This window comes from Schistocerca serialis, chromosome 11 (genome assembly GCF_023864345.2).
Source record: "Schistocerca serialis cubense isolate TAMUIC-IGC-003099 chromosome 11, iqSchSeri2.2, whole genome shotgun sequence".
NCBI classification, from domain to species: Eukaryota; Metazoa; Arthropoda; class Insecta; order Orthoptera; family Acrididae; genus Schistocerca; species Schistocerca serialis.
The window spans coordinates 15,118,761-15,262,939 of record NC_064648.1 but is presented as its reverse complement, the minus strand read 5'-3'; positions in this window follow the sequence as shown (position 1 = coordinate 15,262,939).

The window sequence follows — 144,179 nt, the reverse complement described above, 5'->3', positions numbered from 1 at the left end:
TACTTATTGACGATGAAACACAGATATTGCATCGGAATTAAATTTAAAACGCACAATGACGAGTTAAGTAAAAGAGGACTGACACTCTAACTTTCTATGATTTGAACCACTCCTGTGAGTCCAGTTTTAGATTCCGATGCTTCACTTCAGGTTTACTGTATCCCTTGGACCTTCTTATTGACGATGAAACACAGAGTTTGCATCCGAATATAATACAAAAGGCACAACGCCGACTTAAGTGCAAGAGGACTGACACTCTAACTTTCTATGATTTGAACCTCCTGTGAGTCCAGTTTTGCCTTCCGATTCTTTACTTCAGGTTTACTGTATCCCTTGGACCTTCTTATTGACGATGACGCACAGAAATTGCATCCGAATTTAATACAAAAGGCACAATGGCGACTTAAGTACAAGAGGACTGACACTCTCACTTTCTATGATTGTAACCTCTCCTGAGAGTCCAGTTTTAGATTCCGATGCTTCACTTCAGGTTTACTGTATCCCTTGGACCTTCTTATTGACGAAGAAACACAGAAATTGCATCCGAAATTAATACAAAAGTCACAATGGTAACTTAAGTACAAGAGGACTGTCACTCTCACTTTCTAAGATTTGAACTTCTCCTGTGAGTCCAGTTTTAGATTCCGACGCTTAACTTCAGGTTTACTGTATCCCTTGGACCTTCTTATTGACGATGAAACACAGATATTGCATCGGAATTAAATTTAAAACGCACAATGCCGACTTAAGTAAAAGAGGACTGACACTCTCACTTTCTAAGATGTGAAACTCTCCTGTGAGTCCAGTTTTAGAGTCCGATGCTTCACTTCAGGTTTACTGTATCCCTTGGACGTTCTTATTGACGATGAAACACAGAAATTGCATGGGAACTAAATTCAAAAGGCACAGTGCCGACCTAAGTAGAAGAGGACTAACACTCTCAATTTCTATGATTTGAACCTCTCCTGTAATTCCAGTTTTAGATTCCGATGCTTCACTTCAGGATTACTGTATACCTTGCAGCTTCGTATTGACGATGAAACACAGAAATAGAATCGGAATTAAATTCAAAAGGCACATTGCCGACTTAAGTACAAGAGGACTGACACTCTCACTTTCTATGATTTGAACCTCTCCTGTGAGTCCAGTTTTACATTCCGATGCTTCACTTCAGGTTCACTGTATCCCTTGGACCTTCTTACTGACGATGAAACACAGAAATTGCATCCGAAATTAATACAAAAGTCACAATGGTGACTTAAGTACAAGAGGACTGACACTCTCACTTTATATGATTTGAACCTCTCCTGTGAGTCCAGTTTTAGATTCCGAGGCTTCCCTTCAGGTTTACTGTATTCCTTGGACCTTCTTGTTGACGATGAAACACAGAAATTGCATCCGAAATTAATACAAAAGTCACAATGGTGACTTAAGTACTAGAGGACTGACACTCTCACTTTCTATGATTTGAACCTCTCCTGTGAGTCCAGTTTTAGATTCCGATGCTTTACTTCAGGTTTACTGTATCCCTTGGACCTTCTTATTGACGATGAAACACAGAGTTTGCAGCCGAATTTAATACAAAAGGCACAATGCCGACTTATGTACAAGAGGACTGACACTCTAACTTTCTATGATTTGAACCTCTCCTGTGAGTCCAGTTTTAGATTCCGATGCTTTACTTCAGGTTTACTGTATTCCTTGGACCTTCTTATTGACGATGAAACACAGAAATTGCATCCGAAATTAATACAAAAGTCACAATGGTGACTCAAGTACAAGAGGACTGACACTCTCACTTTATATAATTTGAACCTCTCCTGTGAGTCCAGTTTTAGATTCCGAGGCTTCCCTTCAGGTTTACTGTATTCCTTGGACCTTCTTATTGACGATGAAACACAGAAATTGCATCCGAAATTAATACAAAAGTCACAATGGTGACTCAAGTACAAGAGGACTGACACTCTCACTTTATATGATTTGAACCTCTCCTCTGAGTCCAGTTTTAGATTCCGATGCTTCACCTCAGGTTTACTGTATCCCTTGGACCTTCTTATTGACGATGAAACACAGAAATTGCATCCGAATTTAATACAAATGGCGCAATGCCGACTTAAGTACAAGAGGACTGACACTCTAACTTTCTATGATTTGAACCTCTCCTGTGAGTCCAGTTTTAGATTCCGATGCTTTACTTCTGGTTTACTGTATCCCTTGGACCTTCATATTGACGATGACACACAGAAATTGCATCCGAATTAAATACAAAAGGCACAACGGCGACTTAAGTACAAGAGGACTGACACGGTCACTTTCTATGATTTGAACATCTCCTGTGAGTCCAGTTCTAGATTCCGATGCTTCACTTCAGGTTTACTGTATCCCTTGGACGTTCTTATTGACGATGAAACACAGAAATTGCATGGGAACTAAATTCAAAAGGCACAGTGCCGACCTAAGTAGAAGAGGACTAACACTCTCAATTTCTATGATTTGAACCTCTCCTGTAATTCCAGTTTTAGATTCCGATGCTTCACTTCAGGTTTACTGTATACCTTGCAGCTTCGTATTGACGATGAAACACAGAAATTGCATCGGAATTAATTTCAAAAGGCACAATGCTGACTTAAGTACAAGAGGACTGACACTCTCACTTTCTATGATTTGAACCTCTCCTGTGAGTCCAGTTTTACATTCCGATGCTTCACTTCAGGTTCACTGTATCCCTTGGACCTTCTTATTGACGATGAAACACAGACATTGCATCCGAAATTAATACAAAAGTCACAATGGTGACTTAAGTACAAGAGGACTGACACTCTCACTTTATATGATTTGAACCTCTCCTGTGAGTCCAGATTTAGATTCCGAGGCTTCCCTTCAGGTTTACTGTATTCCTTGGACCTTCTTGTTGACGATGAAACACAGAAATTGCATCCGAAATTAATACAAAAGTCACAATGGTGACTTAAGTACTAGAGGACTGACACTCTCACTTTCTATGATTTGAACCTCTCCTGTGAGTCCAGTTTTAGATTCCGAGGCTTCCCTTCAGGTTTACTGTATTCCTTGGACCTTCTTATTGACGATGAAACACAGAAATTGCATCCGAAATTAATACATATGGCGCAATACCGACTTAAGTACAAGAGGACTGACACTCTCACTTTATATGATTTGAACCTCTCCTGTGAGTCCAGTTTTAGATTCCGATGCTTTACTTCAGGTTTACTGTATCCCTTGGACCTTCTTATTGACGATGAAACACAGAGTTTGCAGCCGAATTTAATACAAAAGGCACAATGCCGACTTATGTACAAGAGGACTGACACTCTAACTTTCTATGATTTGAACCTCTCCTGTGAGTCCAGTTTTAGATTCCGATGCTTTACTTCAGGTTTACTGTATTCCTTGGACCTTCTTATTGACGATGAAACACAGAAATTGCATCCGAAATTAATACAAAAGTCACAATGGTGACTCAAGTACAAGAGGACTGACACTCTCACTTTATATGATTTGAACCTCTCCTGTGAGTCCAGTTTTAGATTCCGAGGCTTCCCTTCAGGTTTACTGTATTCCTTGGACCTTCTTATTGACGATGAAACACAGAAATTGCATCCGAAATTAATACAAAAGTCACAATGGTGACTCAAGTACAAGAGGACTGACACTCTCACTTTATATGATTTGAACCTCTCCTCTGAGTCCAGTTTTAGATTCCGATGCTTCACCTCAGGTTTACTGTATCCCTTGGACCATCTTATTGACGATGAAACACAGAAATTGCATCCGAATTTAATACAAATGGCGCAATGCCGACTTAAGTACAAGAGGACTGACACTCTCACTTTCTATGATTCGAACCTCTCCTGTGAGTCCAGTTTAAGATTCCGAAGCTTCACTTCAGGTTACTGTACCCCTTGGACCTTCTTATTGACGATGAAACACAGAAATTGCATCCGAATTTAATACAAAAATCACAATGGCGGCTTAAGTGCAAGAGGACTGACACTCTCACTTTCTATGATTTCAACATCTCCTGTGAGTCCAGTTCTAGATTCCGATGCTTCACTTCAGGTTTACTGTATCCCTTGGACCTTCTTATTGACGATGAAACACAGATAATGCATCGGAATTAAATTTAAAACGCACAATGCCGACTTAAGTAAAAAAAGGACTGACACTCCCAGTATCTATGATTTGAATCTCTCCTGTGAGTCCAGTTTTAGATTCCGATGCTTCACTTCAGGTTTACTGTATCCCTTGGACCTTCTTATTGACAATGAAACACAGAAATAGCATCGGAATGAAATTCAAATGGCACAATGCCGACTTAAGTAAAAGAGGACTGACACTCTAACTTTTTATGATTTGAACCTCTCCTGTGAGTCCAGTTTTAGATTCCAACGCTTCACTTCAGGTTTACTGTATCCCTTGGACCTTCTTATTGTCGATGAAACACAGATATTGCATCCGAAATTAATACAAAAGTCACAATGGTGACTTAAGTACAAGAGGACTGACACTCTCACTTTCTATGTTCGAACCTCTCCTGTGAGGTCAGATTTAGATTCCGATGCTTCACTTCAAGTTTACTGTATCCCTTGGACCTTCTTGTTGACGATAAAAAACAGAAATCGCATCCGAATTTAATACAAATGGCACAATGCCGTCTTAAGTAAAAGAGGACTGACACTCTAACATTCTATAATTTGAACCACTCCTGCGAATCCAGTTTTAGATCCGATGCTTCACTTCAGGTTTACTGTATACCTTGCACCTTCGTATTGACGATGAAACACAGAAATTGCATCGGAATTAAATTCAAAAGGCACAATACCGACTTAAGTACAAGAGGACTGACACTCTCACTTTCTATGATTTGAACCTCTCGTGTGAGTCCAGTTTTACATTCCGATGCTTCACTTCAGGTTTACTGTATCCCTTGGACCTTCTAATTGACGATGAAACACAGAGTTTGCATCCGAATTTAATACAAAATGTACAATGCCGACTTAAGTACAAGAGGACTGACACTCTCACTTTCTATGATTTGAACCTCTCCTGTGAGGTCAGATTTAGATTCCGATGCTTCACTTCAGGTTAACTGTATACCTTGCACCATCTTATTGACGATGAAACTCAGATAATGCATCGGAATTAAATTCAAAGGCACAATGCCGTCTTAAGTACAAGAGGACTGACATTCTCACTTTCTATGATTTGAACCTCTCCTTTGATTCCAGTTTTAGATTCCGATGCTTATCTTCAGGTTTACTGTATCCCTTGGACCTTCTAATTGACCAAGAAACACAGAGTTTGCATCCGAATTTAATACAAAAGGTACAATGCCGACTTAAGTACAAGAGGACTGACACTCTAAATTTCTATGAGTTGAACCTCTCCTGTGAGTCCAGTTTTAGATTCCGATGCTTCACTTCAGGTTTACTGTATCCCTTGGACCTTCTTATTGAAGATGAAACACAGAAATTGCATCCGAATTTAATACAAAAATCTCAATGGCGACTTAAGTACAAGAGGACTGACACTCTCACTTTCTATGATTTGAACATCTCCTGTGAGTCCAGTTTTAGATTCCGATGCTTCACTTCAGGTTTACTGTATCCGTTGGACCTTCTTATTGACGATGAAACACAGAAATTGCATCCCAATTTAATACAAAAAGCACAATGGCGACTTAAGTACAAGAGGACTGACACTCTCACTCTCTATGATTTGAACCTCTCCTGTGAGTCCAGTTTTTGAGTCCGATGCTTCACTTCAGGTATACCGTATCACTTGGACCTTCTTATTGACGATGAAACACAGAAATTGCATCCGAAATTAATACAAAAGGCACAATGCCGAATTAAGTACCAGAGGACTGACATTCTATTTTTCTATGATTTGAATCTCCCCTGTGAGTCCAGTTTTAGATTCCGATGCTTCACTTAAGGTTTACTGTATCCCTTGGACCTTCTTATTGACGATGAAACACTGAGTTTGCACCTGAATTTTTATACAAAAGGTACAATGCCGACTTAAGTACTAGAGGACTGACACTCTAACTTTCTATGATTTGAACCTCTGCTGTGAGTCCAGTTTTAGATTCCGATGCTTCACTTCAGGTTTACTGTATCCCTTGGACCGTCTTATTGACGATGAAACAGAGAAATTGCATCCGAAATTAATACAAAAGACACAATGGTGACTTAAGTACCAGAGGACTGACACTCTCACTTTCTATGATTTGAACATCTCCTGTGAGTCCAGTTTCAGATTCCGATGCTTCACTTCAGGTTTACTGTATGCCTTGGACGTTCTTATTGATGATGAAACACAGAAATTGCATCGGAATTAATTTCAAAAGGCACAGAGCCGACCTAAGTAGAAGACGACTAACACTCTCACTCTCTATGATTTGAACCTATCCTGTGAGTCCAGTTTTAGATTCCGATGCTTCACTTCAGGTTTACTGTATACCTTGCACCTTCTTATTGACGATGAAACACAGAAATTGCATCGGAATTAAATTCAAAAGGCACAATGCCGACTTAAGTACAAGAGGACTGACACTCTCACTTTCTATGATTTGTACCTCTCCTGTGAGTCCAGTTTTACATTCCGCTGCTTCACTTCAGGTTTACTGTATCCCTTGGACCTTCTAATTGACGATGAAACACAGATATTGCATCGGAATTAAATTTAAAACGCACAATGACGACTTAAGTAAAACAGGACTGACACTCTCACATTCTATGATTTGAACCTCTCCTGTGAGTCCAGTTTTAAATTCCGATGCTTCACTTCAGGTTTACTGTATCCCTTGGACCTTCTTATTGACGATGAAACACAGATATTGCATCGGAATTAAATTTAAAACGCACAATGACGACTTAAGTAAAACAGGACTGACACTCTCACTTTCTATGATTTGAACCTCTCCTGTGAGTCCAGTTTTAAATTCCGATGCTTCACTTCAGGTTTACTGTATCCCTTGGACAATCTTATTGACAATGAAACACAGAAATAGCATCGGAATTAAATTCAAAAGGCACAATGCCGACTTAAGTACAAGAGGACTGACACTCTAAGTTTCTATGATTTGAACCTCTCCTGTGAGTCCAGTTTTGGATTCCGATGCTTCACTTCAGGTTTACTGTATCCCTTGGAGCTTCTTATTGACGATGAAACACAGAGTTTGAATCCGAATTTAATACAAAAGGCACAATGCCGACTTAAGTACAAGAGGACTGACACTCTAACTTTCTATGATTTGAACCTCTCCTGTGAGTCCAGTTTTAGACTCCGATGCTTTACTTCAGGTATACTGTATCCCTTGGACCTTCTTGTTGACGATGACGCACAGAAATTGCATTCGAATTTATTACAAAAGGCACAATGGCGACTTAAGTACAAGAGGACTGACACTCTCACTTTCTATGATTTGATCCTCTCCTGTGAGTCCAGTATTAGATTCCGATGCTTCACTTCAGGTTTACTGTATCCCTTGGACCTTCTTATTGACGATGAAACACAGAAATAGCATCCGAAATTAATACAAAATTCACAATGGTGACTTAAGTACAAGAGGACTGACACTCTCACTTTCTATGATTTGAACCTCTCCTGTGAGTCCAGTTTTAGATTCCGATGCCTCACTTCAGGTTTACTGTATCCCTTGGACCTTCTTATTGACGATGAAACACAGATATTGCATCGGAATTAAATTTAAAACGCACAATGACGACTTAAGTGAAAGAGGACAGACACTCTCACTTTCTATGATTTGAACCTCTCCTGTGAGTCCAGTTTTAGATTCCGATGCTTCACTTCAGGTTTACTGTATCCCTTGGACCTTCTTGTTGACATTGAAACAGAGAAATAGCATCGGAATTAAATTCAAAAGGCACAATGCCGACTTAAGTACAAGAGGACTGACACTCTAACTTTCTATGATTTGAACCTCTCCTGTGAGTCCAGTTTTAGATTCCGATGCTTCACTTGAGGTTTACTGTATCCCTTGGACCTTCTTATTGACGATGAAACACAGAGTTTGCATCCGAATTTAATACAAAAGGCACAATGCCGACTTAAGTACAAGAGGACTGACACTCTAACTTTCTATGATTTGAACCTCTCCTGTGAGTCCAATTTTAGATTCCGATGCTTTACTTCAGGTATACTGTATGCCTTGGACCTTCTTATTGACGATGACACACAGAAATTGCATCCGAATTTAATACAAAACGCACAATGGCGACTTAAGTACAAGAGGACTGACACTCTCACTTTCTATGATTTGAACCTCTCCTGTGAGTCCAGTTTTAGATTCCGATGCTTCACTTCAGGTTTACTGTATCCCTTGGACCTTCTTATTGACGATGAAACACAGAAATTGCATCCGAAATTAATACAAAATTCACAATGGTGACTTAAGTACAAGAGGACTGACATTCTCACTTTCTATGATTTGAATCTCTCCTGTGAGTCCAGTTTTAGATTCCGATGCTTCACTTCAGGTTTACTGTATACCTTGCACCTTCGTATTGACGATGAAACACAGAAATTGCATCGGAATTAAATTCAAAAGGCACAATACCGACTTAAGTGCAAGAGGACTGACACTCTCACTTTCTATGATTTGAACCTCTCGTGTGAGTCCAGCTTTACATTCCGATGCTTCACTTCAGGTTTACTGTATCCCTTGGACCTTCTAAATGACGATGAAACACAGAGTTTGCATCCGAATTTAATACAAAATGTACAATGCCGACTTAAGTACAAGAGGACTGACACTCTAACCTTCTATGATTTGCACCTCTCCTGTGAGTCCAGTTTTAGATTCCGATGCTTCACTTGAGGTTTACTGTATCCCTTGGACCTTCTTATTGACGATGAAACACAGAAGTTGCATCCGAATTTAATACAAAAATCACAATGGCGACTTTAGTACAAGAGGACCGACAATCTCACTTTCTATGATTTGAACATCTCCTGTGAAACCAGTTTTAGATTCCGATGCTTTACTTCAGGTTCACTGTATCCCTTGGACCTTCTTATTGCCGATGAAACACAGATATTGCATCGGAATTAAATTTAAAACGCACAATGCCGACTTAAGTAAAAGAGGACTGACACTCTCACTTTCTATGATTTGAACCTCTCCTGTGAGGTCAGATTTAGATTCCGATGCTTCACTTCAGGTTAACTGTATACCTTGCACCATCTTATTGACGATGAAACTCAGATAATGCATCGGAATTAAATTCAAAGGCACAATGCCGTCTTAAGTACAAGAGGACTGACATTCTCACTTTCTATGATTTGAACCTCTCCTTTGATTCCAGTTTTAGATTCCGATGCTTATCTTCAGGTTTACTGTATCCCTTGGACCTTCTAATTGACCAAGAAACACAGAGTTTGCATCCGAAATTAATACAAAAGGTACAATGCCGACTTAAGTACAAGAGGACTGACACTCTAAATTTCTATGAGTTGAACCTCTCCTGTGAGTCCAGTTTTAGATTCCGATGCTTCACTTCAGGTTTACTGTATCCCTTGGACCTTCTTATTGAAGATGAAACACAGAAATTGCATCCGAATTTAATACAAAAATCTCAATGGCGACTTAAGTACAGGAGGACTGACACTCTCACTCTCTATGATTTGAACCTCTCCTGTGAGTCCAGTTTTAGAGTCCGATGCTTCACTTCAGGTATACCGTATCACTTGGACCTTCTTATTGACGATGAAACACAGAAATTGCATCCGAAATTAATACAAAAGGCACAATGCCGAATTAAGTACCAGAGGACTGACATTCTATTTTTCTATGATTTGAATCTCCCCTGTGAGTCCAGTTTTAGATTCCGATGCTTCACTTAAGGTTTACTGTATCCCTTGGACCTTCTTATTGACGATGAAACACTGAGTTTGCACCTGAATTTAATACAAAAGGTACAATGCCGACTTAAGTACTAGAGGACTGACACTCTAACTTTCTATGATTTGAACCTCTGCTGTGAGTCCAGTTTTAGATTCCGATGCTTCACTTCAGGTTTACTGTATGCCTTGGACCGTCTTATTGACGATGAAACAGAGAAATTGCATCCGAAATTAATACAAAAGTCACAATGGTGACTTAAGTACCAGAGGACTGACACTCTCACTTTCTATGATTTGAACATCTCCTGTGAGTCCAGTTTCAGATTCCGATGCTTCACTTCAGGTTTACTGTATGCATTGGACGTTCTTATTGATGATGAAACACAGAAATTGCATCGGAATTAATTTCAAAAGGCACAGAGCCGACCTAAGTAGAAGACGACTAACACTCTCACTTTCTATGATTTGAACCTATCCTGTGAGTCCAGTTTTAGATTCCGATGCTTCACTTCAGGTTTACTGTATACCTTGCACCTTCTTATTGACGATGAAACACAGAAATTGCATCGGAATTAAATTCAAAAGGCACAATGCCGACTTAAGTACAAGAGGACTGACACTCTCACTTTCTATGATTTGTACCTCTCCTGTGAGTCCAGTTTTACATTCCGCTGCTTCACTTCAGGTTTACTGTATCCCTTGGACCTTCTAATTGACGATGAAACACAGAGTTTGCATCCGAATTTAATACAAAAGGCACAATGCCGACTTAAGTACAAGAGGACTGACACTCTCACTTTCTATGATTTGAACATCTCCTGTGAGTCCAGTTTTAGATTCCGATGCTTCACTTCAGGTTTACTGTATCCCTTGGACCTTCTTATTGACGATGAAACACAGATATTGCATCGGAATTAAATTTAAAACGCACAATGACGACTTAAGTAAAACAGGACTGACACTCTCACTTTCTATGATTTGAACCTCTCCTGTGAGTCCAGTTTTAAATTCCGATGCTTCACTTCAGGTTTACTGTATCCCTTGGACAATCTTATTGACAATGAAACACAGAAATAGCATCGGAATTAAATTCAAAAGGCACAATGCCGACTTAAGTACAAGAGGACTGACACTCTAAGTTTCTATGATTTGAACCTCTCCTGTGAGTCCAGTTTTGGATTCCGATGCTTCACTTCAGGTTTACTGTATCCCTTGGAGCTTCTTATTGACGATGAAACACAGAGTTTGCATCCGAATTTAATACAAAAGGCACAATGCCGACTTAAGTACAAGAGGACTGACACTCTAACTTTCTATGATTTGAACCTCTCCTGTGAGTCCAGTTTTAGACTCCGATGCTTTACTTCAGGTATACAGTATCCCTTGGACCTTCTTGTTGACGATGACACACAGAAATTGCATTCGAATTTAATACAAAAGGCACAATGGCGACTTAAGTACAAGAGGACTGACACTCTCACTTTCTATGATTTGAACCTCTCCTGTGAGTCCAGTTTTAGATTCCGATGCTTCACTTCAGGTTTACTGTATCCCTTGGACCTTCTTATTGACGATGAAACACAGAAATAGCATCCGAAATTAATACAAAATTCACAATGGTGACTTAAGTACAAGAGGACTGTCACTCTCACTTTCTATGATTTGAACCTCTCCTGTGAGTCCAGTTTTAGATTCCGATGCTTCACTTCAGGTTTACTGTATCCCTTGGACCTTCTTATTGACGATGAAACACAGATATTGCATCGGAATTAAATTTAAAACGCACAATGACGACTTAAGTGAAAGAGGACAGACACTCTCACTTTCTATGATTTGAACCTCTCCTGTGAGTCCAGTTTTAGATTCCGATGCTTCACTTCAGGTTTACTGTATCCCTTGGACCTTCTTGTTGACATTGAAACAGAGAAATAGCATCGGAATTAAATTCAAAAGGCACAATGCCGACTTAAGTACAAGAGGACTGACACTCTAACTTTCTATGATTTGAACCTCTCCTGTGAGTCCAGTTTTAGATTCCGATGCTTCACTTCAGGTTTACTGTATCCCTTGGACCTTCTTATTGACGATGAAACACAGAGTTTGCATCCGAATTTAATACAAAAGGCACAATGCCGACTTAAGTACAAGAGGACTGACACTCTAACTTTCTATGATTTGAACCTCTCCTGTGAGTCCAGTTTTAGATTCCGATGCTTTACTTCAGGTATACTGTATGCCTTGGACCTTCTTATTGACGATGACACACAGAAATTGCATCCGAATTTAATACAAAACGCACAATGGCGACTTAAGTACAAGAGGACTGACACTCTCACTTTCTATGATTTGAACCTCTCCTGTGAGTCCAGTTTTAGATTCCGATGCTTCACTTCAGGTTTACTGTATCCCTTGGACCTTCTTATTGAAGATGAAACACAGAAATTGCATCCGAAATTAATACAAAATTCACAATGGTGACTTAAGTACAAGAGGACTGACATTCTCACTTTCTATGATTTGAATCTCTCCTGTGAGTCCAGTTTTAGATTCCGATGCTTCACTTCAGGTTTACTGTATCCCTTGGACCTTCTTATTGACGATGAAACACAGATATTGCATCGGAATTAAATTTAAAACGCACAATGCCGACTTAAGTAAAAGAGGACTGACACTCTCACTTTCTATGATTTGAACCTCTCCTGTGAGTCCAGTTTTAAATTCCGATGCTTCACTTCAGGTTTACTGTATCCCTTGGACAATCTTATTGACAATGAAACACAGAAATAGCATCGGAATTAAATTCAAAAGGCACAATGCCGACTTAGGTACAAGAAGACTGACACTCTTAGTTTCTATGATTTGAAAATCTCCTGTGAGTCCAGTTTTAGATTCCGATGCTTCACTTCAGGTTTCCTGTATCCCTTGGACCCTCTAATTGACGATGAAACACAGAGTTTGCATCCGAATTTAATACAAAAGGTACAATGCCGACGTATGTACAACAGGACTGACACTCTAACTTTCTATGATTTCAACCTCTCTGTGAGTCCAGTTTTAGATTCCGATGCTTCACTTCAGATTTACTGTATCCCTTGGACCTTCTTATTGACGATGAAACAGAGAAATTGCATCCGATTTAATACCAAAATCACAATGGCGACTTAAGTACAAGAGGAGTGACACTCTCACTTTCTATGACTTGACATCTCCTGTGAGTCCAGTTTGAGATTCCGATGCTTCACTTAAGGTTTACTGTGTCCCTTGGACCATCTTATTGACGATGAAACACAGAAATATCATCGGAATTAAATTCAAAACGCACAATGCCGACTTAAGTACAAGAGGGCTGACACTCTAACTTTCTATGATTTGCACATCTCCTGTGACCCCAGTTTCAGATTCAGATGCTTCACTTCAGGTTTACTGTATCCCTTGGACCTTCTTATTGACTATGAAACACAGAAATTGCATCGGAATTAAATTCAAATGGCACAATGCCGACTTAAGTACAAGAGAACTGACACTCTAACTTTCTATGATTTGAACCTCTCCTGTGAGTCCAGTTTTAGATTCCGATGCTTCACTTCAGGTTTACTGTATCCCTTGGACCTTCTTATTGACGACGAAACACAGAGATTGCATCCGAATTTAATACAAAAGGCACAATGCCGACTGAAGTACAAGAGGACTGACACTCTAACTTTCTATGATTTGAACCTCTCCTGTGAGTCCAGTTTTGGATTCCGATGCTTCACTTCAGGTTTACTGTACCCTTGGACCTTCTTATTGACGATGAAACACAGAAATTGCATCCGAATTTAATACAAAAGGCACAATGGCGTCTTAAGTACAAGAGGACTGACACTCTCACTTTCTGTGATTTGAACCTCTCCTGTGAGTCCAGTTTTAGATGCCGATGCTTCACTTCAGGTTTACTGTATCCCTTGGACCTTCTTATTCACGATGAAACACCGAAATTGCATCCGAATTTAATACAAATGGCACAATGTCGACTTAAGTACAAGAGGGCTGACATTCTCACTTTCTATGTTTTGAACCTCTCCTGTGAGTCCAGTTTTAGATTCCGATGCCTCACTTCAGGTTTACTGTATCCCCTGGACCTTCTTATTGACGATGAAACACAGAAATTGCATCCGAATTTAATACAAATGGCACAATGCCGACTTAAGTACAAGAGCACTGACACTCTCACTTTCCATGATTCGAACTTCTCCTGTGAGGTCAGATTTAGATTCCGATGCTACACTTCAGGTTTACTGTATACCTTGCACCTTCTTATTGACGATGAAACTCAGAAATTGCATCGGAATTAAATTCAAAAGGCACAATTCCGACTTAAGTACAAGAGGACTGACACTCTCACTTTCTATGATTTGAACCTCTGCTGTGAGTCCAGTTTTAGATTCTGATGCTTCACTTCAGGTTTACTGTATCCCTTGAACCTTCTAATTGACGATGAAACACAGAGTTTGCATCCATATTTAATACAAAATGTACAATGCCGACTTAAGTACAAGAGGACTGACACTCTAACTTTCTATGATTTGAACCTCTCCAGTGAGTCCAGTTTTAGATTCCGATGCCTCACTTCAGGTTTACTGCATCCCTTGGACCTTCTTATTGACGATGAAACACAGAAATTGCATCCGAATTTAATACAAATGGCACAATGCCGACTTAAGTACAAGAGCACTGACACTCTCACTTTCCATGATTCGAACTTCTCCTGTGAGGTCAGATTTAGATTCCGATGCTACACTTCATTTTTACTGTATACCTTGCACCTTCTTATTGACATAGAAACTCAGAAATTGCATCGGAATTAAATTCAAAAGGCACAATTCCGACTTAAGTACAAGAGGACTGACACTCTCACTTTCTATGATTTGAACATCTCCTGTGAGTCCAGTTTCAGATTCCGATGTTTCACTTCAGATTTACTGTATCCCTTGGACCTTCTTATTGACGATGAAACACAGAAATTGCATCGGAATTAAATTCAAATGGGACAATGCTGACTTAACTACAAGAGGACTGACACTCTAACTTCCTATGATTTGAACCTCTCCTGTGAGTCCAGTTTTAGATTCCGATGTTTCACTTCAGGTTTACTGTATCCCTTGGACCTTCTTATTGACGATGAAACACAGAGTTTGCACCTGAATTTAATACAAAAGGCACTATGCCGACTTAAGTACTAGAGGACTGACACTCTAATTTTCTATGATTTGAACCTCTCCTGTGAGTCCAGATTTAGATTCCGATGCTTCACTTCAGGTTTACTGTATCCCTTGGACCTTCTTATTGACGATGAAACACAGAAATTGCATCCGATATTAATACAAAAGTCACAATGTCGACTTAAGTACTAGAGGACTGACACTCTCACTTTCTATGATTTGAACATCTCCTGTGAGTCCAGTTTCAGATTCCGATGCTTCACTTCAGGTTCACTGTATCCCTTGGACCTACTTATTGACGATGAAACACAGATATTGCATCGGAATTAAATTTAAAACGCACAATGACGAGTTAAGTAAAAGAGGACTGACACTCTAACTTTCTATGAATTGAACCTCTCCTGTGAGTCCAGTTTTAGATTCCGATGCTTCACTTCAGGTTTACTGTATCCCTTGGACCTTCTTATTGACGATGAAACACAGAGTTTGCATCCAAATATAATACAAAAGGCACAACGCCGACTTAAGTACAAGAGAACGGACACTCTAACTTTCTATGATTTGAACCTCCTGTGAGTCCAGGTTTACTGTATCCCTTGGACCTTCTTATTGACGATGACGCACAGAAATTGCATCCGAATTTAATACAAAAGGCACAATGGCGACTTAAGTACAAGAGGACTGACACTCTCACTTTCTATGACTGTAACCTCTCCTGAGAGTCCAGTTTTAGATTCCGATGCTTCACTTCAGGTTTACTGTATCCCTTGGACCTTCTTATTGACGAAGAAACACAGAAATTGCATCCGAAATTAATACAAAAGTCACAATGGTAACTTAAGTACAAGAGGACTGTCACTCTCACTTTCTATGATTTGAACCTCTCCTGTGAGTCCAGTTTTAGATTCCGACGCTTAACTTCAGGTTTACTGTATCCCTTGGACCTTCGTATTGACGATGAAACACAGATATTGCATCGGAATTAAATTTAAAACGCACAATGCCGACTTCAGGACTGACACTCTCACTTTCTAAGATGTGAAACTCTCCTGTGAGTCCAGTTTTAGAGTCCGATGCTTCACTTCAGGTTTACTGTATCCCTTGGACGTTCTTATTGACGATGAAACACAGAAATTGCATGGGAACTAAATTCAAAAGGCACAGTGCCGACCTAAGTAGAAGAGGACTAACACTCTCAATTTCTATGATTTGAACCTCTCCTGTAATTCCAGTTTTAGATTCCGATGCTTCACTTCAGGTTTACTGTATACCTTGCAGCTTCGTATTGACGATGAAACACAGAAATTGCATCGGAATTAAATTCAAAAGGCACAATGCCGACTTAAGTACAAGAGGACTGACACTCTCACTTTCTATGATTTGAACCTCTCCTGTGAGTCCAGTTTTACTTTCCGATGCTTCACTTCAGGTTCACTGTATCCCTTGGACCTTCTTATTGACGATGAAATACAGAAATTGCATCCGAAATTAATACAAAAGTCACAATGGTGACTTAAGTACAAGAGGACTGACACTCTCACTTTATATGATTTGAACCTCTCCTGTGAGTCCAGTTTTAGATTCCGAGGCTTCCCTTCAGGTTTACTGTATTCCTTGGACCTTCTTGTTGACGATGAAACACAGAAATTGCATCCGAAATTAATACAAAAGTCACAAAGGTGACTTAAGTACAAGAGGACTGACACTCTCACTTTATATGATTTGAACCTCTCCTGTGAGTCCAGTTTTAGATTCCGAGGCTTCCCTTCAGGTTTACTGTATTCCTTGGACCTTCTTATTGACGATGAAACACAGAAATTGCATCCGAAATTAATACATATGGCGCAATGCCGACTTAAGTACAAGAGGACTGACACTCTCACTTTATATGATTTGAACCTCTCCTGTGAGTCCAGTTTTAGATTCCGATGCTTTACTTCAGGTTTACTATATCCCTTGGACCTTCTTATTGACGATGAAACACAGAGTTTGCAGCCGAATTTAATACAAAAGGCACAATGCCGACTTATGTACAAGAGGACTGACACTCTAACTTTCTATGATTTGAACCTCTCCTGTGAGTCCAGTTTTAGATTCCGATGCTTTACTTCAGGTTTACTGTATTCCTTGGACCTTCTTATTGACGATGAAACACAGAAATTGCATCCGAAATTAATACAAAAGTCACAATGGTGACTCAAGTACAAGAGGACTGACACTCTCACTTTATATGATTTGAACCTCTCCTGTGAGTCCAGTTTTAGATTCCGAGGCTTCCCTTCAGGTTTACTGTATTCCTTGGACCTTCTTATTGACGATGAAACACAGAAATTGCATCCGAAATTAATACAAAAGTCACAATGGTGACTCAAGTACAAGAGGACTGACACTCTCACTTTATATGATTCGAACCTCTCCTCTGAGTCCAGTTTTAGATTCCGATGCTTCACCTCAGGTTTACTGTATCCCTTGGACCTTCTTATTGACGATGAAACACAGAAATTGCATCCGAATTTAATACAAAAATCACAATGGCGGCTTAAGTGCAAGAGGACGTACACTCTCACTTTCTATGATTTCAACATCTCCTGTGAGTCCAGTTCTAGATTCCGATGCTTCACTTCAGGTTTACTATATCCCTTGGACCTTCTTATTGACGATGAAACACAGATAATGCATCGGAATTAAATTTAAAACGCACAATGCCGACTTAAGTAAAAAAAGGACTGACACTCTCAGTATCTATGATTTGAATCTCTCCTGTGAGTCCAGTTTTAGATTCCGACGCTTAACTTTAGGTTTACTGTATCCCTTGGACCTTCTTATTGACGATGAAACACAGATATTGCATCGGAATTAAATTTAAAACGCACAATGCCGACTTAAGTAAAAGAGGACTGACACTCTCACTTTCTAAGATGTGAAACTCTCCTGTGAGTCCAGTTTTAGAGTCCGATGCTTCACTTGAGGTTTACTGTATCCCTTGGACCTTCTTATTGACAATGAAACACAGAAATAGCATCGGAATTAAATTCAAAAGGCACAATGCCGACTTAAGTACAAGCGGACTGACACTCTAACTTTCTATGATTTGAACCTCTCCTGTGAGTCCAGTTTTAGATTCCGATGCTTCACTTCAGGTTTACTGTATCCCTTGGACCTTCTTATTGACGATGAAACACAGATTTTGCATCCGAATTTAATACAAAAGGCACAATGCCGACTTAAGTACAAGAGGACTGACACTCTAACTTTCTATGATTTGAACCTCTCCTGTGAGTCCAGTTTTAGATTCCGATGCTTTACTTCTGGTTTACTGTATCCCTTGGACCTTCTTATTGACGATGACACACAGAAATTGCATCCGAATTAAATACAAAAGGCACAATGGCGACTTAAGTACAAGAGGACTGACACGGTCACTTTCTATGATTTGAACATCTCCTGTGAGTCCAGTTCTAGATTCCGATGCTTCACTTCAGGTTTACTGTATCCCTTGGACGTTCTTATTGACGATGAAACACAGAAATTGCATGGGAACTAAATTCAAAAGGCACAGTGCCGACCTAAGTAGAAGAGGACTAACACTCTCAATTTCTATGATTTGAACCTCTCCTGTAATTCCAGTTTTAGATTCCGATGCTTCACTTCAGGTTTACTGTATACCTTGCAGCTTCGTATTGACGATGAAACACAGAAAATGCATCGGAATTAAATTCAAAAGGCACAATGCCGACTTAAGTACAAGAGGACTGACACTCTCACTTTCTATGATTTGAACCTCTCCTGTGAGTCCAGTTTTACATTCCGATGCTTCACTTCAGGTTCACTGTATCCCTTGGACCTTCTTATTGACGATGAAACACAGAAATTGCATCCGAAATTAATACAAAAGTCACAATGGTGACTTAAGTACAAGAGGACTGACACTCTCACTTTATATGATTTGAACCTCTCCTGTGAGTCCAGTTTTAGATTCCGAGGCTTCCCTTCAGGTTTACTGTATTCCTTGGACCTTCTTGTTGACGATGAAACACAGAAATTGCATCCCAAATTAATACAAAAGTCACAATGGTGACTTAAGTACAAGAGGACTGACACTCTCACTTTCTATGATTTGAACCTTCCTGTGAGTCCAGTTTTAGATTCCGAGGCTTCCCTTCAGGTTTACTGTATTCCTTGGACCTTCTTATTGACGATGAAACACAGAAATTGCATCCGAAATTAATACATATGGCGCAATGCCGACTTAAGTACAAGAGGACTGACACTCTCACTTTATATGATTTGAACCTCTCCTGTGAGTCCAGTTTTCGATTCCGATGCTTTACTTCAGGTTTACTGTATCCCTTGGACCTTCTTATTGACGATGAAACACAGAGTTTGCAGCCGAATTTAATACAAAAGGCACAATGCCGACTTATGTACAAGAGGACTGACACTCTAACTTTCTATGATTTGAACCTCTCCTGTGAGTCCAGTTTTAGATTCCGATGCTTTACTTCAGGTTTACTGTATTCCTTGGACCTTCTTATTGACGATGAAACACAGAAATTGCATCCGAAATTAATACAAAAGTCACAATGGTGACTCAAGTACAAGAGGACTGACACTCTCACTTTATATGATTTCAACATCTCCTGTGAGTCCAGTTCTAGATTCCGATGCTTCACTTCAGGTTTACTGTATCCCTTGGACCTTCTTATTGACGATGAAACACAGATAATGCATCGGAATTAAATTTAAAACGCACAATGCCGACTTAAGTAAAAAAAGGACTGACACTCTCAGTATCTATGATTTGAATCTCTCCTGTGAGTCCAGTTTTAGATTCCGATGCTTCACTTCAGGTTTACTGTATCCCTTGGACCTTCTTATTGACAATGAAACACAGAAATAGCATCGGAATGAAATTCAAAAGGCACAATGCCGACTTAAGTAAAAGAGGACTGACACTCTAACTTTTTATGATTTGAACCTCTGCTGTGAGTCCAGTTTTAGATTCCGACGCTTCACTTCAGGTTTACTGTATCCCTTGGACCTTCTTATTGTCGATGAAACACAGATATTGCATCCGAAATTAATACAAAAGTCACAATGGTGACTTAAGTACAAGAGGACTGACACTCTCACTTTCTATGTTCGAACCTCTCCTGTGAGGTCAGATTTAGATTCCGATACTTCACTTCAAGTTTACTGTATCCCTTGGACCTTCTTGTTGACGATATTAAATAGAAATCGCATCCGAATTTAATACAAATGGCACAATGCCGTCTTAAGTAAAAGAGGACTGACACTCTAACATTCTATAATTTGAACCACTCCTGCGAATCCAGTTTTAGATCCGAAGCTTCACTTCAGGTTTACTGTATACCTTGCACCTTCGTATTGACGATGAAACACAGAAATTGCATCGGAATTAAATTCAAAAGGCACAATACCGACTTAAGTACAAGAGGACTGACACTCTCACTTTCTATGATTTGAACCTCTCGTGTGAGTCCAGTTTTACATTCCGATGCTTCACTTCAGGTTTACTGTATCCCTTGGACCTTCTAATTGATGATGAAACACAGAGTTTGCATCCGAATTTAATACAAAATGTACAATGCCGACTTAAGTACAAGAGGACTGACACTCTAACTTTCTATGATTTGCACCTCTCCTGTGAGTCCAGTTTTAGATTCCGATGCTTCACTTCAGGTTTACTGTATCCCTCGGACCTTCTTATTGACGATGAAACACAGAAGTTGCATCCGAATTTAATACAAAAATCACAATGGCGACTTTAGTACAAGAGGACCGACAATCTCACTTTCTATGATTTGAACATCTACTGTGAAACCAGTTTTAGATTCCGATGCTTTACTTCAGGTTCACTGTATCCCTTGGACCTTCTTATTGCCGATGAAACACAGATATTGCATCGGAATTAAATTTAAAACGCACAATGCCGACTTAAGTAAAAGAGGACTGACACTCTCACTTTCTATGATTTGAACCTCTCCTGTGAGGTCAGATTTAGATTCAGATGCTTCACTTCAGGTTAACTGTATACCTTGCACCATCTTATTGACGATGAAACTCAGATAATGCATCGGAATTAAATTCAAAAGGCACAATGCCGTCTTAAGTACAAGAGGACTGACATTCTCACTTTCTATGATTTGAACCTCTCCTTTGATTCCAGTTTTAGATTCCGATGCTTATCTTCAGGTTTACTGTATCCCTTGGACCTTCTAATTGACGAAGAAACACAGAGTTTGCATCCGAATTTAATACAAAAGGTACAATGCCGACTTAAGTACAAGAGGACTGACACTCTAAATTTCTATGAGTTGAACCTCTCCTGTGAGTCCAGTTTTAGATTCCGATGCTTCACTTCAGGTTTACTGTATCCCTTGGACCTTCTTATTGAAGATGAAACACAGAAATTGCATCCGAATTTAATACAAAAATCTCAATGGCGACTTAAGTACAAGAGGACTGACACTCTCACTTTCTATGATTTGAACATCTCCTGTGAGTCTAGTTTTAGATTCCGATGCTTCACTTCAGGTTTACTGTATCCGTTGGACCTTCTTATTGACGATGAAACACAGAAATTGCATCCCAATTTAATACAAAAAGCACAATGGCGACTTAAGTACAAGAGGACTGACACTCTCACTCTCTATGATTTGAACCTCTCCTGTGAGTCCAGTTTTAGAGTCCGATGCTTCACTTCAGGTATACCGTATCCCTTGGACCTTCTTATTGACGATGAAACACAGAAATTGCATCCGAATTTAATACAAAAGGCACAATGCCGAATTAAGTACCAGAGGACTGACATTCTATTTTTCTGTGATTTGAATATCCCCTGTGAGTCCAGTTTTAGATTCCGATGCTTCACTTAAGGTTTACTGTATCCCTTGGACCTTCTTATTGACGATGAAACACTGAGTTTGCACCTGAATTTAATACAAAAGGTACACTGCCGACTTAAGTACTAGAGGACTGACACTCTAACTTTCTATGATTTGAACCTCTGCTGTGAGTCCAGTTTTAGATTCCGATGCTTCACTTCAGGTTTACTGTATCCCTTGGACCGTCTTATTGACGATGAAACAGAGAAATTGCATCCGAAATTAATACAAAAGTCACAATGGTGACTTAAGTACCAGAGGACTGCCACTCTCACTTTCTATGATTTGAACATCTCCTGTGAGTCCAGTTTCAGATTCCGATGCTTCACTTCAGGTTTACTGTATGACTTGGACGTTCTTATTGATGATGAAACACAGAAATTGCATCGGAATTAATTTCAAAAGGCACAGAGCCGACCTAAGTAGTAGACGACTAACACTCTCACTTTCTATGATTTGAACCTCTGCTGTGAGTCCAGTTTTAGATTCCGATGCTTCACTTCAGGTTTACTGTATACCTTGCACCTTCTTATTGACGATGAAACACAGAAATTGCATCGGAATTAAATTCAAAAGGCACAATGCCGACTTAAGTACAAGAGGACTGACACTCTCACTTTCTATGATTTGTACCTTTCCTGTGAGTCCAGTTTTACATTCCGCTGCTTCACTTCAGGTTTACTGTATCCCTTGGACCTTCTAATTGACGATGAAACACAGAGTTTGCATCCGAATTTAATACAAAAGGCACAATGCCGACTTAAGTACAAGAGGACTGACACTCTCACTTTCTATGATTTGAACATCTCCTGTGAGTCCAGTTTTAGATTCCGATACTTCACTTCAGGTTTACTGTATCCCTTGGACCTTCTTATTGACGATGAAACACAGATATTGCATCGGAATTAAATTTAAAACGCACAATGACGACTTAAGTAAAACAGGACTGACACTCTCACTTTCTATGATTTGAACCTCTCCTGTGAGTCCAGTTTTAAATTCCGATGCTTCACTTCAGGTTTACTGTATCCCTTGGACAATCTTATTTACAATGAAACACAGAAATAGCATCGGAATTAAATTCAAAAGGCACAATGCCGACTTAAGTACAAGAGGACTGACACTCTAAGTTTCTATGATTTGAACCTCTCCTGTGAGTCCAGTTTTGGATTCCGATGCTTCACTTCAGGTTTACTGTATCCCTTGGAGCTTCTTATTGACGATGAAACACAGAGTTTGCATCCGAATTTAATACAAAAGGCACAATGCCGACTTAAGTACAAGAGGACTGACACTCTAACTTTCTATGATTTGAACCTCTCCTGTGAGTCCAGTTTTAGACTCCGATGCTTTACTTCAGGTATACTGTATCCCTTGGACCTTCTTGTTGACGATGACACACAGAAATTGCATCCGAATTTAATACAAAAGGCACAATGGCGACTTAAGTACAAGAGGACTGACACTCTCACTTTCTATGATTTGAACCTCTCCTGTGAGTCCAGTTTTAGATTCCGATGCTTCACTTCAGGTTTACTGTATCCCTTGGACCTTCTTATTGACGATGAAACACAGAAATAGCATCCGAAATTAATACAAAATTCACAATGGTGACTTAAGTACAAGAGGACTGACACTCTCACTTTCTATGATTTGAACCTCTCCTGTGAGTCCAGTTTTAGATTCCGATGCTTCACTTCAGGTTTACTGTATCCCTTGGACCTTCTTATTGACGATGAAACACAGATATTGCATCGGAATTAAATTTAAAACGCACAATGACGACTTAAGTGAAAGAGGACTGACACTCTCACTTTCTATGATTTGAACCTCTCCTGTGAGTCCAGTTTTAGATTCCGATGCTTCACTTCAGGTTTACTGTATCCCTTGGACCTTCTTGTTGACATTGAAACACAGAAATAGCATCGGAATTAAATTCAAAAGGCACAATGCCGACTTAAGTACAAGAGGACTGACACTCTAACTTTCTATGATTTGAACCTCTCCTGTGAGTCCAGTTTTAGATTCCGATGCTTCACTTCAGGTTTACTGTATCCCTTGGACCTTCTTATTGACGATGAAACACAGAGTTTGCATCCGAATTTAATACAAAAGGCACAATGCCGACTTAAGTACAAGAGGACTGACACTCTAACTTTCTATGATTTGAACCTCTCCTGTGAGTCCAGTTTTAGATTCCGATGCTTTACTTCAGGTATACTGTATGCCTTGGACCTTCTTATTGACGATGACACACAGAAATTGCATCCGAATTTAATACAAAACTCACAATGGCGACTTAAGTACAAGAGGACTGACACTCTCACTTTCTATGATTTGAACCTCTCCTGTGAGTCCAGTTTTACATTCCGATGCTTCACTTCAGGTTTACTGTATCCCTTGGACCTTCTTATTGACGATGAAACACAGAAATTGCATCCGAAATTAATACAAAATTCACAATGGTGACTTAAGTACAAGAGGACTGACATTCTCACTTTCTATGATTTGAACCTCTCCTGTGAGTCCAGTTTTAGATTCCGATGCTTCACTTCAGGTTTACTGTATCCCTTGGACCTTCTTATTGACGATGAAACACAGATATTGCATCGGAATTAAATTTAAAACGCACAATGCCGACTTAAGTAAAAGAGGACTGACACTCTCACTTTCTATGATTTGAACCTCTCCTGTGAGTCCAGTTTTAAATTCCGATGCTTCACTTCAGGTTTACTGTATCCCTTGGACAATCTTATTGACAATGAAACACAGAAATAGCATCGGAATTAAATTCAAAAGGCACAATGCCGACTTAGGTACAAGAGGACTGACACTCTTAGTTTCTATGATTTGAAAATCTCCTGTGAGTCCAATTTTAGATTCCGATGCTTCACTTCAGGTTTACTGTATCCCTTGGACCTTCTTATTGACGATGAAACACAGAGTTTGCATCCGAATTTAATACAAAAGGCACAATGCCGACTTAAGTACAAGAGGACTGACACTCTAACTTTCTATGATTTGCACCTCTCCTGTGAGTCCAGTTTTAGACTCCGATGCTTTACTTCAGGTATACTGTATCCCTTGGACCTTCTTGTTGACGATGACACACAGAAATTGCATCCGAATTTAATACAAAAGGCACAATGGCGACTTAAGTACAAGAGGACTGACACTCTCACTTTCTATGATTTGAACCTCTCCTGTGAGTCCAGTTTTAGATTCCGATGCTTCACTTCTGGTTTACTGTATCCCTTGGACCTTCTTATTGACGATGAAACACAGAAATAGCATCCGAAATTAATACAAAATTCACAATGGTGACTTAAGTACAAGAGGACTGACACTCTCACTTTCTATGATTTGAACCTCTCCTGTGAGTCCAGTTTTAGATTCCGATGCTTCACTTCAGGTTTACTGTATCCCTTGGACCTTCTTATTGACGATGAAACACAGATATTGCATCGGAATTAAATTAAAAACGCACAATGACGACTTAAGTAAAAGAGGACTGACACTCTCACTTTCTATGATTTGAACCTCTCCTGTGAGTCCAGGTTTAGATTCCGATGCTTCACTTCAGGTTTACTGTATCCCTTGGACCTTCTTATTGACAATGAAACACAGAAATTGCATCGGAATTAGATTCAAAAGGCACAATGCCGACATAAGTACAAGAGGACTGACACTCTCACTTTCTATGATTTGAACCTCTCCTGTGAGTCCAGTTTTAGATTCCATTGCTTCACTTCAGGTTTACTGTATCCCTTGGACCGTCTTATTGACGATGAAACAGAGAAATTGCATCCGAAATTAATACAAAAGTCACAATGGTGACTTAAGTACCAGAGGACTGCCACTCTCACTTTCTATGATTTGAACATCTCCTGTGAGTCCAGTTTCAGATTCCGATGCTTCACTTCAGGTTTACTGTATCCCTTGGACCTTCTTGTTGACGATGACACGCAGAAATTGCATCCGAATTTAATACAAAAGGCACAATGGCGACTTAAGTACAAGAGGACTGACACTCTCACTTTCTATGATTTGAACCTCTCCTGTGAGTCCAGTTTTAGATTCCGATGCTTCACTTCAGGTTTACTGTATCCCTTGGACCTTCTTATTGACGATGAAACACAGAAATAGCATCCGAAATTAATACAAAATTCACAATGGTGACTTAAGTACAAGAGGACTGACACTCTCACTTTCTATGATTTGAACCTCTCCTGTGAGTCTAGTTTTAGATTCCGATGCTTCACTTCAGGTTTACTGTATCCCTTGGACCTTCTTATTGACGATGAAACACAGATATTGCATCGGAATTAAATTTAAAACGCACAATGACGACTTAAGTGAAAGAGGACTGACACTCTCACTTTCTATGATTTGAACCTCTCCTGTGAGTCCAGTTTTAGATTCCGATGCTTCACTTCAGGTTTACTGTATCCCTTGGACCTTCTTGTTGACATTGAAACACAGAAATAGCATCGGAATTAAATTCAAAAGGCACAATGCCGACTTAAGTACAAGAGGACTGACACTCTAACTTTCTATGATTTGAACCTCTCCTGTGAGTCCAGTTTTAGATTCCGATGCTTCACTTCAGGTTTACTGTATCCCTTGGACCTTCTTATTGACGATGAAACACAGAGTTTGCATCCGAATTTAATACAAAAGGCACAATGCCGACATAAGTACAAGAGGACTGACACTCTAACTTTCTATGATTTGAACCTCTCCTGTGAGTCCAGTTTTAGATTCCGATGCTTTACTTCAGGTATACTGTATGCCTTGGACCTTCTTATTGACGATGACACACAGAAATTGCATCCGAATTTAATACAAAACTCACAATGGCGACTTAAGTACAAGAGGACTGACACTCTCACTTTCTATGATTTGAACCTCTCCTGTGAGTCCAGTTTTAGATTCCGATGCTTCACTTCAGGTTTACTGTATCCCTTGGACCTTCTTATTGACGATGAAACACAGAAATTGCATCCGAAATTAATACAAAATTCACAATGGTGACTTAAGTACAAGAGGACTGACATTCTCACTTTCTATGATTTGAACCTCTCCTGTGAGTCCAGTTTTAGATTCCGATGCTTCACTTCAGGTTTACTGTATCCCTTGGACCTTCTTATTGACGATGAAACACAGATATTGCATCGGAATTAAATTTAAAACGCACAATGCCGACTTAAGTAAAAGAGGACTGACACTCTCACTTTCTATGATTTGAACCTCTCCTGTGAGTCCAGTTTTAAATTCCGATGCTTCACTTCAGGTTTACTGTATCCCTTGGACAATCTTATTGACAATGAAACACAGAAATAGCATCGGAATTAAATTCAAAAGGCACAATGCCGACTTAGGTACAAGAGGACTGACACTCTTAGTTTCTATGATTTGAAAATCTCCTGTGAGTCCAGTTTTAGATTCCGATGCTTCACTTCAGGTTTACTGTATCCCTTGGACCTTCTTATTGACGATGAAACACAGAGTTTGCATCCGAATTTAATACAAAAGGCACAATGCCGACTTAAGTACAAGAGGACTGACACTCTAACTTTCTATGATTTGCACCTCTCCTGTGAGTCCAGTTTTAGACTCCGATGCTTTACTTCAGGTATACTGTATCCCTTGGACCTTCTTGTTGACGATGACACACAGAAATTGCATCCGAATTTAATACAAAAGGCACAATGGCGACTTAAGTACAAGAGGACTGACACTCTCACTTTCTATGATTTGAACCTCTCCTGTGAGTCCAGTTTTAGATTCCGATGCTTCACTTCTGGTTTACTGTATCCCTTGGACCTTCTTATTGACGATGAAACACAGAAATAGCATCCGAAATTAATACAAAATTCACAATGGTGACTTAAGTACAAGAGGACTGACACTCTCACTTTCTATGATTTGAACCTCTCCTGTGAGTCCAGTTTTAGATTCCGATGCTTCACTTCAGGTTTACTGTATCCCTTGGACCTTCTTATTGACGATGAAACACAGATATTGCATCGGAATTAAATTAAAAACGCACAATGACGACTTAAGTAAAAGAGGACTGACACTCTCACTTTCTATGATTTGAACCTCTCCTGTGAGTCCAGGTTTAGATTCCGATGCTTCACTTCAGGTTTACTGTATCCCTTGGACCTTCTTATTGACAATGAAACACAGAAATTGCATCGGAATTAGATTCAAAAGGCACAATGCCGACATAAGTACAAGAGGACTGACACTCTCACTTTCTATGATTTGAACCTCTCCTGTGAGTCCAGTTTTAGATTCCATTGCTTCACTTCAGGTTTACTGTATCCCTTGGACCGTCTTATTGACGATGAAACAGAGAAATTGCATCCGAAATTAATACAAAAGTCACAATGGTGACTTAAGTACCAGAGGACTGCCACTCTCACTTTCTATGATTTGAACATCTCCTGTGAGTCCAGTTTCAGATTCCGATGCTTCACTTCAGGTTTACTGTATGCCTTGGACGTTCTTATTGATGATGAAACACAGAAATTGCATCGGAATTAATTTCAAAAGGCACAGAGCCGACCTAAGTAGTAGACGACTAACACTCTCACTTTCTATGATTTGAACCTATCCTGTGAGTCCAGTTTTAGATTCCGATGCTTCACTTCAGGTTTACTGTATACCTTGCACCTTCTTATTGACGATGAAACACAGAAATTGCATCGGAATTAAATTCAAAAGGCACAATGCCGACTTAAGTACAAGAGGACTGACACTCTCACTTTCTATGATTTGTAACTTTCCTGTGAGTCCAGTTTTACATTCCGCTGCTTCACTTCAGGTTTACTGTATCCCTTGGACCTTCTAATTGACGATGAAACACAGAGTTTGCATCCGAATTTAATACAAAAGGCACAATGCCGACTTAAGTACAAGAGGACTGACACTCTCACTTTCTATGATTTGAACATCTCCTGTGAGTCCAGTTTTAGATTCCGATACTTCACTTCAGGTTTACTGTATCCCTTGGACCTTCTTATTGACGATGAAACACAGATATTGCATCGGAATTAAATTTAAAACGCACAATGACGACTTAAGTAAAACAGGACTGACACTCTCGCTTTCTATGATTTGAACCTCTCCTGTGAGTCCAGTTTTAAATTCCGATGCTTCACTTCAGGTTTACTGTATCCCTTGGACAATCTTATTGACAATGAAACACAGAAATAGCATCGGAATTAAATTCAAAAGGCACAATGCCGACTTAAGTACAAGAGGACTGACACTCTAACTTTTTATGATTTGAACCTCTCCTGTGAGTCCAGTTTTGGATTCCGATGCTTCACTTCAGGTTTACTGTATCCCTTGGACCTTCTTATTGACGATGAAACACAGAGTTTGCATCCGAATTTAATACAAAAGGCACAATGCCGACTTAAGTACAAGAGGACTGACACTCTAACTTTCTATGATTTGAACCTCTCCTGTGAGTCCAGTTTTAGACTCCGATGCTTTACTTCAGGTATACTGTATCCCTTGGACCTTCTTGTTGACGATGACACACAGAAATTGCATCCGAATTTAATACAAAAGGCACAATGGCGACTTAAGTACAAGAGGACTGACACTCTCACTTTCTATGATTTGAACCTCTCCTGTGAGTCCAGTTTTAGATTCCGATGCTTCACTTCAGGTTTACTGTATCCCTTGGACCTTCTTATTGACGATGAAACACAGAAATAGCATCCGAAATTAATACAAAATTCACAATGGTGACTTAAGTACAAGAGGACTGACACTCTCACTTTCTATGATTTGAACCTCTCCTGTGAGTCCAGTTTTAGATTCCGATGCTTCACTTCAGGTTTACTGTATCCCTTGGACCTTCTTATTGACGATGAAACACAGATATTGCATCGGAATTAAATTTAAAACGCACAATGACGACTTAAGTAAAAGAGGACTGACACTCTCACTTTCTATGATTTGAACCTCTCCTGTGAGTCCAGTTTTAGATTCCGATGCTTCACTTCAGGTTTACTGTATCCCTTGGACCTTCTTGTTGACATTGAAACACAGAAATAGCATCGGAATTAAATTCAAAAGGCACAATGCCGACTTAAGTACAAGAGGACTGACACTCTAACTTTCTATGATTTGAACCTCTCCTGTGAGTCCAGTTTTAGATTCCGATGCTTCACTTCAGGTTTACTGTATCCCTTGGACCGTCTTATTGACGATGAAACACAGAGTTTGCATCCGAATTTAATACAAAAGGCACAATGCCGACTTAAGTACAAGAGGACTGACACTCTCACTTTATATGATTTGAACCTCTCCTGTGAGTCCAGTTTTAGATTCCGATGCTTTACTTCAGGTATACTGTATGCCTTGGACCTTCTTATTGACGATGACACACAGAAATTGCATCCGAATTTAGTACAAAACTCACAATGGCGACTTAAGTACAAGAGGACTGACACTCTCACTTTCTATGATTTGAACCTCTCCTGTGAGTCCAGTTTTAGATTCCGATGCTTCACTTCAGGTTTACTGTATCCCTTGGACCTTCTTATTGACGATGAAACACAGAAATTGCATCCGAAATTAATACAAAATTCACAATGGTGACTTAAGTACAAGAGGACTGACATTCTCACTTTCTATGATTTGAACCTCTCCTGTGAGTCCAGTTTTAGATTCCGATGCTTCACTTCAGGTTTACTGTATCCCTTGGACCTTCTTATTGACGATGAAACACAGATATTGCATCGGAATTAAATTTAAAACGCACAATGCCGACTTAAGTAAAAGAGGACTGACACTCTCACTTTCTATGATTTGAACCTCTCCTGTGAGTCCAGTTTTAAATTCCGATGCTTCACTTCAGGTTTACTGTATCCCTTGGACAATCTTATTGACAATGAAACACAGAAATAGCATCGGAATTAAATTCAAAAGGCACAATGCCGGCTTAGGTACAAGAGGACTGACACTCTTAGTTTCTATGATTTGAAAATCTCCTGTGAGTCCAGTTTTAGATTCCGATGCTTCACTTCAGGTTTACTGTATCCCTGGGACCTTCTTATTGACGATGAAACACAGAGTTTGCATCCGAATTTAATACAAAAGGCACAATGCCGACTTAAGTACAAGAGGACTGACACTCTAACTTTCTATGATTTGCACCTCTCCTGTGAGTCCAGTTTTAGACTCCGATGCTTTACTTCAGGTATACTGTATCCCTTGGACCTTCTTGTTGACGATGACACACAGAAATTGCATCCGAATTTAATACAAAAGGCACAATGGCGACTTAAGTACAAGAGGACTGACACTCTCACTTTCTATGATTTGAACCTCTCCTATGAGTCCAGTTTTAGATTCCGATGCTTCACTTCTGGTTTACTGTATCCCTTGGACCTTCTTATTGACGATGAAACACAGAAATAGCATCCGAAATTAATACAAAATTCACAATGGTGACTTAAGTACAAGAGGACTGACACTCTCACTTTCTATGATTTGAACCTCTCCTGTGAGTCCAGTTTTAGATTCCGATGCTTCACTTCAGGTTTACTGTATCCCTTGGACCTTCTTATTGGCGATGAAACACAGATATTGCATCGGAATTAAATTAAAAACGCACAATGACGACTTAAGTAAAAGAGGACTGACACTCTCACTTTCTATGATTTGAACCTCTCCTGTGAGTCCAGGTTTAGATTCCGATGCTTCACTTCAGGTTTACTGTATCCCTTGGACCATCTTATTGACAATGAAACACAGAAATTGCATCGGAATTAGATTCAAAAGGCACAATGCCGACATAAGTACAAGAGGACTGACACTCTCACTTTCTATGATTTGAACCTCTCCTGTGAGTCCAGTTTTAGATTCCGATGCTTCACTTCAGGTTTACTGTATCCCTTGGACCATCTTATTGACGATGAAACACAGAGTTTGCATCCGAATTTAATACAAAAGGCACAATGCCGACTTAAGTACAAGAGGACTGACACTCTAACTTTCTATGATTTGAACCTCTCCTGTGAGTCCAGTTTTAGATTCCGATGCTTTACTTCAGGTATACTGCATCCCTTGGATCTTCTTATTGACGATGACACACAGAAATTGCATCCGAATTTAATACAAAAGGCACAATGGCGACTTAAGTACAAGAGGACTGACACTCTCACTTTCTATGATTTGAACCTCTCCTGTGAGTCCAGTTTTAGATTCCGATGCTTCACTTCAGGTTTACTGTATCCCTTGGACCTTCTTATTGACGATTAAACACAGAAGTTGCATCCGAATTTAATACAAAAATCACAATGGCGACTTTAGTACAAGAGGACCGACTATCTCACTTTCTATGATTTGAACATCTCCTGTGAGTCCAGTTTTAGATTCCGATGCTTTACTTCAGGTTCACTGTATCCCTTGGACCTTCTTATTGACGATGAAACACAGATATTGCATCGGAATTAATTTTAAAACGCACAATGCCGACTTAAGTAAACGAGGACTGACACTCTCACTTTCTATGATTTGAACATCTCCTGTGAGGTCAGATTTAGATTCCGATGCTTCACTTCAGGTTTACTGTATACCTTGCACCTTCTTATTGACGATGAAACTCAGAAAATGCATCGGAATTAAATTCTAAAGGCACAATGCCGTCTTAAGTACAAGAGGACTGACATTCTCACTTTCTATGATTTGAACCTCTCCTGTGATTCCAGTTTTAGATTCCGAAACTTCACTTCAGGTTTACTGTATCCCTTGGACCATCTAATTGACGATGAAACACAGAGTTTGCATCCGAATTTAATACAAAAGGTACAATGCCGACTTAAGTACAAGAGGACTGACACTCTAAATTTCTATGAGTTGAACCTCTCCTGTGAGTCCAGTTTTAGATTCCGATGCTTCACTTCAGGTTTACTGTATCCCTTGGACCTTCTTATTGAAGATGAAACACAGAAATTGCATCCGAATTTAATACAAAAATCTCAATGGCGACTTAAGTACAAGAGGACTGACACTCTCACTTTCTATGATTTGAACATCTCCTGTGAGTCCAGTTTTAGATTCCGATGCTTCACTTCAGGTTTACTGTATCCGTTGGACCTTCTTATTGACGATGAAACACAGATATTGCATCCGAATTTAATACAAAAGGCACAATGGCGACTTAAGTACAAGAGGACTGACACTCTCACTTTCTATGATTTGCACCTCTCCTGTGAGTCCAGTATTAGAGTCCGATGCTTCACTTCAGGTATACTGTATCCCTTGGACCTTCTTATTGACGATGAAACACAGATATTGCATCGGAATTAAATTTAAAACGCACAATGCCGACTTAAGTAAAAGAGGACTGACACTCTCACTTTCAATGATTTGAACCCCTCCTGTGAGGTCAGATTTAGATTCCGATGCTTCACTTAAGGTTTACTGTATCCCTTGGACCTTCTTATTGACGATGAAACACAGAGTTTGCACCTGAATTTAATACAAAAGGCACAATGGCGACTTAAGTACTAGAGGACTGACACTCCAACTTTCTATGATTTGAACCTCTGCTGTGAGTCCAGTTTTAGATTCCGATGCTTCACTTCAGGTTTACTGTATCCCTTGGACCGTCTTATTGCGATGAAACAGAGAAATTGCATCCGAAATTAATACAAAAGTCACAATGGTGACTTAAGTACAAGAGGACTGACACTCTCACTTTCTATGATTTGAACATCTCCTGTGAGTCCAGTTTCAGATTCCGATGCTTCACTTCAGATTTACTGTATGCCTTGGACGTTCTTACTGACGATGAAACACAGAAATTGCATCGGAATTAAATTCAAAAGGCACATTGCCGACCTAAGTAGAAGACGACTAACACTCTCACTTTCTATGATTTGAACCTATCCTGTGAGTCCAGTTTTAGATTCCGATGCTTCACTTCAGGTTTACTGTATCCCTTGGACCTTCTTATTGACGATGAAACACAGAGTTTGCACCTGAATTTAATACAAAAGGCACAATGGCGACTTAAGTACTAGAGGACTGACACTCCAACTTTCTATGATTTGAACCTCTGCTGTGAGTCCAGTTTTAGATTCCGATGCTTCACTTCAGGTTTACTGTATCCCTTGGACCTTCTTATTGACGATGAAACACAGAGTTTGCACCTGAATTTAATACAAAAGGCACATTGCCGACTTAAGTACTAAAGGACTGACACTCTAACTTTCTATGATTTGAACCTCTGCTGTGAGTCCAGTTTTAGATTCCGATGCTTCACTTCAGGTTTACTGTATCCCTTGGACCGTCTTATTGCGATGAAACAGAGAAATTGCATCCGAAATTAATACAAACGTCACAATGGTGACTTAAGTGCAAGAGGACTGACACTCTCACTTTCTATGATTTGAACATCTCCTGTGAGTCCAGTTTCAGATTCCGATGCTTCACTTCAGATTTACTGTATGCCTTGGACGTTCTTACTGACAATGAAACACAGAAATTGCATCGGAATCAAATTCAAAAGGCACAGTGCCGACCTAAGTAGAAGACGACTGACACTCTCACTTTCTATGATTTGAACCTATCCTGTGAGTCCAGTTTTAGATTCCGATGCTTCACTTCAGGTTTACTGTATACCTTGCACCTTCTTATTGACGATGAAACACAGAAATTGCATCGGAATTAAATTCAAAAGGCACAATGCCAACTTAAGTACAAGAGGACTGACACTCTCACTTTCTATGATTTGTACCTCTCCTGTGAGTCCAGTTTTACATTCCACTGCTTCACTTCAGGTTTACTGTATCCCTTGGACCTTCTAATTGACGATGAAACACAGTTTGCATCCGAATTACTTCAAAAGGCACAATGCCGACTTCAGTACAAGAGGACTGACACTCTCACTTTCTATGATTTGAACATCTCCTGTGAGTCCAGTTTTAGATTCCGATGCTTCACTTCAGGTTTACTGTATCCCTTGGACCTTCTTATTGACGATGAAACACAGATATTGCATCGGAATTAAATTCAAAAGGCACAATGCCGACTTAAGTACAAGAGGACTGACACTCTCACTTTCTATGATTTGTACCTCTCCTGTGAGTCCAGTTTTAGATTCCGATGCTTCACTTCAGGATTACTGTATCCCTTGGACCTTCTAATTGACGATGAAACACAGAGTTTGCATCCGAATTTAATACAAAAGGCACAATGCCGACTTAAGTACAAGAGGACTGACACTCTCACTTTCTATGATTTGAAAATCTCCTGTTAGTCCAGTTTTAGATTCCGATGCTTCACTTCAGGTTTACTGTATCCCTTGGACCTTCTTATTGACAATGAAAAACAGAAATAGCATCGGAATTAAATTCAAAAGGCACAATGCCGACTTAAGTACAAGAGGACTGACACTCTAACATTCTATAATTTGAACCTCTCCTGTGAGTCCAGTTTTAGATTCCGATGCTTCACTTCAGGTTTACTGTATACCTTGCACCCTCGTATTGACGATGAAACACAGAAATTGCATCGGAATTAAATTCAAAAGGCACAATGCCGACTTAAGTACAAGAGGACTGACACTCTAACTTTCTATGATTTGCACCTCTCCTGTGAGTCCAGTTTTAGATTCCGATGCTTCACTTCAGGTTTACTGTATCCCTTGGACCTTCTTATTGACGATGAAACACAGAAGTTGCATCCGAATTTAATACAAAAATCACAATGGCGACTATAGTACAAAAGGACCGACTATCTCACTTTCTATGGTATGAACATCTCCTGTGAGTCCAGTTTTAGATTCCGATTCATTACTTCAGGTTCACTGTATCCCTTGGACCTTCTTATTGACGATGAAACACAGATATTGCATCGGAATTAAATTTAAAACGCACAACGCCGACTTAAGTAAAAGAGGACTGACACTCTCACTTTCTATGATTTGAACCTCTCCTGTGAGTCCAGTTTTACATTCCGATGCTTCACTTCAGGTTTTATGTAACCCTTGGACCTTCGCATTGACGATGAAACACAGATTTGCATCCGAATTTAATACAAAAGGTACAATGCCGACCTAAGTACAAGAGGACTGACACTCTAACTTTCTATGATTTGCACCTTTCCTGTGAGTCCAGTTTTAGATTCCGATGCTTCACTTCAGGTTTACTGTATCCCTTGGACCTTCCTATTGACGATGAAACACAGAAATTGCATCCGAATTTAATACAAAAATCACAATGGCGCCTTTAGTACAAGAGGACTGACAATCTCACTTTCTATGATTTGAACATCTCCTGTGAGTCCAGTTTTAGATTCCGATGCTTCACTTCAGGTTCACTGTATTCCTTGGACCTTCTTATTGACGATGAAACACAGATATTGCATCGGAATTAAATTTAAAACGTACAATGCCGACTTAAGTAAAAGAGGACTGACACTCTCACTTTCAATGATTTGAACCCCTCCTGTGAAGTCAGATTTAGATTCCGATGCTTCACTTCAGGTTTACTGTATCCCTTGGACCTTCTTATTGACAATGAAACAAAGAAATAGCATCGGAATTAAATTCAAAAGGCACAATGCCGTCTTAAGTACAAGAGGAGAGACACTCTAACTTTCTATGATTTGAACCTCTCCTGTGAGTCCAGTTTTAGATTCCGATGCTTCACTTCAGGTTTACTGTATCCCTTGGACCTTCTTATTGACGATGAAACACAGAAATTGTATCCGAATTTAATACAAATGGCACAATGTCGACTTAAGTACAAGAGCACTTACACTCTCACTTTCCATGACTCGAACTTCTCCTGTGAGGTCAGATTTAGATTCCGATGCTACACTTCAGGTTTACTGTATTCCTTGGACCTTCTAATTGACGATGAAACTCAGAGTTTGCATCCGAATTTAATCCAAAAGGCACAATGCCGACTTAAGTACAAGAGGACTCACACTCTAACTTTCTGTGATTTGTACCTCTCCTGTGAGTCCAGTTTTAGATTCCGATGCTTCACTTCAGGATTACTGTATCCCTTGGACCTTCTAATTGACGATGAAACACAGAGTTTGCATCCGAATTTAATACAAAAGGCACAATGCCGACTTAAGTACAAGAGGACTGACACTCTCACTTTCTATGATTTGAAAATCTCCTGTTAGTCCAGTTTTAGATTCCGATGCTTCACTTCAGGTTTACTGTATCCCTTGGACCTTCTTATTGACAATGAAAAACAGAAATAGCATCGGAATTAAATTCAAAAGGCACAATGCCGACTTAAGTACAAGAGGACTGACACTCTAACATTCTATAATTTGAACCTCTCCTGTGAGTCCAGTTTTAGATTCCGATGCTTCACTTCAGGTTTACTGTATACCTTGCACCCTCGTATTGACGATGAAACACAGAAATTGCATCGGAATTAAATTCAAAAGGCACAATGCCGACTTAAGTACAAGAGGACTGACACTCTAACTTTCTATGATTTGCACCTCTCCTGTGAGTCCAGTTTTAGATTCCGATGCTTCACTTCAGGTTTACTGTATTCCTTGGACCTTCTAATTGACGATGAAACTCAGAGTTTGCATCCGAATTTAATCCAAAAGGCACAATGCCGACTTAAGTACAAGAGGACTCACACTCTAACTTTCTGTGATTTGAACCTCTCCTGTGAGTCCAGTTTTAGATTCCGATGATTTACTTCAGGTTTACTGTATCCCTTGGACCTTCTTATTGACGATGACCCACAGAAATTGCATCCGAATTTAATACAAAAGGCACAATGGCGACTTAAGTACAAGAGGAGTGACACTCTCACTTTCTATGATTTGAACCTCTCCTGTGAGTCTAGTTTTAGTTTCCGATGCTTCACTTCAGGTTTACTGTATCCCTTGGACCTTCTTATTGACGACGAAACACAGATATTGCATCCGAATTTAATACAAATTTCGCAATGCCGACTTAAGTACAAGAGGTCTGACACTCTCACTTTCTATGATTCGAACCTCTCCTGTGAGTCCAGTTTTAGATTCCGATGCTTCACTTCAGGTTTACTGTATTCCTTGGACCTTCTAATTGACGATGAAACACAGAGTTTGCATGCCAATTTAATACTAAAGGTACAATGCCGACTTAAGTACAAGCGGACTGACACTCTAACTTTCTATGATTTGCACCTCACCTGTGAGTCCAGTTTTAGATTCCGATGCTTCATTTCAGGTTTACTGTATCCCTTTGACCTTCTTATTGACGATGAAACAGAGAAATTGCATCCGAAATTAATACAAAAGTCACAATGCTGACTTAAGTACAAGAGGACTGACACTCTCACTTTCTATGATTTGAACATCTCCTGTGAGTCCAGTTTCAGATTCCGATGCTTCACTTCAGATTTACTGTATGCCTTGGACGATCTTACTGACGATGAAACACAGAAATTGCATCGGAATCAAATTCAAAATGCACAGTGCCGACCTAAGTAGAAGACGACTGACACTCTCACTTTCTATGATTTGAACCTATCCTGTGAGTCCAGTTTTAGATTCCGATGCTTCACTTCAGGTTTACTGTATACCTTGCACCTTCTTATTGACGATGAAACACAGAAATTGCATCGGAATTAAATTCAAAAGGCACAATGCCAACTTAAGTACAAGAGGACTGACACTCTCACTTTCTATGATTTGTACCTCTCCTGTGAGTCCAGTTTTAGATTCCGCTGCTTCACTTCAGGTTTACTGTATCCCTTGGACCTTCTAATTGACGATGAAACACAGTTTGCATCCGAATTTAATACAAAAGGCACAATGCCGACTTAAGTACAAGAGGACTGACACTCTCACTTTCTATGATTTGAACATCTCCTGTGAGTCCAGTTTTAGATTCCGATGCTTCACTTCAGGTTTACTGTATCCCTTGGACCTTCTTATTGACGATGAAACACAGATATTGCATCGGAATTAAATTCAAAAGGCACAATGCCGACTTAAGTACAAGAGGACTGACACTTTCACTTTCTATGATTTGTACCTCTCCTGTGAGTCCAGTTTTAGATTCCGATGCTTCACTTCAGGATTACTGTATCCCTTGGACCTTCTAATTGACGATGAAACACAGAGTTTGCTTCCGAATTTAATACAAAAGGCACAATGCCGACTTAAGTACAAGAGGACTGACACTCTCACTTTCTATGATTTGAACCTCTCCTGTGAGTCCAGTTTTAGAGTCCGATGCTTCACTTCAGGTTTACTGTATCCCTTGGACCTTCTTATTGACAATGAAAAACAGAAATAGCATCGGAATTAAATTCAATAGGCACAATGCCGACTTAAGTACAAGAGGACTGACACTCTAACATTCTATAATTTGAACCTCTCCTGTGACTCCAGTTTTAGATTCCGATGCTTCACTTCAGGTTTACTGTATACCTTGCACCCTCGTATTGACGATGAAACACAGAAATTGCATCGGAATTAAATTCAAAAGGCACAATGCCGACTTAAGTACAAGAGGACTGACACTCTAACTTTCTATGATTTGCACCTCTCCTGTGAGTCCAGTTTTAGATTCCGATGCTTCACTTCAGGTTTACTGTATCCCTTGGACCTTCTTATTGACGATGAAACACAGAAGTTGCATCCGAATTTAATACAAAAATCACAATGGCGACTATAGTACAAAAGGACCGACTATCTCACTTTCTATGGTATGAACATCTCCTGTGAGTCCAGTTTTAGATTCCGATGCTTTACTTCAGGTTCACTGTATCCCTTGGACCTTCTTATTGACGATGAAACACAGATATTGCATCGGAATTAAATTTAAAACGCACAATGCCGACTTAAGTAAAAGAGGACTGACACTCTCACTTTCTATGATTTGAACCTCTCCTGTGGGGTCAGATTTAGATTCCGATGCTTCACTTCAGGTTTACTGTATACCTTGCACCTTCTTATTGACGATGAAACTCAGAAAATGCATCGGAATTTAATACAAAAGGCACAATGCCGACTTAAGTACAAGAGGACTGACACTCTAACTTTCTATGATTTGAACCTCTCCTGTGAGTCCAGTTTTAGATTCCGATGCTTCACTTCAGGTTTACTGTACCCTATGGACCTTCTTATTGACGATGAAACACAGATATTGCATCGGAATTAAATTTAAAACTCACAATGACGACTTAAGTAAAAGAGGACTGACACTCTCACTTTCTATGATTTGAACTTCTCCTGTGAGTCCAGTTTTAAATTCCGATGCTTCACTTCAGGTTTACTGTATCCCTTGGACAATCTTATTGACAATGAAACACAGAAATAGCATCGGAATTAAATTCAAAAGGCACAATGCCGACTTAAGTACAAGAGGACTGACACTCTAAGTTTCTATGATTTGAACCTCTCCTGTGAGTCCAGTTTTAGATTCCGATGCTTCACTTCAGGTTTACTGTATCCCTTGGACCTTCTTATTGACGATGAAACACAGAGTTTGCATCCGAATTTAATACAAAAGGCACAATGCCGACTTAAGTACAATAGGACTGACACTCTAATTTTCTATGATTTGAACCTCTCCTGTGAGTCCAGTTTTAGACTCCGATGCTTTACTTCAGGTATACTGTATCCCTTGGACCTTCTTGTTGACGATGACACACAGAAATTGCATCCGAATGGAATACAAAAGGCACAATGGCGACTTAAGTACAAGGGGACTGACACTCTCACTTTCTATGATTTGAACCTCTCCTGTGAGTCCAGTTTTAGATTCCGAAGCTTCACTTCAGGTTTACTGTATCCCTTGGACCTTCCTATTGACGATGAAACACAGAAATAGCATCCGAAATTAATACAAAATTCACAATGGTGACTTAAGTACAAGAGGACTGACACTCTCACTTTCTATGATTTGAACCTCTCCTGTGAGTCCAGTTCTAGATTCCGATGCTTCATTCAGGTTTACTGTATCCGTTGGACCTTCTTATTGACGATGAAACACAGATATTGCATCGGAATTAAATTTAAAACGCACAATGCCGACTTAAGTAAAAGAGGACTGACACTCTCACTTTCTATGATTTGAACCTGTCCTGTGAGTCCAGTTTTAGAGTCCGATGCTTCACTTCAGGTTTACTGTATTCCTTGGACCTTCTTATTGACAATGAAAAACAGAAATAGCATCGGAATTAAATTCAAAAGGCACAATGCCGACTTAAGTACAAGAGGACTGACACTCTAACTTTCTATGATTTGAACCTCTCCTGTGAGTCCAGTTTTAGATTCCGATGCTTCACTTCAGGTTTACTGTATCCCTTGGACCTTCTTATTGACGATGAAACACAGAGTTTGCATCCGAATTTAATACAAAAGGCACAATGCCGACTTAAGTACAAGAGGACTGACACTCTCACTTTCTATGATTTGAACCTCTCCTGTGAGTCCAGTTTTAGCTTCCGATGCTTCACTTTAGGTTTACTGTATCCCTTGGACCTTCTTATTGACGATGAAACACAGAAATTGCATCCGAAATTAATACAAAAGTCACAATGGTGACTTAAGTACAAGAGGAGTGACACTCTCACTTTCTATGATTTGAGCTTCTCCTGTGAGTCCAGTTTTTGATTCCGATGCTTCACCTCAGATTTACTGTATCCCTTGGACCTTATTATTGACGATGAAGCACAGAATTTGCATCCGAATTTAATACAAATGGCCCAATGCCGACTTAAGTACAAGAGGACTGACACTCTCACTTTCTATGATTCGAACCTCTCCTGTGAGTCCGGTTTTAGATTCCGATGCTTCACTTCAGGTTTACTGTATCCCTTGGACCTTCTTATTGACGTTGAAACACAGAAATTGCATCCCAATTTAATACAAAAATCACAATGGCGGCTTAAGTACAAGAGGACTGACACTCTCACCTTCTATGATTTGAACATCTCCTGTGAGTCCAGTTCTAGATTCCGTTGCTTCACTTCAGGTTTACAGTATCCCTTGGACATTCTTATTGACGATGAAACACAGAAATTGCATCGGAACTAAATTCAAAAGGCACAGTGCCGACCTAAGTAGAAGAGGACTAACACTCTCACTTTCTATGATTTGAACCTCTCCTGTGAGTCTAGTTTTAGATTCCGATGCTTCACTTCAGGTTTACTTTATACCTTGCAGCTTCTTATTGACGATGAAACACAGAAATTGCATCGGAATTAAATTCAAAAGGCACTATGCCGACTTAAGTACAAGAGGACTGACACTCTCACTTTCTATGATTTGAACCTCACCTGTGAGTCCAGTTTTACATTCCGATGCTTCACTTCAGGTTTTATGTATCCCTTGGACCTTCGCATTGACGATGAAACACAGATTTGCATCCGAATTTAATACAAAAGGTACAATGCCGACTTAAGTACAAGAGGACTGACACTCTAACTTTCTATGATTTGCACCTTTCCTGTGAGTCCAGTATTAGATTCCGATGCTTCACTTCAGGTTTACTGTATCCCTTGGACCTTCTTATTGACGTTGAAACACAGAAATTGCATCCGAATTTAATACAAAAATCACAATGGCGACTTTAGTACAAGAGGACTGACAATCTCACTTTCTATGATTTGAACATCTCCTGTGAGTCCAGTTTTAGATTCCGATGCTTCACTTCAGGTTCACTGTATTCCTTGGACCTTCTTATTGACGATGAAACACAGATATTGCATCGGAATTAAATTTAAAACGCACAATGCCGACTTAAGTAAAAGAGGACTGACACTCTCACTTTCAATGATTTGAACCCCTCCTGTGAGGTCAGATTTAGATTCCGATGCTTCACTTCAGGTTTACTGTATCCCTTGGACCTTCTTATTGACAATGAAACAAAGAAATAGCATCGGAATTAAATTCAAAAGGCACAATGACGTCTTAAGTACAAGAGGAGAGACACTCTAACTTTCTATGATTTGAACCTCTCCTGTGAGTCCAGTTTTAGATTCCGATGCTTCACTTCAGGTTTACTGTATCCCTTGGACCTCCTTATTGACGATGAAACACAGAAATTGTATCCGAATTTAATACAAATTCCACAATGCCGACTTAAGTACAAGAGCACTTACACTCTCACTTTCTATGATTCGAACCTCTCCTGTGAGTCCAGTTTTAGATTCCGATGCTTCACTTCAGGTTTACTGTATTCCTTGGACCTTCTAATTGACGATGAATCACAAAGTTTGCATCCCAATTTAATACTAAAGGTACAATGCCGACTTAAGTACAAGCGGACTGACACTCTAACTTTCTATGATTTGCACCTCACCTGTGAGTCCAGTTTTAGATTCCGATGCATCATTTCAGGTTTACTGTATCTCTTTGACCTTCTTATTGACGATGAAACACAGAAATTGCATCCGAATTTAATACAAAAATCACAGTGGCGGCTTAAGTACAAGAGGACTGACACTCTCACTTTCTATGATTTGAACATCTCCTGTGAGTCCAGTTCTAGATTACGATGCTTCACTTCAGGTTTACTGGATCCCTTGGACCTTCTTATTGATGATGATACACAGATAATGCATCGGAATTAAATTTAAAACGCACAATGCCGACTCAAGTAAAAGAGGACTGACACTCTCACTATCTATGATTTGAATCTCTCCTGTGAGTCCAGTTTTAGATTCCGATGCTTCACTTTAGGTTTACTGTATCCCTTGGACCTTCTTATTGACAATGAAACACAAAAATAGCATCGGAATGAAATTCAAAAGGCACAATGCCGACTTAAGTACAAGAGGACTGACACTGTAACTTTTTATGATTTGAACCTTTCCTGTGAGTCCAGTCTTAGATTCCGATGCTTCACTTCAGGTTTACTGTTTCCCTTGGACCTTCTTATTGACGATGAAACACAGATATTGCATCCGAAATTAATACAAAAGTCACAATGGTGACTTAAGTACTAGAGGACTGACACTCTCTCTTTCTATGATTTGAACCTCTGCTGTTAGTCCAGGTTTAGATTGCGATGCTTCACCTCAGGTTTACTGTATCTCTTGGACCTTCTTATTGACGATGAAACACAGAAATTGCATCCGAATTTAATACAAATGGCACAATGCCGACTTAAGTACAAGAGGACTGATACTCTCACTTTCTATGATTCGAACCTCTCCTGTGAGGTCAGATTTAGATTCCGATGCTTCACTTCAGGTTTACTGTATCCCTTGGACCTTCTTGTTGACGATAAAACACAGAAATCGCATCCGTATTTAATACAAATGGCACAATGCCGTCTTAAGTAAAAGAGGACTGACACTCTAACATTCTATGATTTGAACCTCTGATGCGAATCCAGTTTTAGATTCCGATGCTTCACTACAGGTTTACTGTATACCTTGCACCTTCTTATTGACGATGAAACATAGAAATTGCATCGGAATTAAATTCAAAAGGCACAATACCGACTTAAGTACAAGAGGACTGACACTCTCACTTTCTATGATTTGAACCTCTCGTGTGAGTCCAGTTTTGCATTCCGATGCTTCACTTCAGGTTTACTGTATCCCTTGGACCTTCTAATTGACGATGAAACACAGAGTTTGCATCCGAATTTAATACAAAAGGTACAATGCCGACTTAAGTACAAGAGGACTGACACTCTAACTTTCTATGATTTGAACCTCTGCTGTGAGTCCAGTTTTAGATTCCGATGCTTTACTTCAGGTTTACTGTATCCCTTGGACCTTCTTATTGACGATGACACACAGAAATTGCATCAGAATTTAATACAAAAGGCACAATGGCGACTTAAGTACAAGAGGACTGACACTCTCATTTTCTATGATTTGAACCTCTCCTGTGAGTCCAGTTTTAGATTCCGATGCTTCACTTCAGGTTTACTGTATCCCTTGGACGTTCTTATTGACGATGAAACACAGAAATTGCATCGGAATTAAATTCAAAAGGCACAGTGCCGACTTAAGTAGAAGAGGGTTAACACTCTCACTTTCTTTGATTTAAACCTCTCCAGTGAGTCCTGTTTTAGATTCCGAAGTTTCACTTCAGGTTCACTGTATACCTTGCAGCTTCTTATTGACGATGAAACACAGAAATTGCATCGGAATTAAATTCAAAAGGCACAATACCGACTTAAGTACAAGAGGACTGATTCTCTCACTTTCTATGATTTGAACCTCTCCAGTGAGTCCAGTTTTACATTCCGATGCTTCACTTCAGGTTTACTGTATCCCTTGGACCTTCTAATTGACGATGAAACACAGAGTTTGCATCCGAATCTAATACAAAAGGTACAATGCCGACTTAACTACAAGAGGACTGACACTCTCACATTCTTTGATTTGAACCTCTCCTGTGAGTTCAGTTTTAGATTCCGATGCTTCACTTCGGATTTACTGTATCCCTTGGACCTTCTTATTGACGATGAAACACAGATATAGCGTCGGACTTAAATTTAAACCGCACAATGCCGACATAAGTAAAAGAGGACTGACACTCTAACTTTTTATGATTTGATCCTCTCCTGTGAGTCCAGTTTTAGATTCCGATGCTTCACTTCAGGTTTACTGTATCCCTTGGACCTTCTAATTGACGATGAAAGACAGAGCTTGCATCCGAATTTAATACAAAAGGTACAATGCCGACTTAAGTACAAGAGGACTGACACTCTAACTTTCTATGATTTGATCCTCTCCTGTGAGTCCAGTTTTAGATTCCGATGCTTCACTTCAGGTTCACTGTATCCCTTGGACCTTCTTATTGACGATGAAACACAGAAATTGCATCGGAATTAAATTCAAAAGGCACAATGCCGACCTAAGTAGAAGAGAACTGACACTTTCACTTTCTATGATTTGAACCTCTCCTGTGAGTCCAGTTATAGATTCCGATGCTTCACTTCAGGTTTACTGTATCGCTTGGACCTTCTTATTGACGATGAAACACAGAAATTGCATCCGAATTTCATACAAATGGCACAATGTCGACTTAAGTACAAGAGGACTGACACTCTCACTTTCTATGATTTGAACCTCTCCTCTGAGTCCAGTTTTAGATTCCGATGCTTCACTTCAGGTTTGCTGTATCCCTTGGACCTTCTTATTGACGATGAAAAACAGAAATTGCATCCGAATTTAGTGCAAAAGGCACAATCCCGACTTACGTACAAGAGGACTGACATTCTAACATTCTATGATTTGAACCTCTCCTAAGACTCCAGTTTTAAATTCTGATGCTTCACTTAAGGTTTACTGTATCCCTTGGACCTTCTTATTCACGATGAAACACAGAGTTTGCATTCGAATTTAATACAAAGGGCACAATGCCGACTTAAGTACAAGAGGACTGACACTCTAACTTTCTATGATTTGAACCTCTCCTGTGAGTCCAGTTTTAGATTCCGATGCTTTACTTCAGGTTTACTGTATCCCTTGGACCTTCTTATTGACGATGAAACACAGAAATTGCATCCGAATTTAATACAAAAGGCACAATGGCGGTTTAAGTACAAGAGAACTGACACTTTCACTTTCTATGATTTGAACCTCACCTGTGAGTCCAGTTTTAGATTCCGATGCTTCACTTCAGGTTTACTGTATCCCTTGGACCTTCTTATTGACGATGAAACACAGAAATTGCATCCGAATTTAAAACAAATGGCACAATGCCGACTTAAGTACAAGAGGACTGACACTCTCACTCTCTACGATTCGAACCTCTTTTGTGAGGTCAGATTTAGATTCCGATGCTTGACTTCAGGTTTACTGTATACCTTGCACCTTCTTATTGACGATGAAACACAGAAATTGCATCGGAATTAAATTCGAAAGGCACAATGCCGTCTTAAGTACAAGAGGACTGACACTCTCACTTTCTATGATTTGAACCTCTCCTGTGAGTCCAGTTTTAGATTCCGATGCTTCACCTCAGGTTTACTGTATCCCTTGGACCTTCTTATTGACGATGAAACACAGAAATTGCATCGGAATTAAATTCAAAAGGCACAATGCCGACTTAAGTACAAGAGGACTGACACTCTAACTTTCTATGATTTGAACCTGTCCTGTGAGTCCAGTTTTAGATTCCGATGCTTCACTTCAGGTTTACTGTATCCCTTGGACCTTCCTATTGACGATGAAACACAGAGTTTCCATCCGAATTTAATACATAAGGCACAATGCCGACTTAAGTACAAGAGGACCGACACTCTAACTCTCTATGATTTGAACCACTCCTGTGAGTCCAGTTTTGAATTCCGATGCTTCACTTCAGGTTTACTGTATCCCTTGGACCTTCTTATTGACGATGAAACACAGAAATTGCATCCGAATTTAATACAAAAGGCACAATGGCGACTTAGTACAAGAGGACTGACACTTTCACTTTCTATGATTTGAATCTCTCCTGTGAGTCCAGATTTAGATTCCGATGCATCACCCCAGGTTTACTGTATCCCTTGGACATTCTTATTGACGATGAAACACAGAAATTGCATCCGAATTTAATACAAATGGCACAATGCCGACTTAAGTAGAAGATGGCTGACACTCTCACTTTCTATGATTCGAACCTCTCCTGTAAGGTCAGATTTAGATTCCGATGCTTCACTTCAGGTTTACTGTATCCCTTGGACTTTCTTATTGACGATAAAACACGGAAATCGCATCCGAATTTAATACAAATGGCACAATGCCGACTTAAGTACAAGAGGACTGACACTCGCACTTTCTATGAATTGAACCACTCCTGTTAGTCCAGTTTTAGATTCCGATGCTTCACTTCAGGTTTACTGTATACCTTGCACCTTCTGATTGTCGATGAAACACAGAAACAGCAACGGAATTTAATACAAAAGGCACAATGCCGCCTTCAGTAAAAGAGGACTGACACTCTGACATTCTATGATTTGAACCTCTCCTTCGAGTCCAGTTTTAATTCCGATGCTTCACTTAATGATTACTGTATCCCTTGGACCTTCTTATTGATGATGAAACACAGAAATTGCATCCGAATTTAATACAAAAGGCACAATATCGATTTAAGTACAAGAAGAGTGACACTCTAACTTTCTATGATTTGAATCTCTCCTGTGAGTCCAGTTTTTGATTCCGATGCTTCACTTCAGGTTTACTGTATCCCTTGGACCTTCTTATTGACGATGAAACACAGAAATTGGATCCGAATTTAATACAAAAATCACAATGGCGACTAAAGTACAAGAGGACTGACACTCTCACTCTCTATGATTTGAACCTCTCCTGTGAGTCCAGTTTTTGATTCCGATGCTTCACTTCAGGTTTACTGTATCCCTTGGACCTTCTTATTGACGATGAAACACAGAAATTGCATCCGAAATTAATACAAATGCCACAATGCCGACTTAAGTACAAGAGGACTGACACTCTCACTTTCTATGATTTGAACCTCTCCAGTGAGTCCAGTTTTAGATTCCGATGCTTCTCTTCAGGTTTACTGTATACCTTGCACTTTCTTATTGACGATGACACACAGAAATTGCACCCGAATTTAATACAAAAGGCACAATACCGACGCAAGTACAAGAGGAGTGACATTCTAACTTTCTATGATTTGAACCCCTCCTGTGAGTCCAGTTTTAGATTCCGATGCTTCACTTCAGGTTTATTGTATCCCTTGGACCTTCTTATTGACGATGAAACACAGAAATTGCATCCAAATTTAATACTAATGCCACAATGCCGACTTAAGTACAAGAGGACTGACACTCTCACTTTCTATGATTTGAACCTTTCCTGTGAGTCAAGTTTTTGATTCCGATGCTTCACTTCAGGTTTACTGTACCCCTTGGACCTTCTTATTGACGATGAAACCCAGAAATTGCACCCGAATATCATACAAATGGCACAATGCCGACTTAAGTACAAGAGGACTGACACTCTCACTTTCCATGATTTTAGCCTCTCCTGTGAGTCCAGTTTTAGATTCCGATGCTTCACTTCAGGTTCACTGTATCCCTTGGACCTTCTTATTGACGATGAAACACAGAAATTGCATCGGAATTAAATTCAAAAATCACAATGAGGACTTAAGTACAAGAGGACTGACACTCTAACTTTCTATGATTTGAACTTCTTCTGTGAGTCCAGTTTTAGATTCCGATGCTTGACTTCAGGTTTACTGTATCCCTTGGACCTTCTTATTGACGATGAAACACAGAGTTTGCACCCGAAATTAATACAAAATGCACAATGCCGACTTAAGTACAAGAGGACTGACACTCTAACTTTCTATGATGTGAACCTCTCCTGTGAGTCCAGTTTTAGATTCCGATGATTTACTTAAGGTTTACTGTATCCCTTGGACCTTCTTATTGACGATGAAACACAGAAATTGCATCCGAATTGAATACAAAAGGCACAATACCGAATTAGGTACAAGAGGAGAGACACTCTAACTTTCTATGATTTGAATCTCTCCTGTGAGTCCAGTTTTAGATTCCGATGCTTCACTTCAGTTTTACTGTATCCTTTGGACCTTCTTATTGACGATGAAACACAGAAATTGCATCGGAATTAAATTCAGAAGGCACAATGCCGACCTAAGTGGAAGAGAACTGACACTCTCACTTTCTATGATTTGAACCTCTCCAGTCCAGTTTTAGATTCCGATGCTTCACTTCTGGTTTACTGTATCCCTTGGACCTTCTTATTGACGATGAAACACAGAAAATGCATCCGAATTTGATACAAATACCACAATGCCGACATAAGTACAAGAGGACTGACGCTCTCGCTATCTATGATTTGAACCTCTCCAGTGAGTCCAGTTTTAGATTCCTATGCTTCTCTTCAGGTTTACTGTATACCTTGCACCTTCTTACTGACGATGAAACACAGAAATTGCATCCGAATTCAATACAAAAGGCACAATGCCGACTTAAGTACAAGAGGACTGACATTCTAACTTTCTATGATTTGAACCTCTCCTGTGAGTCCAGTTTTAGAGTCCGATGCTTCACTTCAGGTTTACTGTATCCCTTGGACCTTCTTATTGACGATGAAACACAGAAATTGCATCGGAATTAAATTCAAAACGCACAATACCGACTTAAGTAAAAGAGGACTGACACTCTCACTTTCTATGATTTGAACCTCTTCTGTGAGTCCAGTTTTGGATTCCGATGCTTCACTTCAGGTTTACTGTATCCCTTGGACCTTCGTATTGACGATGAAACACAGAAATTGCATCCGAATTCAATACAAAAGGCACAATGCCGACTTAAGTACAAGAGGACAGACATTCTAACTTTCTATGATTTGAACCTCTCCTGTGAGTCCAGTTTTAGAGTCCGATGCTTCACTTCAGGTTTACTGTACCCTTCGACCTTCTTATTGACGATGAAACACAGAAATTGCATCGGAATTAAATTCAAAACGCACAATGCCGACTTAAGTAAAAGAGGACTGACACTCTCACTTTCTATGATTTGAACCTCTCCTGTGAGTCCAGTCTTAGATTCCGATGCTTCACTCCAGGTTTACTGTATCCCTTTGACCTTCTTATTGACGATGAAACATAGAAATTGCATCGGAATTTAATTCAAAAATCACAATGCCGACTTAAGTACAAGATGACTGACACTCGAACTTTCTATGATTTGTACTTCTTCTGTGAGTCCAGTTTTAGATTCCGATGCTTCACTTCAGGTTTACTGTATCCCTTGGACCTTCTTATTGACGATGAAACACAGAGTTTGCATCCGAAATTAATACAAAGGGCACAATGCCGACTTAAGTACAAGAAAACTGACACTCTAACTTTCTATGATTTGAACCTCTCCTGTGAGTCCAGTTTTTGATTCCGATGATTTACTTAAGGTTTACTGTATCCCTGGGACCTTCTTATTGACGATGAAGCACAGAAATTGCATCCGAATTTAATACAAAAGGCACAATACCGAATTAGGTAGAAGAGGAGAGACACTCTAACTTTCTATGATTGGAATCTCTCCTGTGAGTCCAGTTTTAGATTCCGATGCTGCACTTCAGTTTTACTGTATCCTTTGGACCTTCTTATTGACGATGAAACACAGAAATTGCATCGGAATTAAATTCAAAAGGTACAATGCCGACCTAAGTAGAAGAGAACTGACACTTTCACTTTCTATGATTTGAACCTCTCCTGTGAGTCCAGTTATAGATTCCGATGCTTCACTTCAGGTTTACTGTATCCCTTGGACGTTCTTATTGACAATGAAACACAGAAATAGCATCGGAATTAAATTCAAAAGGCACAATGCCGACTTAGGTACAAGAGGACTGACGCTCTAACTTTCTATGATTTGAACCTCTCCTGTGAGTCCAGTTTTAGATTCCGATGCTTCACTTCAGGTTTACTGTATCCCTTGGACCTTCTTATTGACGATGAAACACAGAAATTGCATCCGAATTTAATACAAAAGGCACAATGGCGACTTAAGTACAAGAGGACTGACACTCTCACTTTCTATGATTTGAACATCTACTGTGAGTCCTGTTTTAGATTCCGACGCTTCACTTCTGGTTTACTGTATCCCTTGGACCTTCTTATTGACGATGAAATACAGAAATTGCATCGGAATCAAATTCAAAACGCACAATGCCGACTTCAGTAAAAAAGGTCTGACACTCTCAGTTTCTATGATTTGAACCTCTCCTGTGAGTCCAGTTTTAGATTCCATTGTTTCACTTTAGGTTTACTGTATCCCTTGGACCTTCTTATTGACGATGAAACACAGAAATTGCATCGGAATTAAATTCAAAAGGCACAATGCAGACTTAAGTACAAGAGGACTGACACTCTAACTTTCTATGATTTGAACCTCTCCTGTGAGTCCAGTTTTAGATTCCGATGCTTCACTTCATGTTTACTGTATCCCTTGGTCCTTCTTATTGACGATGAAACACAGAGTTTGCATCCGAATTTAATACAAAAGGCACAATGCCGACTTAAGTACAAGAGGACTGACACTCTAACTTTCTATTATTTGAACCTGTCCTGTGAGTCCAGTTTTGGATTCCGATGCGTCTTTTCTGGTTTACTGTATCCCTTGGGCCTTCTTATTGACGATGAAACCCAGAAGTTGCATCCGAATTTAATAAAAAAGGCACAATGGCGACTTAAGTACAAGAGGACTGACACATTCACTTTCTATGATTTGAATCTCTCCTGTGAGTCCAGATTTAGATTCCGATGCTTCACCTCAGGTTCACTGTATCCCTTGGACCTTCTTATTGACGATAAAACACGAAAATCGCATCTGAATTTAATACAAATGGCACAATGCCGACTTAAGTACAAGAGGACTGACACTCGCACTTTCTATGATCAGAACCTCTCCAGTGAGACCGGTTTTAAATTCCGATGCTTCTCTTCAGGTTTACTGCTTACCTTGCACCTTCTTATTGACGATGAAACATAGAAATTGCATCTGAATTTAATACAAAAGGCACAATGCCGACTTAAGTAAAAGAGGACTGACACTCTAACTTTCTATGACTTGAAACTCTCCTGTGAGTCCAGTTTTAGATTCCGATGCTTCACTTCAGGTTTACTGTATCCCTTGGACCTTCTTATTGACGATGAAACACAGAAATTGCATCCGAATGTAATACAAATGGCACAATGTCGACTTAAGTACAAGAGGACTGACACTCTCACTTTCTATGATTTGAACCTCTCCTGTGAGTCTAGTTTTAGATTCCGATGCTTCACTTCAGGTTTACTGTATACCTTGCTCCTTCTTATTTATGATGAAACACAGAAATTCCATCCGAATTTAATACAAAAGGCACAATGCCGACTTAAGTACAAGAGGACTGACAGTCTAACTTTCTATGATTTGAACCTCTCCTGTGAGTCCAGTTATAGATTCCGATGCTTCAATCCAGGTTTACTATATACCTTTGACCTTCTTATTGACGATGAAACACAGAAATTTCATCCGAATTTAATACAAATGGCACAATGCCGACTTAAGTACAAGAGGACTGACACACTCACTTTATATGATTTGAACCTCTCCTATGAGTCCAGTTTTAGATTCCGATGCTTCACTTCAGGTTTACTGTATACCTTGCACCTTCTGATTGACGATGAAACACAGAAACTGCATCGGAATTTAATACAAAAGGCACAATGCCGACTTAAGTAAAAGAGGACTGACACTCTAAGTTTCTATGATTTGAACCTCTCCTGTTAGTCCAGTGTAAGATTCTAAGGCTTCACTTGAGGTTTACTGTATCCCTTGGACCTTCTTATTGACGATGAAACACAGAAATTGCATCGGAATTTAATACAAAAGGCGCAATGCCAACTTAAGTAAAAGAGGACTGACACTCTGACATTCTATGATATGAACCTCTCCTGCGAGTCCAGTTTTAGATTCCGATGCTTCACTTAATGTTTACTGTATCCCTTGGACCTTCTTATTGATGATGAAACACAGAAATTGCATCCGAATTTAATACAAAAGACACAATACCAACATAAGTACAAGAGGAGTGACACTCTCACTTTCTATGATTTGAACCTCTCCTGTGAGTCCAGTTTTAGATTCCGATGCTTCACTTCAGGTTCACTGTATCCCTTGGACCTTCTTATTGACGATGAAACACAGAAATTGCATCGAAATTAAATTCAAAACGCACAATGCCGACTTAAGTAAAAGAGGACTGACACTCTCACTTTCTATGATATGAACATCTCCTGTTAGTCCAGTCTTAGATTCCGATGCTTCACTCCAGGTTTACTGTATCCCTTGGACGTTCTTATTGACGATGAAACACAGAAATTGCATCGGAATTAAATTCAAAAATCACAATGCCGACTTAAGTACAAGAGGACTGACACTCTAACTTTCTATGACTTGAACTTCTTCTGTGAGTCCAGTTTTAGATTCCGATGCTTCACTTTAGGTTTACTGTATCCCCTGGACCTTCTTATTAGCGATGAAACACAGAGTTTGCATCCGAAATTAATACAAAAGGCACAATGTCGACTTAAGTACATGAGGACTGACACTCTAACTTTCTATGATTTGAACCTCTCCTGTGAGTCCAGTTTTAGATTCCGATGATTTACTTAAGGTTTACTGTATGCCTTGGACCTTCGTATTGACGATGAAACACAGAAATTGCATCCGAATTTAATACAAAAGGCACAATACCGAATTAGGTACAAGAGGAGAGACACTCTAACTTTCTATGATTTGAATCTCTCCTGTGAGTGCAGTTTTAGATTCCGATGCTTCACTTCAGTTTTACTGTATCCTTTGGACCTTCTTATTGACGATGAAACACAGAAATTGCATCGGAATTAAATTCAAAAGGCACAATGCCGACCTAAGTAGAAGAGAACTGACACTCTCACTTTCTATGATTTGAACCTCTCCTGTGAGTCCAGTTTTACATTCCGATGCTTCACTTCTGGTTCACTGTATCCCTTGGACCTTCTTATTGACGATGAAACACAGAAAATGCATCCGAATTTGATACAAATGCCAAAATGCCGACATAAGTACAAGACGACTGACGCTCTCACTATCTATGATATGAACCTCTCCTGTGAGTCCAGTTTTAGATTCCGATGCTGTATACCTTGCACCTTCTTATTGACGATGAAACACAGAAATTGCATCCGAATTCAATACAAAAGGCACAATGCCGACTTAAGTACAAGAGGACAGACATTCTAACTTTCTATGATTTGAACCTCTCCTATGAGTCCAGTCTTAAATTCCGATGCTTCACTCCAGGTTTACTGTATCCCTTGGACCTTCTTATTGACGATGAAACACAGAAATTGCATCGGAATTAAATTCAAAAATCACCATGCCGACTTAAGTACAAGATGACTGACACTCTAACTTTCTATGACTAGAAATTCTTCTGTGAGTCCAATTTTAGATTCCGATGCTTCACTTCAGGTTTACTGTATCCCTTGGACTTTCTTGTTGACGATGAAACACAGAAATTGCATCCGAATTTAATACAAAAGGCACAATGGCGGCTTAAGTACAAGAGCACTGACACTCTCACTTTCTATGATTTGAACCTCTCCAGTGAGTCCAGTTTTAGATTCCGATGCTTCACTTCAGGTTTACAGTATCCCTTGGACCTTCTTATTGACGATGAAACACAGAAATTGCATCCGAATTTAATACAAATGGCACAATGCCGACCTAAGTACAAGAGGACAGACACTCTCACTTTCTATGATTCGAACCTCTCCTGTGAGGTCAGATTTAGATTCCGATGCTTCACTCCAGGTTTACTGTATACCTTGCACCTTCTTATTGATGATGAAACACAGAATTTGCATCGGAATTAAATTCAAAAGGCACAATGCCGTCTTAAGTACAAGAGGACTGACACTCTCACTTTCTATGATTTGAACCTCTCCTGTGAGTCCAGTTTTAGATTCCGATGCTTCACTTCAGGTTTACTGTATCCCTTGGACCTTCTAATTGACGATGACCCACAGAGTTTGCATCCGAATTTAATACAAAAGGTACAATACCGACTTAAGTACAAGAGGACAGACACTCTAACTTTCTATGATTTGAACCTCTCCTGTGAGTCCAGTTTTAGATTCCGATGCTTCCCTTCAGGTTTACTGTATCCCTTGGCCTTTCTTATTGACGATGAAACACAGAAATTGCATCCGAATTTAATACAAAAATCACAATGGCGACTTAAGTACAAGAGGACTGACTATCTCACTTTCTATGATTTGAACATCTCCTGTGAGTCCAGTTTTAGATTCCGATGCTTCCCTTCAGGTTTACTGTATCCCTTGGACATTCTTATTGACGATGAAACACAGAAATTGCATTCGAATTTAATACAAAAATCACAATACCGACTTAAGTAAAAGAGGACTGACACTCTCACTTTCTATGATTTGAACCTCTCCTGTGAGTCCAGTTTTAGATTCCGATGCTTCACTTCAGGTTTACTGTAGCCCTTGAACCTTCTTATTGACGATGACACACAGAAATTGGAACGGAATTAAATTCCAAAGGCACAATGCCGACTTAAGTACAAGAGGACTGACAATCTAACTTTCTATGATTTGAACCTCTCCTGTGAGTCCGGTTTTAGATTCCGATGCTTCACTTCAGGTTTACTGTATCCCTTGGACCTTCTTATTGACGATGAAACATAGAGTTTGCATCCGAATTTAATACAAAAGGCACAATGCCGACTTAAGTGCAAGAGGACTGACACTCTCACTTTCTATGATTTCAACCTCTCCTGTGAGTCCAGTTTTAGATTCCGATGCTTCCCCTCAGGTTTACTGCATCCCTTGGACCTTCTTATTGACGATGAAACACAGAAATTGCATCCGAATTTAATACAAATGGCACAATGCCGACTTAAGTACAAGAGGGCTGACACTCTCACTTTCTACGATTCGAACCTCTCCTGTGAGGTCAGATTTAGATTCCGATGCTTCACTTCAGGTTTACTGTATACCTTGGACCTTCTTATTGACGATAAAACACAGAAACCGCATCCAAATTTAATACAAATGCCACAATGCCGACTTAAGTAAAAGAGGACTGACACTCTCACTTTCTATGATTTGAACCTCTCCTGTGAGTCCAGTCTTAAATTCCGATGCTTCACTCCAGGTTTACTGTATCCGTTGGACCTTCTTATTGACGATGAAACACAGAAATTGCATCGGACTTAAATTCAAAAATCACAATGCCGACTTAAGTACAAGATGACTGACACTCTAACTTTCTATGACTTGAAATTCTTCTGTGAGACCAATTTTAGATTCCGATGCTTCACTTCAGGTTTACTGTATCCCTTGGACCTTCTTATTGACGATGAAACACAGAGTTTGCATCCGAAATTAATACAAAAGGCACAATGCCGACTTAAGTACAAGAGGACTGACACTATCACTTACTATGATTTGAACCTCTCCTGTGAGTCCAGTTTTAGATTCCGATGCTTGACGTCAGGTTTACAGTATCCCTTGGACCTTCTTATTGACGATGAAACACAGAAATTGCATCCGAATTTAATACAAAAATCACAATGGCGACTTAAGTACAAGAGGACTGACTATCTCACTTTCTATGATTTGAACATCTCCTGTGAGTCCAGTTATAGATTCCGATGCTTCATTTCAGGTTTACTGTATCCCTTAGACCTTCTTATTGACGATGAAACACAGAAATTGCATCGGATTTAAATTCAAAACGCACAATGCCGACTTAAGTACAAGAGGACTGACAATCTAACTTTCTATGATTTGAACCTCTCCTGTGAGTCCGGTATTAGATTCCGATGCTTCACTTCAGGTTTACTGTATACCTTGGACCTTCTTACTGACGATGAAACACAGAGTTTGCATCCGAATTTAATACAAACGGCACAATGCCGACTTAAGTACAAGAGGACTGACACTCTCACTTTCTATGATTTGAACCTCTCCTGTGAGTCCAGTTTTAGATTCCGATGCTTCACTTCTGGTTTACTGTATACCGTGCACCTTCTTATTGACGATGAAACACAGAAATTGCATCCGAATTTAATACAAAAGGCACAATGTCGACTTAAGTACAAGATGACTGACATTCTAACTTTCTATGATTGAACCTCTCCTGTGAGTCCAGTTTAAGATTCCGATGCTTCACTTCAGGTTTACTGTATACCTTGCACCTTCTGATTGACGATGAAACACAGAAATTGCATCGGAATGTAATACAAAAGGCACAATGCCGACTTAAGTAAATGAGGACTGACTCTCTAACTTTCTATGATTTGAACCTCTCCTGTGAGTCCAGTTTTAGATTCTGATGCTTCACTTCAGGTTTACTGTATCCCTTGGACCTTCTTATTGACGATGAAACACAGAAATTGCATCGGAATGTAATACAAAATGCACAATGCCGACTTAAGTAAAAGAGGACTGACACTCTGACATTCTATGATTTGAACCTCTCCTGTGAGTCCAATTTTTAGGTTCCGATGCGTCACTTAATGTTTACTGTATCCCTTGGACCTTCTTATTGACGATGAAACACAGGAATTGCATCCGAATTTAATACAAAAGGCACAATACCGACTTAAGTACAAGAGGAGTGACACTCTAACTTTCTATGATTTGAATCTCTCCAGTGAGTCCAGTTTTTGATTCCGATGTTTCACTTCAGGTTTACTGTATCCTTTGGACCTTCTTATTGACGATGAAACACAGAAATTGCATCGGAATTAAATTCAAAAGGCACAATGCCGACCTAACTAGAAGAGGACTGACACTCTCACTTTCTATGATTTGAACCTCTCCTGTGAGTCCAGTTTTAGATTCCGATGCTTCACTTCAGGTTTACTGAATACCTTGCACCTTTTTATTGACGATGAAACATAGTAATTTCATCGGAATTTAATGCAATAGGCACAATGCCGACTTAAGTAAAAGAGGACAGACACTCTAACATTCTATGATTTGAACCTCTCCTGTGAGTCCAGTTTTAGATTCCGATGCTTCACGTCAGGTTTATTGTATCCCTTGGACATTCTTATTGACGATGGAACACAGAAATTGCATCCGAATTTAACACAAATGCCACAATGCCGACTTAAGTACAAGAGGACTGACACTCTCACTTTCTATGATTTGAACCTCTCCTCTGAGTCCAGTTTTAGATTCCGATGCATCACTTCAGGTTTGCTGTATACCTTGCACCTTCTTATTGACGATGAAAAACAGAAATTGGATCCGAATTTAGTGCAAAAGGCACAATGCCGACTTAAGTACAAGAGGACTGACATTCTAACATTCTATGATTTGAACCTCTCCTAAGATTCCAGTTTTAAATTCTGATGCTTCACTTAAGGTTTACTGTATCCCATGGACCTTCTTATTCACGATGAAACACAGAGTTTGCATTCGAATTTAATACAAAGGGCACAATGCCGACTTAAGTACAAGAGGACTGACACTCTCACTTTCTATGATTTGAACCTCTCCTCTGAGTCCAGTTTTAGATTCCGATGCTTCACTTCAGTTTTACTGTATCCTTTAGACCTTCTTATTGACGATGAAACACAGAAATTGCATCGGAATTAAATTCAAAAGGCACAATGCCGACCTAAGTAGAAGAGAACTGACACTATCACTTACTATGATTTGAACCTCTCCTGTGAGTCCAGTTTTAGATTCCGATGCTTGACTTCAGGTTTACAGTATCCCTTGGACCTTCTTATTGACGATGAAACACAGAAATTGCATCCGAATTTAATACAAAAATCACAATGGCGACTTAAGTACAAGAGGACTGACTATCTCACTTTCTATGATTTGAACATCTCCTGTGAGTCCAGTTATAGATTCCGATGCTTCACTTCAGGTTTACTGTATCCCTTGGACCTTCTTATTGACGATGAAACACAGAAATTGCATCGGATTTAAATTCAAAACGCACAATGCCGACTTAAGTAAAAGAGGACTGACACTCTCACTTTCTATGATTTGAACCTCTCCTGTGAGTCCAGTATTAGATTCCGATGCTTCACTTCAGGTTTACTGTATACCTTGGACCTTCTTACTGACGATGAAACACAGAGTTTGCATCCGAATTTAATACAAAAGGCACAATGCCGACTTAAGTACAAGAGGACTGACACTCTCACTTTCTATGATTTGAACCTCTCCTGTGAGTCCAGTTTTAGATTCCGATGCTTCACTTCTGGTTTACTGTATACCGTGCACCTTCTGATTGACGATGAAACACAGAAATTGCATCCGAATTTAATACAAAAGGCACAATGTCGACTTAAGTACAAGATGACTGACATTCTAACTTTCTATGATTTGAACCTCTCCTGTGAGTCCAGTTTAAGATTCCGATGCTTCACTTCAGGTTTACTGTATCCCTTGGACCTTCTTATTGACGATGAAACACAGAAATTGCATCGGAATTTAATACAAAATGCACAATGCCGACTTAAGTAAAAGAGGACTGACACTCTGACATTCTATGATTTGAACCTCTCCTGCGAGTCCAATTTTTAGGTTCCGATGCGTCACTTAATGTTTACTGTATCCCTTGGACCTTCTTATTGACGATGAAACACAGGAATTGCATCCGAATTTAATACAAAAGGCACAATACCGACTTAAGTACAAGAGGAGTGACACTCTAACTTTCTATGATTTGAATCTCTCCAGTGAGTCCAGTTTTTGATTCCGATGCTTCACTTCAGGTTTACTGTATCCTTTGGACCTTCTTATTGACGATGAAACACAGAAATTGCATCGGAATTAAATTCAAAAGGCACAATGCCGACCTAACTAGAAGAGGACTGACACTCTCACTTTCTATGATTTGAACCTCTCCTGTGAGTCCAGTTTTAGATTCCGATGCTTCACTTCAGGTTTACTGAATACCTTGCACCTTTTTATTGACGATGAAACATAGTAATTTCATCGGAATTTAATGCAATAGGCACAATGCCGACTTAAGTAAAAGAGGACAGACACTCTAACATTCTATGATTTGAACCTCTCCTGTGAGTCCAGTTTTAGATTCCGATGCTTCACTTCAGGTTTATTGTATCCCTTGGACATTCTTATTGACGATGGAACACAGAAATTGCATCCGAATTTAACACAAATGCCACAATGCCGACTTAAGTACAAGAGGAATGACACTCTAACTATCTATGATTTGAGCCTCTCCTGTGAGTCCAGTTTTAGATTCCGATGCTTCACTTCAGATGTACTGTATCCCTTGGACCTTCTTATTGACGATGAAACACAGAGTTTGCATCCGAAATTAATACAAATGGCACAATGTCGACTTAAGTACAAGAGGACTGACACTCTCACTTTCTATGATTTGAACCTCTCCTCTGAGTCCAGTTTTAGATTCCGATGCATCACTTCAGGTTTGCTGTATACCTTGCACCTTCTTATTGACGATGAAAAACAGAAATTGGATCCGAATTTAGTGCAAAAGGCACAATGCCGACTTAAGTACAAGAGGACTGACATTCTAACATTCTATGATTTGAACCTCTCCTAAGATTCCAGTTTTAAATTCTGATGCTTCACTTAAGGTTTACTGTATCCCTTGGACCTTCTTATTCACGATGAAACACAGAGTTTGCATTCGAATTTAATACAAAGGGCACAATGCCGACTTAAGTACAAGAGGACTGACACTCTCACTTTCTATGATTTGAACCTCTCCTCTGAGTCCAGTTTCAGATTCCGATGCATCACTTCAGGTTTACTGTATCCCTTGGACCTTCTAATTGACGATGAAACACAGAGTTAGCATCCGAATTTAATACAAAAGTCACAATGCCGACTTAAGTACAAAAGGACTGACACTCTAACTTTCTATGATTTGAACCTCTCCTGTGAGTCCAGTTTTAGATCCCGAGGCTTCACTTCAGGTTTACTGTATCCCTTGGACCTTTTTATTGACGATGAAACAAAGAAATTGCATCCGAATTTAATACAAAAGGCACAATGGCGACTTAAGTACAAGACAACTGACACTCTCACTTTCTATGATTTGAACCTCTCCTGTGAGTACAGTTTTAGATTCCGATGCTTCACTTCAGTTTTACTGTATCCTTTGGACCTTCTTATTGACGATGAAACACAGAAATTGCATCGGAATTACATTCAAAAGGCACAATGCCGACCTAAGTAGAAGAGAACTGACACTCTCACTTTCTATGATTTGAACCTCTCCTGTGAGTCCAGTTTTAGATTCCAATGCTTCACTTCTGGTTTACTGTATCCCTTGGACCTTCTTATTGACGATGAAACACAGAAAATGCATCCGAATTTGATACAAATGCCAAAATGCCGACATAAGTACAAGAGGACTGACGCTCTCACTATCTATGATATGAACCACTCCTGTGAGTCCAGTTTTAGATTCCGATGCTTCACTTCAGGTTTACTGTATACCTTGCACCTTCTTATTGACGATGAAACACAGAGTTTGCATCCGAATTTAATACAAAAGGCACAATGCCGACTTAAATACAAGAGGACTGACACTCTATCTTTCTATGATTTGAACCTCTCCTGTGAGTCCAGTTTTCGATTCCGACGCTTCACTACAGGTTTACTGTATCCCTTGGACCTTCTTATTGACGATGAAACACAGAAATTGCATCGGAATTAAATTCAATACGCACAATGCCGACTTAAGTAAATGAGGTCTGACACTCTCATTTTCTATGATTTGAACCTCTCCTGTGAGTCCAGTCTTAGATTCCAATGCTTCATTCCAGGTTTACTGTATGCCTTGGACCTTCTTATTGACGATGAAGCACAGAAATTGCATCGGAATTAAATTCAAAAATCACAATGCAGAGTTAAGTACAAGAGGAATGACACTCTAACTATCTATGATTTGAGCCTCTCCTGTGAGTCCAGTTTTAGATTCCGATGCTTCACTTCAGATGTACTGTATCCCTTGGACCTTCTTATTGACGATGAAACACAGAGTTTGCATCCGAAATTAATACAAATGGCACAATGTCGACTTAAGTACAAGAGGACTGACACTCTCACTTTCTATGATTTGAACCTCTCCTCTGAGTCCAGTTTTAGATTCCGATGCATCACTTCAGGTTTGCTGTATACCTTGCACCTTCTTATTGACGATGAGAAACAGAAATTGGATCCGAATTTAGTGCAAAAGGCACAATGCCGACTTAAGTACAAGAGGACTGACATTCTAACATTCTATGATTTGAACCTCTCCTAAGATTCCAGTTTTATATTCTGATGCTTCACTTAAGGTTTACTGTATCCCTTGGACCTTCTTATTCACGATGAAACACAGAGTTTGCATTCGAATTTAATACAAAGGGCACAATGCCGACTTAAGTACAAGAGGACTGACACTCTCACTTTCTATGATTTGAACCTCTCCTCTGAGTCCAGTTTCAGATTCCGATGCATCACTTCAGGTTTACTGTATCCCTTGGACCTTCTAATTGACGATGAAACACAGAGTTAGCATCCGAATTTAATACAAAAGTCACAATGCCGACTTAAGTACAAAAGGACTGACACTCTAACTTTCTATGATTTGAACCTCTCCTGTGAGTCCAGTTTTAGATCCCGAGGCTTCACTTCAGGTTTACTGTATCCCTTGGACCTTTTTATTGACGATGAAACAAAGAAATTGCATCCGAATTTAATACAAAAGGCACAATGGCGACTTAAGTACAAGACAACTGACACTCTCACTTTCTATGATGTGAACTGCTCCTGTGAGTCCAGTTTCAGATTCCGATGCTTCACTTCAGGTTTACTGCATACCTTGCACCTTCTTATTGACGATGAAACATAGAACTTGCATCGGAATTAAATTCAAAAGAACCTCTCCTATGAGTCGAGTTTTAGATCCCGATGCTTCACTTCAGGTTTACTGTATCCCTTGGACCTTTTTATTGACGATGAAACACAGAGTTTGCATCCAAATTTAATACAAAAGGTACAATGCCGACTTAAGTACAAGAGGACTGACACTCTTACTTTCTATGATTTGAACCTCTCCTGTGAGTCCAGTTTTAGATTACGATGTTTCACTTCAGGTTTACTGTATTCCTTGGACCTTCTTATTGACTATGAAACACAGGAATTGCATCCGAATTTAATACAAATAACACAATGCCAACTTAAGTACAAGAGGACTGACACTCTCTCTTTCTATGATTTGAACTTCTCCTGTGAGTCCGGTTTTAAACTCCGATGCTTCACTTCAGGATTACTGTATACCTTGCACCTTCTTATTGACGATGAAACATAGAATTTGCATTGAAATTTAATGCAAAATCCACATTGCCAACTTAAATAAAAGAGGACTAACACTCTAACTTTCTATGATTTGAACCTCTCCTGTGAGTCCAGTTTTAGATTCCGATGCTTCACTTCAATTTTACTGTATTCCTTGGACCTTCTTTATCACGATGAAACACAGAAATTGCATCCGAATTTAATACAAATGGCACAATGTCGACTTAAGTACAAGAGGACTGACACTCTCACTTTCTATGATTTGAACCTCTCCTGTGAGTACAGTTTTAGATTCCGATGCTTCACTTCAGTTTTACTGTATCCTTTGGACCTTCTTATTGACGATGAAACACAGAAACTGCATCGGAATTAAATTCAAAAGGCACAATGCCGACCTAAGTAGAAGAGAACTGACACTCTCACTTTCTATGATTTGAACCTCTCCTGTGAGTCCAGTTTTAGATTCCAATGCTTCACTTCTGGTTTACTGTATCCCTTGGACCTTCTTATTGACGATGAAACACAGAAAATGCATCCGAATTTGATACAAATGCCAAAATGCCGACATAAGTACAAGAGGACTGACGCTCTCACTATCTATGATATGAACCTCTCCTGTGAGTCCAGTTTTAGATTCCGATGCTTCACTTCAGGTTTACTGTATACCTTGCACCTTCTTATTGACGATGAAACACAGAAATTGCATCCGAATTCAATACAAAAGGCACAATGCCGACTTAAGTACAAGAGGACAGACATTCTAACTTTCTATGATTTGAACCTCTCCTGTGAGTCCAGTCTTAAATTCCGATGCTTCACTCCAGGTTTGCTGTATCCCTTGGACCTTCTTATTGACGATGAAACACAGAAATTGCATAGGAATTAAATTCAAAAATCACAATGCCGTCTTAAGTACAAGATGACTGACACTCTAACTTTCTATGACTAGAAATTCTTCTGTGAGTCCAATATTAGATTCCGATGCTTCACTTCAGGTTTACTGTATCCCTTGGACTTTCTTATTGACGATGAAACACAGAAATTGCATCCGAATTTAATACAAAAGGCATAATGGCGGCTTAAGTACAAGAGGACTGACACTCTCACTTTCTATGATTTGAACCTCTCCTGTGAGTCCAGTTTTAGATTCCGATGCTTCACTTCAGGTTTACAGTATCCCTTGGACCTTCTTATTGACGATGAAACACAGAAATTGCATCCGAATTTAATACAAATGGCACAATGCCGACCTAAGTACAAGAGGACAGACACTCTCACTTTCTATGATTCGAACTTCTCCTGTGAGGTCAGATTTAGATTCCGCTGCTTCACTCCAGGTTTAGTGTATACCTTGCACCTTCTTATTGATGATGAAACACAGAATTTGCATCGGAATTAAATTCAAAAGGCACAATGCCGTCTTAAGTACAAGAGGACTGACACTCTCACTCTCTATGATTTGAACATCTCCTGTGAGTCCAGTTTTAGATTCCGATGCTTCACTTCAGGTTTACTGTATCCCTTGGACCTTCTAATTGACGATGAAACACAGAGTTTGCATCCGAATTTAATACAAAAGGTACAATACCGACTTAAGTACAAGAGGACAGACACTCTAACTTTCTATGATTTGAACCCCTCCTGTGAGTCCAGTTTTAGATTCCGATGCTTCCCTTCAGGTTTACTGTATTCCTTGGACCTTCTTATTGACGATGAAACACAGAAATTGCATCCGAATTTAATACAAAAAAAAGAATGGCGACTTAAGTACAAGAGGACTGACTATCTCACTTTCTATGATTTGAACATCTCCTGTGAGTCCAGTTTTAGATTCCGATGCTTCACTTCAGGTTTACTGTATCCCTTGGACCTTCTTATTGACGATGAAACACAGAAATTGCATCGGATTTAAATTCGAAACGCACAATGCCGACTTAGGTAAAAGAGGACTGACACTCTCACTTTCTATGATTTGAACCTCTCCTGTGAGTCCAGTTTTAGATTTCGATGCTTCACTTCAGGTTTACTGTATCCCTTGAACCTTCTTATTGACGATGACACACAAAAATTGGAACGGAATTAAATTCCAAAGGCACAATGCCGACTTAAGTACAAGAGGACTGACAATCTAACTTTCTATGATTTGAACCTCTCCTGTGAGTCCGGTTTTAGATTCCGATGCTTCACTTCAGGTTTACTGTATCCCTTGGACCTTCTTATTGACGATGAAACATAGAGTTTGCATCCGAATTTAATACAAAAGGCAGAATGCCGACGTAAGTGCAAGAGGACTGACACTCTCACTTTCTATGATTTCAACCTCTCCTGTGAGTCCAGTTTTAGATTCCGATGCTTCACTTCAGTTTTACTGTATCCTTTGGACCTTCTTATTGTCGATGAAACACAGAAATTGCATCGGAATTAAATTCAAAAGGCACATTGCCGACCTAAGTAGAAGAGAACTGACACTCTCACTGTCTATGATTTGAACCTCTCCTGTGAGTCCAGTTTTAGATTCCAATGCTTCACTTCTGGTTTACTGTATCCCTTGGACCTTCTTATTGACGATGAAACACAGAAAATGCATCCGAATTTGATACAAATGCCAAAATGCCGACATAAGTACAAGAGGACTGACGCTCTCACTATCTATGATATGAACCTCTCCTGTGAGTCCAGTTTTAGATTCCGATGCTTCACTTCAGGTTTACTGTATACCTTGCACCTTCTTATTGACGATGAAACACAGAGTTTGCATCCGAATTTAATACAAAAGGCACAATGCCGACTTAAATACAAGAGGACTGACACTCTAACTTTCCATGATTTGAACCTCTCCTGTCAGTCCAGTTTTCGATTCCGATGCTTCACTACAGGTTTACTGTATCCCTTGGACCTTCTTATTGACGATGAAACACAGAAATTGCATCCGAATTTAATACAAATGCCACAATGCCGACTTAAGTACACGAGGACTGACACTCTCATATTCTATGATTTGAACCTCTCCAGTGAGTCAGTTTTAGATTCCGAAGCTTCTCTTTAGGTTTACTGTATACCTTGCACCTTCTTATTGACGATGAAACACAGAAATTGCATCCGAATTCAATACAAAAGGCACAATGCCGACTTATGTACAAGAGGACAGACATTCTAACTTTCTATGATTTCAACCTCTCCTGTGAGTCCAGTCTTAAATTCCGATGCTTCACTCCAGGTTTGCTGTATCCCTTGGACCTTCTTATTGACGATGAAACACAGATATTGCATCGGAATTAAATTCAAAAATCACAATGCCGACTTAAGTACAAGATGACTGACACTCTAACTTTCTATGACTAGAAATTCTTCTGTGAGTCCTATATTAGATTCCGATGCTTCACTTCAGGTTTACTGTATCCCTTGGACTATCTTATTGACGATGAAACACAGAAATTGCATCCGAATTTAATACAAAAGGCATAATGCCGGCTTAAGTACAAGAGGACTGACACTCTCACTTTCTATGATTTGAACCTCTCCTGTGAGTCCAGTTTTAGATTCCGATGCTTCACTTCAGGTTTACAGTATCCCTTGGACCTTCTTATTGACGATGAAACACAGAAATTGCATCCGAATTTAATACAAATGGCACAATGCCGACCTAAGTACAAGAGGACAGACACTCTCACTTTCTATGATTCGAACTTCTCCTGTGAGGTCAGATTTAGATTCCGATGCTTCACTTCAGGTTTACTGTATCCCTTGGACCTTCTTATTGACGATGAAACACAGAAATTGCATCGGATTTAAATTCAAAACGCACAATGCCGACTTAAGTAAAAGAAGACTGACACTCTCACTTTCTATGATTTGAACCTCTCCTGTGAGTCCAGTTTTAGATTTCGATGCTTCACTTCTGGTTTACTGTATCCCTTGAACCTTCTTATTGACGATGACACACAAAAATTGGAACGGAATTAAATTCCAAAGGCACAATGCCGACTTAAGTACAAGAGGACTGACAATCTAACTTTCTATGATTTGAACCTCTCCTGTGAGTCCGGTTTTAGATTCCGATGCTTCACTTCAGGTTTACTGTATCCCTTGGTCCTTCTTATTGACGATGAAACATAGAGTTTGCATCCGAATTTAATACAAAAGGCAGAATGCCGACGTAAGTGCAAGAGGACTGACACTCTCACTTTCTATGATTTCAATCTCTCCTGTGAGTCCAGTTTTAGATTCCGATGCTTCCCCTCAGGTTTACTGCATCCCTTGGACCTTCTTATTGACGAAGAAACACAGAAATTGCATCCGAATTTAATACAAATGGCACAATGCCGACTTAAGTACAAGAGGGCTGACACTCTCACTTTCTATGATTTGAATCTCTCCTGTGAGTCCAGTTTTAGATTCCGATGCTTCACTTCAGTTTTACTGTATCCTTTAGACCTTCTTATTGACGATGAATCACAGAAATTGCATCGGAATTAACTTCAAAAGGCACAATGCCGACCTAAGTAGAAGAGAACTGACACTCTCACTTTCTATGATTTTAACCTCTCCTGTGAGTCCAGTTTTAGATTCCGATGCTTGACTTCAGGTTTACAGTATCCCTTGGACCTTCTTATTGACGATGAAACACAGAAATTGCATCCGAATTTAATACAAATGGCACAATGCCGACTTAAGTACAAGTGGACAGACACTCTCACTTTCTATGATTCGAACCTCTCCTGTGAGGTCAGATTTAGATTCCGATGCTTCACTCCAGGTTTACTGTATCCCTTGCACATTCTTATTGATGATGAAACACTGAAATTGCATCCGAATTTAATACAAAAATCACAATGGCGACTTAAGTACAAGAGGACTGACTATCTCACTTTCTATGATTTGAACATTTCCTGTGAGTCCAGTTTTAGATTCCGATGCTTCACTTCAGGTTTACTGTATCCCTTGGACCTTCTAATTGACGATGAAACACAGAGTTTGCATCCGAATTTAATACAAAAGGTACAATACCGACTTAAGTACAAGAGGACAGACACTCTAACTTTCTATGATTTGAACCTCTCCTGTGAGTCCAGTTTTAGATTCCGATGCTTCCCTTCAGGTTTACTGTATCCCTTGGACCTTCTTATTGACGATGAAACACAGAAATTGCATCCGAATTTAATACAAAAATCACAATGGCGACTTAAGTACAAGAGGACTGACTATCTCACTTTCTATGATTTGAACATCTCCTGTGAGTCCAGTTTTAGATTCCGATGCTTCACTTCAGGTTTACTGTATCCCTTGGACCTTCTTATTGACGATGAAACACAGAAATTGCATCCGAATTTAATACAAAAATCACAATGGCGACTTAAGTACAAGAGGACTGACTATCTCACTTTCTATGATTTGAACATCTCCTGTGAGTCCAGTTTTAGATTCCGATGCTTCACTTCAGGTTTACAGTATCCCTTGGACCTTCTTATTGACGATGAAACACAGAAATTGCATCCGAATTTAATACAAATGGCACAATGCCGACCTAAGTACAAGAGGACAGACACTCTCACTTTCTATGATTCGAACTTCTCCTGTGAGGTCAGATTTAGATTCCGATGCTTCACTTCAGGTTTACTGTATCCCTTGGACCTTCTTATTGACGATGAAACACAGAAATTGCATCGGATTTAAATTCAAAACGCACAATGCCGACTTAAGTAAAAGAAGACTGACACTCTCACTTTCTATGATTTGAACCTCTCCTGTGAGTCCAGTTTTAGATTTCGATGCTTCACTTCTGGTTTACTGTATCCCTTGAACCTTCTTATTGACGATGACACACAAAAATTGGAACGGAATTAAATTCCAAAGGCACAATGCCGACTTAAGTACAAGAGGACTGACAATCTAACTTTCTATGATTTGAACCTCTCCTGTGAGTCCGGTTTTAGATTCCGATGCTTCACTTCAGGTTTACTGTATCCCTTGGTCCTTCTTATTGACGATGAAACATAGAGTTTGCATCCGAATTTAATACAAAAGGCAGAATGCCGACGTAAGTGCAAGAGGACTGACACTCTCACTTTCTATGATTTCAATCTCTCCTGTGAGTCCAGTTTTAGATTCCGATGCTTCCCCTCAGGTTTACTGCATCCCTTGGACCTTCTTATTGACGAAGAAACACAGAAATTGCATCCGAATTTAATACAAATGGCACAATGCCGACTTAAGTACAAGAGGGCTGACACTCTCACTTTCTATGATTTGAATCTCTCCTGTGAGTCCAGTTTTAGATTCCGATGCTTCACTTCAGTTTTACTGTATCCTTTAGACCTTCTTATTGACGATGAATCACAGAAATTGCATCGGAATTAACTTCAAAAGGCACAATGCCGACCTAAGTAGAAGAGAACTGACACTCTCACTTTCTATGATTTTAACCTCTCCTGTGAGTCCAGTTTTAGATTCCGATGCTTGACTTCAGGTTTACAGTATCCCTTGGACCTTCTTATTGACGATGAAACACAGAAATTGCATCCGAATTTAATACAAATGGCACAATGCCGACTTAAGTACAAGTGGACAGACACTCTCACTTTCTATGATTCGAACCTCTCCTGTGAGGTCAGATTTAGATTCCGATGCTTCACTCCAGGTTTACTGTATCCCTTGCACATTCTTATTGATGATGAAACACTGAAATTGCATCCGAATTTAATACAAAAATCACAATGGCGACTTAAGTACAAGAGGACTGACTATCTCACTTTCTATGATTTGAACATTTCCTGTGAGTCCAGTTTTAGATTCCGATGCTTCACTTCAGGTTTACTGTATCCCTTGGACCTTCTAATTGACGATGAAACACAGAGTTTGCATCCGAATTTAATACAAAAGGTACAATACCGACTTAAGTACAAGAGGACAGACACTCTAACTTTCTATGATTTGAACCTCTCCTGTGAGTCCAGTTTTAGATTCCGATGCTTCCCTTCAGGTTTACTGTATCCCTTGGACCTTCTTATTGACGATGAAACACAGAAATTGCATCCGAATTTAATACAAAAATCACAATGGCGACTTAAGTACAAGAGGACTGACTATCTCACCTTCTATGATTTGAACATCTCCTGTGAGTCCAGTTTTAGATTCCGATGCTTCACTTCAGGTTTACTGTATCCCTTGGACCTTCTTATTGACGATGAAACACAGAAATTGCATCGGATTTAAATTCAAAACGCACAATGCCGACTTAAGCAAAAGAGGACTGACACTCTCACTTTCTATGATTTGAACCTCTCCTGTGAGTCCAGTTTTAGATTCCGATGCTTCACTTCAGGTTTACTGTATCCCTTGAACCTTCTTATTGACGATGAAACACAGAAATTGGAACGGAATTAAATTCCAAAGGCACAATGCCGACTTAAGTACAAGAGGACTGACACTCTCACTTTCTATGATTTGAACCTCTCCTGTGAGTCCAGTTTTAGATTCCGATGCTTCACTTCAGGTTTACTGTATCCCTTGGACCTTCTAATTGACGATGAAACACAGAGTTTGCATCCGAATTTAATACAAAAGGTACAATACCGACTTAAGTACAAGAGGACAGACACTCTAACTTTCTATGATTTGAACCTCTCCTGTGAGTCCAGTTTTAGATTCCGATGCTTCCCTTCAGGTTTACTGTATCCCTTGGACCTTCTTATTGACGATGAAACACAGAAATTGCATCGGATTTAAATTCAAAACGCACAATGCCGACTTAAGTAAAAGAGGACTGACACTCTCACATTCTATGATTTGACCCTCTCCTGTGAGTCCAGTTTTAGATTCCGATGCTTCACTTCAGGTTTACTGTATCCCTTGAACCTTCTTATTGACGATGAAACACAGAAATTGGAACGGAATTAAATTCCAAAGGCACAATGCCGACTTAAGTACAAGAGGACTGACAATCTAACTTTCTATGATTTGAACCTCTCCTGTGAGTCCGGTATTAGATTCCGATGCTTCACTTCAGGTTTACTGTATACCTTGGACCTTCTTATTGACGATGAAACACAGAGTTTGCATCCGAATTCAATACAAAAGGCAAAATGCCGACTTAAGTACAAGAGGACTGACACTCTCACTTTCTATGATTTGAACCTCTCCTGTGAGTCCAGTTTTAGATTCCGATGCTTCACTTCTGGTTTACTGTATACCGTGCACCTTCTTATTGACGATGAAACACAGAAATTGCATCCGAATTTAATACAAAAGGCACAATGTCGACTTAAGTACAAGATGACTGACATTCTAACTTTCTATGATGCGAATCTCTCCTGTGAGTCCAGTTTTAGATTCCGATGCTTCACTTCAGGTTTACTGTATCCCTTGGACCTTCTAATTGACGATGAAACACAGAGTTTGCGTCCGAATTTAATACAAAAGGTACAATACCGACTTAAGTACAAGAGGACAGACACTCTAACTTTCTATGATTTGAACCTCTCCTGTGAGTCCAGTTTTAGATTCTGATGCTTCACTTCAGGTTTACTGTATCCCTTGGACTTTCTTATTGACGATGAAACACAGAAATTGCATCGGAATTTAATACAAAATGCACAATGCCGACTTAAGTAAAAGAGGACTGACACTCTGACATTCTATGATTTGAACCTCTCCTGCGAGTCCAATTTTTAGATTCCGATGCTTCACTTAATGTTTACTGTATCCCTTGGACCTTCTTATTGACGATGAAACACAGGAATTGCATCCGAATTTAATACAAGAGGCACAATACCGATTTAAGTACAAGAGGAGTGACACTCTAACTTTCTATGATATGAATCTCTCCTGTGAGTCCAGTTTTTGAGTCCGATGCTTCACTTCAGGTTTACTGTATCCTTTGGACCTTCTTATTGACGATGAAACACAGAAATTGCATCGGAAGTAAATTTAAAAGACACAATGCCGACCTAAGTAGAAGAGGGCTGACACTCTCACTTTCTATGATTTGAACCTCTCCTGTGAGTCCAGTTTTAGATTCCGATGCTTCACTTCAGGTTTACTGTATCCCTTGGGCCTTCTTATTGACGATGAAACACAGAGTTTGCATCCAAATTTAATACAAAAGGTACAATGCCGACTTAAGTACAAGAGGACTGACACTCTTACTTTCTATGATTTGAACCTCTCCTGTGGCACCAGTTTTAGATTCCGATGTTTCACTTCAGGTTTACTTTTTCCTTGGACCTTCTTATTGACTATGAATCACAGGTATTGCATCCGAATTTAATACAAATGGCACAATGCCAACTTAAGTACAAGAGGACTGACACTCTCTCTTTCTATGATTTGAACCTCTCCTGTGAGTCCGGTTTTAAATTCCGATGCTTCACTTCAGGTTTACTGTATACCTTGCACCTTCTTATTGACGATGAAACATAGAAATTGCATCGCAATATAATGCAAAAGCCACAATGCCGACTTAAAAAAAAGAGGACTAACACTCTACGTTTCTATGATTTGAACCTCTCCTGTGAGTCCAGTTTTAGATTCCGATGCTTCACTTCAGGTTTACAGTATACCTTGCACCTTCTTATTGACGATGAAACACAGAAATTGCATCCGAATTTAATACTAAAAGCACAATGCCGACTTAAGTAAAAGAGGACTGACACTCTAACATTCTATGATTTGAACCTCTCCTGTGAGTCCAGTTTTAGATTCCGATGCTTCACTTAAGGTTTACTGTATCCCTTGGACCTTGTTATTGACGATGAAACACAGAAATTGCATCCGAATTTAATACAAAAGGCACAATACCGTCTCAAGTACAAGAGGAGTGACACTCTCACTTTCTATGATTTGAACCTCTCCTGTGAGTCAAGTTTTAGATTCCGATGCTTCACTTCAGTTTTACTGTATCCCTTGGACCTTCTTATTGACGATGAAACACAGAAATTTCATCCGAATTTAATACAAATGCAACAATGCCGACTTAAGTACAAGAGGACTGACACTCTCACTTTCTATGATTTGAACCTCTCCTGTGAGTCCAGTCTTAGATTCCGATGCTTCACTCCACGTTTACTGTTTCCCTGGGACCTTCTTATCGACGATGAAACACAGAAATTGCATCCGAAATAAATTAAAAAACCACAATGCCGACTTAAGAACAAGAGGACTGACACTCTAACTTTCTGTGATTTGCACCTCTCCTGTGAGTCCAGTTTTAGATTCCGATGCTTCACTTAATGTTTACTGTATCCCTTGGGCCTTCTTATTGACGATGAAACACAGAGTTTGCATCCAAATTTAATACAAAAGGTACAATGCCGACTTAAGTACAAGAGGACTGACACTCTTACTTTCTATGATTTGAACCTCTCCTGTGAGTCCAGTTTTAGATTCCGATGCTTCACTTCAGGTTTACTGTATCCCTTGGACCTTCTAATTGACGATGAAACACAGAGTTTGCATCCGAATTTAATACAAAAGGTACAATACCGACTTAAGTACAAGAGGACAGACACTCTAACTTTCTATGATTTGAACCTCTCCTGTGAGTCCAGTTTTAGATTCCGATGCTTCCCTTCAGGTTTACTGCATCCCTTGGACCTTCTTATTGACGATGAAACACCGAAATTGCATCCGAATTTAATACAAAAATCACAATGGCGACTTAAGTACAAGAGGACTGACTATCTCACTTTCTATGATTTGAACATCTCCTGTGAGTCCAGTTTTAGATTCCGATGCTTCACTTCAGGTTTACTGTATCCCTTGGACCTTCTTATTGACGATGAAACACAGAAATTGCATCGGATTTAAATTCAAAACGCACAATGCCGACTTAAGTAAAAGAGGACTGACACTCTCACATTCTATGATTTGAACCTCTCCTGTGAGTCCAGTTTTAGATTCCGATGCTTCACTTCAGGTTTACTGTATCCCATGAACCTTCTTATTGACGATGAAACACAGAAATTGGAACGGAATTAAATTCCAAAGGCACAATGCCGACTTAAGTACAAGAGGACTGACAATCTAACTTTCTATGATTTGAACCTCTCCTGTGAGTCCGGTATTAGATTCCGATGCTTCACTTCAGGTTTACTGTATACCTTGGACCTTCTTATTGACGATGAAACACAGAGTTTGCATCCGAATTTAATACAAAAGGCACAATGCCGACTTAAGTACAAGAGGACTGACACTCTCACTTTCTATGATTTGAACCTCTCCTGTGAGTCCAGTTTTAGATTCCGATGCTTCACTTCTGGTTTACTGTATACCGTGCACCTTCTTATTGACGATGAAACACAGAAATTGCATCCGAATTTAATACAAAAGGCACAATGTCGACTTAAGTACAAGATGACTGACATTCTAACTTTCTATGATTTGAACCTCTCCTGTGAGTCCAGTTTTTGATTCCGATTCTTCACTTCAGGTTTACTGTATCCTTTGGACCTTCTTATTGACGATGAAACACAGAAATTGCATCGGAAGTAAATTTAAAAGACACAATGCCAACCTAAGTAGAAGAGGACTGACACTCTCACTTTCTATGATTTGAACCTCTCCTGTGAGTCCAGTTTTAGATTCCGATGCTTCACTTCACGTTTACTGTATCCCTTGGGCCTTCTTATTGACGATGAAACACAGAGTTTGCATCCAAATTTAATACAAAAGGTACAATGCCGACTTAAGTACAAGAGGACTGACACTCTTACTTTCTATGATTTGAACCTCTCCTGTGACTCCAGTTTTAGATTCCGATGTTTCACTTCAGGTTTACTTTTTCCTTGGACCTTCTTATTGACTATGAAACACAGGAATTGCATCCGAATGTAATACAAATGGCACAATGCCAACTTAAGTACAAGAGGACTGACACTCTCTCTTTCTATGATTTGAACCTCTCCTGCGAGTCCGGTTTTAAATTCCGATGCTTCACTTCAGGTTTACTGTATAACTTGCACCTTCTTATTGACGATGAAACATAGAAATTGCATCGGAATATAATGCAAAAGCCACAATGCCGACTTAAAAAAAAGAGGACTAACACTCTACGTTTCTATGATTTGAACCTCTCCTGTGAGTCCAGTTTTAGATTCCGATGCTTCACTTCAGGTTTACAGTATACCTTGCACCTTCTTATTGACGATGAAACACTGAAATTGCATTCGAATTTAATACAAAAGGCACAATGCCGACTTAAGTACAAGAGGACTGACATTCTAACTTTCTATGATTTGAAGCTCTCCTGTGAGTCCAGTTTTGGATTCCGATGCTTCACTTCAGGTTTACTGTATCCCTTGACCTTCTTATTGACGATGAAACACAGAAATTGCATCCGAATTTAATACTAAAGGCACAATGCCGACTTAAGTAAAAGAGGACTGACACTCTAACATTCTATGATTTGAACCTCTCCTGTGAGTCCAGTTTTAGATTCCGATGCTTCACTTAAGGTTAACTGTATCCCTTGGACCTTGTTATTGACGATGAAACACAGAAATTGCATCCGAATTTAATACAAAAGGCACAATACCGACTCAAGTACAAGAGGAGTGACACTCTCACTTTCTATGATTTGAACCTCTCCTGTGAGTCAAGTTTTAGATTCCGATGCTTCACTTCAGTTTTACTGTATACCTTGGATCTTCTTATTGACGATGAAACACAGAAATTTCATCCGAATTTAATACAAATGCAACAATGCCGACTTAAGTACAAGAGGACTGACACTCTCACTTTCTATGATTTGAACCTCTCCTGTGAGTCCAGTCTTAGATTCCGATGCTTCACTCCAGGTTTACTGTTTCCCTGGGACCTTCTTATCGACGATGAAACACAGAAATTGCATCCGAAATAAATTAAAAAATCACAATGCCGACATAAGTACAAGAGGACTGACACTCTAACTTTCTATGATTTGCACCTCTCCTGTGAGTCCAGTTTTAGATTCCGATGCTTCACTTAATGTTTACTGTATCCCTTGGACCTTCTTATTGACGATGAAACACTGGAATTGCATCCGAATTTAATACAAAAGGCACAATACCGACTTAAGTACAAGAGGAGTGACACTCTAACTTTCTATGATTTGAATCTCTTCAGTGAGTCGAGTTTTTGATTCCGATGCTTCACTTCAGGTTTACTGTATCCTTTGGACCTTCTTATTGACGATGAAACACAGATATTGCATCGGAATTAAATTCAAAAGGCACAATGCCGACCTAAGTAGAAGAGGACTGACACTCTCACTTTCTATGATTTGAACCTCTCCTGTGAGTCCAGTTTTAGATTCCGATGCTTCACTTCAGGTTTACTGACTACCTTGCACCTTTTTATTGACGATGAAACATAGTAATTGCATCGGAATTTAATGCAATAGTCACAATGCCGAATTAAGTAAAAGAGGACAGACACTCTAACATTCTATGATTTGAACCTCTCCTGTGAGTCCAGTTTCAGATTCCGATGCTTCACTTCAGGTTTACTGTATCCCTTGGACGTTCTTATTGACGATGAAACACAGAAATTGCATCGGAATTAAATTCAAAAGGCACAGTGCCGACCTAAGTAGAAGACGACTAACACTCTCACTTTCTATGATTTGAACCTATCCTGTGAGTCCAGTTTTGGATTCCGATGCTTCACTTCAGGTTTACTGTATCCCTTGGACCTTCTTATTTACGATGAAACACAGAAATTGCATCCGAATTTAATACAAAAGGCACAATGGCGACTTAAGTACAAAAGGACTGACACTCTCACTTTCTATGATTTGAACCTCTGCTGTGAGTCCAGTTTTAGGTTCAGATGCTTCACTTCAGGTTTACTGTATCCCTTGGACCTTCTTATTCACGATGAAACACCGAAATTGCATCCGAATTTAATACAAATGGCACAATGTCGACTTAAGTACATGAGGGCTGACATTCTCACTTTCTATGATTTGAACCTCTCCTGTGAGTCCAGTTTTAGATTCCAATGCATCACTTCAGGTTTACTGTATACCTTGCACCTTCTTATTGACGATGAAACACAGAAATTGCATCTGAATATAATAAACAAAGCACAATGCCGACTTAAGTACAAGAGGACTGACATTCTAACTTTCTATGATTTGAACCTCTCCTGTGAGTCCAGTTTTAGATTCCGATGCTACACTTCAGGTTTACTGTATACCTTGCACCTTCTTATTGACGATGAAACACAGAAATTGCATCGGAATTAAATTCAAAAGGCACAATTCCGGCTTAAGTACAAGAGGGCTGACACTCTCACTTTCTATGATTTGAACCTCTGCTGTGAGTCCAGTTTTAGATTCTGATGCTTCACTTCAGGTTTACTGTATCCCTTGGACCTTCTAATTGACGATGAAACACAGAGTTTGCATCCGTATTTAATACAAAAGGTACAATGCCGACTTAAGTACAAGAGGACTGACACTCTAAATTTCTATGATTTGAACCTCTCCAGTGAGTCCAGTTTTAGATTCCGATGCCTCACTTCAGGTTTACTGTATCCCTTGGACCTTCTTATTGACGATGAAACACAGAAATTGCATCCGAATTTAATACAAAAATCACAATGGCGACTTAAGTACAAGAGGACTGACACTCTAACTTCCTATGATTTGAACCTCTCCTGTGAGTCCAGTTTTAGATTCCGATGCTTCACTTCAGGTTTACTGTATCCCTGGACCTACTTATTGACGACGAAACACAGAGATTGCATCCGAATTTAATACAAAAGGCACAATGCTGACTTAAGTACAACAGGACTGACGCTCTAAATTTCTATGATTTGAACCTCTCCTGTGAGTCCAGTTTTGGATTCCGATGCTTCACTTCAGGTTTACTGTATCCCTTGGACCTTCATATTGACGATGAAACACAGAAATTGCATCAGAATTTAATACAAAAGGCACAATGGCGACTTAAGTACAAGAAGACTGACACTCTCACTTTCTATGATTTGAACCTCTCCTGTGAGTCCAGTTTTAGATTCCGATGCTTCACTTCTGGTATACTGTATCCCTTGGACCTCCTTATTGACGATGAAACACAGAAATTGCATCCAAATTTAATACAAATGGCACAAAGTCGACTTAAGTATAAGAGGACTGACACTCTCACTTTCTATGATTTGAACCTCTCCTGTGAGTCCAGTTTTAGATTCCGATGCTTCACTTCCGGTTTACTGTATCCCTTGGACCTTCTTATTGACAATTAAACACAGAAAGAGCATGGGAATTAAATTCGAAAGGCATAATGCCGACCTAAGTACAAGAGGACTGACACTCTAACTTTCTATGATTTGAACCTCTCCTGTGAGTCCAGTTTTAGATTCCGATGCTACACTTCAGGTTTACTGTATCCCTTGGACCTTCTTATTGACGATGAAACACATAAATTGCATCCGAATTTAATACAAAAGACACAATGGCGACTTAAGTACAAGAGGACTGACACTCTCACTTTCTATAATTTGAATCTCTCCTGTGAGTCTAGTTTTAGATTCCGATGCTTCACTTCACGTTTACTGTATACCTTGCTCCTTCTTATTGACGATGAAACACAGAAATTGTATCCGAATTTAATACACAAGGCACAATGCCGACTTAAGTACAAGAGGACTGATATTCTAACTTACTATGATTTGAACCTCTCCTGTGAGTCCAGTTTTAGATTCCGATGTTTCACTTCGGGTTTACTGTATCCCTTGGACCTTCTTATTGACGATGAAACACAGAGCTTGCACCTGAATTTAATACAAAAGGCACAATGCCGACTTAAGTACTAGAGGACTGACACTCTAACTTTCTATGATTTGAACCTCTCCTGTGAGTCCAGTTTTAGTTTCCGATGCTTCACTTCAGGTTTACTGTATCCCTTGGACCTTCTTATTGACGATGAAACACAGAAAATGCATCCGAAATTAATACAAAAGTCACAATGTCGACTTAAGTACAAGAGGACTGACACTCTCACTTTTTTATGATTTGAACATCTCCTGTGAGTCCAGTTTCAGATTCCGATGCCTCACTTCATGTTTACTGTATCCCTTAAACGTTGTTATTGACGATGAAACACAGAAATTGCATCGGAATTAAATTCAAAAGGCACAGTGCCGACCTAAGTAGAAGACGACTAACACTCTCACTTTCTATGATTTGAACCTATCCTGTGAGTCCAGTTTTAGATTCCGATGTTTCACTTCAGGTTTACTGTATCCCTTGGACCTTCTTATTGACGATGAAACACAGAAATTGCATCCGAATTTAATACAAATGGCACAATGCCAACTTAAGTACAATAGGACTGACACTCTCACTTTCTATGATTTGAACCTCTCCTGTGAAGTCAGTTTTAGATTCCGATGCTTCACTTCAGGTTCACTGTATCCCTTGGACCTACTTATTGACGATGAAACACAGATATTGCATCGGAATTAAATTTAAAACTCACAATGACGAGTTAAATAAAAGAGGACTGACACTCTAACTTTCTATGATTTGAACCTCTCCTGTGAGTCCAGTTTTGGTTTCCGATGCTTTACTTCAGGTTTACTGTATCCCTTGGACCTTCTTATTGACGATGACACACAGAAATTGCATCCGAATTTAATTCAAAAGGCACAATGCCGACTTAAGTACAAGCGGACTGACACTCTAACTTTCTATGAATTGAACCTCTCCTGTGAGTCCAGTTTTAGATTCCGATGCTTCACTTCAGGTTTACTGTATCCCTTGGACCTTCTTAATGACGATGAAACACAGAGTTTGCATCCGAATTTAATACAAAAGGCACAATGCCGACTTAAGTACAAGAGGACTGACACACATACTTTCTATGATTTGAACCTCTCCTGTGAGTCCAATTTTAGATTCCGATGCTTTACTTCAGGTTTACTGTATCCCTTGGACCTTCTTATTGACGATGACACACAGAAATTGCATCCGAATTTAATACAAAAGGCGCAACGGCGACTTAAGTACAAGAGGACTGACACTGTCACTTTCTATGATTTGAACATCTCCTGTGAGTCCAGTTTTAGATTCGAATGCTTCACTTCAGGTTTACTGTATCCCTTGGACGTTCTTATTGACGATGAAACACAGAAATTGCATCGGAATTGAATTCAAAAGGCACAGTGCCGACCTAAGTAGAAGACGACTAACACTCTCACTTTCTATGATTTGAACCTCTCCTGTGAGTCCAGTTTTAGATTCCGATGCTTTACTTCAGGTTTACTGTATCCCTTGGACCTTCTTATTGACGATGAAACACAGAAATTGTATCCGAATTTAATACAAAAATCACAATGGCGACTTAAGTACAAGAGGACTGACACTCTCACTTTCTATGATTTGAACCTCTCCTGTGAGTCCAGTTTTAGATTCCGATGCTTCAATTCAGGTTTACTGTATCCCTTGGACCTTCTTATTCACGATGAAACACCGAAATTGCATCCGAATTTAATACAAATGGCACAATGTCGACTTAAGTACAAGAGGGCTGACATTCTCACTTTCTATGATTTGAACCTCTCCTTTGAGTCCAGTTTTAGATTCCGATGCTTCACTATAGGTTTACTGTATACCTTGCACCTACTTATTGACGATGAAACACAGATATTGCATCCGAAGTTAAAACACAATGCACAATGCCGACTTAAGTACAAGAGGACTGACATTCTAACTTTCTATGATTTGAACCTCTCCTGTGAGTCCAGTTTTCGATTCCGATGATTCACTTCAGGTTTACTGTATCCCTTGGACCTTCTTATTGACGATGAAACACAGAAATTGCATCCGAATTTGATACAAATGGCACAATGCCGACTTAAGTACAAGAGCACTGACACTCTCACTTTCCATGATTCGAACTTCTCCTGTGAGGTCAGATTTAGATTCCGATGCTTCACTTCAGGTTTACTGTATACCTTGCACCTTCTTATTGACGATGAAACACAGAAATTGCATCGGAATTAAATTCAAAAGGCACAATTCCTACTTAAGTACAAGAGGACTGACACTCTCACTTTCTATGATTCGAACCTCTTCTGTGAGGTCAGATTTAGATTCCGATGCTTCACTTCACGTTTACTGTATACCTTGCACCTTCTTATTGACGATGAAACACAGAAATTTCATCGGGATTAAATCAAATGGCACAATGCCGTCTTAAGTACAAGAGGACTGACACTCTCACTTTCTATGATTTGAACCACTCCTGTGAGTCAAGTTTTAGTTTCCGATGCTTCACTTCAGGTTTCCTGTATCCCTTGGACCCTATAATTGACGATGAAACACAGAGTTTGCATCCGAATTTAATACAAAAGGTACAATGCCGACGTAAGTACAACAGGACTGACACTCTAACTTTCTATGATTTCAACCTCTCTGTGAGTCCAGTTTTAGATTCCCATGCTTCACTTCAGGTTTACTGTATCCCTTGGACCTTCTTATTGACGATGAAACAGAGAAATTGCATCCGAATTTAATACCAAAATCACAATGGCGACTTAAGTAAAAGAGGAGTGACACTCTCACTTTCTATGACTTGACATCTCCTGTGAGTCCAGTTTTAGATTCCGATACTTCACTTCAGGTTTACTGTGTCCCTTGGACCATCTTATTGACGATGAAACACAGAAATATCATCGGAATTAAATTCAAAACGCACAATGCCGACTTAAGTACAAGAGGGCTGACACTCTAACTTTCTATGATTTGCACCTCTCCTGTGACCCCAGTTTTAGATTCTGATGCATCACTTCAGGTTTACTGTATCCCTTGGACCTTCTTATTGTCTATGAAACACAGAAATTGCATCGGAATTAAATTCAAATGGCACAATGCCGACTTAAGTACAAGAGAACTGACACTCTAACTTTCTATGATTTGAACCTCTCCTGTGAGTCCAGTTTTAGATTCCGATGCTTCACTTCAGGTTTACTGTATCCCTTGGACCTTCTTATTGACGACGAAACACAGAGATTGCATCCGAATTTAATACAAAAGGCACAATGCCGACTGAAGTACAAGAGGACTGACACTCTCACTTTCTATGATTTGAACCTCTCCTGTGAGTCCAGTTTTGGATTCCGATGCTTCACTTCAGGTTTACTGTATCCCTTAGACCTTCTTATTGACGATGAAACACAGAAATTGCATCCGAATTTAATACAAAAGGCACAATGGCGACTTAAGTACAAGAGGACTGACACTCTCACTTTCTGTGATTTGAACCTCTCCTGTGAGTCCAGTTTTAGATTCCGATGCTTCACTTCAGGTTTACTGTATCCCTTGGACCTTCTTATACACGATGAAACACCGAAATTGCATCCGAATTTAATACAAATGGCACAATGTCGACTTAAGTACAAGAGGGCTGACATTCTCACTTTCTATGATTTAAACCTCTCCTGTGAGTCCAGTTTTAGATTCCGATGCCTCACTTCAGGTTTACTGTATCCCTTGGACCTTCTTATATACGATGAAACACAGAAATTGTATCCGAATTTAATACAAATGGCACAATGCCGACTTAAGTACAAGAGCACTGACACTCTCACTTTCTATGATTTGAACCTCTGCTGTGAGTCCAGTTTTAGATTCTGATGCTTCCCTTCAGGTTAACTGTATCCCTTGGACCTTCTAATTGACGATGAAACACAGAGTTTGCATCCGTATTTAATACAAAAGGTACAATGCCGACTTAAGTACAAGAGGACTGACACTCTAACTTTCTATGATTTGAACCTCTCCAGTGAGTCCAGTTTTAGATTCCGATGCCTCACTTCAGGTTTACTGTATCCCTTGGACCTTCTTATTGACGATGAAACACAGAAATTGCATCCGAATTTAATACAAAAATCACAATGGCGACTTAAGTACAAGAGGACTGACACTCTCACTTTCTATGATTTGAACATCTCCTGTGAGTCCAGTTTCAGATTCCGATGCTTCACTTGAGATTTACTGTATCCCTTGGACCTTCTTATTGACGATGAAACACAGAAATTGCATCGGAATTAAATTCAAATGGCACAATGCCGACTTAACTACAAGAGGACTGACACTCTAACTTCCTATGATTTGAACCTCTCCTGTGAGTCCAGTTTTAGATTCCAATTCTTCACTTCAGGTTTACTGTATCCCTTGGACCTTCTTATTGACGATGAAACACAGAAATTGCATCCGAATTTAATACAAAAGGCACAATGGCGACTTAAGTACAAGAGGACTGACACTCTCGCTTACTATGATTTGAACCTCTCCTGTGAGTCTAGTTTTAGATTCCGATGCTTCACCTAAGGTTTACTGTATACCTTGCACCTTCTTATTGACGATGAAACACAGAAATTGTATCCTAATTCAATACACAAGGCACAATGCCGACTTAAGTACAAGAGGACTGATATTCTAACTTTCTATGATTTGAACCTCTCCTGTGAGTCCAGTTTTAGATTCCGATGTTTCACTTCAGGTTTACTGTATCCCTTGGACCTTCTTATTGACGATGAAACACAGAGTTTGCACCTGAATTTAATACAAAAGGCACAATGCCGACTTAAGTACTAGAGGACTGACACTCTAACTTTCTATGATTTGAACCTCTCCTGTGAGTCCAGATTTAGATTCCGATGCTTCACTTCAGGTTTACTGTATCCCTTGGACCTTCTTATTGACGATGAAACACAGAAATTGCATCCGAAATTAATACAAAAGTCACAATGTCGATTTAAGTACAAGAGGACTGACACTCTCACTATCTATGATTTGAAAATCTCCTGTGAGTCCAGTTTCAGATTGCGATGCTTCACTTCAGGTTTACTGTATCCCTTGGACGTTCTTATTGACGATGAAACACAGAAATTGCATCGGAATCAAATTCAAAAGGCACAGTGCCGACCTAAGTAGAAGACGACTAACACTCTCACTTTCTATGATTTGAACGTATCCTGTGAGTCCAGTTTTAGATTCCGATGCTTCACTTGAGGTTTACTGTATCCCTTGGACCTTCTTATTGACGATGAAACTCAGAAAATGCATACGAATTTAATACAAATGGCACAATGCCGACTTAAGTACAATAGGACTGACACTCTCACTTTCTATGATTTGAACCTCTCCTGTGAGTCCAGTTTTAGATTCCGATGCTTTACTTCAGGTTTACTGTATCCCTTGGACCTTCTTATTGACGATGAAACACAGAGTTTGCACCTGAATTTAATACAAAAGGCACAACGCCGAATTAAGTACAAGAGGACTGACACTCTAACTTTCTATGAATTGAACCTCTCCTGTGAGTCCAGTTTTGGTTTCCGATGCTTTACTTCAGGTTTACTGTATCCCTTGGACCTTCTTATTGACGAAGACACACAGAAATTGCATCCGAATTTAATACAAAAGGCACAATGGCGAGTTAAGTACAAGAGGACTGACACTCTCACTTTCTATGATTGTAACCTCTCCTGAGAGTCCAGTTTTAGATTCCGATGCTTCACTTCAGGTTTACTGTATCCCTTGGACCTTCTTATTGACGAAGAAACACAGAAATTGCATCCGAAATTAATACAAAAGTCACAAAGGTAACTTAAGTACAAGAGGACTGTCACTCTCACTTTCTATGATTTGAACCCGCCTGTGAGTCCAGTTTTAGATTCCGACGCTTAACTTCAGGTTTACTGTATCCCTTGGACCTTCTTATTGACGATGAAACACAGATACTGCATCGGAATTAAATTTAAAACGCACAATGCCGACTTAAGTAAAAGAGGACTGACACTCTCACTTTCTAAGATTTGAAACTCTCCTGTGAGTCCAGTTTTAGAGTCCGATGCTTCACTTCAGGTTTACAGTATCCCTTGGACCTTCTTATTGACAATGAAACACAGAAATAGCATCGAAATTAAATTCAAAAGGCACAATGCCGACTTAAGTACAAGCGGACTGACACTCTAACTTTCTATGATTTGAACCTCTCCTGTGAGTCCAGTTTTAGATTCGGATGCTTCACTTCAGGTTTACTGTATCCCTTGGACCTTCTTATTGACGATGAAACACAGAGTTTGCATCCGAATTTAATACAAAAGGCACAATGCCGACTTAAGTACAAGAGGACTGACAATCTAACTTTCTATGATTTGAACCTCTCCTGTGAGTCCAGTTTTAGATTCCGATGCTTTACTTCAGGTTTACTGTATCCCTTGGACCTTCTTATTGACGATGACACACAGAAATTGCATCCGAATTTAATACAAAAGGCACAACGGTGACTTAAGTACAAGAGGACTGACACGGTCACTTTCTATGATTTGAACATCTCCTGTGAGTCCAGTTCTAGATTCCGATGCTTCACTTCAGGTTTACTGTATCCCTTGGACGTTCTTAATGACGATGAAACACAGAAATTGCATGGGAACTAAATTCAAAAGGCACAGTGCCGACCTAAGTAGAAGAGGACTAACACTCTCAATTTCTATGATTTAAACCTCTCCTGTAATTCCAGTTCTAGATTCCGATGCCTCACTTCAGGTTTACTGTATACCTTGCAGCTTCGTATTGACGATGAAACACAAAAATTGCATCGGAATTAAATTCAAAAGGCACAATGCCGACTTAAGTACAAGAGGACTGACACCCTCACTTTCTATGATTTGAACCTCTCCTGTGAGGCCAGTTTTACATTCCGATGCTTCACTTCAGGTTCACTGTATTCCTTGGACCTTCTTATTGACGATGAAATACAGAGTTTGCAGCCGAATTTAATACAAAAGGCACAATGCCGACTTATGTACAAGAGGACTGACACTCTAACTTTCTATGATTTGAACCTCTCCTGTGAGTCCAGTCTTAGATTCCGATGCTTTACTTCAGATTTACTGTATCCCTTGGACCTTCTTATTGACGATGACACGCAGAAATTGCATCCGAATTTAATACAAAAGGCACAAAGGCGACATAAGTACAAGAGGAGTGACACTCTCACTTTATATGATTTGAACCTCTCCTCTGAGTCCAGTTTTAGATTCCGATGCTTCACCTCAGGTTTACTGTATCCCTTGGACCTTCTTATAGACGATGAAACACAGATATTGCATCCGAATTTAATACAAATGGCGCAATGCCGACTTAAGTACAAGAGGACTGACACTCTCACTTTCTATGATTCGAACCTCTCCTGTGAGTCCATTTTTAGATTCCGATGCTTCACTTCAGGTTACTGTACCCCTTGGACCTTCCTATTGACGATGAAACACAGAAATTGCATCCGAATTTAATACAAAAATCACAATGGCGACTTAAGTGCAAGAGGACTGACACTCTCACTTTCTATGATTTGAACATCTCCTGTGAGTCCAGTTCTAGATTCCGATGCTTCACTGCAGGTTTACTGTATCACCTTGGACCTTCTTATTGACGATGAAACACAGATATTGCATCGGAATTAAATTGAAAACGCACAATGCCGACTTAAGTAAAAAAACGACTGACACTCTCAGTATCTATGATTTGAATCTCTCCTGTGAGTCCAGTTTAAGATTCCGATGCTTCACTTCAGGTTTACTGTATCCCTTGGACCTTCTAATTGACGATGAAACACAGAGTTTGCATCCGAATTTAATACAAAATGTACAATGCCGACTTAAGTACAAGAGGACTGACACTCTAACTTTCTATGATTTGCACCACTCCTGTGAGTCCAGTTTTAGATTCCGATGCTTCACTTCAGGTTTACTGTATCCCTTGGACCTTCTTATTGACGATGAAACACAGAAGTTGCATCCGAATTTAATACAAAAATCACAATGGCGACTTTAGTACAAGAGGACCGACAATCTCACTTTCTATGATTTGAACATCTCCTGTGAGTCCAGTTTTAGATTCCGATGCTTTACTTCAGGTTCACTGTATCCCTTGGACCTTCTTATTGCCGATGAAACACAGATTTTGCATCGGAATTAAATTTAAAACGCACAATGCCGACTTAAGTAATAGAGGACTGACACTCTCACTTTCTATGATTTGAACCTCTCCTGAGAGGTCAGATTTACATTCCGATGCTTCACTTCAGGTTTACTGTATACCTTGCACCTTCTTATTGACGATGAAACTCAGAAAATGCATCGGAATTAAATTCAAAAGGCACAATGCCGTCTTAAGTACAAGAGGACTGACATTCTCACTTTCTATGATTTGAACCTCTCCTGTGATTCCAGTTTTAGATTCCGATGCTTATCTTCAGGTTTACTGTATCCCTTGGACCTTCTAATTGACGATGAAACACAGAGTTTGCATCCGAATTTAATACAAAAGGTACAATGCCGACTTAAGTACAAGAGGACTGACACTCTCACTTTCTATGATTTGAACCTCTCCTGTGAGTCCAGTTTTAGATTCCGATGCTTCACTTCAGGTTTACTGTATCCCTTGGACCTTCTTATTGACGATGAAACACAGAAATAGCATCCGAAATTAATACAATATTCACAATGGTGACAAGAGGACTGACACTCTCACTTTCTATGATTTGAACCTCTCCTGTGAGTCCAGTTTTAGATTCCGATGCTTCACTTCAGGTTTACTGTATACCTTGCACCTTCTTATTGACGATGAAACACAGATATAGCATCGGAATTAAATTTAAAACGCACAATGACGACTTAAGTAAAAGAGGACTGACACTCTCACTTTCTATGATTTGAACCTCTCCTGTGAGTCCAGTTTTAGATTCCGATGCTTCACTTCAGGTTTACTGTATCCCTTGGACCTTCTTGTTGACAATGAAACACAGAAAAGCATCGGAATTAAATTCAAAAGGCACAATGCCGACTTAAGTACAAGAGGACTGACACTCTAACTTTCTATGATTTGAACCTCTCCTGTGAGTCCAGTTTTAGATTCCGATGCTTCACTTCAGGTTTACTGTATCCCTTGGACCTTCTTATTGACGATGAAACACAGAGTTTGCATCCGAATTTAATACAAAAGGCACAATGCCGACTTAAGTACAAGAGGACTGACACTCTAACTTTCTATGATTTGAACCTCTCCTGTGAGTCCAGTTTTAGATTCCGATGCTTTACTTCAGGTATACTGTATGCCTTGGACCTTCTTATTGACGATGACACACAGAAATTGCATCCGAATTTAATACAAAACGCACAATGGCGACTTAAGTACAAGAGGACTGACACTCTCACTTTCTATGATTTGAACCTCTCCTGTGAGTCCAGTTTTTGATTCCGATGCTTCACTTCAGGTTTACTGTATCCCTTGGACCTTCTTATTGACGATGAAACACAGAAATTGCATCCGAAATTAATACAAAATTCACAATGGTGACTTAAGTACAAGAGGACTGACATTCTCACTTTCTGTGATTTGAACCTCTCCTGTGAGTCCAGTTTTAGATTCCGATGCTTCACTTCAGGTTTACTGTATCCCTTGGACCTTCTTATTGACGATGAAACACAGATATTGCATCGGAATTAAATTTAAAACACACAATGCCGACTTATGTAAAAGAGGACTGACACTCTCACTTTCTATGATTTGAACCTCTCCTGTGAGTCCATTTATAAATTCCGATGCTTCACTTCAGGTTTACTGTATCCCTTGGACAATCTTATTGACAATGAAACACAGAAATAGCATCGGAATTAAATTCAAAAGGCACAATGCCGACTTAGGTACAAGAGGACTGACACTCTAAGTTTCTATGATTTGAACCTCTCCTGTGAGTCCAGTTTTAGATTCCGATGCTTCACTTCAGGTTTACTGTATCCCTTGGACCTTCTTATTGACGATGAAACACAGAGTTTGCATCCGAATTTAATACAAAAGGCACAATGCCGACTTAAGTACAAGAGGGCTAACACTCTAACTTTCTATGATTTGAACCTCTCCTGTGAGTCCAGTTTTAGATTCCGATGCTTCACTTCAGGTTTACTGTATCTCTTGGACCTTCTTATTGACGATGAAACACAGAGTTTGCATCCGAATTTAATACAAAAGGCACAATGCCGACTTAAGTACAAGAGGACTGACACTCTAAGTTTCTATGATTTGAACCTCTCCTGGAAGTCCAGTTTTAGATTCCGATGCTTTAATTCAGGTATGCTGCATCCCTTGGATCTTCTTATTGACGATGACACACAGAAATTGCATCCGAATTTAATACAAAAGGCACAATGGCGACTTAAGTACAAGAGGACTGACACTCTCACTTTCTATGATTTGAACCTCTCCTGTGAGTCCAGTTTTAGATTCCGATGCTTCACTTCAGGTTTACTGTATCCCTTGGACCTTCTAATTGACGATGAAACACAGATATTGCATCGGAATTAAATTTAAAACGCACAATGCCGACTTAAGTAAAAGAGGACTGACACTCTCACTTTCTATGATTTGAACCTCTCCTGTGAGTCCTGTTTTAGAGTCCGATGCTTCACTTCAGGTTTACTGTATCCCTTGGACCTTCTTATTGACAATGAAAAACAGAAATAGCATCGGAATTAAATTCAAAATGCACAATGCCGACTTAAGTACAAGAGGACTGACACACTAACATTCTATAATTTGAACGTCTCCTGTGAGTCCAGTTTTAGATTCCGATGCTTCACTTCAGGTTTACTGTATACCTTGCACCTTCGTATTGACGATGAAACACAGAAATTGCATCGGAATTAAATTCAAAAGGCACAATTCCGACTTAAGTACAAGAGGACTGACATTCTCACTTTCTATGATTCGAACCTCTCCTGTGAGTCCAGTTTTAGATTCCGATGCTTCACTTCAGGTTTACTGTATCCCTTGGACCTTCTTGTTGACAATGAAACACAGAAAAGCATCGGAATTAAATTCAAAAGGCACAATGCCGACTTAAGTACAAGAGGACTGACACTCTAACTTTCTATGATTTGAACCTCTCCTGTGAGTCCAGTTTTAGATTCCGATGCTTCACTTCAGGTTTACTGTATCCCTTGGACCTTCTTATTGACGATGAAACACAGAGTTTGCATCCGAATTTAATACAAAAGGCACAATGCCGACTTAAGTACAAGAGGACTGACACTCTAACTTTCTATGATTTGAACCTCTCCTGTGAGTCCAGTTTTAGATTCCGATGCTTTACTTCAGGTATACTGTATGCCTTGGACCTTCTTATTGACGATGACACACAGAAATTGCATCCGAATTTAATACAAAACGCACAATGGCGACTTAAGTACAAGAGGACTGACACTCTCACTTTCTATGATTTGAACCTCTCCTGTGAGTCCAGTTTTAGATTCCGATGCTTCACTTCAGGTTTACTGTATCCCTTTGACCTTCTTATTGACGATGAAACACAGAAATTGCATCCGAAATTAATACAAAATTCACAATGGTGACTTAAGTACAAGAGGACTGACATTCTCACTTTCTGTGATTTGAACCTCTCCTGTGAGTCCAGTTTTAGATTCCGATGCTTCACTTCAGGTTTACTGTATCCCTTGGACCTTCTTATTGACGATGAAACACAGATATTGCATCGGAATTAAATTTAAAACACACAATGCCGACTTAAGTAAAAGAGGACTGACACTCTCACTTTCTATGATTTGAACCTCTCCTGTGAGTCCAGTTTTAAATTCCGATGCTTCACTTCAGGTTTACTGTATCCCTTGGACAATCTTATTGACAATGAAACACAGAAATAGCATCGGAATTAAATTCAAAAGGCACAATGCCGACTTAGGTACAAGAGGACTGACACTCTAAGTTTCTATGATTTGAACCTCTCCTGTGAGTCCAGTTTTAGATTCCGATGCTTCACTTCAGGTTTACTGTATCCCTTGGACCTTCTTATTGACGATGAAACACAGAGTTTGCATCCGAATTTAATACAAAAGGCACAATGCCGACTTAAGTACAAGAGGACTGATACTCTATCTTTCTATGATTTGAACCTCTCCTGTGAGTCCAGTTTTAGACTCCGATGCTTTACTTTAGGTATACTGTATCCCTAGGACCTTCTTGTTGACGATGACACACAGAAATTGCATCCGAATTTAATACAAAAGGCACAATGGCGACTTAAGTACAAGAGGACTGACACTCTCACTTTCTATGATTTGAACCTCTCCTGTGAGTCCAGTTTTAGGTTCCGATGCTTCACTTCAGGTTTACTGTATCCCTTGGACCTTCTTATTGACGATGAAACACAGAAATAGCATCCGAAATTAATACAAAATTAACAATGGTGACTTAAGTACAAGAGGACTGACACTCTCACTTTCTATGATTTGAACCGCTCCTGTGAGTCCAGTTTTAGATTCCGATGCTTCACTTCAGGTTTACTGTATCCCTTGGACCTTCTTATTGACGATGAAACACAGATATTGCATCGGAATTAAATTAAAAACGCACAATGACGACTTAAGTAAAAGAGGACTGACACTCTCACTTTCTATGATTTGAACCTCTCCTGTGAGTCCAGTTTTAGATTCCGATGCTTCACTTCAAGTTTACTGTATCCCTTGGACCTTCTTATTGACAATGAAACACAGAAATTGCATCGGAATTAAATTCAAAAGGCACAATGCCGACTTAAGTACAAGAGGACTGACACTCTAACTTTCTATGATTTGAACTACTCCTGTAAGTCCAGTTTTAGATTCCGATGCTTCACTTCAGGTTTACTGTATCCCTTGGACCTTCTTATTGACGATGAAACACAGAGTTTGCATCCGAATTTAAATACAAAAGGCACAATGCCGACTTAAGTACAAGAGGACTGACACTCTAACTTTCTATGATTTGAACCTCTCCTGGAAGTCCAGTTTTAGATTCCGATGCTTTAATTCAGGTATGCTGCATCCCTTGGATCTTCTTATTGACGATGACACACAGAAATTGCATCCGAATTTAATACAAAAGGCACAATGGCGACTTAAGTACAAGAGGACTGACACTCTCACTTTCTATGATTTGAACCTCTCCTGTGAGTCCAGTTTTAGATTCCGATGCTTCACTTCGGGTTTACTGTATCCCTTGGACCTTCTTATTGACGATGAAACACAGAAATTGCATCGGAATTAAATTTAAAACGCACAATGCCGACTTAAGTAAAAGAGGACTGACACTCTCACTTTCTATCATTTGAACCTCTCCTGTGAGTCCTGTTTTAGAGTCCGATGCTTCACTTCAGGTTTACTGTATCCCTTGGACCTTCTTATTGACAATGAAAAACAGAAATAGCATCGGAATTAAATTCAAAATGCACAATGCCGACTTAAGTACAAGAGGACTGACACTCAAACATTCTATAATTTGAACCTCTCCTGTGAGTCCAGTTTTAGATTCCGATGCTTCACTTCAGGTTTACTGTATACCTTGCACCTTCGTATTGACGATGAAACACAGAAATTGCATCGGAATTAAATTCAAAAGGCACAATGCCGACTTAAGTACAAGAGGACTGACATTCTCACTTTCTACGATTTGAACCTCTCCTGTGATTCCAGTTTTAGATTCCGAAACTTCACTTCAGGTTTACTGTATCCCTTGGACCTTCTAATTGACGATGAAACACAGAGTTTGCATCCGAATTTAATACAAAAGGTACAATGCCGACTTAAGTACAAGAGGACTGACACTCTAAATTTCTATGAGTTGAACCTCTCCTGTGAGTCCAGTTTTAGATTCCGATGCTTCACTTCAGGTTTACTGTATCCCTTGGACCTTCTTATTGGAGATGAAACACAGAAATTGCATCCGAATTTAATACAAAAATCTCAATGGCGACTTAAGTACAAGAGGACTGACACTTTCACTTTCTATGATTTGAACATCTCCTGTGAGTCCAGTTTTAGATTCCGATGCTTCACTTCAGGTTTACTGTATCCGTTGGACCTTCTAATTGACGATGAAACACAGAGTTTGCATCCGAATATAATACAAAATGTACAATGCCGACTTAAGTACAAGAGGACTGACACTCTAACTTTCTATGATTTGCACCTCTCCTGTGAGTCCAGTTTTAGATTCCGATGCTTCACTTCAGGTTTACTGTATCCCTTGGACCTTCTTATTGACGATGAAACACAGAAGTTGCATCCGAATTTAATACAAAAATCACAATGGCGACTTTAGTACAAGAGGACCGACAATCTCACTTTCTATGATTTGAAGATCTCCTGTGAGTCCAGTTTTAGATTCCGATGCTTTACTTCAGGTTCACTGTATCCCTTGGACCTTCTTATTGCCGATGAAACACAGATATTGCATCGGAATTAAATTTAAAACGCACAAGGCCGACTTAAGTAAAAGAGGACTGACACTCTCACTTTCTATGATATGAACCTCTCCTGAGAGGTCAGATTTACATTCCGATGCTTCACTTCAGGTTTACTGTATACCTTGCACCTTCTTATTGACGATGAAACTCAGAAAATGCATCGGAATTAAATTCAAAAGGCACAATGCCGTCTTAAGTACAAGAGGACTGACATTCTCACTTTCTATGATTTGAACCTCTCCTGTGATTCCAGTTTTAGATTCCGATGCTTATCTTCAGGTTTACTGTATCCCTTGGACCTTCTTATTGACGATGAAACACAGAGTTTGCATCCGAATTTAATACAAAAGGTACAATGCCGACTTAAGTACAAGAGGACTGACACTCTCACTTTCTATGATTTGAACCTCTCCTGTGAGTCCAGTTTTAGATTCCGATGCTTCACTTCAGGTTTACTGTATCCCTTGGACCTTCTTATTGACGATGAAACACAGAAATAGCATCCGAAATTAATACAAAATTCACAATGGTGACAAGAGGACTGACACTCTCACTTTCTATGATTTGAACCTCTCCTGTGAGTCCAGTTTTAGATTCCGATGCTTCACTTCAGGTTTACTGTATACCTTGCACCTTCTTATTGACGATGAAACACAGATATTGCATCGGAATTAAATTTAAAACGCACAATGACGACTTAAGTAAAAGAGGACTGACACTCTCACTTTATATGACTTGAACCTCTCCTGTGAGTCCAGTTTTAGATTCCGATGCTTCACTTCAGGTTTACTGTATCCCTTGGACCTTCTTGTTGACAATGAAACACAGAAAAGCATCGGAATTAAATTCAAAAGGCACAATGCCGACTTAAGTACAAGAGGACTGACACTCTAACTTTCTATGATTTGAACCTCTCCTGTGAGTCCAGTTTTAGATTCCGATGCTTCACTTCAGGTTTACTGTATCCCTTGGACCATCTTATTGACGATGAAACACAGAGTTTGCATCCGAATTAAATACAAAAGGCACAATGCCGACTTAAGTACAAGAGGACTGACACTCTAACTTTCTATGATTTGAACCTCTCCTGTGAGTCCAGTTTTAGATTCCGATGCTTTACTTCAGGTATACTGTATGCCTTGGACCTTCTTATTGACGATGACACACAGAAATTGCATCCGAATTTAATACAAAACGCACAATGGCGACTTAAGTACAAGAGGACTGACACTCTCACTTTCTATGATTTGAACCTCTCCTGTGAGTCCAGTTTTTGATTCCGATGCTTCACTTCACGTTTACTGTATCCCTTGGACCTTCTTATTGACGATGAAACACAGAAATTGCATTCGAAATTAATACAAAATTCACAATGGTGACTTAAGTACATGAGGACTGACATTCTCACTTTCTGTGATTTGAACCTCTCCTGTGAGTCCAGTTTTAGATTCCGATGCTTCACTTCAGGTTTACTGTATCCCTTGGACCTTCTTATTGACGATGAAACACAGATATTGCATCGGAATTAAATTTAAAACACACAATGCCGACTTATGTAAAAGAGGACTGACACTCTCACTTTCTATGATTTGAACTTCTCCTGTGAGTCCAGTTATAAATTCCGATGCTTCACTTCAGGTTTACTGTATCCCTTGGACAATCTTATTGACAATGAAACACAGAAATAGCATCGGAATTAAATTCAAAAGGCACAATGCCGACTTAGGTACAAGAGGACTGACACTCTAAGTTTCTATGATTTGAACCTCTCCTGTGAGTCCAGTTTTAGATTCCGATGCTTCACTTCAGGTTTACTGTATCCCTTGGACCTTCTTATTGACGATGAAACACAGAGTTTGCATCCGAATTTAATACAAAAGGCACAATGCCGACTTAAGTACAAGAGGACTGACACTCTAAGTTTCTATGATTTGAACCTCTCCTGGAAGTCCAGTTTTAGATTCCGATGCGTTAATTCAGGTATGCTGCATCCCTTGGATCTTCTTATTGACGATGACACACAGAAATTGCATCCGAATTTAATACAAAAGGCACAATGGCGACTTAAGTACAAGAGGACTGACACTCTCACTTTCTATGATTTGAACCGCTCCTGTGAGTCCAGTTTTAGATTCCGATGCTTCACTTCAGGTTTACTGTATCCCTTGGACCTTCTAATTGACGATGAAACACAGATATTGCATCGGAATTAAATTTAAAACGCACAATGCCGACTTAAGTAAAAGAGGACTGACACTCTCACTTTCTATGATTTGAACCTCTCCTGTGAGTCCTGTTTTAGAGTCCGATGCTTCACTTCAGGTTTACTGTATCCCTTGGACCTTCTTATTGACAATGAAAAACAGAAATAGCATCGGAATTAAATTCAAAATGCACAATGCCGACTTAAGTACAAGAGGACTGACACTCTAACATTCTATAATTTGAACCTCTCCTGTGAGTCCAGTTTTAGATTCCGATGCTTCACTTCAGGTTTACTGTATACCTTGCACCTTCGTATTGACGATGAAACACAGAAATTGCATCGGAATTAAATTCAAAAGGCACAATTCCGACTTAAGTACAAGAGGACTGACATTCTCACTTTCTATGATTTGAACCTCTCCTGTGAGTCCAGTTTTAGATTCCGATGCTTCACTTCAGGTTTACTGTATCTCTTGGACCTTCTTGTTGACAATGAAACACAGAAAAGCATCGGAATTAAATTCAAAAGGCACAATGCCGACTTAAGTACAAGAGGACTGACACTCTAACTTTCTATGATTTGAACCTCTCCTGTGAGTCCAGTTTTAGATTCCGATGCTTCACTTCAGGTTTACTGTATCCCTTGGACCTTCTTATTGACGATGAAACACAGAGTTTGCATCCGAATTTAATACAAAAGGCACAATGCCGACTTAAGTACAAGAGGACTGACACTCTAACTTTCTATGATTTGAACCTCTCCTGTGAGTCCAGTTTTAGATTCCGATGCTTTACTTCAGGTATACTGTATGCCTTTGACCTTCTTATTGACGATGAAACACAGAACTTGCATCCGAAATTAATACAAAATTCACAATGGTGACTTAAGTACAAGAGGACTGACATTCTCACTTTCTGTGATTTGAACCTCTCCTGTGAGTCCAGTTTTAGATTCCGATGCTTCACTTCAGGTTTACTGTATTCCTTGGACCTTCTTATTGACGATGAAACACAGATATTGCATCGGAATTAAATTTAAAACACACAATGCCGACTTAAGTAAAAGAGGACTGACACTCTCACTTTCTATGATTTGAACCTCTCCTGTGAGTCCAGTTTTAAATTCCGATGCTTCACTTCAGGTTTACTGTATCCCTTGGACAATCTTATTGACAATGAAACACAGAAATAGCATCGGAATTAAATTCAAAAGGCACAATGCCGACTTAGGTACAAGAGGACTGACACTCTAAGTTTCTATGATTTGAACCTCTCCTGTGAGTCCAGTTTTAGATTCCGATGCTTCACTTCAGGTTTACTGTATCCCTTGGACCTTCTTATTGACGATGAAACACAGAGTTTGCATCCGAATTTAATACAAAAGGCACAATGCCGACTTAAGTACAAGAGGACTGACACTCTATCTTTCTATGATTTGAACCTCTCCTGTGAGTCCAGTTTTAGACTCCGATGCTTTACTTTAGGTATACTGTATCCCTTGGACCTTCTTGTTGACGATGACACACAGAAATTGCATCCGAATTTAATACAAAAGGCACAATGGCGACTTAAGTACAAGAGGACTGACACTCTCACTTTCTATGATTTGAACCTCTCCTGTGAGTCCAGTTTTAGGTTCCGATGCTTCACTTCAGGTTTACTGTATCCCTTGGACCTTCTTATTGACGATGAAACACAGAAATTGCATCGGAATTAAATTTAAAACGCACAATGCCGACTTAAGTAAAAGAGGACTGACACTCTCACTTTCTATCATTTGAACCTCTCCTGTGAGTCCTGTTTTAGAGTCCGATGTTTCACTTCAGGTTTACTGTATCCCTTGGACCTTCTTATTGACAATGAAAAACAGAAATAGCATCGGAATTAAATTCAAAATGCACAATGCCGACTTAAGTACAAGAGGACTGACACTCAAACATTCTATAATTTGAACCTCTCCTGTGAGTCCAGTTTTAGATTCCGATGCTTCACTTCAGGTTTACTGTATACCTTGAACCTTCGTATTGACGATGAAACACAGAAATTGCATCGGAATTAAATTCAAAAGGCACAATGCCGACTTAAGTACAAGAGGACTGACATTCTCACTTTCTATGATTTGAACCTCTCCTGTGATTCCAGTTTTAGATTCCGAAACTTCACTTCAGGTTTACTGTATCCCTTGGACCTTCTAATTGACGATGAAACACAGAGTTTGCATCCGAATTTAATACAAAAGGTACAATGCCGACTTAAGTACAAGAGGACTGACACTCTAAATTTCTATGAGTTGAACCTCTCCTGTGAGTCCAGTTTTAGATTCCGATGCTTCACTTCAGGTTTACTGTATCCCTTGGACCTTCTTATTGAAGATGAAACACAGAAATTGCATCCGAATATAATACAAAAATCTCAATGGCGACTTAAGTACAAGAGGACTGACACTCTCACTTTCTATGATTTGAACATCTCCTGTGAGTCCAGTTTTAGATTCCGATGCTTCACTTCAGGTTTACTGTATCCGTTGGACCTTCTTATTGACGATGAAACACAGAAATTGCATCCGAATTTAATACAAAAGGCACAATGGCGACTTAAGTACAAGAGGACTGACACTCTCACTTTCTATGATTTGAACCTCTCCTGTGAGTCCAGTTTTAGAGTCCGATGCTTCACTTCAGGTATACTGTATCCCTTGGACCTTCTTATTGACGATGAAACACAGAAATTGCATCCGAATTTAATACACAAGGCACAATGCCGAATTATATACCAGAGGACTGACATTCTATTTTTCTATGATTTGAACCTCTCCTGTGAGTCCAGTTTTAGATTCCGATGCTTCACTTAAGGTTTACTGTATCCCTTGGACCTTCTTATTGACGATGAAACACAGAGTTTGCACCTGAATTTAATACAAAATGCACAATGACGACTTAAGTACTAGAGGACTGACACTCTAACTTTCTATGATTTGAACCTCTGCTGTGAGTCCAGTTTTAGATTCCGATGCTTCACTTCAGGTTTACTGTATCCCTTGGACCGTCTTATTGCGATGAAACAGAGAAATTGCGTCCGAAATTAATACAAAAGTCACAATGGTGACTTAAGTACAAGAGGACTGACACTCTCACTTTCTATGATTTGTACCTCTCCTGTGAGTCCAGTATTACATTCCGCTGCTTCACTTCAGGTTTACTGTATCCCTTGGACCTTCTTATTGACGATGAAACACAGAGTTTGCATCCGAATTTAATACAAAAGGCACAATGCCGACTTAAGTACAAGAGGACTGACACTCTCACTTTCTATGATTTGAACATCTCCTGTGAGTCCAGTTTTAGATTCCGATGCTTCACTTCAGGTTTACTGTATCCCTTGGACCTTCTTATTGACGATGAAACACAGATATTGCATCGGAATTAAATTCAAAAGCCACATGCCGACTTAAGTACAAGAGGACTGACACTCTCCCTTTCTATGATTTGAACATCTCCTGTGAGTCCAGTTTTAGATTCCGATGCTTCACTTCAGGTTTACTGTATTCCTTGGACCTTCTTATTGACGATGAAACACAGATATTCCATCGGATTTAAATTTAAAACGCACAATGCCGACTTAAGTAAAAGATGACTGACGCTCTCACTTTCTATGATTTGAACCTCTCCTCTGAGTCCAGCTTTAGAGTCCGATGCTTCACTTCAGGTTTACTGTATCCCTTGGACCTTCTTATTGACAATGAAAAACAGAAATAGCATCGGAATTAAATTCAAAAGGCACAATGCCGACTCAAGTACAAGAGGACTGACACTCTAACATTCTATAATTTGAACCTCTCCTGTGAGTCCAGTTTTAGATTCCGATGCTTCACTTCAGGTTTACTGTATACCTTGCACCTTCGTATTGACGATGAAACACAGAAATTGCATCGGAATTAAATTCAAAAGGCACAATGCCGACTTAAGGACAAGAGGACTGACACTCTAACTTTCTATGATTTGAACCTCTCCTGTGAGTCCAGTTTTAGAGTCCGATGCTTCACTTCAGGTATACTGTATCCCTTGGACCTTCTTATTGACGATGAAACACAGAAATTGCATCCGAATTTAATACACAAGGCACAATGCCGAATTATATACCAGAGGACTGACATTCTATTTTTCTATGATTTGAACCTCTCCTGTGAGTCCAGTTTTAGATTCCGATGCTTCACTTAAGGTTTACTGTATCCCTTGGACCTTCTTATTGACGACGAAACACAGAGTTTGCACCTGAATTTAATACAAAAGGCACAATGACGACTTAAGTACTAGAGGACTGACACTCTAACTTTCTATGATTTGAACCTCTGCTGTGAGTCCAGTTTTAGATTCCGATGCTTCACTTCAGGTTTACTGTATCCCTTGGACCGTCTTATTGCGATGAAACAGAGAAATTGCATCCGAAATTAATACAAAAGTCACAATGGTGACTTAAGTACAAGAGGACTGACACTCTCACTTTCTATGATTTGTACCTCTCCTGTGAGTCCAGTATTACATTCCGCTGCTTCACTTCAGGTTTACTGTATCCCTTGGACCTTCTTATTGACGATGAAACACAGAGTTTGCATCCGAATTTAATACAAAAGGCACAATGCCGACTTAAGTACAAGAGGACTGACACTCTCACTTTCTATGATTTGAACATCTCCTGTGAGTCCAGTTTTAGATTCCGATGCTTCACTTCAGGTTTACTGTATCCCTTGGACCTTCTTATTGACGATGAAACACAGATATTGCATCGGAATTAAATTCAAAAGCCACATGCCGACTTAAGTACAAGAGGACTGACACTCTCCCTTTCTATGATTTGAACATCTCCTGTGAGTCCAGTTTTAGATTCCGATGCTTCACTTCAGGTTTACTGTATTCCTTGGACCTTCTTATTGACGATGAAACACAGATATTCCATCGGATTTAAATTTAAAACGCACAATGCCGACTTAAGTAAAAGATGACTGACGCTCTCACTTTCTATGATTTGAACCTCTCCTCTGAGTCCAGCTTTAGAGTCCGATGCTTCACTTCAGGTTTACTGTATCCCTTGGACCTTCTTATTGACAATGAAAAACAGAAATAGCATCGGAATTAAATTCAAAAGGCACAATGCCGACTCAAGTACAAGAGGACTGACACTCTAACATTCTATAATTTGAACCTCTCCTGTGAGTCCAGTTTTAGATTCCGATGCTTCACTTCAGGTTTACTGTATACCTTGCACCTTCGTATTGACGATGAAACACAGAAATTGCATCGGAATTAAATTCAAAAGGCACAATGCCGACTTAAGGACAAGAGGACTGACACTCTAACTTTCTATGATTTGAACCTCTCCTGTGAGTCCAGTTTTAGATTCCGATGCTTCACTTCAGGTTTACTGTATCCCTTGGACCTTCTTATTGACGATGAAACACAGATATTGCATCGGAATTAAATTTAAAACGCACAATGACGACTTAAGTAAAAGAGGACTGACACCCTCACTTTCTATGATTTGAACTTCTCCTGTGAGTCCAGTTTTAAATTCCGATGCTTCACTTCAGGTTTACTGTATCCCTTGGACAATCTTATTGACAATGAAACACAGAAATAGCATCGTAATAAAATCAAAAGGCACAATGCCGACTTAAGTACTAGAGGACTGACACTCTAAGTTTCTACGATTTGAACCTCTCCTGTGAGTCCAGTTTTAGAATCCGATGCTTCACTTCAGGTTTACTGTATCCCTTGGACCTTCTTATTGACGATGAAACACAGAAGTTGCATCCGAATTTAATACAAATATCACAATGGCGACTATAGTACAAAAGGACCGACTATCTCACTTTCTATGATATGAACATCTCCTGTGAGTCCAGTTTTAGATTCCGATGCTTTACTTCAGGTTCACTGTATCCCTTGGACCTTCTTATTGACGATGAAACACAGATATTGCATCGGAATTAAATTTAAAACGCACAATGCCGACTTAAGTAAAAAAGGACTGACACTCTCACTTTCTATGATTTGAACCTCTCCTGTGAGGTCAGATTTAGATTCCGATGCTTCACTTCAGGTTCACTGTATACCTTGCTCCTTCTTATTGACGATGAAACTCAGAAAATGCATCGGAATTTAATACAAAAGGCACAATGCCGACTTAAGTACAAGAGGACTGACACTCTAACTTTCTATGATTTGAACCTCTTCTGTGAGTCCAGTTTTAGATTCCGATGCTTCACTTCAGGTTTACTGTATCCCTTGGACCTTCTTATTGACGATGAAACACAGATATTGCATCGGAATTAAATTTAAAACGCACAATGACGACTTAAGTAAAAGAGGACTGACACTCTCACTTTCTATGATTTGAACTCGTCCTGTGAGTCCAGTTTTAAATTCCGATGCTTCACTTCAGGTTTACTGTATCCCTTGGACAATCTTATTGACAATGAAACACAGAAATAGCATCGGAATAAAATCAAAAGGCACAATGCCGACTTAAGTACAAGAGGACTGACACTCTAAGTTTCTATGATTTGAACCTCTCCTGTGAGTCCAGTTTTAGATTCCGATGCTTCACTTCAGGTTTACTGTATCCCTTGGAACTTCTTATTGACGATGAAACACAGAGTTTGCATCCGAATTTAATACAAAAGGCACAATGCCGACTTAAGTACAATAGGACTGACACTCGAACTTTCTATGATTTGAACCTCTCCTGTGAGTCCAGTTTTAGACTCTGATGCTTTACTTCAGGTATACTGTATCCCTTGGACCTTCTTGTTGACGATGACACACAGAAATTGCATCCGAATGTAATACAAAAGGCACAATGGCGACTTAAATACAAGGGGACTGACACTCTCACTTCCTATGATTTGAAACTCTCCTGTGAGTCCAGTTTTAGATTCCGATGCTTCACTTCAGGTTTACTGTATCCCTTGGACCTTCTTATTGACGATGAGACACAGAAATAGCATCCGAAATTAATAAAAAATTCACAATGGTGACTTAAGTACAAGAGGACTGACACTCTCACTTTCTATGACTTGAACCTCTCCTGTGAGTCCAGTTTTAGATTCCGATGCTTCATTCAGGTTTACTGTATCCGTTAGACCTTCTCATTGACAATGAAAAACAGAAATAGCATTGGAATTAAATTCAAAAGGCACAATGCCGACTTAAGTACAAGAGGACTGACACTCTAAATTTCTATGATTTGAACCTCTCCTGTGAGTCCAGTTTTAGATTCCGATGCTTCACTTCAGGTTTACTGTATCCCTTGGACCTTCTTATTGACGATGAAACACAGAGTTTGCATCCGAATTTAATACAAAAGGCACAATGCCGTCTTAAGTACAAGAGGACTGACACTCTCACTTTCTATGATTTGAACCTCTCCTGTGAGTCCAGTTTTAGATTCCGATGCTTCACTTTAGGTTTACTGTATCCCTTGGACCTTCTTATTGACGATGAAACACAGAAATTGCATCCGAAATTAATACAAAAGTCACAATGGTGACTTAAGTACAAGAGGAGTGACACTCTCACTTTCTATGATTTGAGCCTCTCCTGTGAGTCCAGTTTTTGATTCCGATGCTTCACCTCAGATTTACTGTATCCCTTGGACCTTCTTATTGACGATGAAACACAGAATTTGCATCCGAATTTAATACAAATGGCACAATGCCGACTTAAGTACAAGTGAACTGACACTCTCACTTTCTATGATTCGAACCTCTCCTGTGAGTCCGGTTTTAGATTCCGATGCTTCACTTCAGGTTTACTGAATCCCTTGGACCTTCTTTTTGACGTTGAAACACAGAAATTGCATCCCAATTTAATACAAAAATCACAATGGCGGCTTAAGTACAAGAGGACTGACACTCTCACTTTCTATGATTTGAACATCTCCTGTGAGTCCAGTTCTAGATTCCGTTGCTTCACTTCAGGTTTACAGTATCCCTTGGACATTCTTATTGACGATGAAACACAGAAATTGCATCGGAACTAAATTCAAAAGGCACAGTGCCGACCTAAGTAGAAGAGGACTAACACTCTCACTTTCTATGATTTGAACCTCTCCTGTGAGTCTAGTTTTAGATTCCGATGCTTCACTTCAGGTTTACTGTATACCTTGCAGCTTCTTATTGACGATGAAACACAGAAATTGCATCGGAATTAAATTCAAAAGGCACAATGCCGACTTAAGTACAAGAGAACTGACACTCTCACTTTCTATGATTTGAACCTCTCCTGTGAGTCCAGTTTTACATTCCGATGCTTCACTTCAGGTTTTATGTATCCCTTGGACCTTCTCATTGACGATGAAACACAGAGTTTGCATCCGAATTTAATGCAAAAGGTACAATGCCGACTTAAGTACAAGAGGACTGACACTCTAACTTTCTATCATTTGCACCTTTCCTGTGAGTCCAGTTTTAGATTCCGATGCTTCACTTCAGGTTTACTGTATCCCTTGGACCTTCATATTGACGATCAAACACAGAAATTGCATCCGAATTTAATACAAAAATCACAATGGCGACTTTACTACAAGAGGACTGACTATCTCACTTTCTATGATTTGAACATCTCCTCTGAGTCCAGATTTAGATTCCGATGCTTCACTTCAGGTTCACTGTATTCCTTGGACCTTCTTATTGACGATGAAACACAGATATTGCATCGGAATTAAATTTAAAACGCACAATGCCGACTTAAGTAAAAGAGGACTGACTTTCTCACTTTCAATGATTTGAACCTCTCCTGTGAGGTCAGACTTAGATTCCGATGCTTCACTTCAGGTTTACTGTATCCCTTGGACATTCTTATTGACAATGAAACAAAGAAATAGCATCGGAATTAAATTCAAAAGGCACAATGCCGTCTTAAGTACAAGAGGACTGACACTCTAACTTTCTATGATTTGAACCTCTCCTGTGAGTCCAGTTTTAGATTCCGATGCTTCACTTCAGGTTTACTGTATCCCTTGGTCCTTCTTATTGACGATGAAACACAGAGTTTGCATCCGAATTAAATTCAAAAGGCACAATGCCGTCTTAAGTACAAGAGGACTGACACTCTAACTTTCTATGATTTGAACCTCTCCTGTGAGTCCAGTTTTAGATTCCGATGCTTCACTTCAGGTTTACTGTATCCCTTGGACCTTCTTATTGACGATGACACACAGAAATTGCATCCGAATTTAATACAAAAGGCACAATGGCGACTTAAGTACAAGAGGAGTGACACTCTCACTTTCTATGATTTGAACCTCTCCTGTGAGTCTAGTTTTAGATTCCGATGCTTCACTTCAGGTTTACTGTATACCTTGGACCTTCTTATTGACGATGAAACACAGAAATTGCATCCGAATTTAATACAAATTTCGCATTGCCGACTTAAGTACAAGAGGTCTGATACTCTCACTTTCTATGAATCGACCCTCTCCTGTGAGTCCAGTTTTAGACTCCGATGCTTCACTTCAGGTTTACTGTATTCCTTGGACCTTCTAATTGACGATGAAACACAGAGTTTGCATCCGAATTTAATACTAAAGGTACAATGCCGACTTAAGTACAAGCGGACTGACACTCTAATTTTCTATGATTTGCACCTCACCTGTGAGTCCAGTTTTAGATTCCGATGCTTCATTTCAGGTTTACTGTATCCCTTTGACCTTCTTATTGACGATGAAACACAGAAATTGCATCCGAATTTAATACAAAAATCACAATGGCGGCTTAATTACAAGAGGACTGACACTCTCACTTTCTATGATTTGAACATCTCCTGTGAGTCCAGTTCTAGATTACGATGCTTCACTTCAGGTTTACTGTATCCCTTGGACCCTCTAATTGACGATGAAACACAGAGTTTGCATCCGAATTTATTACAATAGGTACAATGCCGACTTAAGTACAAGAGCACTGACACTCTAACTTTCTATGATTTGAACCTATGCTGTGAGTCCAGTTTTAGATTCCGATGCTTTACTTCAGGTTTACTGTATCCCTTGGACCTTCTTATTGACGATGACACACAGAAATTGCATCAGAATTTAATACAAAAGGCACAATGGCGACTTAAGTACAAGAGGACTGACACTCTCACTTTCTATGATTTGAACCTCTCCTGTGAGTCCAGTTTTAGATTCCGATGCTTCACTTCAGGTTTACTGTATCCCTTGGACGTTCTTATTGACGATGAAACACAGAAATTGCATCGGAATTAAATTCAAAAGGCACAGTGCCGACTTAAGTAGAAGAGGATTAACACTCTCACTTTCTTTGATTTAAACCTCTCCAGTGAGTCCTGTTTTAGATTCCGAAGCTTCACTTCAGGTTTACTGTATACCTTGGACCTTCTAATTGACGATGAAACACAGAGTTTGCATCCGAATATAATACAAAAGGTACAATGCCGACTTAACTACAAGACGACTGACACTCTCACATTCTTTGATTTGAACCTCTCCTGTGAGTTCAGTTTTAGATTCCGATGCTTCACTTCGGGTTTACTGTATCCCTTGGACCTTCTTATTGATGATGAAACACAGATATAGCGTCGGACTTAAATTTAAAACGCACAATGCCGACATAAGTAAAAGAGGATTGACACTCTCACTTTCTATGATTTGAATCTCTCCTGTGAGTCCAGTTTTAGATTCCGATGCTTCACTTCAGGTTTACTGTATCCCTTGGACCTTCTTATTGACAATGAAACACAGAAACAGCATCGGAATTAAATTCAAAAGGCACAATGCCGACTTAAGTACAAGAGGACTGACACTCTAACTTTTTATGATTTGAACCTCTCCTGTGTGTCCAGTTTTAGATTCCGATGCTTCACTTCAGGTTTACTGTATCCCTTGGACCTTCTAATTGACGATGAAACACAGAATTTGCATCCGAATTTAATACAAATGGCACAATGCCGACTTAAGTACAAGTGAACTGACACTCTCACTTTCTATGATTCGAACCTCTCCTGTGAGTCCGGTTTTAGATTCCGATGCTTCACTTCAGGTTTACTGAATCCCTTGGACCTTCTTTTTGACGTTGAAACACAGAAATTGCATCCCAATTTAATACAAAAATCACAATGGCGGCTTAAGTACAAGAGGACTGACACTCTCACTTTCTATGATTTGAACATCTCCTGTGAGTCCAGTTCTAGATTCCGTTGCTTCACTTCAGGTTTACAGTATCCCTTGGACATTCTTATTGACGATGAAACACAGAAATTGCATCGGAACTAAATTCAAAAGGCACAGTGCCGACCTAAGTAGAAGAGGACTAACACTCTCACTTTCTATGATTTGAACCTCTCCTGTGAGTCTAGTTTTAGATTCCGATGCTTCACTTCAGGTTTACTGTATACCTTGCAGCTTCTTATTGACGATGAAACACAGAAATTGCATCGGAATTAAATTCAAAAGGCACAATGCCGACTTAAGTACAAGAGAACTGACACTCTCACTTTCTATGATTTGAACCTCTCCTGTGAGTCCAGTTTTACATTCCGATGCTTCACTTCAGGTTTTATGTATCCCTTGGACCTTCTCATTGACGATGAAACACAGAGTTTGCATCCGAATTTAATGCAAAAGGTACAATGCCGACTTAAGTACAAGAGGACTGACACTCTAACTTTCTATCATTTGCACCTTTCCTGTGAGTCCAGTTTTAGATTCCGATGCTTCACTTCAGGTTTACTGTATCCCTTGCACCTTCATATTGACGATCAAACACAGAAATTGCATCCGAATTTAATACAAAAATCACAATGGCGACTTTACTACAAGAGGACTGACTATCTCACTTTCTATGATTTGAACATCTCCTCTGAGTCCAGATTTAGATTCCGATGCTTCACTTCAGGTTCACTGTATTCCTTGGACCTTCTTATTGACGATGAAACACAGATATTGCATCGGAATTAAATTTAAAACGCACAATGCCGACTTAAGTAAAAGAGGACTGACTTTCTCACTTTCAATGATTTGAACCTCTCCTGTGAGGTCAGACTTAGATTCCGATGCTTCACTTCAGGTTTACTGTATCCCTTGGACATTCTTATTGACAATGAAACAAAGAAATAGCATCGGAATTAAATTCAAAAGGCACAATGCCGTCTTAAGTACAAGAGGACTGACACTCTAACTTTCTATGATTTGAACCTCTCCTGTGAGTCCAGTTTTAGATTCCGATGCTTCACTTCAGGTTTACTGTATCCCTTGGTCCTTCTTATTGACGATGAAACACAGAGTTTGCATCCGAATTAAATTCAAAAGGCACAATGCCGTCTTAAGTACAAGAGGACTGACACTCTAACTTTCTATGATTTGAACCTCTCCTGTGAGTCCAGTTTTAGATTCCGATGCTTCACTTCAGGTTTACTGTATCCCTTGGACCTTCTTATTGACGATGACACACAGAAATTGCATCCGAATTTAATACAAAAGGCACAATGGCGACTTAAGTACAAGAGGAGTGACACTCTCACTTTCTATGATTTGAACCTCTCCTGTGAGTCTAGTTTTAGATTCCGATGCTTCACTTCAGGTTTACTGTATACCTTGGACCTTCTTATTGACGATGAAACACAGAAATTGCATCCGAATTTAATACAAATTTCGCATTGCCGACTTAAGTACAAGAGGTCTGATACTCTCACTTTCTATGAATCGACCCTCTCCTGTGAGTCCAGTTTTAGATTCCGATGCTTCACTTCAGGTTTACTGTATTCCTTGGACCTTCTAATTGACGATGAAACACAGAGTTTGCATCCGAATTTAATACTAAAGGTACAATGCCGACTTAAGTACAAGCGGACTGACACTCTAATTTTCTATGATTTGCACCTCACCTGTGAGTCCAGTTTTAGATTCCGATGCTTCATTTCAGGTTTACTGTATCCCTTTGACCTTCTTATTGACGATGAAACACAGAAATTGCATCCGAATTTAATACAAAAATCACAATGGCGGCTTAATTACAAGAGGACTGACACTCTCACTTTCTATGATTTGAACATCTCCTGTGAGTCCAGTTCTAGATTACGATGCTTCACTTCAGGTTTACTGTATCCCTTGGACCCTCTAATTGACGATGAAACACAGAGTTTGCATCCGAATTTATTACAATAGGTACAATGCCGACTTAAGTACAAGAGCACTGACACTCTAACTTTCTATGATTTGAACCTATGCTGTGAGTCCAGTTTTAGATTCCGATGCTTTACTTCAGGTTTACTGTATCCCTTGGACCTTCTTATTGACGATGACACACAGAAATTGCATCAGAATTTAATACAAAAGGCACAATGGCGACTTAAGTACAAGAGGACTGACACTCTCACTTTCTATGATTTGAACCTCTCCTGTGAGTCCAGTTTTAGATTCCGATGCTTCACTTTAGGTTTACTGTATCCCTTGGACGTTCTTATTGACGATGAAACACAGAAATTGCATCGGAATTAAATTCAAAAGGCACAGTGCCGACTTAAGTAGAAGAGGATTAACACTCTCACTTTCTTTGATTTAAACCTCTCCAGTGAGTCCTGTTTTAGATTCCGAAGCTTCACTTCAGGTTTACTGTATACCTTGGACCTTCTAATTGACGATGAAACACAGAGTTTGCATCCGAATATAATACAAAAGGTACAATGCCGACTTAACTACAAGACGACTGACACTCTCACATTCTTTGATTTGAACCTCTCCTGTGAGTTCAGTTTTAGATTCCGATGCTTCACTTCGGGTTTACTGTATCCCTTGGACCTTCTTATTGATGATGAAACACAGATATAGCGTCGGACTTAAATTTAAAACGCACAATGCCGACATAAGTAAAAGAGGATTGACACTCTCACTTTCTATGATTTGAATCTCTCCTGTGAGTCCAGTTTTAGATTCCGATGCTTCACTTCAGGTTTACTGTATCCCTTGGACCTTCTTATTGACAATGAAACACAGAAACAGCATCGGAATTAAATTCAAAAGGCACAATGCCGACTTAAGTACAAGAGGACTGACACTCTAACTTTCTATGATTTGAACCTCTCCTGTGAGTCCAGTTTTAGATTCCGATGCTTTACTTCAGGTTTACTGTATCCCTTGGACCTTCTTATTGACGATGAAACACAGAAATTGCATCCGAATTTAATACAAAAGGCACAATGGCGGCTTAAGTACAAGAGGACTGACACTTTCACTTTCTATGATTTGAACCTCTCCTGTGAGTCCAGTTTTAGATTCCGATGCTTCACTTCAGGTTTACTGTATCCCTTGGACCTTCTTATTGACGATGAAACACAGAAATTGCATCGGAATTTAATACAAATGGCACAATGCCGACTTAAGTACAAGATGGATGACACTCTCACTTTCTATGATTCGAACCTCTCCTGCAAGGTCAGATTTAGATTCCGATGCTTCACTTCAGGTTTACTGTATCCCTTGGACTTTCTTATTGACGATAAAACACGGAAATCGCATCCGAATTTAATACAAATGGCACAATGCCGACTTAAGTACAAGAGGACTGACACTCGCACTTTCTATGAATTGAACCTCTCCTGTGAGTCCAGTTTTAGATTCCGATGCTTCACTTCAGGTTTACTGTATACCTTGCACCTTCTGATTGTCGATGAAACACAGAAACAGCAACGGAATTTAATACAAAAGGCACAATGCCGACTTAAGTAACAGAGGACTGACACTCTAACTTTCTATGATTGGAACCTCTCCTGTGAGTCCAGTTTTAGATTCTGATGCTTCACTTTGGGTTTACTGTATCCCTTGGACCTCCGTATTGACGTTGAAGCACAGAAATTGCATCGGAATTTAATACAAAAGGCACAATGCCGACTTAAGTAAAAGAGGACTGACACTCTGACATTCTATGATTTGAACCTCTCCTTCGAGTCCAGTTTTAAATCCGATGATTCACTTAATGATTACTGTATCCCTTGGACCTTCTTATTGATGATGAAACACAGAAATTGCATCCGAATTTAATACAAAAGGCACAATATCGACTTAAGTACAAGAAGAGTGACACTCTAACTTTCTATGATTTGAATCTCTCCTGTGAGTCCAGTTTTTGATTCCGATGCTTCACTTCAGGTTTACTGTATCCCTTGCACCTTCTTATTGACGATGAAACACAGAAATTGGATCCGAATTTAATACAAAAATCACAATGGCGACTAAAGTACAAGAGGACTGACACTCTCACTCTCTATGATTTGAACCTCTCCTGTGAGCCCAGTTATTGATTCCGATGCTTCACTTCAGGTTTACTGTATCCCTTGGACCTTCTTATTGACGATGAAACACAGAAATTGCATCCGAAATTAATACAAATGCCACAATGCCGACTTAAGTACAAGAGGACTGACACTCTCACTTTCTATGATTTGAACCTCTCCAGTGAGTCCAGTTTTAGATTCCGATGCTTCTCTTCAGGTTTACTGTATACCTTGCGCTTTCTTAGTGACGATGAAACACAGAAATTGATTCCGAATTCAATACAAAAGGCACAATGCCGACTTAAGTACAAGAGGACTGATACTCTCACTTTCCATGATTTGAACCTCTCCTGTGAGTCCAGTTTTAGAGTCCGATGCTTCACTTCAGGGTTACTGTATCCCCTGGACCTTAATATTGACGATGACACACAGAAATTGCACCCGAATTTAATACAAAAGGCACAATACCGACGCAAGTCCAAGAGGAGTGACATTCTAACTTTCTATGATTTGAACCTCTCCTGTGAGTCCAGTTTTAGATTCCGATGCTTCACTTCAGGTTTATTGTATCCCTTGGACCTTCTTATTGACGATGAAACACAGAAATTGCATCCAAATTTAATACTAATGCCACAATGCCGACTTAAGTACAAGAGGACTGACACTCTCACTTTCTATGATTTGAACCTTTCCTGTGAGTCAAGTTTTTGATTCCGATGCTTCACTTCAGGTTTACTGTACCCCTTGGACCTTCTTATTGACGATGAAACCCAGAAATTGCACCCGAATTTAATACAAATGGCACAATGCCGACTTAAGTACAAGAGGACTGACACTCTCACTTTCCATGATTTGAACCTCTCCTGTGAGTCCAGATTTAGATTCCGATGCTTCACTTAAGGTTCACTGTATCCCTCGGAACTTCTTATTGACGATGAAACACAGAAATTGCATCGGAATTAAATTGAAAACGCACAATGCCGACTTAAGTAAAAGAGGACTGACACTCTCACTGTCTATGATTTGAACCCCTCCTGTGAGTCCTGTCTTAGATTCCGATGCTTCACTCCAGGTTTACTGTATCCCTAGGACCTTCTCATTGACGATGAAACACCGAAATTGCATCGGAATTAAATTCAAAAATCACAATGCCGACTTAAGTACAAGAGGACTGACACTCCAACTTTCTATGATTTGAACTTCTTCTGTGAGTCCAGTTTTAGATTCCGATGCTTCACTTCAGGTTTACTGTATCCCTTGGACCTCCTTATTGACGATGAAAAACAGAGTTTGCATCCGAAATTAATACAAAATGCACAATGCCGACTTAAGTACAAGTGGACTGACACTCTAACTTTCTATGATTTGAACCTCTCCTGTGAGTCCAGTTTTAGATTCCGATGATTTACTTAAGGTTTACTGTATCCCTTGGACCTTCTTATTGACGATGAAACACAGAAATTGCATCCGAATTTAATACAAAAGGCACAATACCGAATTAGGTACAAGAGGAGAGACACTCTAACTTTCTATGATTTGAATCGCTCCTGTGAGTCCTGTCTTAGATTCCGATGCTTCACTCCAGGTTTACTGTATCCCTAGGACCTTCTCATTGACGATGAAACACCGAAATTGCATCGGAATTAAATTCAAAAATCACAATGCCGACTTAAGTACAAGAGGACTGACACTCTAACTTTCTATGATTTGAACTTCTTCTGTGAGTCCAGTTTTAGATTCCGATGCTTCACTTCAGGTTTACTGTATCCCTTGGACCATCTTATTGACGATGAAACACAGAGTTTGCATCCGAAATTAATACAAAATGCACAATGTCGACTTAAGTACAAGAGGACTGACACTCTAACTTTCTATGATTTGAACCTCTCCTGTGAGTCCAGTTTTAGATTCCGATGATTTACTTAAGGTTTACTGTATCCCTTGGACCTTCTTATTGACGATGAAACACAGAAATTGCATCCGAATTTAATACAAAAGGCACAATACCGAATTAGGTACAAGAGGAGAGACACTCTAACTTTCTATGATTTGAATCGCTCCTGTGAGTCCAGTTTTAGATTCCGATGCTTCACTTCAGTTTTACTGTATCCTTTGGAATTCTTATTGACGATGAAACACAGAAATTGCATCGGAATTAAATTCAGAAGGCACAATGCCGACCTAAGTAGAAGAGAACTGACACTCTCACTTTCTATGATTTGAACCTCTCCAGTCCAGTTTTAGATTCCGATGCTTCACTTCTGGTTTACTGTATCCCTTGGACCTTCTTATTGACGATGAAACACAGAAAATGCATCCGAATTTGATACAAATGCCACAATGCCGACATAAGTACAAGAGGACTGACGCTCTCACTATCTATGATTTGAACCTCTCCAGTGAGTCCAGTTTTAGATTCCTATGCTTCTCTTCAGGTTTACTGTATACCTTGCACCTTCTTACTGACGATGAAACACAGAAATTGCATCCGAATTCAATACAAAAGGCACAATGCCGACTTAAGTACAAGAGGACAGACATTCTAACTTTCTATGATTTGAACGTCTCCTGTGAGTCCAGTTTTAGAGTCCGATGCTTCACTTCAGGTTTACTGTATCCCTTGGACCTTCTTATTGACGATGAATCACAGAAATTGCATCGGAATTAAATTCAAAACGCACAATGCCGACTTAAGTAAAAGAGGACTGACACTCTCACTTTCTATGATTTGAACCTCTCCTGTGAGTCCAGTTTTGGATTCCGATGCTTCACTTCAGGTTTACTGTATCCCTTGGACCTTCGTATTGATGATGAAACACAGAAATTGCATCCGAATTTAATACAAAAGCACAATGCCAACTTAAGTACACGAGGACTGACACTCTCACTTTCTATGATTTGAACCTCTCCAGTGAGTCCAGATTTAGATTCCGATGCTTCTCTTCAGGTTTACTGTATACCTTGCACCTTCTTACTGACGATGAAACACAGAAATTGCATCCGAATTCAATACAAAAGGCACAATGCCGACTTAAGTACAAGAGGACAGACATTCTAACTTTCTATGATTTGAACCTCTCCTGTGAGTCCGGTTTTAGAGTCCGATGCTTCACTTCAGGTTTACTGTATCCCTTGGACCTTCTTATTGGCGATGAAACACAGAAATTGCATCGGAATTAAATTCAAAACGCACAATGCCGACTTAAGTAAAAGAGGACTGACACTCTCACTTTCTATGATTTGAACCTCTCCTGTGAGTCCAGTCTTAGATTCCGATGCTTCACTCCAGGTTTACTGTATCCCTTTGACCTTCTTATTGTCAATGAAACACAGAAATTGCATCGGAATTTAATTCAAAAATCACAATGCCGACTTAAGTACAAGATGACTGACACTCTAACTTTCTATGATTTGTACTTCTTCTGTGAGTCCAGTTTTAGATTCCCATGCTTCACTTCAGGTTTACTGTATCCCTTGGACCTTCTTATTGACGATGAAACACAGAGTTTGCATCCGAAATTAATACAAAGGGCACAATGTCGACTTAAGTACAAGAAAACTGACACTCTAACTTTCTATGATTTGAACCTCTCCTGTGAGTCCAGTTTTAGATTCCGATGATTTACTTAAGGTTTACTGTATCCCTGGGACCTTCTTATTGACGATGAAGCACAGAAATTGCATCCGAATTTAATACAAAAGGCACAATACCGAATTAGGTAGAAGAGGAGAGACACTCTAACTTTCTATGATTGGAATCTCTCCTGTGAGTCCAGTTTTAGATTCCGATGCTTCACTTCAGTTTTACTGTATCCTTTGGACCTTCTTATTGACGATGAAACACAGAAATTGCATCGGAATTAAATTCAAAAGGTACAATGCCGACCTAAGTAGAAGAGAACTGACACTTTCACTTTCTATGATTTGAACCTCTCCTGTGAGTCCAGTTATAGATTCCGATGCTTCACTTCAGGTTTACTGCATCCCTTGGACGTTCTTATTGACAATGAAACACAGAAATAGCATCGGAATGAAATTCAAAAGGCACAATGCCGACTTAGGTACAAGAGGACTGACACTCTAACTTTCTATGATTTGAACCTCTCCTGTGAGTCCAGTTTTGGATTCCGATGCTTCACTTCAGGTTTACTGTATCCCTTGGACCTTCTTATTGACGATGAAACACAGAAATTGCATCCGAATTTAATACAAAAGGCACAATGGCGACTTAAGTACAAGAGGACTGACACTCTCACTTTCTATGATTTGAACATCTACTGTGAGTCCTGTTTTAGATTCCGACGCTTCACTTCTGGTTTACTGTATCCCTTGGACCTTCTTATTGACGATGAAACACAGAAAATGCATCCGAATTTGATACAAATGCCACAATGCCGACATAAGTACAAGAGGACTGACGCTCTCACTATCTATGATTTGAACCTCTCCAGTGAGTCCAGTTTTAGATTCCTATGCTTCTCTTCAGGTTTACTGTATACCTTGCACCTTCTTACTGACGATAAAACACAGAAATTGCATCCGAATTCAATACAAAAGGCACAATGCCGACTTAAGTACAAGAGGACAGACATTCTAACTTTCTATGATTTGAACGTCTCCTGTGAGTCCAGTTTTAGAGTCCGATGCTTCACTTCAGGTTTACTGTATCCCTTGGACCTTCTTATTGACGATGAATCACAGAAATTGCATCGGAATTAAATTCAAAACGCACAATGCCGACTTAAGTAAAAGAGGACTGACACTCTCACTTTCTATGATTTGAACCTCTCCTGTGAGGCCAGTTTTGGGTTCCGATGCTTCACTTCAGGTTTACTGTATCCCTTGGACCTTCGTATTGATGATGAAACACAGAAATTGCATCCGAATTTAATACAAAAGGCACAATGCCAACTTAAGTACACGAGGACTGACACTCTCACTTTCTATGATTTGAACATCTCCAGTGAGTCCAGATTTAGATTTCGATGCTTCTCTTCAGGTTTACTGTATACCTTGCACCTTCTTACTGACGATGAAACACAGAAATTGCATCCGAATTCAATACAAAAGGCACAATGCCGACTTAAGTACAAGAGGACAGACATTCTAACTTTCTATGATTTGAACCTCTCCTGTGAGTCCGGTTTTAGAGTCCGATGCTTCACTTCAGGTTTACTGTATCCCTTGGACCTTCTTATTGGCGATGAAACACAGAAATTGCATCGGAATTAAATTCAAAACGCACAATGCCGACTTAAGTAAAAGAGGACTGACACTCTCACTTTCTATGTTTTGAACCTCTCCTGTGAGTCCAGTCTTAGATTCCGATGCTTCACTCCAGGTTTACTGTATCCCTTTGACCTTCTTATTGTCAATGAAACACAGAAATTGCATCGGAATTTAATTCAAAAATCACAATGCCGACTTAAGTACAAGATGACTGACACTCTAACTTTCTATGATTTGTACTTCTTCTGTGAGTCCAGTTTTAGATTCCGATGCTTCACTTCAGGTTTACTGTATCCCTTGGACCTTCTTATTGACGATGAAACACAGAGTTTGCATCCGAAATTAATACAAAGGGCACAATGCCGACTTAAGTACAAGAAAACTGACACTCTAACTTTCTATGATTTGAACCTCTCCTGTGAGTCCAGTTTTAGATTCCGATGATTTACTTAAGGTTTACTGTATCCCTGGGACCTTCTTATTGACGATGAAGCACAGAAATTGCATCCGAATTTAATACAAAAGGCACAATACCGAATTAGGTAGAAGAGGAGAGACACTCTAACTTTCTATGATTGGAATCTCTCCTGTGAGTCCAGTTTTAGATTCCGATGCTTCACTTCAGTTTTACTGTATCCTTTGGACCTTCTTATTGACGATGAAACACAGAAATTGCATCGGAATTAAATTCAAAAGGTACAATGCCGACCTAAGTAGAAGAGAACTGACACTTTCACTTTCTATGATTTGAACCTCTCCTGTGAGTCCAGTTATAGATTCCGATGCTTCACTTCAGGTTTACTGCATCCCTTGGACGTTCTTATTGACAATGAAACACAGAAATAGCATCGGAATTAAATTCAAAAGGCACAATGCCGACTTAGGTACAAGAGGACTGACACTCTAACTTTCTATGATTTGAACCTCTCCTGTGAGTCCAGTTTTGGATTCCGATGCTTCACTTCAGGTTTACTGTATCCCTTGGACCTTCTTATTGACGATGAAACACAGAAATTGCATCCGAATTTAAAACAAAAGGCACAATGGCGACTTAAGTACAAGAGGACTGACACTCTCACTTTCTATGATTTGAACATCTACTGTGAGTCCTGTTTTAGATTCCGACGCTTCACTTCTGGTTTACTGTATCCCTTGGACCTTCTTATTGACGATGAAATACAGAAATTGCATCGGAATCAAATTCAAAACGCACAATGCCGACTTAAGTAAAAAAGGTCTGACACTCTCAGTTTCTATGATTTGAACCTCTCCTGTGAGTCCAGTTTTAGATTCCATTGCTTCACTTTAGGTTTACTGTATCCCTTGGACCTTCTTATAGACGATGAAACACAGAAATTGCATCGGAATTAAATTCAAAAGGCACAATGCCGACTTAAGTACAAGAGGACTGACTCTCTAACTTTCTATGATTTGAACCTCTCCTGTGAGTCCAGTTTTAGATTCCGATGCTTCACTTCATGTTTACTGTATCCCTTGGACCTTCTTATTGACGATGAAACACAGAGTTTGCATCCGAATTTAATACAAAAGGCACAATGCCGACTTAAGTACAAGAGGACTGACACTCTAACTTTCTATGATTTGAACCTGTCCTGTGGGTCCAGTTTTGGATTCCGATGCGTCATTTCAGGTTTACTGTATCCCTTGGGCCTTCTTATTGACGATGAAGCCCAGAAATTGCATCCGAATTTAATAAAAAAGGCACAATGGCGACTTAAGTACAAGAGGACTGACACATTCACTTTCTATGATTTGAATCTCTCCTGTGAGTCCAGATTTAGATTCCGATGCTTCACTTCAGGTTTACTGTATCCCTTGGACCTTCTTATTGACGATAAAACACGAAAATCGCATCCGAATTTTATACAAATGGCACAATGCCGACTGAAGTACAAGAGGACTGACACTCGCACTTTCTATGATTAGAACCTCTCCTGTGAGACCGGTTTTAAATTCCGATGCTTCTCTTCAGGTTTACTGCTTACCTTGCACCTTCTTATTGACGATGAAACATAGAAATTGCATCGGAATTTAATACAAAAGGCACAATGCCGACTTAAGTAAAAGAGGACTGACACTCTAACTTTCTATCTTTTGAAACACTCCTGTGAGTCCAGTTTTAGATTCCGATGCTTCACTTCAGGTTTACTGTATCCCTTGGACCTTCTTATTGACGATGAAACACAGAAATTGCATCCGAATTTAATACAAAAGGCACAATGGCGACTTAAGTACAAGAGGACCGACACTCTCACTTTCTATGATTTGAACATCTACTGTGAGTCCTGTTTTAGACACAGACGCTTCACTTCTGGTTTACTGTATCCCTTGGACCTTCTTATTGACGATGAAATACAGAAATTGCATCGGAATCAAATTCAAAACGCACAATGCCGACTTAAGTTAAAAAGGTCTGACACTCTCAGTTTCTATGATTTGAACCTCTCCTGTGAGTCCAGTTTTAGATTCCATTGCTTCACTTTAGGTTTACTGTATCCCTTGGACCTTCTTATTGACGATGAAACACAGAAATTGCATCGGAATTAAATTCAAAAGGCACAATGCCGACTTAAGTACAAGAGGACTGACTCTCTAACTTTCTATGATTTGAACCTCTCCTGTGAGTCCAGTTTTGGATTCCGATGCTTCACTTCATGTTCACTGTATCCCTTGGACCTTCTTATTGACGATGAAACACAGAGTTTGCATCCGAATTTAATACAAAAGGCACAATGCCGACTTAAGTACAAGAGGACTGACACTCTAACTTTCTATGATTTGAACCTGTCCTGTGAGTCCAGTTTTGGATTCCGATGCGTCATTTCAGGTTTACTGTATCCCTTGGGCCTTCTTATTGACGATGAAACCCAGAAATTGCATCCGAATTTAATAAAAAAGGCACAATGGCGACTTAAGTACAAGAGGACTGACACATTCACTTTCTATGATTTGAATCTCTCCTGTGAGTCCAGATTTAGATTCCGATGCTTCACTTCAGGTTTACTGTATCCCTTGGACCTTCTTATTGACGATAAAACACGAAAATCGCATCCGAATTTTATACAAATGGCACAATGCCGACTTAAGTACAAGAGGACTGACACTCGCACTTTCTATGATTAGAACCTCTCCTGTGAGACCGGTTTTAAATTCCGATGCTTCTCTTCAGGTTTACTGCTTACCTTGCACCTTCTTATTGACGATGAAACATAGAAATTGCATCGGAATTTAATACAATAGGCACAATGCCGACTTAAGTAAAAGAGGACTGACACTCTAACTTTCTATCTTTTGAAACACTCCTGTGAGTCCAGTTTTAGATTCCGATGCTTCACTTCAGGTTTACTGTATCCCTTGGACCTTCTTATTGACGATGAAACACAGAAATTGCATCCGAATGTAATACAAATGGCACAATGTCGACTTAAGTACAAGAGGACTGACACTCTCACTTTCTATGATTTGAACCTCTCCTGTGAGTCTAGTTTTAGATTCCGATGCTTCACTTAAGGTTTACTGTATACCTTGCTCCTTCTTATTTACGATGAAACACAGAAATTCCATCCGAATTTTATACAAAAGGCACAATGCCGACTTAAGTACAAGAGGACTGACAGTCTAACTTACTATGATTTGAACCTCTCCTGTGAGTCCAGTTATAGATTCCGATGCTTCACTTCAGGTTCACTGTATACCTTTGACCGTCTTATTGACGATGAAACACAGAAATTTCATCCGAATTTAATACAAATGGCACAATGCCGACTTAAGTACAAGAGGACTGACACACTCACTTTATATGATTTGAACCTCTCCTATGAGTCCAGTTTTAGATTCCGATGCTTCACTTCAGGTTTACTGTATACCTTGCACCTTCTGATTGACGATGAAACACAGAAATTGCATCGGAATTTAATACAAAAGGCACAATGCCGACTTAAGTAAAAGAGGACTGACACTCTAACTTTCTATCTTTTGAAACACTCCTGTGAGTCCAGTTTTAGATTCCGATGCTTCACTTCAGGTTTACTGTATCCCTTGGACCTTCTTATTGACGATGAAACACAGAAATTGCATCCGAATTTAATACAAAAGGCACAATGGCGACTTAAGTACAAGAGGACTGACACTCTCACTTTCTATGATTTGAACATCTACTGTGAGTCCTGTTTTAGACACAGACGCTTCACTTCTGGTTTACTGTATCCCTTGGACCTTCTTATTGACGATGAAATACAGAAATTGCATCGGAATCAAATTCAAAACGCACAATGCCGACTTAAGTAAAAAAGGTCTGACACTCTCAGTTTCTATGATTTGAACCTCTCCTGTGAGTCCAGTTTTAGATTCCATTGCTTCACTTTAGGTTTACTGTATCCCTTGGACCTTCTTATTGACGATGAAACACAGAAATTGCATCGGAATTAAATTCAAAAGGCACAATGCCGACTTAAGTACAAGAGGACTGACTCTCTAACTTTCTATGATTTCAACCTCTCCTGTGAGTCCAGTTTTAGATTCCGATGCTTCACCTCATGTTTACTGTATCCCTTGGACCTTCTTATTGACGATGAAACACAGAGTTTGCATCCGAATTTAATACAAAAGGCACAATGCCGACTTAAGTACAAGAGGACTGACACTCTAACTTTCTATGATTTGAACCTGTCCTGTGAGTCCAGTTTTGGATTCCGATGCGTCATTTCAGGTTTACTGTATCCCTTGGGCCTTCTTATTGACGATGAAACCCAGAAATTGCATCCGAATTTAATAAAAAGGGCACAATGGCGACTTAAGTACAAGAGGACTGACACATTCACTTTCTATGATTTGAATCTCTCCTGTGAGTCCAGATTTAGATTCCGATGCTTCACTTCAGGTTTACTGTATCCCTTGGACCTTCTTATTGACGATAAAACACGAAAATCGCATCCGAATTTTATACAAATGGCACAATGCCGACTTAAGTACAAGAGGACTGACACTCGCACTTTCTATGATTAGAACCTCTCCTGTGAGACCGGTTTTAAATTCCGATGCTTCTCTTCAGGTTTACTGCTTACCTTGCACCTTCTTATTGACGATGAAACATAGAAATTGCATCGGAATTTAATACAAAAGGCACAATGCCGACTTAAGTAAAAGAGGACTGACACTCTAACTTTCTATCTTTTGAAACACTCCTGTGAGTCCAGTTTTAGATTCCGATGCTTCACTTCAGGTTTACTGTATCCCTTGGACCTTCTTATTGACGATGAAACACAGAAATTGCATCCGAATGTAATACAAATGGCACAATGTCGACTTAAGTACAAGAGGACTGACACTCTCACTTTCTATGATTTGAACCTCTCCTGTGAGTCTAGTTTTAGATTCTGATGCTTCACTTAAGGTTTACTGTATACCTTGCTCCTTCTTATTTACGATGAAACACAGAAATTCCATCCGAATTTTATACAAAAGGCACAATGCCGACTTAAGTACAAGAGGACTGACAGTCTAACTTACTATGATTTGAACCTCTCCTGTGAGTCCAGTTATAGATTCCGATGCTTCACTTCAGGTTTACTGTATACCTTTGACCTTCTTATTGACGATGAAACACAGAAATTTCATCCGAATTTAATACAAATGGCACAATGCCGACTTAAGTACAAGAGGACTGACACACTCACTTTATATGATTTGAACCTCTCCTATGAGTCCAGTTTTAGATTCCGATGCTTCACTTCAGGTTTACTGTATACCTTGCACCTTCTGATTGACGATGAAACACAGAAACTGCATCGGAATTTAATACAAAAATCACAATGCCGACGTAAGTAAAAGAGGACTGACACTCTAAGTTTCTATGATTTGAACGTCTCCTGTGAGTCCAGTTTTAGATTCTGAGGCTTCACTTGAGGTTTACTGTATCCCTTGGACCTTCTTATTGACGATGAAACACAGAAATTGCATCGGAATTTAATACAAAAGGCGCAATGCCAACTTAAGTAAAAGAGGACTGACACTCTGACATTCTATGATATGAACCTCTCCTGCGAGTCCAGTTTTAGATTCCGATGCTTCACTTAATGTTTACTGTATCCCTTGGACCTTCTTATTGATGATGAAACACAGAAATTGCATCCGAATTTAATACAAAAGGCACAATACCAACTTAAGTACAAGAGGAGTGACACTCTCACTTTCTATGATTTGAACCTCTCCTGTGAGTCAGTTTTAGATTCCGATGCTTCACTTCAGGTTCACTGTATCCCTTGGACCTTCTTATTGACGATGAAACACAGAAATTGCATCGAAATTAAATTCAAAACGCACAATGCCGACTTAAGTAAAAGAGGACTGACACTCTCACTTTCTATGATATGAACCTCTCCTGTTAGTCCAGTCTTAGATTCCGATGCTTCACTCCAGGTTTACTGTATCCCTTTGACGTTCTTATTGACGATGAAACACAGAAATTGCATCGGAATTAAATTCAAAAATCACAATGCCGACTTAAGTACAAGAGGACTGACACTCTAACTTTCTATGACTTGAATTTCTTCTGTGAGTCCAGTTTTAGATTCCGATGCTTCACTTCAGGGTTACTGTATCCCTTGGACCTTCTTATTGACGATGAAACACAGAGTTTGCATCCGAAATTAATACAAAAGGCACAATGTCGACTTAAGGACAAGAGGACTGACACTCTAACTGTCTATAATTTGAACCTCTCCTGTGAGTCCAGTTTTAGATTCCGATGATTTACTTAGGGTTTACTGTATCCCTTGGACCTTCCTATTGACGATGAAACACAGAAATTGCATCCGAATTTAATACAAAAGGCACAATACCGAATTAGGTACAAGAGGAGAGACACTCTAACTTTCTATGATTTGAATCTCTCCTGTGAGCCCAGTTTTAGATTCCGATGCTTCACTTCAGTTTTACTGTATCCTTTGGACCTTCTTATTGACGATGAAACACAGAAATTGCATCGGAATTAAATTCAAAAGGCACAATGCCGACCTAAGTAGAAGAGAACTGACACTCTCACTTTCTATGATTTGAACCTCTCCTGTGAGTCCAGTTTTAGATTCCGATGCTTCACTTCTGGTTTACTGTTTCCCTTGGACCTTCTTATTGACGATGAAACACAGAAAATACATCCAAATTTGATACAAATGCCAAAATGCCGACATAAGTACAAGAGGACTGACGCTCTCACTATCTATGATATGAACCTCTCCTGTGAGTCCAGTTTTAGATTCCGATGCTTCACTTCAGGTTTACTGTATACCTTGCACCTTCTTATTGACGATGAAACACAGAGTTTGCATCCGAATTTAATACAAAAGGCACAATGCCGACTTAAATACAAGAGGACCGACACTCTAACTTTCTTTGATTTGAACCTCTCCTGTGAGTCCAGTTTTCGATTCCGATGCTTCACTACAGGTTTACTGTATCCCTTGGACCTTCTTATTGACGATGAAACACAGAAATTGCATCCGAATTTAATACAAATGCCACAATGCCGACTTAAGTACACGAGGACTGACACTCTCACTTTCTATGATTTGAACCGCTCCAGTGAGTCAGTTTTAGATTCCGAAGCTTCTCTTTAGGTTTACTGTATACCTTGCACCTTCTTATTGACGATGAAACACAGAAATTGCATCCAAATTCAATAGAAAAGGCACAATGCCGACTTAAGTACAAGAGGACAGACTTTCTAATTTTCTATGATTTGAACCTCTTCTATGAGTCCAGTCTTAAATTCCGATGCTTCACTCCAGGTTTACTGTATCCCTTGGACCTTCTTATTGACGATGAAACACAGATATTGCATCGGAATTAAATTCAAAAGTCACAATGCCGACTTAAGTACAAGATGACTGACACTCTAACTTTCTATGACTAGAAATTCTTCTGTGAGTCCAATTTTAGATTCCGATGCTTCACTTCTGGTTTACTGTATCCCTTGGACCTTCTTATTGACGATGAAATACAGAAATTGCATCGGAATCAAATTCAAAACGCACAATGCCGACTTAAGTAAAAAAGGTCTGACACTCTCAGTTTCTATGATTTGAACCTCTCCTGTGAGTCCAGTTTTAGATTCCATTGCTTCACTTTAGGTTTACTGTATCCCTTGGACCTTCTTATTGACGATGAAACACAGAAATTGCATCGGAATTAAATTCAAAAGGCACAATGCCGACTTAAGTACAAGAGGACTGACTCTCTAACTTTCTATGATTTGAACCTCTCCTGTGAGTCCAGTTTTAGATTCCGATGCTTCACCTCATGTTTACTGTATCCCTTGGACCTTCTTATTGACGATGAAACACAGAGTTTGCATCCGAATTTAATACAAAAGGCACAATGCCGACTTAAGTACAAGAGGACTGACACTCTAACTTTCTATGATTTGAACCTGTCCTGTGAGTCCAGTTTTGGATTCCGATGCGTCATTTCAGGTTTACTGTATCCCTTGGGCCTTCTTATTGACGATGAAACCCAGAAATTGCATCCGAATTTAATAAAAAAGGCACAATGGCGACTTAAGTACAAGAGGACTGACACATTCACTTTCTATGATTTGAATCTCTCCTGTGAGTCCAGATTTAGATTCCGATGCTTCACTTCAGGTTTACTGTATCCCTTGGACCTTCTTATTGACGATAAAACACGAAAATCGCATCCGAATTTTATACAAATGGCACAATGCCGACTTAAGTACAAGAGGACTGACACTCGCACTTTCTATGATTAGAACCTCTCCTGTGAGACCGGTTTTAAATTCCGATACTTCTCTTCAGGTTTACTGCTTACCTTGCACCTTCTTATTGACGATGAAACATAGAAATTGCATCGGAATTTAATACAAAAGGCACAATGCCGACTTAAGTAAAAGAGGACTGACACTCTAACTTTCTATCTTTTGAAACACTCCTGTGAGTCCAGTTTTAGATTCCGATGCTTCACTTCAGGTTTACTGTATCCCTTGGACCTTCTTATTGACGATGAAACACAGAAATTGCATCCGAATGTAATACAAATGGCACAATGTCGACTTAAGTACAAGAGGACTGACACTCTCACTTTCTATGATTTGAACCTCTCCTGTGAGTCTAGTTTTAGATTCCGATGCTTCACTTAAGGTTTACTGTATACCTTTCTCCTTCTTATTTACGATGAAACACAGAAATTCCATCCGAATTTTATACAAAAGGCACAATGCCGACTTAAGTACAAGAGGACTGACAGTCTAACTTACTATGATTTGAACCTCTCCTGTGAGTCCAGTTATAGATTCCGATGCTTCACTTCAGGTTTACTGTATACCTTTGACCTTCTTATTGACGATGAAACACAGAAATTTCATCCGAATTTAATACAAATGGCACAATGCCGACTTAAGTACAAGAGGACTGACACACTCACTTTATATGATTTGAACCTCTCCTATGAGTCCAGTTTTAGATTCCGATGCTTCACTTAAGGTTTACTGTATACCTTGCACCTTCTGATTGACAATGAAACACAGAAACTGCATCGGAATTTAATACAAAAATCACAATGCCGACTTAAGTAAAAGAGGACTGACACTCTAAGTTTCTATGATTTGAACGTCTCCTGTGAGTCCAGTTTTAGATTCTGAGGCTTCACTTGAGGTTTACTGTATCCCTTGGACCTTCTTATTGACGATGAAACACAGAAATTGCATCGGAATTTAATACAAAAGGCGCAATGCCAACTTAAGTAAAAGAGGACTGACACTCTGACATTCTATGATATGAACCTCTCCTGCGAGTCCAGTTTTAGATTCCGATGCTTCACTTAATGTTTACTGTATCCCTTGGACCTTCTTATTGATGATGAAACACAGAAATTGCATCCGAATTTAATACAAAAGGCACAATGCCAACTTAAGTACAAGAGGAGTGACACTCTCACTTTCTATGATTTGAACCTCTCCTGTGAGTCCAGTTTTAGATTCCGATGCTTCACTTCAGGTTCACTGTATCCCTTGGACCTTCTTATTGACGATGAAACACAGAAATTGCATCGAAATTAAATTCAAAACGCACAATGCCGACTTAAGTAAAAGAGGACTGACACTCTCACTTTCTATGATATGAACCTCTCCTGTTAGTCCAGTCTTAGATTCCGATGCTTCACTCCAGGTTTACTGTATCCCTTTGACGTTCTTATTGACGATGAAACACAGAAATTGCATCGGAATTAAATTCAAAAATCACAATGCCGACTTAAGTACAAGAGGACTGACACTCTAACTTTCTATGACTTGAATTTCTTCTGTGAGTCCAGTTTTAGATTCCGATGCTTCACTTCAGGGTTGCTGTATCCCTTGGACCTTCTTATTGACGATGAAACACAGAGTTTGCATCCGAAATTAATACAAAAGGCACAATGTCGACTTAAGGACAAGAGGACTGACACTCTAACTGTCTATAATTTGAACCTCTCCTGTGAGTCCAGTTTTAGATTCCGATGATTTACTTAGGGTTTACTGTATCCCTTGGACCTTCCTATTGACGATGAAACACAGAAAATGCATCCAAATTTGATACAAATGCCAAAATGCCGACATAAGTACAAGAGGACTGACGCTCTCACTATCTATGATATGAACCTCTCCTGTGAGTCCAGTTTTAGATTCCGATGCTTCACTTCAGGTTTACTGTATACCTTGCACCTTCTTATTGACGATGAAACACAGAGTTTGCATCCGAATTTAATACAAAAGGCACAATGCCGACTTAAATACAAGAGGACCGACACTCTAACTTTCATTGATTTGAACCTCTCCTGTGAGTCCAGTTTTCGATTCCGATGCTTCACTACAGGTTTACTGTATCCCTTGGACCTTCTTATTGACGATGAAACACAGAAATTGCATCCGAATTTAATACAAATGCCACAATGCCGACTTAAGTACACGAGGACTGACACTCTCACTTTCTATGATTTGAACCGCTCCAGTGAGTCAGTTTTAGATTCCGAAGCTTCTCTTTAGGTTTACTGTATACCTTGCACCTTCTTATTGACGATGAAACACAGAAATTGCATCCAAATTCAATACAAAAGGCACAATGCCGACTTAAGTACAAGAGGACAGACATTCTAATTTTCTATGATTTGAACCTCTTCTATGAGTCCAGTATAAATTCCGATGCTTCACTCCAGGTTTACTGTATCCCTTGGACCTTCTTATTGACGATGAAACACAGATATTGCATCGGAATTAAATTCAAAAATCACAATGCCGACTTAAGTACAAGATGACTGACACTCTAACTTTCTATGACTAGAAATTCTTCTGTGAGTCCAATTTTAGATTCCGATGCTTCACTTCTGGTTTACTGTATCCCTTGGACCTTCTTATTGACGATGAAACACAGAAATTGCATCCGAATTTAATACAAATGGCACAATGCCGACCTAAGTACAAGAGGACAGACACTCTCACTTTCTATGATTCGAACCTCTCCTGTGAGGTCAGATTTAGATTCCGATGCTTCACTCCAGGTTTACTGTATACCTTGCACCTTCTTATTGATGATGAAACACAGAATTTGCATCGGAATTAAATTCAAAAGGCACAATGCCGTCTTAAGTACAAGAGGACTGACACTCTCACTTTCTATGATTTGAACCTCTCCTGTGAGTCCAGTTTTAGATTCCGATGCTTCACTTCAGGTTTACTGTATCCCTTGGACCTTCTAATTGACGATGAAACACAGAGTTTGCATCCGAATTTAATACAAAAGGTACAATACCGACTTAAGTACAAGAGGACTGACACTCTAACTTTCTATGATTTGAACCTCTCCTGTGAGTCTAGTTTTAGATTCCGATGCTTCCCTTCAGGTTTACTGTATCCCTTGAACCTTCTTATTGACGATGAAACACAGAAATTGCATCCGAATTTCATACAAAAATCACAATGGCGACCTTAGTACAAGAATACTGACTATCTCACTTTCTATGATTTGAACATCTCCTGTGAGTCCAGTTTTATATTCCGATGCTTCACTTCAGGTTTACTGTATCCCTTGGACCTTCTTATTGACGATGAAACACAGAGATAGCATCGGATTTAAATTCAAAACGCACAATGCCGACTTAAGTAAAAGAGGACTGACACTCTCACATTCTATGATTTGAACCTCTCCTGTGAGTCCAGTTTTAGATTCCGATGCTTCACTTCAGGTTTACTGTATCCCTTGAACCTTCTTATTGACGATGACACACAGAAATTGGAACGGAATTAAATTCCAAAGGCACAATGCCGACTTAAGTACAAGAGGACTGACAATCTAACTTTCTATGATTTGAACCTCTCCTGTGAGTCCGGTTTTAGATTCCGATGCTTCACTTCAGGTTTACTGTATCCCTTGGACCTTCTTATTGACGATGAAACATAGAGTTTGCATCCGAATTTAATACAAAAGGCACAATGCCGACTTAAGTGCAAGAGGACTGACACTCTCACTTTCTATGATTTCAACCTCTCCTGTGAGTCCAGTTTTAGATTCCGATGCTTCCCCTCAGGTTCACTGCATCCCTTGGACCTTCTTATTGACGATGAAACACAGAAATTGCATCCGAATTTAATACAAATGGCACAATGCCGACTTAAGTACAAGAGGGCTGACACTCTCACTTTCTATGATTCGAACCTCTCCTGTGAGGTCAGATTTAGATTCCGATGCTTCACTTCAGGTTTACTGTATCCCTTGGACCTTCTTATTGACGATAAAACACAGAAACCGCATCCAAATTTAATACAAATGCCACAATGCCGACTTAAGTAAAAGAGGACTGACACTCTCAGTTTCTATGATTTGAACCTCTCCTGTGAGTCCAGTCTTAAATTCCGATGCTTCACTCCAGGTTTACTGTATCCGTTGGACCTTCTTATTGACGATGAAACACAGAAATTGCATCGGACTTACATTCAAAAATCACAATGCCGACTTAAGTACAAGATGACTGACACTCTAACTTTCTATGACTTGAAATTCTTCTGTGAGTCCAATTTTAGATTCCGATGCTTCACTTCAGGTTTACTGTATCCCTTGGACCTTCTTATTGACGATGAAACACAGAGTTTGCATCCGAAATTAATACAAAAGGCACAATGCCGACTTAAGTACAAGAGGACTGACACTCTAACTTTCTATGATTTGAATCTCTCCTGTGAGTCCAGTTTTAGATACCGATGCTTCACTTCAGTTTTACTGTATCCTTTAGACCTTCTTATTGACGATTAAACACAGAAATTGCATCGGAATTAAATTCAAAAGGCACAATGCCGACCTAAGTAGAAGAGAACTGACACTCTCACTTTCTATGATTTGAACCTCTCCTGTGAGTCCAGTTTTAGATTCCGATGCTTGACTTCAGGTTTACAGTATTCCTTGGACCTTCTTATTGACGATGAAACACAGAAATTGCATCCGAATTTAATACAAATGGCACATTGCCAACTTAAGAACAAGAGGACAGACACTCTCACTTTCTATGATTCGAACCTCTCCTGTGAGGTCAGATTTAGTTTCCGATGCGTCACTCCAGGTTTACTGTATACCTTGCACCTTCTTATTGATGATGAAACACAGAAATTGCATCGGAATTAAATTCAAAAGGCACAATGCCGTCATAAGTACAAGAGGACTGACACTCTAACTTTCTTTGATTTGAACCTCTCCTGTGAGTCCAGTTTTAGATTCCGATGCTTCACTTCAGGTTTACTGTATCCATTGGACCTTCTAATTGACGATGAAACACAGAGTTTGCATCCGAATTTAATACAAAAGGTACAATACCGACTTAAGTACAAGAGGACACACACTCTAACTTTCTATGATTTGAACCTCTCCTGTGAGTCCAGTTTTAGATTCCGATGCTTCCCTTCAGGTTTACTGTATCCCTTGGACCTTCTTATTGACGATGAAACACAGAAATTGCATCCGAATTTAATACAAAAATCACAATGGCGACTTAAGTACAAGAGGACTGACTATCTCACTTTCTATGATTTGAACATCTCCTGTGAGTCCAGTTTTAGATTCCGATGCTTCACTTCAGGTTTACTGTATCCCTTGGACCTTCTTATTGACGATGAAACACAGAAATTGCATCGGATTTAAATTCAAAACGCACAATGCCGACTTAAGTAAAAGAGGACTGACACTCTCACTTTTTATGATTTGAACCTCTCCTGTGAGTCCAGTTTTAGATTCCGATGCTTCACTTCAGGTTTACTGTATCCCTTGAACCTTCTTATTGACGATGAAACACAGAAATTGGAACGGAATTAAATTCCAAAGGCACAATGCCGACTTAAGTACAAGAGGACTGACAATCTAACTTTCTATGTTTGAACCTCTCCTGTGAGTCCGGTATTAGATTCCGATGCTTCACTTCAGGTTTACTGTATACCTTGGACCTTCTTACTGACGATGAAACACAGTGTTTGCATCCGAATTTAATACAAAAGGCACAATGCCGACTTAAGTACAAGAGGACTGACACTCTCACTTTCTATGATTTGAACCTCTCCTGTGAGTCCAGTTTTAGATTCCGATGCTTCACTTCTGGTTTACAGTATACCGTGCACCTTCTTATTGACGATGAAACACAGAAGTTGCATCCAAATTTAATACAAAAGGCACAATGTCGACTTAAGTACAAGATGACTGACATTCTAACTTTCTATGACTTGAACCTCTCCTGTGAGTCCAGTTTTAGATTCCGATGCTTCACTTCAGGTTTACTGTATACTTTGCACCTTCTGATTGACGATGAAACACAGAAATTGCATCGGAATTTAATACAAAAGGCACAATGCCGACTTAAGTATATGAGGACTGACTCTCTAACTTTCTATGATTTGAACCTCTCCTGTGAGTCCAGTTTTAGATTCTGATGCTTCACTTCAGGTTTACTGTATCCCTTGGACCTTCTTATTGACGATGAAACACAGAAATTGCATCGGAATTTAATACAAAATGCACAATGCCGACTTAAGTAAAAGAGGACTGACACTCTGACATTCTATGATTTGAACCTCTCCTGAGAGTCCAATTTTTAGATTCCGATGCTTCACTTAATGTTTACTGTATCCCTTGGACCTTCTTATTGACGATGAAACACAGGAACTGTATCCGAATTTAATACAAGAGGCACAATACCGATTTAAGTACAAGAGGAGTGACACTCATACTTTCTATGATTTGAACCTCTCCTGTGACTCCAGTTTTAGATTCCGATGTTTCACTTCAGGTTTACTTTTTCCTTGGACCTTCTTATTGACTATGAAACACAGGAATTGCATCCGAATTTAATACAAATGGCACAATGCCAACTTAAGTACAAGAGGACTGACACTCTCTCTTTCTATGATTTGAACCTCTCCTGTGAGTCCGGTTTTAAATTCCGATGCTTCACTTCAGGTTTACTGTATACCTTGCACCTTCTTATTGACGATGAAACATAGAAATTGCATCGGAATATAATGCAAAAGCCACAATGCCGACTTAAATAAAAGAGGACTAACACTCTACGTTTCTATGATTTGAACCTCTCCTGTGAGTCCAGTTTTAGATTCCGATGCTTCACTTCAGGTTTACAGTATACCTTGCACCTTCTTATTGACGATGAAACACTGAAATTGCATTCGAATTTAATACAAAAGGCACAATGCCAACTTAAGAACAAGAGGACAGACATTCCAACTTTCTATGATTTGAACCTCTAATTTGAGTCCAGTTTTAGATTCCGATGCTTCACTTCAGGTTTACTGTATCCCTCGGACCTTCTTATTGACAATGAAACACAGAAATTGCATCCGAATTTAATACAAAAGGCACAATGCCGACTTAAGTAAAAGAGGACTGACACTCTAACATTCTATGATTAGAACCTCTCCTGCGAGTATAGTTTTAGATTCCGATGCTTCACTTAAGGTTAACTGTATCCCTCGGACCCTGTTATTGACGATGAAACACAGAAATTGCATCCGAATTTAATACAAAAGGCACAATACCGACTCAATTACAAGAGGAGTGACACTCTCACTTTCTATGATTTGAACCTCTCCTGTGAGTAAAGTTTTAGATTCCGATGCTTCACTTCAGTTTTACTGTATCCCTTGGACCTTCTTATTGACGATGAAACACAGCAATTTCATCCGAATTTAATACAAATGCTACAATGCCGACTTAAGTACAAGAGGACTGACACTCTCACTTTCTATGATTTGAACCTCTCCTGTGAGTCCAGTCTTAGATTCCGATGCTTCACTCCAGGTTTACTGTTTCCCTGGGACCTTCTTATCGACGATGAAACACAGAAATTGCATCCGAAATAAATTAAAAAATCACAATGCCGACTTAAGTACAAGAGGACTGACACTCTAACTTTCTATGATTTGCACCTCTCCTGTGAGTCCAGTTTTAGATTCCGATGCTTCACTTAATGTTTACTGTATCCCTTGGACCTTCTTATTGACGATGAAACACAGGAATTGAATTCGAATTTAATACAAAAGGCGCAATACCGACTTAAGTACAAGAGGAGTGACACTCTAACTTTCCATGATTTGAATCTCTCCAGTGAGTCCAGTTTTAGATTCCGATGCTTCACTTCAGGTTTACTGTATCCCTTGGACCTTCTTATTGACGATGAAACACAGAAATTGCATCGGAATTAAATTCAAAAGGCACAATGCCGACCTAAGTAGAAGAGGACTGACACTCTCACTTTCTATGATTTGAACCTCTCCTGTGAGTCCAGTTTTTGATTCCGATGCTTCACTTCAGGTTTACTGAATACCTTGCACCTTTTTATTGACGATGAAACATAGTAATTGCATCGGAATTTAATGCAATAGGCACAATGCCAACTTAAGTAAAAGAGGACAGACACTCTAACATTCTATGATTTGAACCTCTCCTGTGAGTCCAGTTTTAGATTCCGATGCTTCACTTCAAGTTTATTGTATCCCTTGGACATTCTTATTGACGATGGAACACAGAAATTGCATCCGAATTTAACACAAATGCCACAATGCCGACTTAAGTACAAGAGGACTGACACTCTCACTTTCTATGATTTGAACCTTTCCTGTGAGTCCAGTTTTTGATTCCGATGCTTCACTTCAGGTTTACTGTATCCCTTGGACCTTCTTATTGACGATGAAACACAGAATTTGCATCGGAATTAAATTCAATACGCACAATGCCGACTTAAGTAAATGAGGACTGACACTCTCATTTTCTATGATTTGAACCTCTCCTGTGAGTCCAGTCTTAGATTCCAATGCTTCATTCCAGGTTTACTGTATCCCTTGGACCCTCTTATTGACGATGAAGCACAGAAATTGCATCGGAATTAAATTCAAAAATCACAATGCAGAGTTAAGTACAAGAGGAATGACACTCTAACTTTCTATGATTTGAGCCTCTCCTGTGAGTCCAGTTTTAGATTCCGATGCTTCACTTCAGGTGTACTGTATCCCTTGGACCTTCTTATTGACGATGAAACACAGAGTTTGCATCCGAAATTAATACAAAAGGCACAATGCCGACTTAAGTACAAGAGGACTGACACTCTAACTTTCTATGATTTGAAACTCTCCTGTGAGTCCAGTTTGAGATTCCGATGCTTTACTTAAGGTTTACTGTATCCCTTGGACCTTCTTATTGATGATGAAACACAGAAATTGCATCCGAATTTAATACAAAAGGCACAATACCGACTTAAGTACAAGAGGAGTGACACTCTTGCTTTCTATGATTTGAATCTCTCCTGAGAGTTCAGTTTTAGATTCCGATGCTTCACTTCAGGTTTACTGTATCCTTTGGACCTTCTTATTGACGATGAAACACAGAAATTGCATCGGAATTAAATTCAAAAGGCACAATGCCGACCTAAGTAGATGAGGACTGACACTCTCACTTTCTATGATTTGAACCTCTCCTGTGAGTCCAGTTTTAGATTCCGATGCTTCACTTCAGGTTTACTGTTTACCTTGGACCTTCATATTGACGATGAAACACAGAAATTGCACCCAAATTTAATACAAATGGCACAATGCCGACTTAAGTACAAGAGGACTGACACTCTCACTTTCTATGATTTGAACCTCTCCTCTGAGTCCAGTTTCAGATTCCGATGCATCACTTCAGGTTTACTGTATCCCTTAGACCTTCTAATTGACGATGAAACACAGAGTTAGTATCCGAATTTAATACAAAAGTCACAATGCCGACTTAAGTACAAAAGGACTGACACTCTAACTTTCTATGATTTGAACCTCTCCTGTGAGTCCAGTTTTAGATCGCGAGGCTTCACTTCAGGTTTACTGTATCCCTTGGACCTTTTTATTGACGATGAAACACAGAAATTGCATCCGAATTTAATACAAAAGGCACAATGGCGACTTAAGTACAAGACAACTGACACTCTCGCTTTCTATGATGTGAACCTCTCCTGTGAGTCCAGTTTCAGATTCCGATGCTTCACTTCAGGTTTACTGCATACCTTGCACCTTCTTATTGACGATGAAACACAGAACTTGCATCGGAATTAAATTCAAAAGAACCTCTCCTATGAGTCGAGTTTTAGATGCCGATGCTTCACTTCAGGTTTACTGTATCCCTTGGACCTTTTTATTGACGATGAAACACAGAGTTTGCATCCAAATTTAATACAAAAGGTACAATGCCGACTTAAGTACAAGAGGACCGACACTCTTACTTTCTATGATTTGAACCTCTCCTGTGAGTCCAGTTTTAGATTCCGATGTTTCACTTCAGGTTTACTGTATTCCTTGGACCTTCTTATTGACTATGAAACACAGGAATTGCATCCGAATTTAATACAAATGACACAATGCCAACTTAAGTACAAGAGGACTGACACTCTCTCTTTCTATGATTTGAACTTCTCCTGTGAGTCCGGTTTTAAACTCCGATGCTTCACTTCAGGATTACTGTATACCGTGCACCTTCTTATTGACGATGAAACATAGAAATTGCATCGAAATTTAATGCAAAATCCACAATGCCGACTTAAATAAAAGAGGACTAACACTCTAACTTTCTATGATTTGAACCTCTCCTGTGAGTCCAGTTTTAGATTCCGATGCTTCACTTCAGGTTTACTGTATTCCTTGGACCTTCTTATTGACGATGAAACACAGAAATTGCATCCGAATTTAATACAAATGGCACAATGTCGACTTAAGTACAAGAGGACTGACACTCTCACTTTCTATGATTTGAACCTCTCCTGTGAGTCCAGTTTTAGATTCCGATGCTTCACTTTAGTTTTACTGTATCCTTTGGACCTTCTTATTGACGATGAAACACAGAAATTGCATCGGAATTAAATTCAAAAGGCACAATGCCGACCTAAGTAGAAGAGAACTGAAACTCTCATTTTCTATGATTTGAACCTCTCCTGTGAGTCCAGTTTTAGATTCCAATGCTTCACTTCTGGTTTACTGTATCCCTTGGACCTTCTTATTGACGATGAAACACAGAAAATGCATCCGAATTTGATACAAATGCCAAAATCCCGACATAAGTACAAGAGGACTGACGCTCTCACTATCTATGATATGAACCTCTCCTGTGAGTCCAGTTTTAGATTCCGATGCTTCACTTCAGGTTTACTGTATACCTTGCACCTTCTTATTGACGATGAAACACAGAGTTTGCATCCGAATTTAATACAAAAGGCACAATGCCGACTTAAATACAAGAGGACTGACACTCTAACTTTCTATGATTTGAACCTCTCCTGTCAGTCCAGTTTTCGATTCCGATGCTTCACTACAGGTTTACTGTATCCCTTGGACCTTCTTATTGACGACGAAACACAGACATTGCATCCGAATTTAATACAAATGCCACAATGCCGACTTAAGTACACGAGGACTGACGCTCTCACTTTCTATGATTTGAACCTCTCCAGTGAGTCAGTTTTAGATTCCGAAGCTTCTCTTTAGGTTTACTGTATACTTTGCACCTTCTTATTGACGATGAAACACAGAAATTGCATCCGAATTCAATACAAAGGGCACAATGCCGACTTAAGTACAAGAGGACAGACATTCTAACTTTCTATGATTTGAACCTCTCCTGTGAGTCCAGTCTTAAATTCCGATGCTTCACTCCAGGTTTACTGTATCCCTTGGACCTTCTTATTGACGATGAAACACAGAAATTGCATCGGAATTAAATTCAAAAATCACAATGCCGACTTAAGTACAAGATGACTGACACTCTCACTTTCTATGATTTGAACCTCTCCTGTGAGTCCAGTTTTAGATTCCGATGCTTCACTTCAGGTTTTCAGTATCCCTTGGACCTTCTTATTGACGATGAAACACAGAAATTGCATCCGAATTTAATACAAATGGCACAATGCCGACCTAAGTACAAGAGGACAGACACTCTCACTTTCTATGATTCGGAACTCTCCTGTGAGGTCAGATTTAGATTCCGATGCTTCACTCCAGGTTTACTGTATACCTTGCACCTTCTTATTGATGATGAAACACAGAATTTGCATCGGAAATAAATTCAAAAGGCACAATGCCGTCTTAAGTACAAGAGGACTGACACTCTCACTTTCTATGATTTGAACCTCTCCTGTGAGTCCAGTTTTAGATTCCGATGCTTCACTTCAGGTTTACTGTATCCCTTGAACCTCCTAATTGACGATGAAACACAGAGTTTGCATCCGAATTTAATACAAAAGGTACAATACCGACTTAAGTACAAGAGGACAGACACTCTAACTTTCTATGATTTGAACCTCTCCTGTGAGTCCAGTTTTCGATCCCGATGCTTCCCTTCAGGTTTACTGTATCCGTTGGACCTTCTTATTGACGATGAAACACAGAAATTGCATCCGAATTTAATACAAAAATCACAATAGCGACTTAAGTACAAGAGGACTGACTATCTCACTATCTATGATTTGAACATCTCCTGTGAGTCCAGTTTTAGATTCCGATGCTTCACTTCAGGTTTACTGTATCCCTTGGACCTTCTTATTGACGATGAAACACAGAAATGGCATCGGATTTAAATTCAAAACGCACAATGCCGACTTAAGTAAAAGAGGACTGACACTCTCACTTTCTATGATTTGAACCACTCCTGTGAGTCCTGTTTTAGATTCCGATGCTTCACTTCAGGTTTACTGTATCCCTTGAACCTTCTTATTGACGATGACACACAGAAATTGGAACGGAATTAAATTCCAAAGGCACAATGCCGACTTAAGTACAAGAGGACTGACAATCTAACTTTCTATGATTTGAACCTCTCCTGTGAGTCCGGTTTTAGATTCCGATGCTTCACTTCAGGTTTACTGTATCCCTTGGACCTTCTTATTGACGATGAAACATAGAGTTTGCATCCGAATTTAATACAAAAGGCACAATGCCGACTTAAGTGCAAGAGGACTGACACTCTCACTTTCTATGATTTCAACCTCTCCTGTGAGTCCAGTTTTAGATTCCGATGCTTCCCCTCAGGTTTACTGCATCCCTTGGACCTTCTTATTGACGATGAAACACAGAAATTGCATCCGAATTTAATACAAATGGCACAATGCCGACTTAAGTACAAGAGGGCTGACACTCTCACTTTCTATGATTCGAACCTCTCCTGTGAGGTCAGATTTAGATTCCGATGCTTCACTTCAGGTTTACTGTATCCCTTGGACGGTCTTATTGACGATAAAACACAGAAACCGCATCCAAATTTAATACAAATGCCACAATGCCGACTTAAGTAAAAGAGGACTGACACTCACACTTTCTATGATTTGAACCTCTCCTGTGAGTCCAGTCTTAAATTCCGATGCTTCACTCCAGGTTTACTGTATCCGTTGGACCTTCTTATTGACGATGAAACACAGAAATTGCATCGGACTTAAATTCAAAAATCACAATGCCGACTTAAGTACAAGATGACTGACACTCTAACTTTCTATGACTTGAAATTCTTCTGTGAGTCCAATTTTAGATTCCGATGCTTCACTTCAGGTTTACTGTATCCCCTGGACCTTCTTATTGACGACGAAACACAGAGTTTGCATCCGAAATTAATACAAAAGGCACAATGCCGACTTAAGTACAAGAGGACTGACACTCTAACTTTCAATGATTTGAATCTCTCCTGTGAGTCCAGTTTTAGATTCCGATGCTTCACTTCAGTTTTACTGTATCCTTTAGACCTTCTTATTGACGATGAAACACAGAAATTGCATCGGAATTAAATTCAAAAGGCACAATGCCGACCTAAGTAGAAGAGAACTGACACTCTCACTTTCTATGATTTGAACCTCTCCTGTGAGTCCAGTTTTAAATTCCGATGCTTGACTTCAGGTTTACAGTATCCCTTGGACCTTCTTATTGACGATGAGACACAGAAATTGCATCCGAATTTAATACAAATGGCACAATGCCGACTTAAGTACAAGAGGACAGACACTCTCACTTTCTATGATTCGAACCTCTCCTGTGAGGTCAGATTTAGATTCCGATGCTTCACTCCAGGTTTACTGTATACCTTGCACCTTCTTATTGATGATGAAACACAGAAATTGCATCGGAATTATATTCAAAAGGCACAATGCCGTCATAAGTACAAGAGGACTGACACTCTCACTTTCTATGATTTGAACCTCTCCTGTGAGTCCAGTTTTAGATTCCGATGCTTCACTTCAGGTTTACTGTATCCCTTGGACCTTCTAATTGACGATGAATCACAGAGTTTGCATCCGAATTTAATACAAAAGGTACAATACCGACTTAAGTACAAGAGGACAGACACTCTAACTTTCTATGATTTGAACCTCTCCTGTGAGTCCAGTCTTAGATTCCGATGCTTCCCTTCAGGTTTACTGTATCCCTTGGACCTTCTTATTGACGATGAAACACAGAAATTGCATCCGAATTTAATACAAAAATCACAATGGCGACTTAAGTACAAGAGGACTGACTATCTCACTTTCTATGATTTGAACATCTCCTGTGAGTCCAGTTTTAGATTCCGATGCTTCACTTCAGGTTTACTGTATCCCTTGGACCTTCTTATTGACGATGAAACACAGAAATAGCATCGGATTTAAATTCAAAACGCACAATGCCGACTTAAGTAAAAGAGGACTGACACTCTCACTTTCTATGATTTGAACCTCTCCTGTGAGTCCAGTTTTAGATTCCGATGCTTCACTTCAGGTTTACTGTATCCCTTGAACCTTCTTATTGACGATCAAACACAGAAATTGGAACGGAATTAAATTCCAAAGGCACAATGCCGACTTAAGTACAAGAGGACTGACAATCTAACTTTCTATGATTTGAACCTCTCCTGTGAGTCCGGTATTAGATTCCGATGCTTCACTTCAGGTTTACTGTATACCTTGGACCTTCTTACTGACGATGAAACACAGAGTTTGCATCCGAATTTAATACAAAAGGCACAATGCCGACTTAAGTACAAGAGGACTGACACTCTCACTTTCTATGATTTGAACCTCTCCTGTGAGTCCAGTTTTAGATTCCGATGCTTCACTTCAGGTTTACTGTATACCTTGCACCTTCTGATTGACGATGAAACACAGAAATTGCATCGGAATTTAATACAAAGGGCACAATGCCGACTTAAGTAAATGAGGACTGACTCTCTAACTTTCTATGATTTGAACCTCTCCTGTGAGTCCAGTTTTAGATTCTGATGCTTCACTTTAGGTTTACTGTATCCCTTGGACTTTCGTATTGACGATGAAACACAGAAATTGCATCGGAATTTAATACAAAATGCACAATGCCGACTTAAGTAAAAGAGGACTGACACTCTGACATTCTATGATTTGAACCTCTCCTGCGAGTCCAATTTTTAGATTCCGATGCTTCACTTAATGTTTACTGTATCCCTTGGACCTTCTTATTGACGATGAAACACAGGAATTGCATCCGAATGTAATACAAGAGGCACAATACCGATTTAAGTACAAGAGGAGTGACACTCTAACTTTCTATGATTTGAATCTCTCCTGTGAGTCCAGTTTTTGATTCCGATGCTTCACTTCAGGTTTACTGTATCCTTTGGACCTTCTTATTGACGAGGAAACCCAGAAATTGCATCGGAAGTAAATTTAAAAGGCACAATGCCGACCTAAGTAGAAGAGGACTGACACTCTCACTTTCTATGATATGAACCTCTCCTGTGAGTCCAGTTTTAGATTCCGATGCTTCACTTCAGGTTTACTGTATCCCTTGGGCCTTCTTATTGACGATGAAACACAGATTTAGCATCCAAATTTAATACAAAAGGTACAATGCCGACTTAAGTACAAGAGGACTGACACTCTTACTTTCTATGATTTGAACCTCTCCTGTGATTCCAGTTTTAGATTCCGATGTTTCACTTCAGGTTTACTTTTTCCTTGGACCTTCTTATTGCCTATGAAACACAGGAATTGCATCCGAAGTTAATACAAATGGCACAATGCCAACTTAAGTACAAGAGGATTGACACTCTCTCTTTCTATGATTTGAACCTCTCCTGTGAGTCCGGTTTTAAATTCCGATGCTTCACTTCAGGTTTACTGTATACCTTGCACCTTCTTATTGACGATGAAACATAGAAATTGCATCGGAATATAATGCAAAAGCCACAATGCCGACTTAAATAAAAGAGGACTAACACTCTACGTTTCTATGATTTGAACCTCTCCTGTGAGTCCAGTTTTAGATTCCGATGCTTCACTTCAGGTTTACAGTATACCTTGCACCTTCTTATTGACGATGAAACACTGAAATTGCATTCGAATTTAATACAAAAGGCACAATGCCGACTTAAGTACAAGAGGACTGACATTCTAACTTTCTATGATTTGAACCTCTCCTGTGAGTCCAGTTTTAGATTCCGATGCTTCACTTCTGGTTTACTGTATCCCTCGGACCTTCTTATTGACGATGAAACACAGAAATTGCATCCGAATTTAATACAAAAGGCACAATGCCGACTTAAGTAAAAGAGGACTGACACTCTAACATTCTATGATTTGAACCTCTCCTGCGAGTCCAGTTTTAGATTCCGATGCTTCACTTAAGGTTTACTGTATCCCTTGGACCTTGTTATTGACGATGAAACACAGAAATTGCATCCGAATTTAATACAAAAGGCACAATACCGACTCAAGTACAAGAGGAGTGACACTCTCACTTTCTATGATTTGAACCTCTCCTGTGAGTCAAGTTTTAGATTCCGATGCTTCACTTCAGTTTTACTGTATCCCTTGGACCTTCTTAATGACGATGAAACACAGAAATTTCATCCGAATTCAATACAAATGCAACAATGCCGACTTAAGTACAAGAGGACTGACACTCTCACTTTCTATGATTTGAACCTCTCCTGTGATTCCAGTCTTAGATTCCGATGCTTCACTCCAGGTTTACTGTTTCCCTGGGACCTTCTTATCGACGATGAAACACAGAAATTGCATCCGAAATAAATTAAAAAATCACAATGCCGACTTAAGTACAAGAGGACTGACACTCTAACTTTCTATGATTTGCACCTCTCCTGTGAGTCCAGTTTTAGATTCCGATGCTTCACTTAATGTTTACTGTATCCCTTGGACCTTCTTATTGACGATGAAACACAGGAATTGCATCCGAATTTAATACAAAAGTCACAATACCGACTTAAGTACAAGAGGAGTGACACTCTAACTTTCTATGATTTGAATCTCTCCAGTGAGTCCAGTTTTTGATTCCGATGCTTCACTTCAGGTTTACTGTATCCTTTGGACCTTCTTATTGACGATGAAACACAGAAATTGCATCGGAAGTAAATTCAAAAGGCACAATGCCGACCTAAGTAGAAGAGGACTGACACTCTCACTTTCTATGATTTGAACCTCTCCTGTGAGTCCAGTTTTAGATTCCGATGCTTCACTTCAGGTTTATTGTATCCCTTGGACATTCTTATTGACGATGGAACACAGAAATTGCATCCGAATTAAACACAAATGCCACAATGCCGACTTAAGTACAAGAGGACTGACACTCTCACTTTCTATGATTTGAACCTTTCCTGTGAGTCCAAATTTTGATTCCGATGCTTCACTTCAGGTTTACTGTATCCCTTGGACCTTCTTATTGACGATGAAACACAGAATTTGCATCGGAATTAAATTCAATACGCACAATGCCGACTTAAGTAAATGAGGACTGACACTCTCATTTTCTATGATTTGAACCTCTCCAGTGAGTCCAGTCTTAGATTCCAATGCATCATTCCAGGTTTACTGTATCTCTTGGACCTTCTTATTGACGATGAAGCACAGAAATTGCATCGGAATTAAATTCAAAAATCACAATGCAGAGTTAAGTACAAGAGGAATGACACTCTAACTTTCTCTGATTTGAAACTCTCCTGTGAGTCCAGTTTTAGGTTCCAATGCTTTACTTAAGGTTTACTGTATCCCTTGGACCTTCTTATTGATGATGAAACACAGAAATTGCATCCGAATTTAATACAAAAGGCACAATACCGACTTAAGTACAAGAGGACTGACACTCTCACTTTCTGTGATTTGAACCTCTCCTATGAGTCCAGATTTAGATCCCGATGCTTCACTTCAGGTTTACTGTATCCCTTGGACCTTTTTATTGACGATGAAACACAGAGTTTGCATCCAAATTTAATACAAAAGGTACAATGCCGACTTAAGTACAAGAGGACATACACTCTTACTTTCTATGATTTGAACCTCTCCTGTGAGTCCAGTTTTAGATTCCGATGCTTCATTTCAGGTTTACAGTATACCGTGCACCTTCTTATTGACGATGAAACACAGAAATTGCATCCGAATTTAATACAAAAGGCACAATGCCGACTTAAGTACAAGTGGACTGACATTCTAACTTTCTATGATTTGAACCTCTCCTGTGAGTCCAGTTTTAGATTCCGATGCTTCACTTCAGTTTTACTGTATCCCTTGGACCTTCGTATTGACGATGAAACACAGAAATTGCATCCGAATTTAATACTAACGGCACAATGCCGACTTAAGTAAAAGAGGACTGACACTCTAACATTCTATGATTTGAACCTCTCCTGCGAGTCCAGTTTTAGATTCCGATGCTTCACTTAAGGTTTACTGTATCCCTTGGACCTTCTTATTGACGTTGAAACACAGAAATTGCATCCGAATTTAATACAAAAGGCACAATACCGACTCAAGTACAAGAGGAGTGACACT